This window comes from Mchenga conophoros, linkage group LG13 (genome assembly GCF_057382185.1).
Source record: "Mchenga conophoros isolate Kocher_MC1m ecotype Shallow Benthic linkage group LG13, M_conophoros_male_GT1.1, whole genome shotgun sequence".
NCBI classification, from domain to species: domain Eukaryota; kingdom Metazoa; phylum Chordata; class Actinopteri; order Cichliformes; family Cichlidae; genus Mchenga; species Mchenga conophoros.
This window is the reverse complement of record NC_140538.1, coordinates 16,407,643-16,518,881: the sequence shown is the minus strand read 5'-3', so window position 1 is coordinate 16,518,881 and position 111,239 is coordinate 16,407,643. Positions and strand designations below refer to the sequence as shown.

The following is a 111,239-nucleotide window of genomic DNA, read 5'->3' as shown; positions in this document are numbered from 1 at the left end:
CCGAGCTAAAATGGGCTGTTTTATTGATTATACTCAAACAGAAAAAATAATTCCAGGGGTCCAACACAAAATACTGATTATGAGAAACTATCCTCTCAGCCTCCTTCACTTCTAGCCAATGTCATTCACTCTAATCCTTGTTATGAATTAAAGCACACCCTGCCCTCCCTCACAAAAATATGCTATTGATCAGGCCTCTGCGTGTGTGTATGTCACAGATTAGACACACATGTGTGTATATAACACTGTGAGTAGCAGATAGACAGCTCCAAGCTGAAGTTTTTACATACCGGTGCTGCTCTTATTGGTTTCGGTGTGGGGATCTATGTCCCAGCTGTGTTGGAGATCTATCAACCCTGACAGGTCTATTGTACCAGCACCCTTCAAAAGCTGTGACCAACAATTCGCACCAAGATATCACTTTCAATTAGAAAAACATTCAAGGACAGGGATGCGGGCAATTTTGAAGTGACGGCAGCAACCACCAGGCCGCTAGTCTGGGTTTTTTGCAAGCAAAAACAGTCATTTTAATTCTAAGTAAAAAAATTTCTGTTAAGAAATTGCATTTAAACCCTTAAAAACTTGCTTAACGTGTAAACTTCTGATATTGCCCTTCGTATCTAAGAATCAAAAACACAAGGCTGCACAGAAACTAAACAAATAAGTAGCTCCTTGATGGTCTTTAGAAGCCTGAGGATTCGGAATTCCAGAAATGAATGGGTATTTGAATGATTGCTGCTGTGACAGGCTTGCTGTGATAGAATAACACATTCTGTTGAACAAATAGACCCTTGAGTGCCGGCTGGTCCCAGGGGTCTGTCTATAGCCCCGAGGCTAAGGCTTTCATAGGGATAGGCTGCTCACAGCATGGCTATTCCCTGACAAACACACTGTCTGAAACTGTAATGCTCCCCGTGTAAATGCATGTATATTGTTAGCACGCTGTACTTTTATGTACACGCAGGCACATAAAACCATGTTGGTTTTTGCTGTATATGGTGATTGAATAAATATTGTGGGGAGTGATTATGCAAAATAATAATTTTCCGCAGCCGCACATAAAAAGCAGCTGTTTTAGAGTCTGAGTCATAATCCGAACTCTGTGTTACCTTGTTGTAAGACTATGTAAGAAAAGCCTCCAGTGGGGCTAAAAGCACTGGGGCTCAACTTTGTTCACTGGTGCCTTAAGAGACATGTTGCTGCTGTTGTAATGCATGAATCCTACACTGCAGCCCGGCAGCCCCACGCAGCACGCTTTTTGATGATGTCACAGGGTTAGATAGGCGCCATTGTAGATATGGGCTTCCAGAGAACCACTACACACTGTTCTAGCATCTGCTGAAAAAGAAACACCCTCCCAAGTCCCTTTGACACAGCCTTTTTTAAAGGAGAGCTGGACAAAAGCCACAATTTCTTCTGTGATATCCTGTTAAGGCTGTTCTGGAGCCAGCCAAGCATGGCCTTCCTTCAGAGAGCTGGGGCAACATCATTCAGTTTCCTTCGTGTGATTCAAGGCACACAACAAACCCTGTGGTCCACAGCTCAGTGGCCAAGGAAAAAGACCCGTCACACATTGTCTTTTACCCATATGCACATTCAGAGGCAAGCATATTATGCATCACCCCCGTTCGGGCATGTACTACACAGCACAGATGCACACATACTAAAGAAAAGGTAGGTTTCTGTTTTATAACTTTGGTGTATTTCTGTTTTTTTTTTAATGATATGTGATAAATTAACTCACAGTGTTTATTTAATCTACTGTAACTTACCTGAGTCTGACTTATCTTCAGTGGCCCATTACCATTGACCATTTACCTTCAGAGATTGCCCTGTAACAACAGGAAAACACAACATCGCAAGTATGGGCTGAGGAGCGGTTCTAACAAAGGTCTATTTTGCAGTATGCTAAGAGGGAGCATATATGTTGCCACTCCAATAGACCCTCTGTTTCCTCTGAGCTCAATTAGACCACTGTTAACTCTGTATAATTAACAACCCCAACAGTGTAATCAAACAGAATCTGAATTAATGGTGATGAATTGAAAAAAGGGGTTTAAGTGGTGGGGTAGACAAAATACAGAAAGAATATCTCAGGGGCAAACATGATAGAATTACAAAATGAGCAGCTTGCAAATTGTCTCAGCTTTGATGAAGAAACGTTTGATTATCCTGTGATGGAAAAGGTCCCCTATTGTCTAAAGCTAATTTGTCCCTTTTGGCTACTTCCCTACCCCAGAGGCCTGTCTGTCTCAAGTTACCCCCTCCTCCTCCTTACCAGCCCACTGCCACCCTGGGTATCAGAATCTCCCAGCTCCAAAGACATCCACAACCAAGAGTTAGGTCCAGACAGTATTTTGTTTGTTAAGTGTAGCACAAAGATCTGGGCCCTTGGGAAAAGATGAAAGGAGGAGAGCCGCCTCCCTCTCAAGGAAAGGATCAAGCAGGTCAATTTCCTCTGACTTTGTCCTGTCTTAGAGTTTGTATTCCCTCGGTCCACAAAGGCCACCATTGGACTGAACCGGAGGCTCACTCTCTCTCAGCTGCCCTGTTGCTGCCCTCATTTGATTCACAGAATAATAGATGGCAATACATGCTTCCTAAGCACAACTCCTTTTTAAAATGTGAAACAAGAGATAACACTCCCTTGAAAGGAAAGGACATCCAAACAGAAACGGATACAGTATAATTCTCTCTAGTTTCAAACACAGACTTCTTGTGGGACATGTGAAAACAAGATTATTGCAGGAGAAAACATTATATGTTTCTGAGGCATAACAATTAAAATACTCAAATGTTCTGAAACATTTTTCTATTTCATTTCAAATACTGCTAAATCATCAGCAGTCTTCTTTTTTTCCATTATTATGCCTTGAACCATTTCTCATGCTTTCCAGATAATAAAATTAAATACATTCACATTAGGCCTGACAGTGGATCCAGTTCACATTTAAATGCAATTTAAAAGGGGCATATATTTGCATAGTGAATTAAAATTAAGACCTAATTATGCAAATAAATTATCAAATGCGACAGGGGATGGTTTTCAATTCAGTTAATATCTCATTTTGTGAGACAGTTAGTCCAAACAGCATTGCACCCATTTTGCTGCAGAGCCACAACTATTCAGGTGGTATTTAATTACAAAAAAAACATAACCTAATAAATTACAAGAATTGCTTTTTAAATACTCCTTGACAAATCCCTCTCCCTTAGGAACGAAGTGTCCTCCATACCCCTTATTTTGCATTCGGCCTTTGAAGATAACAGATAGCATTGAGACAGCAAAAAAAAGAAAAAGAAAAAGTATGAGCAGCCATTAGAGCTCATGTAAGCTATTTAATAACTGACATATGCAATAAAAAATCACTTGAAAATAATAAAGCTTGGTTGCCATTAATCCACCAGCTGACAAAAAAGGAGAAATATTTGAAATATACACCATAAATTGAGACATAATGTTATATGTAATTCTGACGTTTGCACATCTGAGAGAGTGCTACTTCATGTGATTTAAAAGCAGTATCTGAACAGCTAATTAGCATTTATAAGTAGGGGTTTCAAAGTCTTTTTAAATATTATTTATCTCAGAAAGAGCGAGAAGCAGGAGCACAGTTCCCAAGAGAGCACCGCACTGATGAACATCATCCGAAACAAAATGAGAAACACTGCAGCCAAAATCAACTGAATAAACAAATCCCCGCTGTCATACCCAGAATGAGACAGAGCAAGCACAGAGGGTCAGCGCAGATAAGGAAGATCATACTTTACATGAATATATAATAGGGGAAGCTTTGGCAGTCTCTAGCAGGGGTCCCTCCCCTGTGCAGGATGCCTTATGCCAAAAAAACTGAAAAACTTGACTTTCTATCTGACAGCTGCTAAAACCAAAAATCTACTTATGGTAAATTCATCTGTTGGTTGTTCAATTTATGCAAACCACAACAAATAAACATAACGAGAATTTTAAAAAAAAATGTAGCAACAAGACGATAAATAATCTTCGCTGTAGCTAATCCTGCTGATTTTCTCAAGGAAAGTACAGCAGATGAAAAGCAGTGTGTTAATAAACTGGTTAAACATGGATTTTTCGAGGTATATTGATTGACTAGTTTCACCAGTCTCTCTGTTTTCAAGCCTTACATTCTTACATTATGTACAAGTTGCTTAGCATTTGACATTTTCTGAAGCCATACCTCCCCCAATTAGTTTGTTTTCTTTCAGAAATCATTTCTTTATATTAAAGGGGTTCCTCAACTGTTACTTACGTGTGTGTTAAAATCAGATTCTAACTCAGAAGACAAACAAGTAAATAAATAAATCACAGCAAGAATCTCACAGTAAAATGAAAAACCACTCGGGGAAAATAAATAATCTGATTTGATTTGCAGCATAAACACATCAAAACAGTTCATCAAAAATAATAATGTTTCCTAGATGCTCGCATTTTTTTTAAATTTGCGTCACTTCATCATTTTTGCTTAACTGCTATCACATTACAAATAAAAATAGCTATTAATGAAAAAGAAGTCACTAATGTGTTCATCCATGGAGCTTTGAGGCCTTATTTAGGATTTAAGACAATTCTGATCTTAGACACATCCTATCAAAAGAAAGCCCCGGAGAAATGATTTTTAACAATAAAAAACGACTAGCTGGTGGCCAAGTATTAATCTATTCAACTACTCAAATACATTTAAAGTTTCAAAAATTCCTACCTAATTTCAAAGGCCATGTACAACATGTGTATCAGTGTAGACTCTAAACTCTTTTACAGATCCAAATTCCCAAACACAGTGTAAACTGTTTTAATATAAATTGTAATTTCCTGATGCTGCATGTTGTTTTAAACATTTCTTCATGGTGTGGCTAACATTGCATGGCCGGGCGAATCATTGAGAGGATGTGGTGGATGAAACAGGTGGAAGGTAATGAAGAGTATCATAGGGTAATTGATGACCTGTTTTCAGCACTGGGAATATCGTTCCAAGGCTTAATCTTTGTCATCAGAGAAAGACAGAGAGATTGTGCATGTGAGATGGAGGAAGGAGAGCTAAAGGCTTACCGTGTCAACTTTCTCTCGCTCTCTCTCTCTTTCCTCTCTCCTGTGGGTCAAGTAAACAGCCTTTGCGGGGACAGCTCAGGGGTTGGTGTCTGACCAGCCAGGCTGAAAATGGCCCTTGTCCATTCCTGCCATGTAGCATTTCTTTCCCCAGCTGTTTGTCCTTTGTCATGGACACAGCTTGTAATAAGAAGAGCCAACATATTTATGGAGTGGCCGACCTCGCTGATACACAGGTCTTTTATCTGCCGGGCACAAAACAGCTTTGTTACTCTTTAACAATTCACACGGCTGTACGGCTGTACGGCTGTGGAGCGAGCTGGTTATAAGTGTGCACATACTGCAAGTTGGTTTGCATTAGCATTTGGGGTTGTTTAGAATAAAGAAAGGAAAATGATACATTTCTTTCTCCAGAAACAGTAATGTGTTTTTCTCTTTAAACTCGCCTCTGACCTTGAGGCCAATTAGCGTGTTCCTGGCGGGTGATTTGTTTTGCCGTGTGCAGCGGCCGTCCGCTCAGCGACATTTATGAGTGATTAGTTAAGCTTCGCCTGAGTTCTATGAAGATCCTGTGAGGAGCGACAAAGCAACATTCAGATGGCTCTAGTCAGAGAAGTCCAGCGTAGGCTTAGAGGTGAACTTTGGCAGAAAAAGAAATGAATGATAAACAAAGGAGTCCTTTGACAGGTCTAGTGTGTGTGTGTGTCTTTCCCATGTGTGTGTACTGGTTGTTTTCATGAAGCAGGCAGGGGATTCCCATTTAAGTGAGAAGTAGGTTAACAAGATACATTAGGACTGCAAACAGTCTGGAAAGAAGTATTCAGATGCTTTACTCAAGTGAAAATACAACAAAAGCAAAATAAAATACTTTACTTTTTTTGTTACAAGTAAAAGTCCTGCATTAAAACAACCACTCAAGTAAAAGTACAAAATTATTGTAGGAAAAATAAACTTAAAATAAACTTAAAGCAACAACTTAAATTTTTAAATCTCTCCAATTGCTGATATTTCAATGTTGGATATTTTGTTATATGTTATATCCTTACTAGATTTACATTATAATTGCATCAGTATTTATATAAGCAGCATTTTAAAGCCGTATATGATCTAACTGTCAAACCTTCACTGTGGGTTCATCAGGTAAGTCTTGGTGGTCATAATTAAGTGGAAGAGAAAAAATTAAAGATGTTTTTATTATACTTGAGTGATTATTAACATTATTCTTTAAGAAATATTAGACTTTTGTTGGTCCAAGGCGACAAAGAGCTGCACTGCTTTTTTAGTTATCACGAACCCTAAAGAATGAGCACCACTGATAATATTAACATTGCCTAAAACGTATTGTTTTTATAGATCTTATTTTGCAAAGCAACTATTAACTATAGCTTTCAAGTACATTGCAGTGAGGTTGCGTAATGTAATATGCAGTAGATACATCAAGTACTAAAGTAATTTAAAATTGAACTACATAGGGTTTTTTTTAGTAAATCTATCTTAGCTGCCGTAAGGCATCAGTTTAGCAACAACTTTTAAAAGATTTTCTGAGCTTTCAGTGTTTTACTTGAAGTTGTATTCCAATGTTGACGCCTTCCAAGTTGATCTCTTTTTGATTCTGATGTCTCAATCCTGCACCTTTATCAAGGTTAAAGAGTGAGAATGTGACCTCTTTAATCAATTAATAGTTCACATCACATAATGGCAGTTGTATCTAATGAATATTGTTAAATAGCCTAAATGCATTTTAATCCTTTCCATCAAATCATGATTACAACGGACGGGTTTATCAAGTGGTCCTTTCATTTGGTTAACATGATCAAATTGACTCCTGTGTCATGAGAGATGACACCAGTGGTAATTAATTTCTCCATTAAGGGTGGCCGATGTGACAGCCATGCAAACAGAGCGCAGTGACAGGGAGGACACAATAACTTCAGCAAACTGAGACGATCCAACTGCCGAGGAGGAGCAACGGGTAATCACATTATCCGTCTGCAGGGAAAGCATTGTTCATTAAAAGAAAACAACACGGGCTACATTGTCTGTCGTGGCATCATCAGCATATTTGCAGATCTGGCAGATTTCATCGTGGCTATGCATTTACATATAGTAATGAACTTTTTAAAATTCATTCCAAATTAGTCAAGTGAGCTATTAGAGCCTGTGGGTATTTCCACCAGGGGCCTCACTCACTTGTAAGTTTTACACTTTCTGTTTTTCCCTTTAGTTTTTTCTTTTTCCCCCCTTTTTAATCAAGTACGCGCAAATGAAACAAAGTGATTTATTACATGAAGACAGAAGTGGTGTAATGATGTTTATTTAGATGTTCATCAGAGGAAGGGAAAGTCTCAGATCAAATTTGTAAGCCTATGAACTGATTGAATTGAACTCAAATATCTCCTTATTGGATTACTACAAATAGAAATAGATTAGATTTTTTGTAGGAAACACCATTCGTATGTATATTTGATTTCTTTTAATTCTTTTAATATGGAGTGAAAACATTTAACGCTCACTTTCGCGGCACTGTTCTGTCACCTTCATAACTTTTCTCTCCTTTAATGCAAATTATTTGTCTTTATGACGAATGCATATCTGCCAATGATTGTTTGCAATTGTGAGCATGACTGTGTGCGTTTGTGTGTGTGTGTGTATGCCTGCAGGCTGTCTCAGCACTATGGGGGTTTTGATAAAAAGTGAAACCAACAGTTTCATTTCCAGCAGCGAGACCCAGAGGCTTCTCCCAGGAAGGGGGCGATTGTTCAGCATTTTCACCACAATGCTGCCATATGGGGAACAGAAGGATCAGCCACTGGCTCCCTGCCAGAGCAAAGGCAAACACCAATCCACATATGCATAGAAGTGGTCATTTAGAGCCACCACTTTTTACCATAACAACAGATGAAACACAGGAGTCATTTTGCTTCCACTAAGAACTATTGTTCCCAGGGCTCACCGCCTCCTTTAAGCTGTCTCCATATGAGGCAGGATAAACTTAGAGGCCCTGGCCCTGGTATAAATAACAAAGAAAAACCTCACTTACATGGTTCCTAAATCCTATCGAAAGATTAAAAGGAAGAAAAAGAAAAATCCACTCCGTTTCCTCATCTTGTGGAAATAAGCTTAACATAGGACAAATGAATTCATTTTAGTTGCTTCCTTTACTTTTGGTGCTGTGTGCTGTGTATATATTTATGTCTGATTTTGTAAATATTGATAGCTCATCTCTCTGAGGTATTTTCTTTTTTAAATAAACCGTGGACAGCCACATAAGTGTTAATAATATCCCTTTTTTACATAATTTGCAAACTGTTACCACATGCGTTTTGTACACGAACCATGAGGGTGATGTTAATTGTTGGAGTTTGTTTGTGGCATTGCATCAGTTTCAGAATTATATCAACAAATGCTGCTTCAATTTATTAACAATTTTACTGTAGTTCCACAAAATAATGTAAGCTTGTAAATTTACAAAATAAGATCCTGCAGCAATTATGCTAACTAAAAGAAGCTTTTATTGTGCACAAATTGAATTTAACTGACCAATATTGTCCCAACAGTTTTGTTTGGAGAAAATTAGGATCCTCACCCAAGATGTGAACTGAGCTGATCTGTTAATACTATGGTGACTAATACTTTCTACATACAAATATGTGAATATGCATACCACCCTGCACTCTACTGTCCAAACAAAATAGAAGCTCTACTGTTATGCAATTTACTGAGTAGCACATTTTAAAGGGTTTATTTCAAAATGCCTCGGGTCTGAGCTGACAAACAACTTTGTGTTAGCAGGTGTCAGTGTTCTCCTTGTTGTGAGTTTCTTCATTTTATTCCTGAAAGCAATGAGCCGACTGGCCATTTTGTTCAGACTTGCAAGTGGTTTAGTGTGTATTTCAAAGCTGGTCAGCCAGTCAGTGAGCTACTTAAGAGCAGCAATATTGTAATAATGACTCACTGATGGGAGGGTAGCAATGGAGCTGAACTTCTTACATTCCTCTGATGCTGCCTGATTATGACTTTAAAGGAATAAATTACTGCTGCAAACAACCTCAGAATCTTAAATCCCTGCAGGGCTTCATTTTGCTCAAAAGAAAAAAAAATAGATCTCTTTTCAAGGTAAGGGAAAAAATAATGCAGTAACTGCAAACATAATATTTAGCTTATTTTGTAATCTTAATTTACTGATGATTGGGATGACTGATATAAAGTGCAGGATGTCATCATACATATATGCACCTATGCTTTTGCAAATGTGCATCTGCACCAAATGCTGTAAATGTTTACTATTCTTTTCAAAGAATACTTGCAGAGGACTAGATTTAGTGGGCTTGAGTATATCTTTATAATTATTTTTTATATTCTTTTTCCTAAGATTTTATTATTTAAAATAAGACTGCTTTGGTAAAAAGCAAAAATAAATAAATAAATAAAGCAAGAGGTCATGTCTTCTATAAGTTCATCCTTGATTCGTAATGTCTGGAGATAGCTGTAAATCACAGGCAGAGTCAGACAAGTTTATTGGACAGTTGAGATGTAAGGCAGCAAATTTGGAGGTATTTATCAGGGGCACGCTAAATACAGTGTTTAAGCCACATCAGATCTCTGTGAAATATTATACAGAGCTTTAATATCCAGAGGGTGTCGGGCTGAAGCGAGAAGCACTCAGCTGCTTCAGTTTAACCAAATGTTACAGTATAAAACAGCATGTCGCGCTACTATTTGACATGGTGGAATGAGATTAGATGGAATTCATTTCTAAGTGAGGGGAAATTACAAGCCTATTGGCAACCATGCCTCCCCCAAACCCTCATGACAGCAGCCTCTGCTCAACCCCACTAGTGGCCCAACAACAGAGGGGTAGTCGGGCATGAACAGTGACATGAACAGGGAATGACCCCGCAAACCACATCTGTAGCCACCTTCTGTATGGCAGGAGAAGGCTATGTTGTTTTAAAGGTCAGATCGGTGTGAGGTGCAGAAGCATATGTCTGTTGCTTGGATACACCGCCACACTGCAGCTGAATTAAAATAATAGACTTTTTTTTTTTTTTTAAAGAAAAGCATTTCTGATTTGCTTAATGCCAAAACATCAAACCGGAGGACAATACACATGTAAATGTTAAATCATTTGGAATGAAGACCTCTCCATAAAGCAGCCTTCCAGACAACGCTAATGCCTTTTATTGAAGGCCCTGGACTTTTCTGCTCATTGTTCCTATGGTGCCGTGACCAGACAGAGGCCCTTGACATTCTGATCCTTTAACGCATGTCTCCGAGTTTCCAGCACATCAGGATGACACCTCATAAAAAGGGAACTCCACCTTTGGCTTCACTTGGAGAACAACACGTGTCAGCGGCCTCCTGTGGGCCCTGTCAGGGGGTGAAGAGGTTAGGCGCTCTGTGCGGCCGCACAGATCCCAGCCTTCTTGAAGACCACCATAATGACTGCTAATTATGCTGCCATCTGTGAGGTGGGCTGTGTTATGTAGACACCTGTTCATTAAGTAGGAGAAAGAAACTTTTCTCACTGCAGTGTATTTTATACAAAATAGCAGATTCAATGGCTTTCCTGCACTCACAAGACAAACAGTATGAATTTATCCTACAGTAAAGAATTGCAGGCTTTCAAAAAACTTTCTAGTTCCATGTTAATCCAGATACAAATATCAATGAACTTCAGAGCATGCAGAATTGAACCCCTCTGCTTTACTAATGACTCAGTGAACTTTGTGTGAAACCTTTCCAGCTTCCGAGCCATCACCAAGGTTAACCAGGCCATCGGGCAGCATTAGTGGGAGCGAGTTAGGAGGGGAAGCCAATAAAAAGCTCTCAGATATCTACAGAGGGAGACCAGAGTCCTGTCAATCCCGTGACCCTAAAAGGTGATCTGCCATTACTGACTCACGGAAGACTAATGAGACTCATTCTTTTTCCAGCACCAAGAATAATATGTCAATACTCGTTCAGGCTATGTTGAACGCTACCTGCTTTACTGTCATTTGATGTGTTACAGATTCTTTCTTTGAGGCATATTTCCAGCAGTTGACAAACTGTCCAGGAAGCTAATATTGCAATAATAATTTAAAATTCCTGTAATGTAGAAGCTCAGCGGCAACATTTGATAAACTCTGAAGGGCTTTAAAGCTGCCTCCTCCTCCTACTCTTCCTTGAACATCAACAGACACACTCATCTAAACCCGATCTTTCAGTTTAAGATTTATATAAACAGATGATGGCTAAGCATCGCATATTTCAACATTTTATCTTTGAGCTTATGACTCCATTTAGTTTTAGATCCTCAGAGAGTGAGCCAACACAGCAATCATAAAGTGAGGGCCAATTAGGATGTTGACGGATTGATTTTGGAAGATAAATTTGGGATGTAAAAGGTTGACATAGCTGCTGTGTCTCTTTCACTGTGTGTGTGGCTTCCAATTAAGTGAGGAGAGGCAGCTTTTTTTCCTCCCCAGGATCAGAGTGTCTCCCTGACAGATGAGCTGCTAATGAGAGCAAATCTCACAAAATCCTCAAGAAACGTGATGAATTGAATCATGTTCACCCTGTTCATTTGTCGTGTTCACAGATGAGACAAAATGCAACATTTATCTAGTCAACAAATAGCAAATGAGTAGGTGGATCCCTCATTGTTCATGCATTGTCTGTTTTAAAAAAAAAAATCATATTAAATTGAGGATACTATAGCACTGATTTACTCTCTTTTATCCTCCTTGTCTTACTTGAAACATAGGATGGAGGTTGAAGGCAGACATATGTTATGTCCTGAGGCCCCAATCTGCCTCCATCCCTAATATTTATCAGACAAATTAAGGAGGCTATTTCTCTCATTATCACTCTCCAAACCCACACCATATGTATCCCTATTATTAGACAACCAGCAGAAGATGTTCTGTTTTCAAATTTAAATTACCAAGTCTAACCTTAATTGGTCTGAAACGTTGTTTAGTGGATGGTATCAAAGTCGGGCTTGGGAGAGAATCCAACAGATGGCTTAGTCTTATGACTTGTATTAACATCTTCGAAGTTTAATGAACTGTTAATTGCTTTTCTAATACATAATGGGGCCATTGGAATACAAGCGGTAATGCAAACAGATTAGTTTGAAGACAACAGATAAACACCCGTCCTGTTCAATGTCACCTTTAAGTGCCTTGGAAAACAAAAGCAAGCTCAAGGACAAAAAGAGAAAAACACAGCTTGTCTTCATGGCAATAGGCGTTTTAAAGGTATACTGTCACTCTAATATTTTTGACCTAAATAAAATTGAAATAATAATTTTGGTTCTTTGCAAATGCAAATTATCTTGTTCTACAAACCCTACGCATATAAATCAGATAAAGGAAAGTCATAAAAGAAGGCAGTGAAAACAGATATTAATACTCTGCACTGACTTTTGGTGATGGTTTGAATTTGTGATTTTAGTACTGCGGTCACACTTGGGAAAACAATGGTTGGAGACCACAGAACGGTCAAATTACAATGAATGTTGCCTTTAAAATGGTCGCTTTGAAGACGGAGAACAGCCCAGACCCACAATTATTTGCTATCTTCAACTACAACTTGCAGCACGTAGTGGCTGCAGGATGGCAACTGGTTAAGTTGTATCCCCTCTCACAAAGACGTGTTACAGATGAGCTTCACTCATCGGCGGAGACTGACTCAGATTGATTGCAAAATGTTGGCAAGCTGTCTGTGTTTATAAATAAGACAGCAGTTATTTGCAAACCTTTGCCAGTCTGTGCAATCTGAGAGTGATTGCACTCAGTCTGCGTTTTACTGCTACTGTTTGGAGACAAGTTGCCTCTCACTAGGCAACAGCAGAAGTAAAGAAGAGCCACAAGGTTAGAGAACAAACACAGTGACGCTATGTAGTACATTTATCTCAAGTTTAATAATGAGATCTGTCTTCTGGTCTTATCAGTGTAAAAAGAATGAGCTCTTTTTGCTTTATAATTTGACACAGTCACCCATTAAGCCATTTGTAGAACCGAAATTGTATACCATTGTTTGATATGTATTTTGGTGGTACATTACAGTTTGTTTACCCAATTTAAACAATTCAGCAGTACAACAGACATCAGCATTTAATGTTGTCACTTGGCCATAAAGTTAATGTACTGTATGCCACATTTAATTTTTTTTTATTCTGATAGCCCACACTCTTGTTCTCTAGGCTGTATTTAGACAGCAAACTATCTCCGATAAAAAAGCACCTCTCTAAATTCACTACAGTAGTTCATCTATCTGTTTTAGCTGCGCTTGTATGACAGTGTGTGCATTGTACTCGAGCAACCATAAATGCACTCCTACCTTTGGAGGTAGTACTTTATTAAATTAAGCCATCTTTAAGGTCAATATACTTCTGTAATGAGTTGTCTCTTTTGATCATCAAAGGTTAGATTGCACCTTGATCCTGACTCCCTTTAATGGTGCTGGCATAACAACCAAGCTCGCATCAACACTGATGTTTTTCATATTTCAGCTTAAAGTCAATGCAAGTAATGCTTTGCATGCTTAAAATCCATTTCCATAACTAAGTGCAATTTCCCCTCAGTTTGTTCCTGTTTAATGAGGTGAAGTCTTGTTTGTATGCCTCCCAATGTCACTGGAAAAGTCATTCATGCGGCTGTGTCAGAATTAAATCAAATTAACATTATTATACTTTATTATGCTGCCATTTTACATCAAACCGTTCAAGTAAAAACAGTTTGATTCAGTCAATTTTACTTAAAATTTGCTTTCCCCCCCTTTTTTTTCCTTGTTGTTTTGCAGTTTCATTAAAAATTTGTGGATGGACCTTAATGATAAATTGTGTAAATGACTCTGGGTGGGTGCACTGAGCCAGGGGGCGGAGGAGAGAAAATGACCAACATTGATTTATCCTGGCTGTTCTCTTGTCTGGTTGGTGCCTTCAGAACACCTCGCTGCATCCCATTCCCTCCCATTATCTCTCCGCGATCACCGCAGTCCAACGAGTTTCCTGCGGGGTCATAAATACTTCCCCCAGACCCCATGCTGCTTCCACATCATCCTCCAGACGCCGCCTAATGACAGCAAAAGACAGACAATGCATCCTTTCTCTTCCGTGCTTCTCTCTGTTCATACACATTTTACATTGGCTAAAAAACATGTACCTACACCATGATAGGACAGCAGCGGCATGCCCCTCAGACTTTGCATTTAAAATGGTACATTAAAGCAATATGTCTGAAAATATTATAGATGATTGATGTTGGTAATGACAGTGTTTCTTCACCATGTTAGTCATCTATATGGTTTTTCTCCACATTTAAAGCCCCCAAGAAAAGAAAATATCAGATCCCTGACATCAACAAAAGATGACAAAGAAACGAAACAGAGGGATAACAATGATGTCAGCTGTGAAGTATTTGAAACATGTAGTTAAATTCTCAGAACATCTTGATGGGAGACAAGCTATCAGAGACAATGAATCATATTAATTATTTTGACGTGCTGGTCTTCCGAATCAATTAGGAGTACCACACAATGAGGCAGTAGCATAAACAAAGTCTTTGCTTCAAAAGCATCCCCAGCCCTATTAGTGAGAAAACCACAATTATAAACCACTTACATATGAGTCTCAAAAAATAGGCCCACTTGATTTGCCACATCTATGACGCCAGGTCAAGTGGGTGGTCAATTATGGCATTGTCTCTCTGGTCGATTGTGTGTACAGTAAATAGCAAACAAGTTGCTTTTCATTTAGCAGCTTACAGGAGGAAGCTGCATTCCAGACAAAACCAATGAACTCTGACTAAAAATTTGGCAAGCTATGGATCTGAAAGTGGCTCACGTAGCCATATTTTCTCCTCCAGTTATGGTACTTTACTTTGGAAGGAGTCTTGCAAAGAGTGGCAGTTCAATTTTTATCCAAAAACTGGGTAACTGTAGTTATTTTAAGAAATCAGTATACTATATATCTGTATTGTTCGTTATAATTTGTGTGTTCACCATGGTTGCCATTGTAATATATTAAATTTCATCAAATTTCTCATCATGATCACATGCCAAGGAAAGTTCATTGCTTTAAATGTCCAGGTGGATGTTCAATAGAAGTACAAAAGTTATATTTTATATAACATTTTAATTGTTACAATTATACAAAATTATAACACAGGTATGTGCTAACTTTGTTTGGGTAGGTTGAGGTTAAATAAAATTAATTTAAAAAAGGCCAAACTTGGTTGGGTGTGTGGAATGGGTTTGGGTTAAAATAGAAGAATCTTGTCATTATGGTGACAATAATGAATGAGTAGACAAAGGCATGTTTCTATTTTAGTTTAAAATAGATAAAAAGAATAGTCATCTCAGTGTAAACCCTTCCTCTGACCTCCTTGTTCTATATGACACTCACTTTCCTTGGTTTCCACTATAATAAATAAAGCCATGAAAGGGTGCTGTCACAATGAAACATAGCTATTGGTTATAATAAACTACTCAAAGAATGACCTGTGGGGTGGGGGTATATATACATATGGGTGGCCTGGTTCTGCTGGAGGTTTTTTCCTGTTAAAAGGAAAACAGAGTATTTTGTTCCCACTATTGTCTTGCCTAACGCTCGCTCATAAGCAGAGAGGCAGCAACGCGTTACGCGTTACAAGTAACACGTTACTGTTACTATTGCAAAAAAGGTAATTAGATTACTGTTACGTTCCCGTGAGCACGCTGCGTTACTAAAACCGTGATTTTTTTTTGCGAGAGCGTCTCATGACAATGACGTAAGCGAGTGCGACGTTCGTGGCAACAGCTGTGTGCAGCTCAACAATGGATAATATATCGAGTGTGGGAGAGAGTATGACGTGCAGCGTTTAAAGCGTGGAAGTACTGACCTTACTTTGAGTTTGATTCTGTAAAAAGTGACAAAAACATAAGCATCCGCTGTTCGAAGAAAACTTCTTTTTACAGCGAAAAAAAACCTTAAACTTCCACGCAAGCAACGAGTAGGCTACGCTGCCATGGGAATGTGAAATTCACAGGGAAACTCCCAGATTCTTCCACTGACATGACGGCTGCAACACAACCTGCACCATGGCACACCTCCGCCTGCCTCACTCCTGCTAAACAGGTGAAAATAGAGCAACAGGACCGCTGATTCTTTGATTTTATTTATTTTCTGCTGTGTTTTACTTGCATCTATTTGAAAGAGTGAGTGTAAACACAAAAAACTATTTTATTTTATGTGCTGGAATGTGCAGAAAATAGGTTTAAATGTTAAAGAAATTTCTTCCAGTCAGAGAATGTTGCATATAATTTAATTTTTGCTTGATGCATAAAGTTAAAAGATTAAAACTAATAAAATAAGTTTTAAAAAGAGACTTTTTCATTTGATTACATTTTATATGATGGATTATGCAGAAAAAGTAGAATTGGGATTGAAGCGAGTGAAGATCTATCGCTCCATTACCTATTCAGGGTGTAAAATGTTTTTAAAAAGTAAAAAAAACAGAGCCCCTCTGACAGCCAAAGCCATCTGTTCTCTGATTGGATAGTTACATTTGTGATTGACATGACATTGGCCAATCAGATGAAGGAAGAAAAACAGGGTCAGAATTCGTACTTGTAACTTGAAACTTGAGTTTCACACGTATTTTGTTGGCTAAGTCCAAACACAAATCTTTTTTACACACACACAAATTCTTTTTACACATACAAATTCCGATTTACAAGTACAAAACTGATTTACAAGTACAAAATATTTATGACCACAATTTGAGCCCATATTATTTAAACAAAAATAAAATCTGTGTTGAAAACCAAAGTACAGTTGCTACATCCAAAATATAGCAAAGTACATAAAGTTACATTAAACTTCAGTAAAATACTCGAGTGAGTGTACTCCATGTACTCTAGCCATGCCGGGGGGGGGGGGGGGGGGGGGGGGGGGGGGGGTGATGCCACCCCACACACCTCTTCTGGACACACCTGTGATTATGTATTTATAATTTTTGAATGTCATAAATAAACAAAGAACAACCTAAACAACATGCTTATTGAAGGGCAGGGGCATCCACATGCTGTTAAATCCATCTGTCACTGCAACTACCATAAAGCCTGTTGTTGGATTTTAACATTTAAAAGGTCAGAGACTGTTTTCATGTTTCAAAACCTTGTTTTAAAAAAAACCTTTTTACAGTAGCAAAGTGCATATATGAATGAACTAAGTATAAGTTAAACTGTCACTTTATTCACACAAACCAGACTGTGTTTGGCAGACTATATTTAGAGATAGTCAGCTTGCAGAATGAATTGGCCACCCACAGATCCCTTGCATTGTAAAGCTGCTACATGCTCTATTAGTCCCCACTGTTCAAATGTATACATTAAAGTTAGCAGAACAAAATCAGACACCAAGGCCTACTCTGCGCCATGAAATCAGGACATCATCACCCTTTGGTCTAAACATGCACATTCACCCCATGCTTCGGTTTACATCGTTAGGAGCCGTCGCATGCGTGCCAATCTGCGCTTTGATGTCATGCTTTGAGTGAATCTCCACTGTTATGGAGACCAAGCATTTATTGTAAACTGTAGTATATGATCTCGCGTTGCACACATTCTTTGTGGAGTCTTGCAGACATACCATGCACTTGAGAGGGATGCGAATGACTGAACATTGCTCTGTTGAGCAAACCTCCTAATAGAATGCCATGTTTAGGCCTGTCATTCACAGCAAAGGACTGTTGTGTGATAAGAAGGCTTCGTAAATGAGTATTTTAACAGTCGTAGCCAGTGTCTACAAACCTCCAATGTTTATTTTGCTGTTAAGGATGGCATTAACAGAGGCACAGACCCAAGGATGCTGATCAACCCTGAGGTCCTAACACGTGTGATGGTGTTTCTGGCTCATTTCCTCCACCATAATCAAGGCTTATGCACCTTTATGTGAAGTTGGATAGACGTGTGAGTGTTTAGACATGAAAAATTCCTTTTGTGCAACATGAGCTCAGCACAGATGCCAGTACTATCTGTATATGTCAGTAGTGCTCTGTCTTGTTGTCTGTCTGTTTTTTTTGTCCATCCTCTACTGAAAGCGGGAGAGAATCAGCTAATTAAGGATGTAAATGGAACTGAAGAGTGACAAAGAGCCTGTTTGTAATTCGCATCTAAATTGTCTCTTACCTCAGCAGAAAATTTATCACAGGAGACAATGTCAACTTTTACATGGGGAGAGCCATTTGCATTTTTTGAATTCATTACATGGGTGGTGCTGCAATCATAAGCCGTAATACAGACCCCTACCCTCCCTCCATTCTGCTACACCCACCCTACCCATCGCTACCGGGTAGAGGATAATCTGATGGGTTCCTCTTCAGTGGTCGCTCAGCAGTAGTAAGGATACAGGGAGGAAACAAGGAGAGGAGAGGAGAGGATTTGCTGGATGGGAAGCATAAAGTGGTCCACCCACTTGTTTATGTGTGTGTGTTTATGAGCGTGCATGTGTGCAGCAAAGCCACACCACTCTCCCGAGCGACAGAAACCTTGTTGTGATTTATGCAGCCTGAGATATGAGTGCTGGTTACGCAGTAGCAAGACATCGATCTGACAAAGCAAACCAAACAATAAAGAGGCGAGGAAGATGATGTGCCCAGTGGAGTGGAGAAATGGAGAGTGTACCTATAAGAGCTAATTATCTGAGCACATAATTCTTCAGGTTAAGACAGGGGGAGCTGAAAGCCAGCCAAGCCACAGCTGTCTGAGAAAAGGCTCCGGTATACAATTGGCCTAAGGTCGCAGACCCTGGTCAAGAACAATTCCAAATAGAAACGCATATGAATGCAACTCGGCTTAGCTAAAATGGGTAGGAATTCATCTGTGTGCACCAAACTGTCTGATATATCATGTTCAGTGAAACACAAAAAACTACAAATAAGTTGTTGGTCTTGGTGTCGTAAATTGTGTCTTAGTTTCAGCTCCAAACATCCCCGACAATCAGTTGATATATTAAAGTGGTATAAAATAACTACCCTTTGTTTTCACCATTCGGAGAAGTTCTGTTGACCAATTTCTTAAGAACTGCCACAATACTAAAGCAACCAGCGCAAAAAGTCTTACCAAGGAAATGAACTGCCCTTTTTTTCTTTTTCACACATAAGGCTTTGGTCAGCTATTACAACCTAACCTTAGCAACCTACTATGATTGCTGCGCAAGTTCACAATTCAGTTTAAATACAGCCTTCTGATCTCGTGTCAGTTCTCTATAAGCCATGAAAATAATAATGATAATATTTGCAATTATTATTTCCTATCTTGCAAACCCATTCTCTGCTTCTGTAAGCAGGGGTCCTTTAATTAGACACAAGCATTCATATACAAAGACTGGGGCGGTGGGTGCTCATTGCCATTAATAACACTATATAAAAGATAAGCCAGACAGCATCTGACACTTTTAGTAGTTTGGGAAACAAGATGTAATCTGCTTTTGGTGCCAGGAGCGGACTGAGGCTGCGTGCATGTGGGAGAGAGAGGGAGTGTGGCCTGTAAGTCAATGCAAACATAGCACTGCAAGTACATCACTGATGAAGACATTACACGTGAGTTATATTCGCTCAGAAAATGGAAGTGAGGAGTGCATAGGAACCACAAGACAAAGTGACAGATGAAGTGGGCATTTGCTGTTACCAAGGCTAGCCACTGATGTGTGCATTATCAGTCTTTCAATAGCACTAATTCTTTGAGTTGGATTAATAAAAAAGCAGAATCGATACATTGTGCAGTTCTTTTTGTTTGGGTGCTTTGTGCTTCCACTGTGTCTGCTGCATAGTTTTAGTTTTTATATGGCATTGTGTTATATTGTAGCGTTTTGTGCTGGGATAGATGAGAGGAGAGAACAGAAGATGAGATTCCGTTTAGTGGCACCCTTGGCACTCATCTAACCTTGGCACACAGCTGGGTATGCTCCACTGGTTCTGAACATGCTGAGGTTTGAATCTAGAAATGCCTTTGTGCAGCACAGGCCAACAGTGGAGAGGTGGGAGGCCCCATTAATATCCTGAACTGTATCACATCCGTCATGACTCCCCAGCTAAACCCACAGATCAAATGTCTAGTATATCTACAAACATATATAAAAGCTTATATCTGACAATGTGATTTATCATCCGGAAGTAAGAGGACATAATGTTAAACATCCATATTTTGCTTAATGTTCAATTTATTTGTTATTTTAGCAATTTAGAGAATCACTTACTGTATTTCAGGTCATACAAGGTCAATTTGTGTCATTGTTTTCTTGTTTGTGCATTTGTTTGTTTAATATAATCCATGAATTCTAATTCTGGCAGCCCAGAGTGGCCACATTAACCAGGCATGGCAGCCTGGGACAGGGTCCAGCTGGAAGCATGCATGGGATGCTGCTTTCCCGCGACAAAACTGGCTTCACAGGCAATAGCTAAATAGTTCCTCATTTCCAAATCACTGGGAAAAAAAAAAAAAGGGGGGGGGGGGGGGGGGGTTGCAAAATCAAACTATAACCTCAGACTCAAATGTTCATATTTACGATGTGATTTGTAGACTGGCTTTTTAACATCTTATCTCACCTGTGCCAGAAGTCACTGATAAGATGGGAGGAGTATATCTCACTGGAATGTAAGAGACATGATCACTTCCAAATCTTACCTCACTATTCTTCACTATTCATCTTCTCCTCCCTCCTGAGTTTTTTTTTCAGCCTGGTTGGCTGGTTAGTTTGTTGGATGGGTGTCTGGCCTGTGTTGTCTGCAGGAGTAAATGTCTGGGTGAGGGCTGAGTTCAGGAAAAGTGCATCAGAGGGTGTGTATGAGTGTGTGGTCAAGGTATTACTCATGTTGCGGGGACCTAAATCTGTTTAGACAGGCGCATTATGGGAATGTGTCTTCCCCACTGAATTTTACGGGAATATGTGTTTTAAGTTTAGGATGAGGTCGGGGTTATGTTAAAGTTTAACTTGGCAGACAGCCAACTTTGCCACGACTGATTCGGGTCACATGTAATACAGAACTAGAATAAACATGAAAGATAAAGATGAAAAACTGCAGTAATTATAGACAAACACAGATGTTTGTGCAGAAAACACGACGCGTGACTCCCCTTCCTTTTGTTTGTTAATTCTTTTGGTATATTTATATTGGCACAAACATTTTTGAAAGTGTGAATGAGGTTTGGTTCATGAGCCATCATCAGTAAAAAGCTGTTCAGAACCTAAATGAACACAAAAACATGGACGGGGATACTTTCACATGTGTGCGGTGCTATTTATATCTCCCTCCTGCCTGCCTTTCCCGACATACTGCAGAAGAACGGCGCTAATCTTCGGTCCTCTTGCCCTCATTGGCCTTTACTGTGTACAGCCGCCTTTCTCTTACACTTTCATCAGAATCCCATTTCCCCCCACAGCCCAGAAGCCCCCCCCCACCCCCACCCCCCACCCCCACCCCCACCCCCTCTGAAACTCTACCCCTCACTCTTCCATTCTCGCCTGCATATGATGGATGGCCGCACCTCAGGTCCTCTCAGCCTGTCCATCAAGCCCCGCGATTAAAACACTTGGAATGACCAACATTCCCCTCTCCTCACCCTTACCCCACTCCACATCCCCTTGTCCCCCATGCCACCCCTTTACTCTCAGGCCACCACCACTGCAGCCCTCTGGCCCCTCACCTTTCTAACCCTCCCTTCCTCCAACGCTCCTCTCCCACTTCAACTGCCCCCAGAACCCCACAATCCATCTTGTGGAGAAAAAACATCATTTATTCTGTACTTCCCAGATAATTTACTTTTTCTCTCCCTCTTTCGTGCCTCTTTTCTTTTTACTTTCCTTTCTACAGGAATTCTCCATTTCCCTATAAAATGAAAATTCATCTGGAATTACATCTTATGTCATCATTATGTTTATTAAGCGTGGATGATGTATATGAGGAGCTGCGGCGTGCCGCTGAGTGCTTAATGATGCATAAGATTAAGCCGAGCCTCTCAGCTGTGCTGAGACTCCCCTCTGCTTCCCAGGCTGCAGACACACGCTGGGGGAACAGGCTCCAAACGGCCATCAGGTGAACAGGGGAAAAGGGAAAGCCTGCATCCTCTTTGTGTGTCAGCAGAGGAGGAAAAGTGTGCAGTTGGTGCAAAAGAGTTGCTGATAGAGGAGGATCAGAGAGTTGGAACTTCAGAGAAAAAGAATGAAGTGGTTTTTGTATCAGTTTGCTGGATGTAGTCAAAGTGAATATCTGCAATTCTGTCAACACGTAGTAACTACTGCAGTGATAATCATAAAATGTGCCCTCCTCCTTTCTCTAATGTCTCTAAGTTAAAAAAAAAAAAACTCCTGGCGCATCCGCCTTTCTTTTCTCTGATCTAGTCATACTTTTGATCTCAGTTCACACACAAGCACCCACACAAATAGAAGATTTGCTCCGGGCCTCCCTCTAGTCTGACAGCAGAAGCACCAGCAGTCTATGACAAAAACATTATCCTTCTGGTGCTAAACAATCCAATAAACCTCTCCACAGGGAAGAACTTAACCTCTCCACTCCTCCGATGCTGGCTTCCAGACCACGTGATTGCTGCCACAGTAAATTCAAATCATTAGTCTTCTCACTCTGCCATCACACAGGGAAAGAAAAAAATCCGCCTATTAGTAATGGAGACCTCGTCAGAGACCTTCCTCCGAGAGCCCTGCCTTCCCAATTCCCACAGGAAAAATCCCCAGCAAAAAACTAATTCTACTTTTAATAATCTGTCATCAGGACCAGAGGCAGTCATAAATTATGTGGGGAGCATGTGCAGGAGCGGGCCACAAGAGGGAACTCAGGGGGAGAAATCAAAGCCTGAGTTTGACAAACTTTGCCGAAGATAAATAATAACTTACAAACAGGATTAGTTGTAAAGTCAAGGTTGAGTGCCCTGCCAAGCAGTTTCCCTAGCAGTCTATGCAGGATGAAGAATTTACAGACACACCTATCATTAGCACCCCCCCTCCTTTCCCCCACACAGCCTCCATCCTGTCTTTTCATTCTCACTCCTCCAGTCTTTCTTTGCACTGTCTTCACAGTCCTGACAGACCGCCTTTGCTTTTTCCCCCCAAAGCAAACACTGTTTGTGTTTCATCATTAACCCTCTTGGATCCCAGGGACAGGTGCAGAAGCACTGTGATTCTGTGGAGATAAAAGAGAGACAGCAAGGTGGTTAAGAGACAGTATTAGCGCAGTGTGGCAGGGGAAATGGTCTCTTCCTCCTCCCTCTAAGTAAATAAACATAAATAAACAATAAGCCTCCCACACAAACACCAGGGTAATAAGGCTAACACCACTGACTGGAATGATGGGTTTGTGTGCACACAGTGTAAGCAACTGTATAATTGTGAAAATATCTGTAAGGTGTATGTGCTGGTGCCTCGTGTTTTGAGAGCGTACATCTGTGTGATACTTGGCCAGTGAAGAAGCCAATATTGGAAGAAAGGGCTATGAGCCGTGGGGTTGTTCTTTCACTGTTTCCATGTCAATATTTGCTGGAGCTATCGACATGCATCATAATCGACTTGCTCAGTCTAAACCCGTACGAAGGCCCTTCTCCATCAGGTGACAGAGACGCATCCAACAGCCAGCCGCAGAAAGAGGTGCTGCTGGAAATAAGACAGCCGTGTTCCCACAAGTCTGCTTTATACTTGTATTGATTTACTCATCAACAGAAAGGTTGAGTCACCTGATGCACTGCAATGGCTTACATTTTAACCTTAACACCTCTGTATTGTTGTTCTCTTGCTACAACCAAGTCACACGTGCATCTACGATCAGATCATTTGTACTGATAATCCACACGCCGAATGGCATGTATTCATTTCAGAATAGAGAATTTTTTATCTGATTTTATCTAATTTAAAGATAATCACTGCATAACTTTTTATGTTTTTATTAACAACTTTAATATCCATGCATAGCAAAGGTTAGAGTTAATCACAACTTTACGCTGGGTTCTTTTCAGTAAAATGTTTTCTTTAAATCCCACATCATATATTTTTTAGGCTGCTTAGCTTTCAGTATGAATCATAGCATAAAGATGAAAGAAAACATGAGAAACTCACACATTGTTTTCTTTCTTCTGTTTTCTGGACTAATGTGAGCTTTAAGTTTGAAGTAAAATTGGTTTTCTTACCTTTTCATATTTCTTAGTTAAATTTTTTTTTTCTTTTTTAAACTGCTTTATGCTGTGTTCAAAAACGAAAGCCTAAACTCGGCCTGCTTCTGTCTCATTGAGCACAACTTAAGGAATGCACCTCATGCGTGTCCCATGAAAAACCCTGAGAAAATGCATACATGCAGTACTGGGATTTCAACCCTGCAAAGTCAAGTGCTCAATTTTCCCTCCATTCTTTGGCAATACCAAAGAAGCTCAATCATATTGGGACAGTAATATGAATCAAGGACAGCTCACTCACTCTCAATTGCAGCACAGTCTAACTGGGACCGTGGGTATAACTGAAACTGGGTTCTCAATTCAAATGGGAGAGCGAGTAGGCCAGCCGGACTCTCCAGCATGTCTCGAGACTGATAGATTACCTACTGCGGTAAGGACAAAGGGAATGAAGATGACTACTCTGCCAAAGCTGGCTACAGATGAGACATGCACGGCTGAATGAACATGGTACACCTCACCCATTTGTCTATGTGTTCAAGCTTTGCACTACCTATGACAAAGGAGTCCGTACACTACACTATTGACATATAGTCTCACCTTTATATCTTGGAATATCCTGTAACAACTTTCATTTTGAGTTAGATTCTGAACATGTTAGAGCATCCATCAACTGGATTGGCCACTTAATGTTCCTTACAGGCCGCTATTTATTACGCAAAATGTGCTACGAGGACATAAATCTAACTTAATGTCAGTCAACTTTTTCTCAAAAGTCAAACAATAAATCTAGTGAGAAGTGCATGCAATATTTGCCATCAGTTGAGCTGTGCAAAAACTTACAAAACAATATGTGGACATTTTCATATGTAATACTTGAATACACATTATGCAATACACTCTTTTTGAGGTATTTTATTTGACATTGGAGGCCTTATGGATTGCGTAAAGGCACACAGTTCTCCGAGCCAGCTATTTTTTTTGTACTTAGTACATGATGTGCCATCCCCTGAGATTAACATAGGTGTTCTTGAGGCCAGGTTCACTTGTATCCGAGCCACAGTCGTATATTACAATGCAGCTGAGGTGGCAGTGGCAGTAACTCATTCTTTTCTATTCTATTCTGTCTCTGCATATTCCGCAAAGCCCCTGCTGCTCTGCACTTAGAAGGTCACCTCTTTCATCAGCTATTCTATTTGCATTCCAAATCGTACGTACATGAAAAATCTGCCACTGAGTTTTTGCGGCGGCCCTTCGAAGGCAGATTAGATAAAAATTTGCCATACGAACCTTATGCACGCTAACCTTTGCAGATGGCCCCACTATTGTGGAGAAATGGATTGCCTAATAAACCATATCATCCAACATATTTGCCGCTTGGCTGATCAAATAGAGGCTATGTTTTTTGAGCAAATTCCCTTTGTCAAATTTGTCAGTGTTCATGCTGCCGTTGTGGGTTTGGGTCACCGAGAGGAGGAGGCGGGATCCTTAGTGTATCGGGTTAAAGTGCCGACCTATTTGGACTCTTTCTGAAGATGAGACAATTTTTCCACAAGATTTACTTCATCAGAGGGGAATATTTCATATTCCCTCCACTTGTTTGTGTTTGCTATTGTTTTCCCTCTTATATACTGCACAAGGTTGGTGCAGTGTAGCTCAAAAGTAACGGACAGTTGTTAGTCATTTATTTCACCTCATTAATTGAGATGGATATATAAAGTAGATAGTAAATAAAAGTCATTAATAGTGCGCTGCTGCCTTCTTTGATGTCAGAACTACATGCTACACAGATATAGCTTATTTTTCCGCGCCATCTTCTTATCAGATTTTACATGAATCATTAAAATATCCATAAAGCTATTCTGACATTAATCTTTACCATTCATCACTGAATACCCACTTTCAATCTACCATTGGGCTATGTGGTGGTAAAGAAACAATGCTACTTGTAAACCTTGCAAGGTTTTCACCAGAAATCTAATTTCACAGTGGAGCCCTAATTCATCGCTCCCAGAAAAACCTCTTTCATCAAACTTTGCATATGAGCAGCCAAGTGATGCACAAGCTCTTAACGGCATGCTTTGCCTCCTTTGGTGAGTTGGCCAACCAATCCATCTTAGTGACTGTGCTCAGAGCAGAGGAGTGGGCAACCGATGCTCCCGTCACTGGGCTCCTGCGGGAGATGGATTGGGGCTCCATCGCCCACCTCCAGTCCGGTACCAGCCCAGTGGCACAATCTGGACCTCAGTGTTGAGAGCCACGTGGTGGGCCTTGTGGGGCTCTATGAGGGGGCTATGAGAGGCAGGATGGAGGATGCTGTGTCTCAGTCACTCATGTAGAATCCAGATCCTCTGCTCCACAGGAGGTGAAGCTGGACCTCCTGTTTGTGTTCCACAGAACAGAGTGAGGGTGTCCAAGTCATTGCCTGCCTGCACAGTTGCTAATGCAGGCATTTCATCTATGACAAAATGTCACGCAATAATGTGATCATCAGCAAAAGAAAAGAAAACTAACTGACATACATTGACTTGTTTAGCATATTAAAAGGGAGAAATCACAATCTGCTGAGAATATGTGACCTTCATCTTAAGTTATGTCCTTCAGTGGCTATTAGTCACTGAACTGTCTGACGGAACAACAAATACAATAAATGATAGCCCTGATTCCTCTTAATCTAATACATCTTTTAAATGTACATCCACGCTTAAAATAGCTTGTCCTTCAGCAGGAGGAGGAGTTTTGTTTCATCCTTTCATATCGTTCATCATGACTGACTTTAGAACTGAAGTGAAAGCTTCTTTTATTAATCACAAAGAGCTCAAGTCAAGGCTTTGCACTCCGTCGCTTGCATCCAATTTACAGCAGCGATAATTCATGCTATGCTAAACATTTCTTGTAAAATGTCACTTTGTGTTTGTAATTAATTTCTAAATTAATAAGCAAAATTCTGAGTTATGGCATCAAACCCTTTAAAAACCTTGGTCACTAAATAATGCATCAAGGCGCCACCTGGATTGATCGAGACGATAACAAGAATGTGACTTTGGGAAGATGTGAACCCTTCAAGGACTTGGCAGGTTGTTTTGAGTAATGCAACAAAGCTGTGGGCAAATTAAAGATGATCTTTTATTCTTTGAAGAAATCTTTGACAGTAACAAATAGAAAAAAGTGTCTTCACTCCCCTCTCTTGATTATTAGTACTGTCATTCACTCCTTCTGTTCCTAATCTCATCCCTGACCAGGGTGGCCTGTACCATAGGACTGCAATCCATGCTTCCATGGAGGGAGCAATGTTTTAGGTTACCTCCTATATGGAGTATCAAGTGTCCCTCATCTAAAGCAAGCTATGGGCTCTTGATCAAAAGGAGACTAAAGAGTGGGGAAGACACATGGAGTTTTCCTGCAGCACCGAGCTTCAGCCATGAGGGCACATACACCTGTCACATACCAAACAAGTGCATGAATCTCAGCTGATAAATCACATCCGCTCCGTTACCTTAAAACTTTACTAGAAAAGTTGTGCTAGTTCTGCTTTAGGTGGGAAGCATGAGGGATGATAATTAAAGTAACTATTACAATGTAAACTTTAAAAACGTTTCATTAGGAATTTTTCCTTCGGTGCAAGTGACCCATCTCCGTTTCTTTAGTGCCACTGATGGCAACATCCATAACCTGTCCTCTGATATTTCATTCCCATACGGGAGCCATGAACCTAAGATGTAATCGATACACAGACATACAGGCCTCCTGTGTTATTACAAGGGGGACAATGTCTGCTCAGCTTCCCGTGCCGTTACACAGTTCAGGCTTCCAATTAACCTGAGCGGATCCCCATGCCAATCATACAGGGCTTCTATCGACAAGCTGCATGAAAAGAATAATGTTGTTAGGATGATGTAGCTCACGGTAGGAGGGCTGCTTCTCCCCCCTCCCGCTACTGACAGGGATAAGTGTTGTAGTCATTTATCACCTCCTCTGTGGTCACTGAGGGGCCAAACAGGGCTGCATGTCCCTTACACTCTTTTTTCGGTGGACCGCGGTACAAATGTGCCTGATTACAATCGTAAAGCATGGAAATGGGACTGAATTTCAGTGTCAGTACCAAAGGCTTTGCACATTCACCATTCACATGAATCACTTCATACCGAATAACAGATGAAATAGTCTGATTTTGTAAGCTAGTGAATTTGGCAGATTAAGTAGGATTTTACTGAATCAGTAGCAAAAACTGAGCAAATAAGAAGTTGATTTAAGGGATAATTTTTCAGCTTTTTTAGCCTCCATTTTCTCTTCATGTTTGAACCCTTCGCCAGTCTTTTACCTGACATGTTGATGTAATATATACATTTGTATAAAATGTGCATGTATTGTTTTAAAAAAAAAAGTTCGGCTATTATCCAGAACATCTGGAGTTTGGCAGTTTGTTCCAAAGAGAGAACAGCATCCAAACTGTATTACACTATCAAAACCATATAGTCCATAAGTAGTGAACATACCTGCTTATTTGTCAGCAGGAACAATTTTTATAAATCTTGTCTGAAAACAGATGTGCCGTAACTGTTGAAGTGGGACGAGAGATCAATCCATTTATTTTTTCCCCCCGTCTACTGAGAGACAACATACAAATTGAGACTGTATCTAAGTTACAACAGCAGCCAAGTGTGGCCTACTAGGATTTCAGGAGTGATTGAGAGTGTGTTTCGATGCTCAGGGCCAAACTCTAAAAGCATTGTTACATTGACAAGGCCGACGCAAAGGAAGAATGTCTCTCTACATTTACTCCCCTTTTCTTGGACCACGCTGCCACTAGCGACTCTGATATTGATTATTGTGAAACTAAAATCAGCTCAAGGAGCACAATCATTAAGACAAATGCAGTTCCACTCAATGCCAAATGCACAAGGACCTGAAACTCTTACTACAGGACTTCAGAAGGTACACAAAAATCCTCTGTGCACACAAGTACACACAGTGTATTGTGGCATCTAAAAGGACCGGAAAACCCAATTTCCATGGATTTTTTTCTATTAGTTTAAGTTAAACACTAAAAATTAAAAACACACAAGCAAATGAACTGATGTGAATACAAGTATCACAGTGAAGTGAAAATATATAAGAATTAATTTTTATTGTCCTTGTTATAAAATGGATTAAATTTATTTTTCACCTCAAGATTCTACACACAATACCCCATAATGACAAAGTGAAATAAAGTGTGCTTGAAATCTTGAAAATGTATTATGAAGGGCATCTGGTATGAAAATCTACTAAAACACCTTCACCACAATCAATAAGGGAGCAGCTGAAAGTAACTTTATTGGTGCCATAATACTCTTATTTCATGCAAGTATGACTTGGATCAGAAATAAAGATAATGATATGATCTGCAGGAATTTATCAAGTGGTTCCAGTAATCAGCTACCTTTTCTTTCTTTCTTTTTTTCCTAAAGTTGACATAAAACACAAACTGGAATTTTTTTAAGCAGTCTAACACAGTTGACCTCAATCTGAAGATGACTAGAACACAGAAATCTGCATCATCCAGTGTGCTCCCATGTAGTTCCACATTATTGTGTGCCACGGTTTCATCACAGCTCCAGAAAATGTAAAAAGATGCACTATGTAGGATGTACAGTATATTATGCACATTAGTGTGAACAATGATATTCCAAAAGTTTCCTCATAACCACGATCAATTTTTCTTGCTTAGCGCAGACACAGCTCTGAGTTGAGGATGTCAGCGCAGACTTAATGTGGCCCCCGTACCTTTAAAACTTTCCATTTGTTATGTTTGGTCATCCCATTAGTTGCCATTTATTATCATTAGTGTGATAGAAGCCTCTTCCTTGCAGAAGCAGGAAAAAAACTACATTTTCACATTAGACAGAGCTCCACTGGTGCATCAGATTAATGTTCCTTTTCACAAAAACAGAAAAAGCAGGTGTAACATGAACTAGCCATATGACTATTTCATTATGCTGTCTGTTTATTTGCTTCTTCCCTTGATTGTCAGTTAGTTAGTTCCTCTTTGGTGGAAGTGCATTTTAACAATATGTAACTGATGCTTTGATGTTCAAAAGTAGCCTCTATGTTGACTAGTGGGCCAACAACAGGTTAAATTACTTAATGCCTCATATTTGATCTGAACTTATCACTGTGCATGCAACAAAATGATTATTTAAAAGACACCTGACTGATTTGATCAGTACAATAATATGCAATTTGCATAAGAAAACATTGTTCTAAAACTTAGAGAAGTTAAAAAAGCTGGAACATCTGCGAAAGAGAAATAAATGAATGATTGTCCCCATAGATTTTAACTACATTTTAAAACAGTGAAGACTATACTGAATCCATCTTGCTGGAGTGGGCAGGTCTGGATGTGTCGGCCTTAGGTTCATGTCCCTGTCCTGCCCAGTGTGAGTGATCAGCAGCGTGGCCCCTAGCAAGCAGGACAGGTGTGTCGCTGATTCACTCTGTATTACATGGAACGTGATTAATGGTTTTCTTAATGTATTCACGGCAGTAATAGAAGTCCCTCACGACTAACCTTGCATAAAAATGCAAATGAATAGAGACAAACTGCCGAAAAAACACAACGGGCAGGGCTAAGCCCGGAAGCCTTGGGAAGTGGGTGTGCATATTTCTTTATTTCATGGAGAACAACTTAAAATTGTAGATTAACCCTTGTCATGTTGGCATAATTAAAGATCCCAAGGAGCCATAAGAAAAATCCAGGAACAGGCTATTGAAAATACTTTTTATTTTGTTTAACTAACTTAAGGACTTAAGTTAACTTTAATTAACTTAAGGACTTAAGGACTTTGTTATTGTGAGACAGTACAGGATCCTTAATGTGCTTGTTATCTATATATTTGTAAAATGATATGATTACTAATCGTAAAAAGCATCTGTAACAAAAGAATTGTTGTAATCACTTCAGGTGTATAACATGAGTTATGTGCTCTGTTTGTATCCATAGTATGTTTAGTCTTTATGACAATAAGCCACCAAAAAAGGCCATAAAGCATGTCTAATAACTCAACTTAAGTTGATTTCTTGGTAAAGATGAACTTCACAGACTTCAAAAAGTTTATAACTAAGTTCCTTCCTGTCTTTAACTATATCAATATGTATTTAAATATAATCGGAGAAACTTGTATTAATATTCATGATTTTTTAACGCCAACTGCAGGTGCTAACGAGTTAGAAGTGAATGAAAACACGTATAAAATGTCCATACAGTTAACATAGACAAAAACAGGGATGTTGTTAAAGCATTACTCATTATGGAAGGCTTAAATGCTAAAAGTTTTGCACATTAGACATATTTTAGTCTCATAGGGAAAATAAATAAATAAATAAATTAGTCATGTGATCATGAATCCACAGGAGTCCAGTGACAATAACAGTCTTAGTCTGATGGCAACAGCTACACTGGAACGCTAACATTGAATAATAAATATTTCTGAAGTTTTCTTGACAGAGTACATCATGATTGCTGAGGCAGTCTGTTCATCAGTAAGTCCCCCCCCCCCCCTCTTTTATCATCATAAATAATGTTGATTAATTAGCAAGTCAAAATCACTGAGGATAATCCATGTAGAATACATCACTGTCAGGAGAACTGTTGAATATTGCATTTAGACCAGGAGCATTTTAATTACAGAAGTCTTAACATATTAATTAGGACTCGGAAGGAGCATAACATTTAGAAAACCTGAAAAATTACTTTTGTACTGAGAGTTTGAAGTATGCCTGTTTTAGTTTGTTTTTTTGTTTTTTTTCCAATTGTCAGTTCGCTTCTTTGCTATCTCAGTAACGTCTCGAGGGAATTTCCTTAAAATAGGCACCAAGATTCACTTCTGCTTAAAGATAAACTGATTAGATTGGTTGTAAGAGATCATGGTTACTGTAACTCCCAAAACTCTTTTCCCCGTAACTGAAGAATTTAAATGAACACAAATGATGTTAATAAAAAAATATAAGTATCTCAAGTATTTCCAAAAGCCACATTCACTGTGACATCTTAATGTTCTTGTGACAAAACAACACAGTTTACAACACCGTAAAGCCTATTTTATAGTCACTGCAGTGGTTGTGATTGTGATTGTGATGTTTGGGGAAATGCCTGACTTGTATTTCCTGAATGATAGATGTCGCCGGTCAGAAAAAAACATCAGTGTCAACACAGAAGTCGAAGAGTATAAATAGCAGGCAAAGAAGTTTTTTTCAGGTTTTCTCCAGAAAGTCTAATCTTTCCAGCTGTGTAGTCCGGGAATTTTTGAGCTCCTGTGCTGACAACATTATTGAAATGTGGCACCATTATAAAAAAGGATTAAAAAAATGAAGAGGTACACAACAAACTGAAGCAAACACAGCAGCATTTGTGACGTCGATTTTGGTGCACAATTTTGGATGACATTGGCAAACAAAAACTAGGCGGAGATTCTAATCATTTTTATCCTTTGTTTTTTTTTCCCGGCTGCCCACCTTAAAACTGATGTCATTGTCCTGATATGTGTTTGAATCATCTGTAGCTTTACAGTTTATAGCTTCTTTAAAGAAATCATCCATATGTGGAGAAGTTTCTACGTCCATGTATAAACTCTGCAGTATTTTTGTTGTTTTTTTCATGCCCAGCTCATGAGCCATGACCAGCAATGGGAGAGATGCAGATTTAACCAGAACTTTCAAAAAACAAGCTATTAATGAACAGCTGGATGAGTGTTTGTATATCCAAAGTCAAGCAAACTGATAAAATGGTGATCGGTGGACAGACAGAGAGGAATGGCTGAGGCAGCCATTTCTTAAATGCTCCAGGGAGACCAGGTGCTCTCAGTCATTAACTCCTCCTACTAGTAACCTGCAAGACAACACGGAGGGTCAAACACAGGAAACCCTTACAGCAGGTCCTGGGCAAGACAGAGAGCAGTCACAACACACTGATACAGGAGACATGTAACAGGACAAGAACAGCAAAGCTCAATAAAGCCACGTTCAATTAAAGAGAACATGAATGATGAGGTAATACAGTAAAGTATTGTCTTATGTTTCCATTTCTGCCAATTACTGCTTAAAAGAAAACAATGTGCGTAAAATTATATCTTATTTAAGCTAAAATATTGACAGTGTTATTGTTTCAATTACAAATTTGGTTTTGCAAAGTGCATTCATGCCCCATGCTTAGCAAAATATATTGTACTGTAGTTAAGCACTTTTAGCCCCTCGCTGCCTGAGTAATTTTCAATTATGCTCTGCATTTTCTGTCAGTATTTAAATATTTCATTTATCTGTATTCTGATGAAGCCCTGTTAACGGCACATTTTTTGGCCAGCTCCAACCTTCTGCTACTTCTACAAACAGTACATGTCTTACAGGCACTTATCTACAGCCAGTGAATTGAATAAATCATTTGAATTCGCCTTTATATGCAGCAGGCTTTCTGCTTGAATGAAAAAAAATAGTTGCGCCCTTCCCAGTCTGTTTCACTCACAATGTTTGAAGGCTGACACATGTCTACACAGAAGGCCAACATGAGAAGTACTTTAACAAATCAACAGCAAAAGGTCATTTGCATTTATTTAAATACTCCAAGCTAAATTAACAATCACTGTAGCATTGTGCAAAATGCTGGAAATTGTAGGCTGGAAAAGGCTTTTCTTTGTTTTACAGGCACACGAGCCTGAGTGAGACATAAGATGATGCACTGCCTGTGGAGGTAGCTGGATTGATTTAGGTAGGAGCATATCTCCTTTGTCAGATTCACGCGAGGCAGATGACTTTAAACCACAGCTGAAACACCCTCTCTGTAGGCACAGCCTTAAAAAGTAGGAATCGCTTTGTAATAGGTCTGAATTTATTAATCTTTCCAAGCATGTCTCACTGTTTTACGACGCCATGACACATTCATATCAGCATTCATGAATCCAGGAGCCAGCATTTTAACAGTGGAGCCCATCAGAACCAATCTCATCAGATGATGTGGGGCTGAGATGAATATGGCATCATATGGTACTCTGTGTTCCGTAACGTGTTAATGCAGAACAGTACCTCTCTCGTTGGCTGCTAATGTGGAATATACTGGAGGTCCAACAGAAGGGCTGTGACAGCAATAATTGTGATATACATTGAAGAGAAGAGAAGTTTCAGGTGTGATGCCATTGAGAAACATCCTAAAGTTGAAAATAAAGATTGATGTCTTCCACTGCTATTATTAATATATTGATGGTCCTGTCAAAACATTACAAATCAAATTTTTTCCTCCTTATTGATACATTAGCTCAGCTAATTGATGAAAATCCTGCAAAACCCCTTCATTTTCCCCCTACATGCTATTTGTCTACCATCTGCTCCACATCCCTTGGGGATGGTCATGATAGGTTAAAATCACTGCTGACGAGAATCTCGAATGCTCACAAGTTAAGTTTAGTACCACTAAACTTTTGTACCACCAATATCAGTATCTGGTGCAAAGCAATAACGCAACTTCAAAATAAAAGAAATAGAATAGAACTTTTTGCTGTAAGTACATTTCAAAATATGTAATAGACACTTTATTAGGTACACCTTGCTAGTACTGGATGGAGAACTATCTCAGTTCTTTCTGGCATAGAGTCAACTAGGTGCTCTAAACCCTGCTCAGAGAATTCCGTCCAAGCTGACACAATAGTATCACATTTGTCAGCTACACATTCACCACATTCCAAAGGCGCTCCATCAGATTGAGATCTGAGATCATTTGAGTATAGTGAACTAGATTTCATGTTGAAGGAACCAGTTTGAAGTGATCTGAAATGACATTAAGCATCATCCTGCTGGAAGCGTCCATTAGATGATGGGTACAATGTGGTCAAAATGGTCTAGAACAACACTCAGGTAGGCTGTGGTATTTGAAAGATGCTCAGGTGGTACTAAGGGGATGTAAAAGAAATACCAAAGATGGATCCATGCATTTATATTATGTACATCAAATTTTCACCCTACTGTCTGAATGTTGCAGCAGAAGTGACAGCAGAAAGGCAACATTTTTCCAACCTTCTTTTGTCCCATTTTGGTGAACCTGTGTGAATTTTAGCATCAGTTTCCTGTTCTTAGCCAGTAGAAGTGGGCCTCAGTGTGGTGTTCAGCTGCTGCAGCCCATCTGCTTCACAGTTTGATGTGTTCTGCATTTGACTTTGGATGTAACGAGTGGTGATTTGAGTTTCTGCTGCCTTCCTATCAGCTCAAAGCACTCTGACCTATTTTACTTTTTTTTTTTTTTTTTATCATTCTCTGTAAATCCTAGGGATGGTTGTGTGGGAAAATCTCAGCAGATCAACAGTTTCAGAAATATTCAGCCCAGTCTGTCTGGCACCAACAACCATGACACATTCAAAGACACGTAAATCACCTTACTTCCTCATTCTGATGCCGGTTTGAACTTCAGCAGGTCGTCTTGATCATGTCTACACGCTTCATTGCACTGAATTTCAACCATGCGACTGGCTGATTAAATATTTCTGTTAACGAGAAGTTGAACAGGTATACCTATTAAGTGTATTTGTTGCCACATGCTGACATTCAAATTCTGCAATGGCTTTTAATTTGAGTAAATTAACATTGTCAGAAAAAGTCTTTACATAATTGATTGAAGTATTTGTGTAACACTTGGTAAAAAGAGTTGACTTTCTGATAAAATTAATTTTAGGAAATTATGACTCGAAGGTCAACAAGAGACAATATCATATGACTGAAGATATATTATTAATGCCCACATTTAATCTCTCTGTAATCATGACAGGAGCCGATGTGAAATGAACTGTAGCCATTCTCCTTGACCACTTCGTAGTGGTCAGCGGTCCACATCCAGGAGACTAGATTGGATTTATTGCTAGTGGGCCAAAGGTAACAAATACATGCAATATAAAGGTGTAGATGGATGCCATTATCACTGAATGGATTTTGTGCCCATCATGAGGTTCAATCACATGGAATAGATTGATACTGCAAGCAATACTTTCATATTAGGCTTATGTACTCTATTTTAACTGGACAGCTCAGTGACTAGAAGGCAAAACAGGAAGTGTTTGAGCCAATCATCATGTTAGCTAAAGGGAGATTTTAGGCCAAAAAAACCCTCTTCAATTAATAATTTCTCTCAATGTTTACATTAAAACAAAGAATTAAACAGGCCAAACTCAAAGTGTTTTGATTACTCAAAAACCATTATAACCACCAGAGGTTTCACTTGGCTGGGGAGGAAATATCTTCATCTCATCAGCAGGGTCGGCTGGAGGTTCTGGGAGTCCTCGGAGAGATGGGATGAGGTTATGAGAGGTCATGTAGAACAGCTCAGTGTGACAACAAATCAGAGGCCACCCCTCTGGTCTTGGTCACATGAAACAAAAAATGAAACAAGAAGATGAAACTCACACACAAACCTCAATGGGAAAACTCCATTACCACGGATGTTTCTGCTGCATAAGTGACTTGTGGCCTCATTCTGACATCATAAAAAGAGAAAGAATCTGACACAATTGCTCATTTTGTTTCAGCTCTATAATGTCTTACTTGCTCGATTGTTTTTAAAAATTCTCCTGCAGAAGCTCATTTTACTCTAATCTTTTATTGGGAAAGTAAAGAAAACCTACATATATATTTTAAAGTGTTTGGTAATAGATTTTTAATGTTCATTTGTCTACGCCCTGAAGGCCTGGATCTTTGACATTTGAAATAATTGTTGTTCGAAGGATCATCACCAGGGGAGGGTTGTGAATAGTGTAGGGACGATTTGAGTAAATGACTGTGTCAGACTGTTTATTTGTAACATGATTGCCTCGGGTGCTGCCGGAGGACAGCTATTAGAGGGTCTGGCCATAAAGAGATAGAAAGAAAAGCCCAGCGATCACCCAAAAGTTAGCACTTAATGTGACAACTTATCAGACAAAAGCTCCCCACAGAGAACGGGGAAATGAGAGAGAGAGGGAAGGCGGGAGGAAGACATCATTGCCCACGGACAGAACAATATAATATGATGATGAAGAGGAAACTGTATCATAATCATAATTATCTGAAGCGGCTGCAGTGTCAAATATCACATGAGACCCAAGCGTTCCCCATATGTTTTAACATATTGCACAAAGCTGCCCAATGCATGTTGGCCTGAGGGGAGGCAGAGAGCAGGGGACGTCCAGCCCTGTATTTAATTAAATGACTTCAATACCCCGTGCCTGCGGCAGGGCCTCAAGTGTAAGTATAAGGGTCTGTAAGAGCTGCTAAATAAACACTGCCTTTCCCAGTGGGCCTGAGATCATGAGAGGATGCATGTCATTCTCAAGATGTAAACACATCAGGAGGATACTGAATGCAATAGGAGCCAAAATAAGAGGGGGCAGACAAAGAAAGGGTGGCTGTGTGGGTGTGTGTTCCTATTGTTTTCAATATCAAGTTGCTATAATAATTGAAATACAATGATCAAACGAAGCAATATAGACAAAGAAAGCGATAAAATTGATGCCTTTTTTTTTGTTGCAGGGAATAAACAGCTAACCTTGGGTGACAAATATTAAAAAATTCAAGACTTACTTCAATATTTTCTTCTTTTTTTCATTCTATGGCAATCTACCAGTTTTTCAGTCTCTTCTAGCCAAGTGCTTAGTGTTCATATATTATTGTAATGTGCTACAGCGAGATTTGACGGCATGACACATGATTTGCTACATGATCAAAACCAGAGGGAAATACTAAAAAGCACAAACATGTTGGAAAAGGCATCCTCGGGAATCTTCCGACATCTCAAGTCTCCTTGACAACTTTGGCATGGCGAAAGAATGCTTGTAATCTCCTCTGGCGGGGACGGATCCTGGGGCTCAGGCCGGCTGTGGAGTGGACAGTCCTATTGTTGCTTAAAACCTCAAAGGGGAGAAGGAAGATAGGACAGCAAGCAGGAGGCCAAAAGAAAAGACTTGAAAGGAGAGGACCGTGGAAGCAGTTAAATATAGAGCAGGGATCGATGGATTAATGGTGGGGCACTGACGGTAAGGAGCATGTAGCAAATTCCTTTAATCCTCATCATAAAACCTGGTATCTGTCAACTTGTACCTGCGGTAGCGTTTCTGTAATATTATAATAGTTTTAGTTTGATTAGGTTTCAATGGCTTTCTGACAATGAAATTAGCAGAGATTTTTATTTGTAAAAAAAATCTCCTTCTTGCTGGATGTTAATGGGGTTTTTAGGCATGAAGTTTACTTTCTACTATTTCATAGGAGATGAAATGAAAGTAGTGTGTGTAAGCACAGAGTTAACAAACAGAACTAAAAAGTAAAGAGCAAAAAAAGCATTTTAGTTATCTATAATTAAGAAATAAAAATGGAAAAGATATTGTATGCTTGCAAAACTAACAAAAATAAATAGACCAGATGTGTTTGGTGGATATCTTTAAGGCAACAGCAGTGTCTACATTACTATAAGTCTTTTTATTTTACTTATTCAGAAAGCCTTACATTTTACCACAAACAAACACATCCATGCAATAATATAAAACCAAAAATTAAACTGAAAGGACACAGCCTGAACTGGAAAATTAATTAATTAAGTAGATGTAATTTAAAAAAAAACAATTGTAATCAAAAATATGAAAAATACATGCAATATAAAACAGTAAAAAACTGGTTTGAACAGAGCTGAGTGGGAGGGACCGAGTATTTTGGAGATTATGTTAAATCAAGGCCAGTTAGGAGAGGGGGTGGAGCCCAAGGCCAGACAAAGACTGAAAAGGATGTGCCAGTGGCATTTAAATGGGCAAAAGAGTGAGGAATAAAACAAAACGTTTAAAAAAAAAAAGGCAGGCGAGAGGAAAAAACAGAGTTTCTCCTCCATGGCTGACACTTTTTTCTGGGTCCTCAAGCAGATGCTGAGGCAGATGGTGGTGAATTAACAGAAGATGGGAGAAGAAGAAATGGAAAAGCCTAAAATGGGCCCACGGAGGGCACACATTAAAATATTGTGTGAGTTTGTGCATTTGTGTGTACACGCATTAGTGTATGCATTTGTGTGTTTGTGTGCAGAGTACGCTGGTCCAGAGGAGAGGCTGTTAAACAGTATCTCAGCTGGGAGGACTAAAGAGGATGGGTGGAGGATTCCCAGTCAGAGATAGAGCTCGCGATAATAATCACAGGCGTGAAATTACAATGCTGATATTTGTTGCACCCCAGGGTGCGGTACGGTGAGGCTATCGGAGCTTGGAGAGCCCACATATCACCAGAGGCCTGGGCTGGCTGACGGTCATCAATGATCAGAAGAGCGGTCCCTCGCCCACACCTCTGCTCGCACAAAGAATAATTTCAGCAGAGTCACAATGCAAAACAGCCTCATCTGTGGTGTTTATGTTAAAATGCCTGTGCTTTCATTTTTTCTGAATTTGTGTTCACAGCAGTAGTCATGAAATCAGGCTTTCAGTGAAGAAATTAATAAAATAGGCTATACAAAATCAGATGCTGTGATTTTACTGGGCTGTAAAGCTGTGATTATCACGGCTAATCCGAGCACTTTCCAGCACTCTCTTTTAAAATTATTGCAGTAAAATTAAACTAATGCAGAAATAATACCGTGTTTAAAAGCCTAAATGGTTACTTTATCAGGTGCGCCGGATTACATCTGTTACTGCCTTGCAGATGTTTACTGTTCTTTTGACTTGAATCAGCCCCCTGCAGGAGATAGGACTGATTCTATGGCACACAGTCAAGTCTGATTTGTACATCTGTGGCTGAAAAAGGCAATTTGACAGTTTAACAGAATCACATTTTTAAATAAATCAGTGGGTTCTAAGTAGATCCAGACTCATTTAAAAAACATTCACTTTTAACTATGACTGCTCTTAGATTAGACTGACTTTTTAGGAACCTAAAACAGAGAGCCTGTATGCAGAAATCTCCAAGATTTTCTTTCACTGATCCTTTTAGAAAACTATGATACAGCCACCCATGTTTGCTTCTTGGCTTATCAGTCTTACTAGTCATAATAGGTCAGAAAATTACACCTAAGGTAAAGTAATCGCTGTGATTTTTTTCTTCTTGGCTTTGTACAGTAAATGCCACATTGCTATAGTTGCTTCTACTTTATTCTTCCCATCGTATCTCTGCCATATACCAACATTTCTGCTTTGCAACAACTCCTAAAGTAGATGCATGATGCACATGATGATTTCCCCTCTATGGTGTAAAGGAATAATATTTCAAAATATGTATGTTAAACTCTTTACCCTTATAGGAAAGTAGACACAGCGCTCTGCCTATTTGACAGATCTTTCAAAAATGCATACATTTATTTCAGGGTAAAAATGAATATAAATAAAATATAAAATATTTTTTCAGGGTTTGACGAATGAAAACTGAGTGTCATCGTTGCAGTTTTCAGCATATATTACCATGGAGACATCTGCATCTGTGTAAGTTTTTGCTGACTTCTGATAGTTGCTGCAACTTTCGGCATGTTGCCGTGTAGGGTAGCGCTCCCTGCCTGTTCAACTCGTTCAGCTCTCAAATCAGAAGCAGAAAAGTGGGTGGACGTATTTCAGCCAGAATATTCTCCTGGCCAAGAGCCAAGCTCTGACAAGATATGACACCACATTTTCTCCCATTCACTCAGTGAAGGGGGGAAAGAAGCTCATTTTCATGTCCATCATCTCCTGCTCTTGCCACTGCCTCTGTGAAAAGCCCAGCCTGCCTCCCCCATTTCTGGGGTGAAAGTGAAAAGTAGATGTGTTGTCAGGGCAAAACTGATAATGGTTGTGGGACACAGACTGATCCCAATTGCCCTGCTTTCAGCCCCTGCCACCCCCATGGTCCTTGCCACTAAAGGGTTCACTGACAGATGGGACGGGGCACTGTGGGACAGAGTGCTGATCTGGCATAAAAACACAGCAGAACAGGCTTTTTTCTTGGCACCACAGGCCTGCGCAAATAGTTTACCATTTAGACCATTACAGGCTGTGTTCGGCCTTGCCGTGTAGATACTTTGAACTTAATCAAAAGTTCACATTTTTAGAAAGACAAGATGTTTCATTTACAACATTATGTAATTGAACTTTAAAAGATCACTCCAAACTGATTACACAATTTGATAAAGGTGCTGGAAAACCACTCACTGTTGAATTAAGTTCAACGTTTGCCTATTCCCTAATTAATTTATGTTGAACTGGGGAGTCATGCCCTTTGAAGTGACTCCTTTAGTTTAAGGAGTCATTCAATGTGACATTCAATACTATATTCCAAACTTAAGGACCAAAGCCTGCTGAGCACAGTACGTTTACCCCACTGCGTTTAATTTCACCCATTTGTAAAGTAGCCGAGTGGCTACAATGCATGGTGGTTATTACTTCGCAGGCACTATTCATTCAGATAAGTATCACCTCTCAGCAGAGGGAGAGATAACTCGAGGGGTCTCTCACCAGAAGGAGCAAAAAGTGAAGGTCATTATAATGTCATCACAAGTTATCCTGCTGACCCCGAAGTCACAGAGACTGAATAATGTCCTCTGGAGCACAAGAATAGGACATGAGGGCAAGAGGAACAAAGAAAGGGACAGTTACAGAGAGGAAAAGAGACATGTTGACAGACAGGAATTGAGCAGAGGGAAAAAAATGGAAATAATAACATATTACAATAACATATTATTCTGTTTATAATGAACGATCCTGCTTTGGATCAGGTAATATATAAGCTGCCTGTTAGATTTATACCAGAGAGAATAGGTTGGTAAAGATGCACTTTATCTTCAGACATGAAAACAACCCTACCGCTCTGGCACAATCCCAGCAGGAGCTGGGGGGGAAATTGCCGTTTTTACATTTCTGTATCATTTTCCCATAAGGAATACGGATAACAAATGAAATATTCAACCCGATTGTCTGGTTTATTCCTTTTATTATCCACAAATATCAGGCTGGCAGTCAAAGAATGACTCGCCTCGTCTAGGGGTCCCTTCCCACTTGGGGCCTGACAGCCTATCAAGTCTCCACGCATAAATAGGTCAGGATTGTGTGAGCACTTCAGTACGTTATATTTTAAGGTTTTCACCTTGCAGAATCACTAAACAGAAATTGAAAATTACAGAGAAGATGAATTGCTGTGAACAAGAAACCAAATAAGCAAGATCAAATCCACACAAGAGCCTGTAGATCCATAAATAACAGGATGTTGCTCCTCATCGCTAACATGTCTCTCCAGCATGCGTTTTCTAAGCAGAAGTGTGCGATCCTGCTGTGGCAGAAGCCCGCGTGTCATCTGGTCGCAAACCAGGAGAGACAGATGCCCACTTACAGCACCGTCGTAACACAATGAGTCTCATCAGATATTAGTAATTGACCATTAATGAACTCCTCGTGATAGCCCACTGAGGAATACACACAAAGGCCCTGGGGACCATGTGGCAGCGGGAGAAAGGGCCTCATGGTATTAACATACTCCCAAGGCTACAAGAGGCTTTTAAATGGCCAATCAATACAGAGCATTCGTTCATCATGCCCTCTGAGGGACCCTAGAGGTGTTTGCCGTGTGTTGAGAGAAGAAAAGGGAGAAGTGTGCTGTCAAAAGCCCTATTCTTTGTGAGTGATGAATGTGAGAAACCAAACATGAGCTTAATTTGTCGTTTGCGGGGGTAATTTCTTATAATCTATCAAAGAACAAGCTCACACCGGTACTCAAGCTCTTCTCATGTCTAAGAAGCCTGTCTTTTCAAAGGGAACATCAACATTTTAACCGATACTGTAAAACCAGGACAAGGACATCACAAATATCATGTGACATTTACTGTACATATCCCATTAGATAGCTATGAATAAAGCCAGACTTCCTCTGCGCCACATAGTTTTACTCTTAATTTTCTCATTTGTGTTATATGGCACAATGAAATGGATATCATTATATAGAATAGCACTATCATACAAATACCATGCTGTGTCCTTGAAGGCAGCATAATAAATGGTTCATCACTGGCAACCAAATGGCAAGACAAATTTATGGCTACTGATCTCTTCTCATCATCAGAGCAAAGTACTCAGTAAAATTTCATTGTAACTTCCAGGGAAATAAATAAATTTGGCCCTTGACCTTGAAGAAAAATCACCTCCCACACATCCAGCTTGACTTGATGGACCCCTCTGCCTCTTTCACACCCCCCTTCTCTCTCTTTCAGTCGCCTCCATACATCTTACCTTCTTTGTCACTGTGTCCATAGGCTAAAGATGGGTATCGCACCTTCACTAGCTCTATACTTCGACCCCCTGAGATTTGTGCAAGCGAGTGTTTCTGTCTCCTCTGTCTCTGCTGAGACCCCAACCCACCCCCGCAAGGAGCAATGATAGAAAGATAGGGGGAGTGCGAATACAGAAGATCTTCAGGGAGGGACTGACAGAAGAGGGAGAATATGTGGAGTGGGGTTGGAGGAAGAAGATGGCGAGAAATGACAGGAGATTAATATGCAGAGGGTCTCAGTTTAAGTCAAGAAAAAAGGACAAAAGTAGAAAACAATAAAGGGAGCAAAGCCCTGGATGCTGGGCATCTCTGAATTAAACACATAGCTGTGGGCTAAGGTGCTGTCAGCCTGGGTGCAGTGACATTCCTGCCTGATAATCTGCCCTGCCATAAAATTAGAATAGCAAATACCCCACTGACAGAGATGCATGTCCTCCCTCTCTTGCGCCACCATAAAAAACTCCTGCCAGTGTCTTGGAATGCCACAAACTTCAATTTAAATTTACTGCGCCGCAAAAGGAGAAGTGATATGCATTCGAAAATTTTAATAACCTATTAAGTTATGACTTCAATTTCATTTTATGAATATTTTCCTTGGGGAGCGCTGCCGTCGCAAGAGAAAGACAGAAATTTAAAAAAGATAAATAGTGCCATTAATCTATAACATTGCGCTCCCATTATTCTTGAAAATGAGAAGTTATTTTTGCTCAGATCGTCACATAATTATCTCCTTATACTTGACTTACAAGCCAGAAAATGACCATGTTTGAAAAATTTGAGGACTGTCTTTTGTTTCAGAGGGAAAAAAAATCATAATTTGTCTTAATATATTGTCTATCTGACAAGGAATATTTGAAGTTGATTAGGCTTCAATGGCTTTATTATTAACAACTACTGGTTCAGTAGGAGATAAGTACTCCACGTCTGACATGCTGTGAGATACAATTGCTCCAAAGGTCAGTAAGCCTGCTCTATTTTGAAAGATCACTAAACTATAAATTCTCCAACATCATTTATAGTCCAACATCGTGCTTTACCATTTAAACTGCTTTTAAGCTGCAAAACTATTAAACAACTCATCTCAACTCCACTTTGTGGAGGGTGAATGTGGGAGTGCAGCAGGGTATAATAGCTTTAATCTGTCTGTTGTTTGTCTCATGGGCATTAAACACCATCTTGATATGAGTGAGACTACAGTGCACACAGGAGGGGGTCCTCATAATATTTAATAGGTCATCAAAGGGAATGGGGGGTAGACTGCTGACATTTGCCTGGATAGTTAGGAGAAACCCCAGGAGTTGTCATATGACTCATTACCAGAGCACAGTCGACTTGGTTGCATCATCGTTCAAAGAGGCTGTCTGGCAGAAAAATCATAATCCAACACATATAACTATTCAAGTCACAATGGCTCCATTAAGTAGCATGAGATTTTGATTCTTGTTTCCACCCTGAAAATAGAGACTAATCAGTTAATAAAATTCTATTACTGCCACCATGAATGAGATAGTTGCTGTCATTAGTGTGGAAAAACCCTGTGAGTAAAGCGGCCTGAGCTGGTGCCATGCTGCAGCTCAAACGAGGGCTTTCCACAGACAGATGCGGGCAGGCTGTCTCGCGGCTGTGTCTCTGTTGGCGTACCACTTCCCCTGCCAGCTACCTCTGGTCAAAGTTTAAAAACTGAAGCCTACCAAGATGATGAAAGGACATCATTTGGAGCTTCAAGATTTTCCACAAGAGGGAAAAAATGAAATGTGGTGAGCGGGACAGCTGCTGACCTCCTCGGGCCTCCTGGACAGCAGGTGTCAGAGAAGCATGGTGAGAGTCAAACTTAATGAGTACCCCGCAGTCTATTTTATACTTAAATAGCCTTTGGATGTATTTAGATTGACACAAGAGAGGCCCATTTGTGAAATAATGAATCTAAACATTGCTGTTGTGAGATGAAGCTCTTGATTTTAAAAATTGTGGGAAAAATCTGCCTTTTTTTCCTCTTTACATTCAAACACTGCATAAGCACAACAGGTCATACTTAAGAAAATTGTTGTTTTTCTTGGGCTGTCATTCAATTAAGCTTAAGCTTAACAACCTATATTTTAAAAATAAAACTTTTTTATGTTAGCTTCCAGCAAATTTGAAGTCGTATCAAGCTTATCCTACCTTTGGATTGAGCTAAAATATTTAGATTAGGGGATGGCAAAATGGGGGAATTTGCAAGTCCAGAAATACATATAGAGAGAAACACAAAACATGTCATTTTAATTCCCAGAGTTCTAAATACTTTCAACAGGATGGAGTTTACTATTGATGAAAACAAGAGCCCAGTGTTGGAGGATGGTTCAGCATCCACCAGCTTTTTAGACCCAAGTGTAGACTGAGCTCTGACCCCGGTTCACAAAATCCTCGCCATACAGAAGCAAACAGAACACGGACATTTCAAAAGAAAATTTAGCTGTCACTTCCAAGACCCCTCAAACTTTAGACAACCCCCACAGCCCTGCAAAAAAACAGCAGCAGGGCACTTAAATGCCCCTCACACATTGATTCCTTTTCCCAAGGGCCCAAACCAATTTCTCTTGTTTTCAGACACTCTCCCTCCCTGAACCTGCAGTGGCCATCAAAGACATTCATCCATCCACCCAGGATGACTATGACTGATCTTGCCACCAAACGATCAATTTGTATTTGCTCTGTCTTTCTCCATTTTTTTCTTTTCTACGTGTGCGTTGCGTTGTTCTTTCCCTCCTTCTCATCTCTTTCCTTCTGTTTCCCTCACTTCATCCTCTTGCTATTTTGTTGATGTGCAGAATATGATGAAAAAGTGAGAGTGCAGATGGCTCTGACACCGTGGCACGTGAAAGCAACAAACCAATCACTATTTGACCTTGGAGAACAACTAATTCATATGTTCATCCATCCATTTGACACACCTAACTTTCCTTTTCATTTCAGCAAAATTCACGTGAACATTAATGTAAAATATCCAGTAATAGGTCTTAGTGCAGTTTGAATTTGCGAATTGCACACTAAGTTATTTCAAACAAGCTTCAGCATGCCTGATTTGTTCAGTAGTATATGTCTCTCCTTCATTCATTAAGTTGTAATTGGACATGATTCTCATCCAGGAATGCGGCATCCTCGGATTCCTCCAAGGCACGCAAGGTGATGATGACAGTGCTAGAAAGAGCTGTTAATCCATCTTGTAATTGCGCCGAGCAGATTGCAGGGTTGGACGTGTCTGTGAAAAGGCTGCAGAGAAGCATTTGTCACCAGACGTGAACAATAGGAGGCATTGTGTATTTGAGTGTATCTGCATGTGCAGTGAAAGCTTTTGTATGTATTTGGGAGGGTGTGGTGTGTGTGTGTGTGTGTGTGTGTGTGTGTGTGTGTGTCTGGAGGTGGTAAATGAAGGTAAATGTGTTGTTTATACGTGTGATTCTGGTATATGTTATAGTAAATGGCCTCATGTGTGTGTGTGTCCTGCATCTTGATGTGGATAGTGGTGTGTGTGTGTGTGTGTGTGTGTGTGTGTGTGTGTGTGTGTGTGTGTGTGTGTGTGTGTGTGTGTGTGTGTGTGTGTGTGTGTGCGTGTGTGTGTGTGTGTCGGGGGTCCCTTTTCCTTACTATTCACAGACAATTTGTAAGGCCGGCTGTTGAAGTCAGGCTGAAGCTCGTGGAACAGCTGGAGCCTCTCAATGATTGATAAACGTGGCGGCAAGAACTTCATCTCCCCCTGAATGAAGACAAAGGCCCCACAATGCTCAGCCAGTGTGTTACGCCTGCCTATCGTTAAGTGCGGGCTGCGGACCTGCCCCGGTCCTCAGCTGGGGGAGTCGAGGTGCCAAGAGAGAGGTCAGGACCCAAACTAATTACCATTTTATGACAAAATGGTTCTTTCTTTGTGGTTATATAATTGATTTACCTTTCAGGGGGAGATCATTATTAAGTGGCCTTGGGAGGGTGGGATTAAAAGGAGGCAAAAGGAGATTAGCTTCACTTTTACATGTCCTCAGTGTCATAAAAGTGCAAACCAAATATGTCTACAAATATGAATAAAGTAATTACACAGCCTGAAATAAAGCTATATCATATACCATTTGCATGTGATTGAATATCCTTTACAAAGAACTACCATGAAAGCAACAAATGGACTATTTAATATTGAATTGTAGAAATCACTGACCCCATGAGTGGGTATGTGTCATGAATTACGTACTTCCACCATGAAAACAGTAAGCAAATAATCAGTTATGAATGATTAAAAGTGTTTTTCAGAGTTGTATCGATTCTGGCAAATACCGCCACATTTTCCAGGGAGAGATTTTAACAGAGACGTGTTCAGAGGTCCGCTGCCTCGGTGTCGTAAACTTTTGCCTGTTTGTGACCCATGCAGGAGCAGGTCAGTGACTCAGAGCAGGGCCAGCTCTGTCAAAGTCACCATGGGGGCTGATAATTGTTACATTTGGCTGTGATGATTCCCACCCAAGAATCTGCTTCATGTGACTACACAGTGAACAGCCAATATGTGTGCCGGCATCTGGATTTTGCATTTTTGTCATCTTATGTCATCTTTCCAGTCAAAGATTTGAAAATTTGAAAAATCTGCTGCTATTGCACAATGTTTGTTTTTGAAAGGTCTGACTTATGTCTTCAATACATCGTTTGCTTATGCGCATTACCTCTTATAGTTGCAAGCATTTCCTTCTGTGAAACAAATGATGTTTTGTACTCCCAACTTTCTCTCTTGGACTCAGAGAGCATTGTAGCCTGCGTACATCCATCCTTGACCTATTTAATGGCTGGGTTCTGTCGAAGACCCGCTGCACAAATTGAAAAGTTTTCAGTCACTAAGTGAAATGCATGGCTCTGCCTCCGCTCCAGAAAAATTGGGGATTGTTCTATTTTAATTCCAGACTCAATTTCAGACGTCCTCCACGCTGCAACAAAAGTGGATTTCAGACCCACGGTTGTTGACATTTCAGCTGCCAGGACACACGATGAATGAGTGAATATTGATGAACACAAAAGATGTACCCAGGCCATTTTTCCCCCGCTCTCTGTTATTGTTGGTGTGGAGGTGGGGAGAAGAGGAGAGATGAAGCGCCCTTTGGCTCCCCTGGGAGCGAGGAACCCCTCTCCATATTCAGAATATTCCCTGTGAAGTTCAGAAAGAGATATCAATCTCACTTTGAGGCTCTGGGCCTTCATTTGTTTGTGAGAGATGCGGAGCGCTGCTCAGATGACTGTGCCAATTCTTCAAATCCCACTTACAGTAGGAGTTCGCACAAACACGCACACCGTACACTGCAGAGCATCTGCCACTTCCCTCAGCCTCTTAGTCTCAGGCATCAGGGTCTGTGGCAGTGGAGAGTGCACGGTGGCACTCTTAGGTCTTGATTGAGGAAGCAGTTGCAGCTTTGTCAGCATACTCTGGTTGTTTGGGCAGAAGCAACACAAGTTGTTGTTTTTTGTTGTTGAAGAAAAATGAGAGAGAACAAAAAAGACCTGACATATTGCAGGTGAATTTAAAGTTATTTTGTTGGTTTGCTGATTGATCAGCGAAGCCACTAAACTTTTAGCACTTTGATTTTTATTGCAGGCATCAGGAAAGTGGAGGATGGGGTAAATATGGAGAAGACACTCGTCTATGTCACGTACTTCCTAATTAATGGACACCTGAGCTCCCAGCTTCACTATATTTGAATGCTGCAATTTATTTATTGATTATAAAATGCAACTTCTCCCATCACTAACTGGTTCAAGATCATTTTGCACATCGCCTCTCGTTCTGCCTTAATTTTTTGTCAGCTCCTTAATGCTTGCTCTCCAACTAAATAAATCTAAGAGAAACTGATTAAGAAGAAATATCCCAAGCTGAATATGATGGATAAATACAGAATGAAGCATGGTATAAAATCATTAGGTGTAAATAAACACACCTAATATTTCACATGGAGAATTATTTTCTGTTGCTATATAATTTATCTCACAGCTTTTTGTTTGTATGTTTGTTTTTGAGCACATGCTGTCTCGTGACAGGCAAATCTCTTTAAAATATTATAGAAGACATTTACTCTTATTCCCTCTCTCCCTCTAGCTCTGTCTCTCTTCACACCACCTTTGCACATCTCTCCTAAAGACACCATTGTGTCAGGTGCACAGCCTGGCTATGGTTTGGTTTTAGGAAGGCAATGGGCCATGCAGGCCTTTTTTCCACAGTGGGATTCTGAGTGGAGTCTTTGCCCTCACATGCATTCAGTTGGGCCTGCTTTACCAACACTATTGATTGCAGGTGATGTTCTGGACTCAGTCCAGCTGACCTCGAGGGGGCATTAGATACATCATTGTCCGTAGAGGAGCCTCTAGAGACCAGAGAGAAGCAGCACGTGTGTTAAGGATTCTGACTGACCAGAAACTGCATCTGTCGGTTTTTAGGACATAAAGCATCTGGGCTGAGTGGTGTATGTTTGAAGAGTGAAGTTCGATGATCTCAGTAGTGAAGCAGGAAATAGATACTCCACAGACAAAAACGTTTTCAGCTGACCATTCATGCACCACATAGAGTATTCCTCAACTTCTTCACCTTTTCCTTTTGCCCGCTAATTAGAAATCTTAATATGCAATCATGTTAACATTGGGTCTAATTTGTGCACCGTGCCTCTTTGTTTCTTACACACCTCACAGCAATTGATGGATATCCAATGAGACGCAGAGTCCCTGCCAAAGGGAGTAGCTCTGCAGCATGTGACACATCGCTGAGGCTGTGGGGAAGTACGCCTTAAATTAATTAACATCGGACCTCTTGTAGCTGTTCACTTCTGTAAACAAACATTTTAATATGCAGTGATTAATTAAATCTGCCAAGCTCCTCTGCCCCTCCCATAGATCTTCCTTCACTCTTACTTTCCCCATCTTGTTAAAGAGTTTATTATGTGCTGTGCAAGATTCACAACTTTCACAACAACTCCAGGAACGCTCCTTCAAGGCATAGATTCTCTAAACGTTCAACCTGATAGGTGATATTTTATTTCTGCTGTCCTGTTTGCTTCTAGAATTTCCATTTCAGATGAAAACTGGGACCGATTCTTACATGAAACTTTTAAGGAAAGGATTAACAACATTCAGTGCAAATCTGCAAGAGCCCTCATCTCTTTAGAAGCTTCTGGGTTCTCCCTGCTTTGGCTGACTTCAATGAATAATCTTTTTTCTGGCATCTATTATACTGTAGCAGTTTACTATGTGCAAGTGTCTTATTATATCCAATAAGAAAAAAAATGAATATTAATGTGCAGGCTTTATTTAGTCAACCATGTTCAAAGTGTCTTACTTTCAAATCATTTAAATCACGCAAGCCTGCACTATATGTATGTATACTTGCTTCCAAATAGATAAATAAAACCCTGTTAATTCTATAATGAGCAAACAAACATTAGGGGAAATCTGCATGGCAGCTACATTAGAATAGAGCCGTGCCAAATATCTATGGATTAAGGTTCATTTGGCAAGATTTAGCCATGATAAACAAATTCAAACACTTCAATAAATCCCTCAAATTATCTACAGTGGATAGTTTTGCATTTATCAAATATGAAATAATAAATCAAAATAAAAAAGATTGCACTAGTTTATGGAAATCCACATCAGCGGGGAATGGATGCCTACTCAAGGGGCATCACTGCACAGGTAAGCTGCTTTTGGAGGGTTCATGTAAATTCTAAAGTCCAAAAGTCAATTACTGGGGCATCTCAAGCGTGTGTTACTGAAAGACTCTGATGTTTTATTGAAGAGAGGCTTTAATTCATCGGGCTTCTCAGCTCCCTTTCATGCAGCTTGGAGAGGGAGAGCATGGTACCTCCTTCAGATGGCCAGTGTCATATATCACACACACACACAGGAAGAAAGAAAGAAAGAAAGAGAGAGAGCGAGAGACAGAGAACACACACTAATGCCCAAAAACAACTCTCAGGTGGTCTGCTTCACTCCACTGACCAGACCATTACCCCCCTACACACACACACACACACATGCACAGCCCTCTTAGTGCAGACCACACAGACTAAACAAGAAACTCTAACTCACCCATTCAGTATTTTCAGCTTTTTCTGTACAATTATAAACATTTCTAACTACTTAATGTAAAATTTCAGTTAAAATTTCAAGAAAAGTCTAATTATACCCACATAGACACTTCACTGGCCATTTTGCTGGGCTTTTGAGATTTGACTTAAGTGCTGTATCTTAATAAAATCTACAGCACCTTGATAGATCATTGCATCACAGCTGGTTTGATAGCATTGGAAGGTGGGATGTACTGTGTTATTCTGCCGTTCCTACCTGCTGATCGCAGTGCGCCTCTGTGCTTTGTTCCCGCTGGAATATTAATAAACAAATACTGCTCATCGGCTGACACAGTGCCATCATAACAGAACGAGCACTCTGTCTGTCTCTAATGTCTCCACAGCTGGAATTAAGGCTCATGGTGGCATTGCCCACAGAAAGGCACGCAGACAGCTTATTTTTCTACTGTGATTAGCCAAACTGTGCAGCTCATATACAAATGGAAATGGGATGTGCATGAGTGTCCCCCTCTTCTTACCCTCTCTCTCCCATCTGTCAAGACAATAGATTTTAATCTTTAATCCATGAGCAGCCATTGAATACTGGGGAATTACAAATTACAGATGTTTCACTGTGCTTCTTTTTTTCTCCCACTCTCTCGCACAGACACACACAAGATCTCCTGCCCACTGTGTTTTTATCCGTTCAGGCCCTTCAGCTACCTGCTACCACACAAAGGTGTTCACACTCCCGCACTCGCCACAAACAAATGAGTGCAGCGGGGAGAGGGAGAGACACACAAGTACGCACGTTTCACACACTCGTTCTGTGCCATCATGGTACCATATGACACTGTCATCATTTGGTAATTAAACCCTTGCTGGCTTTAAATATGAAAAGCTGGCAAGAGTTGATGATGATGATACTGGCTGTCGCTCAGCCCAGATTTCCGACAAACCATCCAGACACCAGGCAGGAAACATATTGTCACGATGTTGTCTTAGTTTGGCCGTCCATTCCCCCTGCCCCGGTGAAAAGAAACAAGATACACGTGGTGTATTTGATCCTTTTTTACTGTTTAGGTATGTAACAATAGTTAGATGAAATTGTAAGATTACAGTTTTTTTTAGTTTCCAAAAAACTAAAAAAAAACAAAAAAACAAACAAAAAAACAAGAAAGAAATATATGTGACTGTAACGACAGAGTGTGGTGTGATAAATGATGGGCGCAGCCTGGTGCATGGAGTTACAATGGCCTCCGAGTGAGGAGAGGGAGTTGGTGCCAAGGAGAGATGGGGGATGGGGGGCATGAAGGGTGAAGGGGGCGAGGTTTATTTAATGTTCAGCCCATGAGCAAGTGGGACGCTATTTTTTAAAAACGGGAAAGGAGAGGTGGCGGGGGCAGTGGCAGTGTGGTGGTGGGGGCTTTAGGATGAAGGGTGGAAGTGGAAGTGAAAACTTTGGCTGTCCGTGGAGAGGAGACAGGAGGAGAACCTTTACATATACATGTATGCACCTACACGCATGCGCTCCTCACCACCAAACACACACACTTCTTCGCTTTCAGCATCTTGGCAGTCTTGGACAGAGTAGATACTGTTGACTAGTCTAATGGACTCTGCCATAAGATCTCTCTCCCCCTCACACCTCCGTCTAACCAAAATTCACTCCTCTCCCTCAATTTTCAATCTGCCTCTCCTGCAGACGCCGGTCATAACCCGTAAATGCGGTGTGTGGCTCTGAGAAGAGCTTAGGTTCCATTACTGACAGCCCACACAGCTTTACGGCCATTTAAGATCCTCGATTTGGGTTCCTCCCATTTGGATGTTCCTGCAGACCCTTAGTGTGTCGCCTGAACAGACAGAGAGGGAAAAAAACACTTAGTGAGATCGTTAATGTCAAGCTTACCAAGGCAGACTCAGCTCTTGCTGCTTGAAATGTATTTTTAATACTCAGCAATAAACAATAGCACTGTGAAAACAAGACAATAGCGTGTGTGTGTGTGTGTGTGTGTGTGTGTGTGTGTGTGTGTGTGTGTGTGTGTGTGTGTGTGTGTGTGTGTGTGTGTGTGTGTGCGTCAGTCTGCAGACTGTTAGGGATGATGAAATCATTATAATAACAGAAAGCTTAATACATAAACACATTTTCTAGATATTTAATTAAAAATGAGCTTCCTAAATTTGGATAGTTTTATTATTTCCTATTGAAAAACCATTAAAAAAATCTGATTATTTGATTAATTTGCCAATAGTTTCTGCTTCTAAATCAATGCTTTCACTTAATTATTACACCTTATCTGGTGCAATTGTTTTTTGGAAACAATATATTTTCTTTATGTGAGACATTTAAATGATGTGTCAGGAAGATCTAATGTTTTCAAAAGGAGACAGCACCCAGCTGCAAAGTGTGTTCCTGTTTAAATGACATTTTAAGCGAGGAAGAGCTGCGTATAAAGGCTTCCATAATATCCATTACTGGTCCTTGGTCCAGTGGCAGTCTTATTGCCATTTCTGAACTTCAAGCACTGTAAAGACTCTTATAATACAAAATGTTTGTTAAATAGCCGATAGAGACGCCATAATCTTTTAATGTTGGATTTTATAGCTTTACCACGCTCTGTCGTTCTTGTGGATATTGTAATATTGCATTTTTACTGGTTATTCATCTGTTAATGTTCCAGTTACTAAGTTTTATACTCTCCCTTATACATTTTTTTTTGTATTTCTTTCCACTGTTAAACACACAGAGAAAGTTTCCTGGGCAAAGTTTATCTGCGTGACACCTGACTGCATTAAGTATCTCACTTTAGGTTAGGTCTGACAGGCAGGTGGAAACAACTACTGAAAATGTAGAGTTTACAATTAGAGCTGCACTATCATATTTCCTGTTTGTCCCCCACTCTGAGACACAGAGAGAGAGGGAGAGGGAGAGAGGCCTGTACCATAAACAGCCTACATTCTGACATTTAACCATTATTTTTAGATAATGGCCTTTTCCCTCTAATAATTTTAAGTATTTTTCTTCTATAGGATTAATACATAAATTCAACATTTTATTAATTCAACTTAGTGTTTAAGAGGTAGGACTGACAAGTCACTTCTTACATTTTTGAATAAACTGTAAAGTCTCCAGAGAAAATCATATGTAGTCCACAGTGTGTCGAGTTATAACAAAGTCTGCAACATGATGTTAATAAATCTACATCAGTGCTGCCGAATAAAACAGTGAAAGGCACAGCTGTTTGCAATTTGAAATCGATTTTTATTTATTTATTTTTATTTTTGGTGATACACATTAATGGGCAATTTTTACAGTTTCTTTTAATTCAGCACCTGCAACGCTGTTTTGTTCTTTGATTTCTTTGCTTTTTTCTTCCTCGTTCCTTTATCAATTCGTAGCTCATTGGAGCAGGGTTGCTTCCTCTTTTTGTTGTCGCCTAAACCGTTTAGTTTTGGATGATCGGTCAAAGATTCTGACAACCAGCGGGGAGAAGCAGGACGCCCAGCCGGGGAGACAGCGCAGGAGGCCGGACAGATCTACTGGGCTGCATCGGAGAGTCGCACCATTAGACAAGGGAGAGCCATGCCTCACAGCGCGGGTCGATCAGGTAAGGATTTCTCCCTCTGCCTCATACTAATGTCAGCGTTTGTTTGCAGGTGTGTTGGTTGCGCTGTGCGGGACAATCTCTGGCGGATGCAGCTTTCTTCCTAATACTCATCTGGATTTGTATTCTTTATTATTTAACCAATCTGCGCTTTTCTTTCGTTATTGTGAACTGCTTTTACGCATTTATATTTCGTTTTTGTTTTCGTAAAATATCAGAAATTAAGGTAAGAACTTTGTATTTTAATGAAATTCATTATTATTATGATTATTATTATTATTATTTTTATTATTATTATTGCACCATTTTGCTAAATAGCCTATCAACATCACCTACATGCTCGAGGCTCTAATTGAAAACATAGATCACAATCTAATTCACCTCTCAATTTTGAGTTTAGATGGGAAGATCAATGGAAAACAGTTGTAATGATCTAATTAATTATGGAAAAATTAAAAGCAAGTACAAAATCAATCTGTGGTGGTGTCGAGAATGGAGTCAAATTGATATCCATCTGCTCCTGTTATAAAGCACATGAATAAGCAATCTAAGGACGCAGCTGATATCCTGCAGTTTGGCATAGCCTACCCATATGGCTTTGGGTGTCAGGAGACTCCAGATCATGGTGGGATGCTGCACGTGGCTCTCGATATGATGCTGATGTGTTAACAAATAAAGAGGAAATGAATTCATGGGGAAAGATTAAATTACAATTGTGAAAAAAAAGAAAGATAAAAGATGGAAGTAAAAGTTTTAAGTGCACCGTGCGTACTGCACTTGAGCACTTGAGGTTGTTGTTGTTGTTTTTTTCAGCGTTTACTTCACTGACTCCTGGGTTTTTTCATTGAGTTGAGGAAAAAAAAGTGAAGTTGGACATTTACGCTGTGCAAACAGGGATTTGTAAGATTTTTATTGATTTATTTTCGATAAAATCTAATAAATCTCAATAAACTAGAGTTAGAGCTTGCGCAGAAGTGGAAGTGAACAAGCTTTACGCTTAAAGAGAAGCTTGCAGGGAGTTGCTGTGCAGTGGTGTCATGGGGCACATTAGGACTCCTCGAGTATATTTCAAATGCCTAATTAATGAAGATGAAAATTGTCACATTTCTATCAATCTCTGTGTTATTTCATTCTCAACTGGTAATAGATGCAAATTTACAATCAGATATTTTTGCATTGAAATTAGACTATATAGAAACATACAACGTGGGCGATCGACGCTTACTTATTTTATTTTATTTTATTTTTTTATTTGTGTGTGTGTGTGTGTGTGTGTGTGTGTGTGTGTGTGTGTGTGTGTGTGTGTGTGTGTGTGTGTGTGTGTGTTTACATTGTCCCATACAGCAGCAATCTGAAAATAGTGGTGCTCATGTGCTATTAAAAGAAAGAAAGAAAGAAAGAAAGAAAGAAAGAAAGAAAGAAGAAGAAGAAGAAGAGGGGTTTGTCTTGTCCTTTTTGAAACCATCAGACCCTCCCTCTGTCTCTCTCTTCTGTGTCTTTACATTTCCACACAGTGAACGTATTAAATATAGTTATCAAGAGTAGCCTGTAATTTCCGTTGTATAACACAAGCTTGATATTTACATTCCCAATAGCGTGTATTTGTTGATAACGAACCTAAAGGATGTGTAAACAGTTTAACCTCTACCAGCATCATTCAAAAACACTGACAAAAATTATCTGAAATATATTCAAATCAAATGTTCTTATGTTGTTTTCCACGAGCTCAGAGATTCTTTACTGTGTAAATCAGGCAAGGGGAAAAAGGAAAATCGAAAACAATAATCGTATTAGGTCCTTGGTGGCTGTGGCTTTAAAGGGGGTGAAGTCAGGACTAACAGTTTCTTAATTATCACGCCGTTTGTTTTGCTGTAGTGCTGTGACACGGGGACGTCATCGTGGCACTACAGAGAAGTATGGGGGCAAATAGGGGTGTTGTGGGCGAAATAGCAGCAGCTTTAGGGCAAAAGTGCATCGATGTGTGAAATTACAGCCCATGGTGCTACATATTGTACCAGAAGCTCTCTTCCCAAAAAATGCAGAAACAAAAAAAAAACGTGGAGGGAAAAAGGTGGAAAAAAGAGGAATAGTTCTCAAACGTGTCCAGAGGGCAGCTGGACTCGCAACTCAAACTGCCGCCATGAAGTCCACAAAACTTCTAAATAACAGCCAAAGATTGCGGTTGTTGTGCTTGCTGTGCCAGTCAAAAACAAACGTACAAAAATTCAGCTGAATGCAAGGTGACTGCTCAGGCACACCATTCACTGGAAAACACAGCTTACAGTTCACTATCATCCAGCCTATTTATAGAAAACAAAGTGACACCATTCTGATGGATAACCTGAAAAATGCATTAACACGTAGAAGTTAATGTTAACCTCACGCTTTCATGTTTTTTCTTCTCCTTTTCTGACGGATTGAGTTCCTCCAAAGAAAAGATTACGAGTGCGTAATTGGCAGTACTCTTACCACACCAACCTTTGACCCGACCAGCCTCAGCAGCGTCAGCCCTCCTTCCTATACCTGTCTGCCTCCATGAGCGTGGTGGGCTGTGTAACCTACTGTATGAGCGCCATCTACAGAGCGGTGCTGCACACAGGCCCAGGAGTAGATGATGATGATGGTGATGATGATGGTGGCCTGCTGACTGACGCTCCCCTGCACACCTCACACACCACTTCTCTGACCACACACACGCACACACACATATATGGGTAAATAAGGTTTGGCAGTTTCTGAATGTGAAAACTTTATTTGTATTTAACCAGCGCCAACATATTTTCAACGTGTATTTAGGAGCAGAAAAAATTAAAGCAAGGAAATGCTTTCATATAGATTTTGGTGCAAAAGTTCACGAAATTCCTTTTTAGCCATTCTCCCAAGCTTACAAAGTTGGTTAAATAAAACGCGGAGGGTTTCGTCTTATCTTTGTTTAATTTACAAGAAAATTGTACCATCTGTAATTATGTAATAATGATTCTTTGAGGTGTCTGCGTGTTTTTTAGGCTCTGCTATAACAAAAATCTTCACTGTGTTTGTGTTGGTAGTCCTCTCACTGAAAGCGTCCGAGCAGCATGGCTTTAAAGTAGCCTGACAGTGCTTTACCTCTTTTCTACCTCCTGCCTTTAATTTCCTTGATTCTTTACCCCAAAGTCTCATCATTTCCCATTTCGTCTCCCTCCCCTTCCTGGCTGTCGGATGCAGGGACCTCCTCATTTGAGCTGCAGGTTTTTACGTGGGCGAATCACAAAGTGTTGGAATCTATTGCCTTTGTCTGACAAGTCATCCATCTCTATGCAAGGGGATCTGTGGGATGGAGGTAGGGGGGGGGGGGGGGGGGGGGTGAACTGTGGGACTGCAGCTTTTAGAAACAGACACACAAGGAGAGGGGTTTCATTTTCTGCCCAAAGCTTCGTTCAGGCACAGCCCATTCTGGAGGAGAGGGGGACTCGCTGCTCTGTACTTCGCCGTGTCCATGTTGTTGTCATCTCCGCCCCTATCTGATTAAACCACAGAGCCTGCCGGTCCACCACGCCGTCAGAGGAGAGGGATTTTTTTTTCCGGTCGCAGATTCCTGAGCGGAGCAGTGGAGACTCGGTTTTACGCTTCTGTTTTCCTCATGATGTCCCTTAAAAACAAACAGTGACCCGCTTCGAGCCAATGTTTCCGCGACTGGTGCGCTCTGCACACGCGTGGGTCATGCACTGCACCTGACAGCCCCTTCTGCAGACTTTTGAGTTTAGACTTTTTTTTTTTATTCCAGGAGGAAAACTTAGCATCGCGCCCAAGAAGTTGTTCACTGCTTGTTCACCGCGGACTCTTCCCACACGGACTGTGTTACACCAACATCTAAATCCTTGATTGTTTTTTTCTTTTTGTCATTTAAGCTGCATCACCGAGGCGAAACGGCGACCTCAGTCGATTACCTTTCTTTCCTTTGCTATCCCATGGATATTCACTGCAAAGCAGACCCCTTCTCAGCGATGCACCGTGAGTATGCTGAATTAGTTTAGAAACCAAAAACATGTCTGTCATCCTACTTTACTTTTTAGCGCACAAAAAAAAAAAAAACCGATCCTGTGCACTTGCAATGATTGCGCTCTAATTTAAATAGAAATGAAACAGTTACGATAGCGAAATGTAAGGTGATTGATATTTTTTATTGGGCCTCGCTGTTTTCCCCCCTATTGTCCAATGAAATGTACACGATTCTCACATCTAAAATCTTGCTACCTTTACTTTTTTTTTTTTCCAAATTGATTTTTTTCCCCCACTGGTTGACTTAAAAGGCTAATTGTAAAAATATAGTTTTAGCAGTTTTTGACGTTAATTTTATGATAATATAATGCAGAGTAAATAATAACAGATGGCTGATGAATTAAAATAAAATAATAAAAAACGGAAGATTTCTGACTTATTTTTAAACCCACGTGGGTGAAATCCGCTTTTATTTGTGTGTTTTTAGTTTATTATCTTTAAACTTTATTAACCCTGAGGTTGGTTGTGGGAAATATGTAGGTCTGTATTTAAGACACAAGTGGAGAGGGGGGGAGGATTTAAAAAGAAAAGAGTTAATTTAAATACAAAGCTTTTATTACCTGGGAAATCACCTGCCACATTCAGGCTACTTTTAGGGAGGCAGGGAGCACGCTGTGTGCAAATGGATGTAGCCTTAACGTTTCACTTTATTAACAATCTCTCACTTTGATTCGGATGGTAAAGAATTAAAGTGACGACAGAATTTAGAAAGCGTCTGCTTTTTTCTGCTTGTTTTTTCCTCGCGTATTCCCTCCATATGATATGCGTAAAAGAAGACCCGGACTCTGTGTGAATTATTTATCCCCACCTCCTTCGCACAATCCGCGTTTGTAATATGAGTTATCAAAGCTTGTTTTAATTATTTACAATAATTGTGCAAGGAAAATTAAACAGGTTGAAACGTAATATCTGCGACATGTGTTAGGCTGCAGGAGGGGGGGAGATCCTTTTGGAAAATATTGCCTAACCAAGCCAGTGAGCAGGGACAGATGAGATCCTGGAAATGAAAAAGAAAAAGCAGATAGATTTTATTTTTAAATTGTGATATTTTTTTTCTTTTATATTTCACTGTTACATTTGCTGGGCAAAAATCCTCTAAAAATTGAATGTTTTAAAATTAGTTTAAAATTGTGGCAGCTTTAATTCATTTATTATTATTATTATTATTATTATTATTATTATTATTATTATTATTATTATTATTATTATTATTGAACAGCATCAGAGTTCGCTAATATTCAGATTTGCGTCACATTGTGTGTGTTTGTGCTACTTTGATTTCATTTACTCTGAAAATTCAACACACACACACAGTAGAGGGCTGATGAGCACACACAGCAGTGTGTTCTGCAGGTATGTAATGTTATGTCCCCTCCTCGTGTTGCTGTTGTATCCCACGCAGGGCACGGCGGTGTGAACCAGCTCGGCGGGGTGTTTGTGAACGGCAGACCCCTTCCCGACGTGGTGAGGCAGCGGATCGTGGAGCTGGCCCACCAGGGCGTCCGGCCCTGCGACATCTCCAGACAGCTACGGGTCAGTCACGGCTGTGTCAGCAAAATCCTCGGCAGGTAAAAGGGGGGATACACTACCAAACAGAGCCCTGTGTGTGTCAAACATCAATCTTCTATAGCTGCTATATGCGCACCCAGCTCTATTTCAGCCTCAGTCATCGGTTATATAGGCAGGTCATTTTTTTCTCTCCCTTTCTTTCTTTCTTTCTTTCTCTCCCTCTCTCTTTTTTCTTGAACGCAGCAGTTCTGTGTCCCAGATTTTCAATCCATCACCTGCAGCCCCACAAGAGAAAAGCATCATAATCATGAAATAAATGTTAAGAGGGGAGTTTACAGCTAAATATTAATGAGAAAAAATATCCCAGAGAAATATGAGGCTGGCTGTCGGTGACGAAGAAATGGTGCTATCACTTCTCTACAAAAAAAAGGAAAGAAAGAAAGAAAGAAAGAAAGAAAGAAAGAAAGAAAGAAAGAAAGAAAGAAAGAAACTCGAGTTGGAATAAAAGCGGCAAAATCCAGAAAACTACCACAATCTACCCAAACTTGCCTTTGAGCATCAGATGTTACTGTGAGAAATAAACGCCAAATATATACTTTCCGTTCCTATATTTGTCCATCGGTGTAAAAAAATAAATAAATATGAGCAATTAGGTAATTTTACTTGAGAGCAGAAATGCTGTGAGATAATATTCTGACATATATTTTTTTCAGCTATCAGAAGGCATTTCAGAGGTATTTCATTTCACACACACTGTATGTTTGTCACCAACATTTACCAGTAGGTCATGGTGGCATGTAGTGCATGCTACTGTAAGCTTATGCAGACTGGAAATGAGGTCCAGACTGCGCTCTTACATCTAAACTATCCTTTGTTCTGTCCTTCTCACTGCTCATATTGTTTAATTTTAATTATACTGCTTTTTTTCGTTGAAAATCCGCTTTGTGCGCCTTCCAGCTGACACTTAATTAGGCCCATATAACAGCACACTTGCAGGCCAATTAATAGATTAATGCCGCCATAATGTTCGTAGGTATTTTTTTTTCTTTAGCCTATATGTAACTGCAGAAGATCGATGGAGATTGTTTCCACACAAACGATTTTGTTAAAGCCACCTTTCTCACTGATCACACGACTGATTTAAATAAAGGAGGGATCCATTCAGGAACACTCGCTCTGTCCCCATGCAGGTACTATGAAACCGGCAGTATTAAACCCGGGGTTATTGGTGGCTCCAAACCAAAGGTTGCAACTCCAAAAGTGGTGGACAAAATTGCAGAATATAAACGGCAGAATCCAACCATGTTCGCTTGGGAAATAAGGGACCGACTACTGGCTGAGGGCGTCTGCGACAATGACACGGTTCCCAGCGTTTCATCCATCAACAGGTAGGTGGCACGGCTTTATTTTATTTCTTAGAAGGCGCGCTAAACTGCGCCAAAGCGCGCAAACTCTTCCAGGAATAAAGCTGTGAACTTATTTCTTTTTAAACGTCTGCGTGCAAGTGATGGAAAAAAACAGGGGGGAACAGATAAAAAAAACAAAAAAAAAACAAGAAAGGAACTTTTTGTCGTTTACCAAACTTAAAAAAAATAAAAGTGTAGCTTTTTTATCCCCACATACAAGGCTAAAACGAGCCTGTTAGGGGTGGTCTCATAAGTGCAATTCAATCCCCTGTGCGGCCCTGCGCAACACAGCCAGCACTGCCGCTGAGGCTGGAGCCGCGAAGAATCACATCTGTCTCGATAAAAACCGATCAATACAGCGTAACCAGATCCAGAGGCAGAAGGAAATACCCAACAAAGTCGTTCAATACGCGGACCACAGAGGCGGCAGCACCATCTTTATTGCCAGCCAAATGGAGGAAGAGAGTGACAACAGACCACATAGGCTTTTACAGGACAGTTTGTAAAATTATTATTATTATTATTATTATTATTATTATTATTATTATTATTATTATTATTAGTAGTAGTAGTAGTAGTAGTAGTAGTAGTAGTAGTATTCGTATTATTCGTATTATTCGTATTATTCGTATTATTATGTTGTGGCTGTAGGAGCTGATTTAACTACAGAATTAAATCAACTAATGTAGAAACTGCAAGAAAAAAAAACATTCGTCCAGAAACAGAGGTGATCTGCGGGTATTTGTGGGATAAGGGAGTTTCTGTTCCACGAAAACAGCGAAAGCAGTAGACACCCTACACCTTCACCTTTCCACATGAAGCAGGACAGCAGCAGACAAAGTGTCTTTAGACAGAGGACTCTGGTGAAAAAAACCCCTCTGCATGTGTGCAAAGTGAAAAAGCCCGCAGTGCCTGCCAGTGATGAACTTTGGTTAGGAGGCACTGTTCCAGAGAGCTGGTCATCAGCATTACATTTTAATGAGCTGAAGAGAGTCTCATAACACAAGCAGCTAAATGCAGGAGATGGATGAATCTTTGCTAAATTTAAATTTAAAAAAACAACAACAACAACAGAAAGATAGGGAGAGGGAAATAGCAGAAAATCACATGGCTTTGGAAATTATATCTTCAATAGGTTCTTAGCACTATTGTGTGTTTGCACCTGTTGTTTCTAAAACCACAGCAGTTTGTAATCCATTTTATGTCTATTTTTTTTTTTTTACAAAAATAAAAAAACAATTTTTGATAATCTGCTCAGTTTGAACTTTGTGGAACAGCAGGACAGGGAGGAACATGTCCTTTGAAACCGCATTAATAATTAACTCTTAGACTTTGTTGCACTGCACAAATCTGCTTTTTTTTTTTTCATTCCTTAAACATGGCATCACAAATCAAAACATAGCAATCAGTGAGCCTTACTCCACTTTCATTCCCTAAAGTCTTTCTTGGCATTGAAAAGAAGTTAACTGGCACTTTTAGCAAAATCTTCTCTTTGCTCTGTATAATTGTGAAAGTACTGGCTTTTTAAAATATTAGCTTAATTTCTTGCTTGCTGATGTTAAAGGGAGGAATGGGAATGGTGTGGAGGAGGAAGAAAAGAACGAATAGAAGTATTAGAGCCAGTCAAGAGGACTGAAAGGGAGAGCGGACCCCTGGTGGTCTTTGTGGTTAAGGATCTGACCTCTGCTCTGTTGACTAAAGAGGATGTCCTGGCTTTAAACACATTTTTCCTGCATTAATTATTAAAGATTACACAGAGACTGGGTTGCACTTTGTTTTGTTGTCGCAGAGAGAGGAGTTTCCATCCGCTGCACCATGCCCAGTGAACAAAGGCATAGCCGTGAGCGAATTTCAATCATATTGATCCACATTTTAATACTTCTTTGGGGATTACATTTTTTTTTACAACTGTGAAACACCAAAGTCGTTAATTCATCCATCCAAATTGCTTATTCAATATCAACAACATAGACTTGAAACAAAGTCCTTGAATTTATGAGACTCCCTCGAGTCATGAGGTCAGATAACTGTTGTGGTGAGATGTTAGAAATTCAAATATGATATTGATGTGTGTTTTCTGGAGGAGACTACCTGCCTTTGTTGCCCCGCCTGAAGGAGAGAGCACGGAGGACACATGAGATAGTGAGGGGAATGAAAAGAGTCTGATGTACATTTTTGCCCCTGAGGACGTTAACCCCATAGATGCCTGATTCAGAACTGATAGCTTATTGCCGGATGCCACATGTGAGCGCCATTCGCCTCATTTGCAGTCTGTAGAAGTCCGTTTCTGTCACATACCTCTAAAGTGAGAGGGCACACAATACTGCCTGTTATTCAATGATCTCAAGTTGAGCTGTCAATCAGAACATTACCATAGTCACAGTTTAATGTAATGCGATCATGCCCCATAAGAGCTGAGCTTGTGCAAATCCCATTGTGCTCGTCTTCCTAAAAGAAATACAGCAATCATCAGATTTACTGTAAAATAAAATTTGCCTTCATTTGTTTTAATTACAGCCTGCTTTAGTTTTTTATTTATTTATTTACTTATTAAGTGTACAACAGATTAATCGGCACCGGAGGTGACAGCAGTCTCAGCTTCAGCAAATAAGATGCTATTGGTTTCCTTTCACAAATAATGTATGGTTCACAATTTGCATTTGCTGTTCCTCTCTGCCATTCGTTGTCAGTTTTTCTATCTGGGAGTTCCAATCAATAGGGTCTGATCCTCGGTCAGCCCGGGGGATTCCTGCGTGCTACACTCGTCGAGTGAAAAAGGGCAAAAAAAAGTGAGAAATACAGAAATAAATCGGCTACCAGTAAAGAAAGAAAGAAAGAAAAGTAAGAGATGGAGGTTTGAAAGGCAGCTATTGCAAAGTACAGTAAAGCTGATAGGACACTGGACAGTAAAGAGAGTTGAAATGAGAAAAGAGGATGAGAGTGGGAGTGAAAGATCAGCTTTGAGAGATGGAGAGAGAGAGAGAGGAGAGCAAGGAGAAAAGAGGGAGTGGGGAGCAGGAGAGGCAGATTATTAGAGTTGGCCAGGTAGAGCCAGTGAAGCTGATCATTGAGGTGAATTGATGTGATTTCATGCTTTGTTTGCAAGATCATTCAGACCAAAGTGCAATGAAGACTTTCCCGCCACATCACATCTTACTGCTATAGGGACTTTATCATATTTCTAACCTCAGAATCCAGCTAGATTGAATCCAGAGTCTCAGGGGGCAGCCCCCATTCAGTCTTGCACAGGAGACGAGAGATTGCTCCTAAAGCCCCGAGATTGGCTATTGGTGACAGGGGCCTGAATATGAGGATACAAGTGCCCCAAACGATGGAGCACTTGTACATGCACAGATGTAAGTGGACGTGATGTGTCATGTTTAAGTGTCCTGTGGCGGACCAGTACGGTGTAAAATCTCAATTCTCTGAAAGCACTATTGATTGATCCGTGTGTGTTGTTCCCCTTACCAGGATTATCCGCACCAAAGTCCAGCAGCAATTCCACCCATCCCCTGACGGATCTGTTACACCACTCTCCACGCCCGGCCATACCATAGGTGAGCATCAATACGGCTACACAGGCCAATCAAACGAACAAATCGGGGCTGCAGAAAGAATAAGAAACGGAAAAAAAAACTACACATGAACACATATTAACCCACGTTAACCTGAAGAGACACACAAACACACACAGTACTGCATGCGCACTCTAACTCTGCTTTCTCCGTCAGTGCCCAGCACAGCCTCCCCTCCTGTGACCAGTGCCTCCAACAATCCCGTAGGATCCTACTCCATCAACGGCATTCTGGGTATCCCCCGCTCCAATGGTGAGAAGAGGAAACGAGACGATGGTAAGGGAGACATAAGATCCCTTTGTTTGCCATCCTTTTAATTCTTTTCATCACTCATCTCCTACTTTTTTCCTGTGTGTGAAGAAGATGGCATTTATGACAGCGCTGCAGCCAAGTGTGTTTTTGTGTGCTGTCTCCAGTGACTTGTTATGCTGTATATAAGGCGGGATGAGAGTTGCGAGAGTGCTGTGATTCAATCAGCTTTTCGATGCCCTACGTTCTACCATACGCCTACAGAGCTGTATCTCAATTTTATACCACGCTCAGATGTATTGTAGATATCCCATACAGCTGTCATACAACTCTAAAGCCCTTCGGAAAAGGCATCAACGCTGCTGCTCCGTGCTTTTATTCCAGTAAAGTAACAAACAGCAGAAAAAGTAGCTCTTTTGAAATTTCCTGCTTTGATCCTGTCAGATAAGTCATGATTTATCATTATGGACTATATATTTTTTTTAAAGATAAGGATTGATTGATTTGATTATGATTTTAATTATATTTTTCCACGATGATTCAAATAATTTTAAGTATATTAAAACATCCCAAAATATTTTTTTACTAGCAGGGGGCAGGCAGCGAATAGATCTATATACACCCAAAGATTAAGTGAAAGCCTATCCAGTCCAAGCCAGAATTTCTCATTCCGAGGTAAAGCTAGAGAGTGGACACACACACACACTGCCTGAGGGCTAATAGATTATCGGTTGTGCAAACAATTGGCTTTTTTAATGCCTATGAATTAACATGTCCCTGGTGGAGGCTTGAACAGGTGTAGGAACAGACCGGTGGAGGCAGGGAAGGGGCTGTGTGTGTTTGTGAGTGTGTGTGTGTTTGTGCATGTGTGTATGTGTACAAGTGTGATTCTGTGCTTTGAGGTGGCTGATGGGATGTTGAAAATGATCTCAAAGAGCACTTATCAAAACAGGCCACTTCCTTCTTTTATGTTTCTGTCTCTTTAGTTCTCTGGAGTGGCAACCACTTGGATGGGAGGAAAATAGGACATTGTAAGTTTAAGTTAGACAACCTTCTCTTTTGCTTTGGTCAAACAGATCACAATACTGTCACGCACTCTATTTGCTCTTCCAGGGTAATGAGCTTATGAGGTGTGGTGTGGCGGGGAAGACTTTTTCACACAGATTATCTCCCTAGTAATGAAAACGAATAAAGCTAAATAGACTAGAAAATCACGTTTTCCATAGATTGTCATAAACACAATGCAGTTTATTGCAAAAAACAAATGCATATTTACTAACGACTCTATTTTTCTCATTTCTATTCAAACTGACTTGTGATATAAAAGTTCCAGTGCAGGTTTTTTTTTTGTATTTGGATATTTAATTAAGTAACTTCATTTAATTATTAACCCCTCATATTTTAGAATTATAGCGTCTTTTTTTATTACCAAAAATAAATAGGCACACCTATACAGCAGAAAATATCCATTTTTTAAAGCTAAAATGTTAACATGCTTCTTTGTCTGTTGTAAAAATATAATTAATTCGGGGGGGAAAGTTAAGCAAGATTAGAAACAAAAGGAGATCAGTGCAGGAAAGTGTTTGATTTTTAAATCTACAAATAACTGACTGGACTTTGCACGTCTGTATACTAGTAATTCCTTTAATGCTTGTGCCTGCGTTGTGATATTCTGACCGTGCTAAATGAAAAACCATTTCACACTTTTTGTGCTGATGGTAGTTGCTGGTGATCCTGCTGTGGTTGAAGTCAGTGGTTGCCCTTTTAGGAAGAAAAAGGTCCCCATTACTGCAGGGCTGTAGAGATAATGTAGTGTGACACGCGTTATGTACACCAGGTCCCCGTAAGACGAGCTTCAGGGACATAGGTGCCATAAGAGCTATTAATCTGTCCTTGTCATGTGTTATTGCAAATTAAAAGTAGCATGTTACACTGGACGGCTTTGAGTGAAGATGGGAGGAGGAGCGACAAGAGGAGCAGGGGAATTTGTCGAAAAAAAGTGGGTTTATGAGGGAAGGAGGGAACAAGGAGGTCCAGGCAGCCTCAATGAGAATTGAGCAAGGATTAATTTTAGGATCTGTGCATGCCTGCGAACACACCTATGCACGGAAATGTGTCTTTTATGTGTTTGTGCGTAACTTCGTGGCTTCCGATGCTCTTCACATAGTGAACATAGTGACATTTAAAAAGAATTTGCAATTCTGCAGAGAAAAGCTATTAATTCACAAATTAACATCTCTCCCTCCCTCCCTTCCTCCCTCCCTCTATCTTGGATGTGCATGCTATCGAAAAGACAAAAGAAATAGCCTTAAGGGGGGAAAAGAGAGAGTCTCAGTCCTATCTGTGGAGAGATTGGTTTGCATGTCTGCAAGCAGCGATACCAATTATGCCAGTGCTGGGAGAATGCGTCTCAATGCGCCCCTCTCCTTTGCCCCACCGCTCCCCCCACTCCCTCCTCCCACCACCACTACTACCACCACCCCACCCCGAATCTATCCATAGCCAGATTTATTTGTGTATCTCATTACAGGAAATGGAATGTTGTTCCTGCCAAATGCATTAATAGTGAAGTGGGGAAATTAGCTTGTTGTACAGCCTGCTCTCACCAAGTCATTTAAACCTATGGTGGAGTTGGAAGCCAAGAAAAGACAGAGAGGATTGGGTGACAACTTCTGTGTGATTGTATGTATAATGTGTATTACAGCGCTATAAGTCCATGCAGTCGTTTGCAAGGTTTGAGGCCTGCGGTAATTTCTCGCAGACTATTTTGAGCTAATTAATATGTCACATACTTGCATGCTATAACTTGTTCTCTTTGTACATCGAAACATGTTTTTATTAGAGCTGCAGCTTAGTGTTTTCTTAGTCTTAGTATATACTGACAGGTTACTGCTGACCTTGTTGCTTGTTTGCAGTCAGGTTGATGTGACCTAACTATATGTTTTTCTCATCGCTGGCTCTCCAAGTCCTGTGCAGAGCCCGGTGGAGCTCTGGGGAGGACAGGCAGTAGGGAGCCACGGTGATAAATTAGATAGAGAAAGCAAAGGTCATAACTTGTGATTGTAGCGTGGGTGTGGGATAAGTGTAGAAGGAGCTGATGAGTGTGTGAGTGGGGAGGGAAAAAAATACGGCCTAGCAGGTTGCTCATTCATGACATAAAACCATGATCATCGGCAGCAGCCGGAATCATATCAACCTTGCTCAATAGCTTGAGCGAAAAAAAATGAATACAGTCACTGTTTTGATTTGTTCACATTTGATATTTGGCCCTTTTGGAGATTGTCCACAATGTATCTTTTAACACACGTGACCCATTTGTGGAGTTTATATCAGTTACTGTATGGATTTAAACCTGGGCCTACACTGGTTGACTAGTCAAGCCACTCCATGACAATGAGTCAATAGAGGATCACTTTAGAAAATAAATGCATCCAGAGCAAGACAGAAAAATGGAATCATGAGCACCATGATGGCCCTGATGGGGTGTGTGTGCGAGAGAGAAAAGCCCAGGTTTGAGAGGGGCCACAGAGCGTAACATAGAGACAAGAGGCTGTTAGGGCCCTGACAGTAGAAGAGGCACAAAAGGGTCCACACTGCATTCCTCCCCCTCCTCCTTCTGTGATCTATCGCTGTCTTTCTCTTCAAGATTTCTTTCCTTCTCTCGTCGTCCCCTTGTTCTTCTTCTTCCTGAGTCTTGTGGTTTAGTAACGTGGCTGTGCGAGCTCCAGCTTACAGTTGTAAACAACATACAATGAGAGCCGTCACAAAAAAAAATTTAAAGAGAGGAAATTTACTCAGTGGAGAGGAATCATGTCAGAGAAAAGTCAATTATGGGCAGCAATGCAGAGAATTAATGGAGCGATGCATTACTCAGCTTGAGGAGGGAGAAACGGCACGAGAAAAGTAGGGATACGTTAATTGCATTTCTACAAATACTCACCACACAGGGCGGCTGTGTTAAACGGCAGACTGAAAGCAGAGGAGGACAAAGAAAAATACAAGATGGGCATAAAACAGTGAGAGAGACTCTGTGGCAAATAGCAAAAAGAATTTCACATATTTAGACGTATGAATATTCCTTTGAATTTCTTTTGCAGTTTTTGACAGATTTGTCCAAGTCAAATATTTTCCCCTCAAATCTGACCGATACAGTGTCTTGCTCAAAGAACCACTAACCCTGCATTCAAAGGCTAAATAACTGCCACCAGATCTTATTAATATTCCAGAATATACATTTAAGTGGTTTTATTTATTTATTATAAACTTTCTGTCAAATCTAGTAAATAAAACAAATAAAATAAAGTGGAGATCTGCGAAATCCTGTCAATGCAGCCGCGGTGGAAGCAGTGAGAGCAAATATCAAACAAGCATCACTGTGCCTGCTGACAGTCAGTACACTGGTTGGGGTGCTAAATCGAATTAATAAAGCTCTTAAACATGCCACAACATAACAGGATCTTAACAGCCATGGCAGTGTTGCTGCTTCTCTCCCTCTTTCTCCCCCACCCCACCCACCTCTCTCCTTTCCGCTTCAGAGCTTTCATAAATATAGCTAGCTTACAGGGAAGGAGTGTTCACCCTCTGGGTATACCAGTTTGTTTGCGCTCTCTCGCTCTCTCACTCTCTCTCTCTCTCTCTCTCTCTCTCTCTCTCTCTTCCCAAGCTCAACAGCATTTTTTTTCTCAAAAAAAACCCCCATCAATAAATGATCCACAATTTGCGATAGCATCATTCCACCTATCAACAGAGGCCGAGTAAGTAAAGCAGCCTCTGATCTGAGGGACTGCATGTCATTGATTTACGGAGAGAGCCAGCCAGTGTGTAGGGATTCATTTGCCTTTCAAACAAGCCTCCACCTCTACTTTTCTCTGAGTTATCTTATCATATAAACAGGAGAGATGAAAGAGGGACATTAGTGCCACCACACCATCACAGGACCTTAACATCCCCCAAAACACGACAGATACAGCTGAGGTCTTTTTCACAATAGCTACTGTTACTGGGAAAGTGTGTGTGTGTGTGTGTGTGTGTGTGTGTGTGTGTGTGTGTGTGTGTGTGTGTGTGTGTGTGCGTGTGTGTGCGTGTGTGTGCGTGTGTGTGTGGTACAAAAGGCTGAAAGTGCAAACATATGAGTGGTCTGATGAAAGCCTACAATAACTTTTAGGTTTAAAATCTCTGAATACATAATGATAAAAAAAAAGCACATTTTTCAACACAACAAGGTCGAACAGCACCTGTTTAAGCTGATCAAAACAAAACAAAAATTTAATGTGGGAATGTCACCTTAGCAGATTCTTGTTTTTATCTCTGTTTGTCTCCTCACACTTTTGTGTTAAAACAAAGAGACGCAGTCAGACGCTGCTGTGGGAGTGATAAGAGAATACCTGCTGAGACACCCAAAGGGGTTGCAGAAACACTAAGAAAAAGAAACAAACCAGTCAATGAGACAAACACACACACACACACACACACACACACACACACACACACACACACACACACACACACACACACACACACACATGCGTGCAGTCTGACAGTCGTGCTTCACACTCCACTTGACACACTGACTGTCAAAAGGATGAATCTGATTTAATGCAGCTATCTTATGATATATAGCAGACGTGAATCTCTAATGCCGAATACTGAAAATAAATGATTTGCTGCTTTTAAAAGGCCAAATCAGTCAATTTTTTAACACATAAATTTGAAAGATACTCGCATATTTTCACAATTACAAAACTGACAAAGTCTCTATCATTAGAAATTTTACAAGGTTACTTGTATAAGAAAAGCTTTAACTCTTTCCCCCATAAAGATGACCTCACCTGTACCCTTAATGATGAGTTTCGACAGCTCAGTATTAGAATAGGTACATGCAGATATCACCCTCACTGACCTTAAAAATGACAGAAACTGCTCAGTTCAGAAAAGAGGAATAATCGTTACTCATAGCAAGCATCCATGGAGGAAAGTGTTGACATCCTGCATTTTAGTTGCAAATTATCAGTCTTGTGTTAAGTAAGTTTCCAGAGAACACAAAAAAGTATCTTATGAGGGGAATTTATGTCCTTTCGCTGCCCGTTCAGAGGGCCTGATTAAGTGTATAAGGTGATGCTGAGTATAAACAGGCTCCACATAGTGAATGACAAGCACTTGCTATTGATCAAGCCTCTTTTCTCAGACCAGCTGATGTGAGGTAATTAATGACTCCATTTTCTTCTGTACCACACACAGCAATTGGGTTTCATACAGCAAAACTACTGTTCCTCCAACGCAACACCCAAGGGAGCTGTTTGAAAAAAAAGAAAAGAAAGAAAAAGCCAGGGCTAAAATATTCTGTTAACTCATGGTAAGAAAACACATGTGGCAGGAGAAAAATCAGATTCCTTCATAAATGTTACACAAAGCAAAAGTCAATATATTTTAGCAGTGAAACACACACACACACGCTCTCTCCCATCTACACATAACACACACTCATACCCAATTGCAGTCCTCTATTCCATTCTCTCCATGGATCTATTTCTTGGTGCGAATCGGGTTCATCCTCTGGCCTCAGCCATTGAGAAAAGGTCAAGCAGCCGAGCAGAATGGCAATAACGCCCCTGAAATGGTACCATCAGTGGAACATGATTGATCAATTGAATTCCATAGCACAGAAAAATGTGGGATTAAGTAGAGTATTATACGCACAATGAGTTGAGGCATGATGTTCATTCCAAGTTCATTTCGCCTCCCTCCTCTGCTAGCGGATCAGGCAATCAATAGCGGCCTTGCATATCATATATCACCGCTGGCTCGCCCAGGAGAGAACATAATCTGCTGCAAATTTAGAATGACAGATTTGTACGGGAGCTAAAGCCCTCATCCGCTGTTGGTGGCGCAGTATAGGGAGGAAGGGGAGGGTGGTGGGAGGCAGCCAGGAGAGTGGAGGGGAATGCTGGCTGGAGGTTTTAGCTTTAGATCTTTTTTTTTTTTTCATTCAGTGCTCAGGACATGATGAGTGAGCAGAGGGAGAGCTGCAGCCGCGGCAGTGGACTCCCTGGCCGAGTTGATAGGGTCAGAGATCAGAAGAACGAGGGAAGCACAGGCTCATTTGTTTATATAGAGTGTGACCAAGTGAGGAAATGCATATGATTGCCCCCAGACACCCCGTCCTCATTCGGCCCTGAGTCCCATCCCCACTCCATTCTGTTTTCCACAGGACAGGTAATATGTGGGGGATGGAAAGAGAAGGAAGAGAGACAGAGAGAGGGAAGGGTAATATGTTCAGGAAGAAATAGTACAGTTAAATAATGGCTCTCCATTTCCCGCCGGCAGAATGAGAGGCTCTGGATGTAATCGCCAGCCCTACTTTCTCTTCCTGAAGCACACGGTCTGCCTTACAAGTATATATTTGCACTGACGGTAATCCATCAATTACCATGGACCTATCACATGATGACCATGCTGATGGTGGCTGCAAGGAGTGGCAGGGGGGAGGTAGAGGATTGTTTGAGTGAGTGTATGTGTGAGAGAAGGAAAGAGCGAGAGAGTAAGAGAGAGACAGGAAAAAACAGGGGGAGATAAAAGCCAAGCATGATGGTGGGTTTCCCTGAATTGCCTCATGCCATCACTATCACACCCGCTGAGCTCTAATATTTTTTTGTTTGTTTTATTCCTCGTAATGCTAGCCTGCTAGAAGTAAAGTATGAAGTAAAAAGACTGGATCCACATCCTCATACCAGTGTTGCCCCCCTCGTCCCTTCCCTTTTTTTTCACCTCTTCCTTTCTTTAGATGGCTCTGATGGTTCGGGCCCCGGCAGCGACTCTCAGGGCAGTGTGGAAAGTTTAAGAAAGCACCTGCGGGCGGATGCCTTCACCCAGCAGCAGCTGGAGGCCCTCGACCGTGTGTTTGAAAGGCCTTCTTATCCTGATGTCTTCCCCACCTCAGAACACATTAAACCCGAGCAGGTTCGACACACACACACATTTCTCCCTACACAATAAGATTTACAGCATTTACACTGATTTCTAACAAGCTGTAGTGAACCCGCGAACGCTCTGACACAGGTGACAAAAAGCTCAGTGCAAATTCTTGCTTGAAGCAACCTGCAAACCCACAGCGTATAACAGTGGATAACCTTTATTTACATTCATTAGACTGTTAAACAACAAGAGACTATTAATTTTTCCATTGGAGCTCTATGTGGGTGCCCATGCAGCCTTAGCAGTGCCCTAATTGAGTTCATTTTCATCTCTCCGCGATCGTGGGGAATTACAGCAGCGATAAATCAGAGGGACAGCCCCTCAGCTGGCTATACAGCCCCTAATGCAGCTAATTACCAAAGTGATTTCTACGGCAAGATCAATACCAAAACGAATTGGAAATGACTTGCAATCACAAAGAGTGGAGGAGAAGGTATTAAAAAGGCGAGAGGGGGGTAGCGGAGGGGGGAGAAAAACGGCGTCAGAATGGTCCAGAAAAATCAGTTTTAATTTAATGTAATATTAATCAGATGGCTTTCCACTCTTTCTTTTTTCTCCCTGTTTCCAGAACCCCCTCCTTTTCTTAAACTGGTGAAAAGGTGGGATATTAGGCTATTAGGGGCTTGTCTGGTGTCTGCGTCAGGGCATTAAAAAGCCATTTTGAAGAGGCCAGGCTGAATAGGCCTCATCCCTCCCACACTTCTGGCAGCCATGTGGTCAGGTCATTCAGGCCCCTCTGCGCTTGCCACTCGCCCTCCGCCCAGCCCTACCCGGCCCTACCCGCATCCCATCTGCATGACAAAATGACTCTTGTGCTGCTGAGGCCCAGTGGAATAGAGAGGAACATCCAGCCTAGTGCCAGGGAACAGTTGTAAGCACACAATTAGAGTTTATCTGGGATAGAGGCAGACAAGACTGGGGTCACCAGCTTGCCCCTGTGGGACCCCAACCCATTGAGAGAAACAGATGCACGCACACACACACACTCTTTCAAATAAACACTCACAGACACTCTCACACACACACTTATCCTTTCAAAGAAAAGTTGTGTCAGGAAGTGTCATCTCATTAACAAACAGGATTCATCACAACTGCTAGCAGAGTCTTAACACGAGATTAAGGTGAATAAATATTTAAGACACTGGATGGTGGTTGAAGTTTTCTTCTGCAGTAAACTGTGAATGTGAATCTGTTAAAATAAAATAAATAAATAAAAAAGAAAGACGGCCAGAGTGGCACAGAGTATTTTATAAGAGTGGAACAGGAATGCAACGAAAGCCTCCAATGTGACGTTTTAAAAAATACAAGTAAAAGTAGAAAAACTCATAAAGTGAAAATTCACAATTTTAACATTTTATTAACCCAGTTTTATGTGTTCATCCTGGAGGCAAAGCACAAAGGGCTGTTTTTGAGGTTGTACTCGCCTTTAAAAAAACACACCACATGTCTCTCCTGTAACAAAGCCCTGAATGTCTCCTCCCTTGACTGGTCACAGGGATGACTGCAGTGGAGCACAAAGAGCCAGCTGACACCCCGTCCTTTCACTCCTCTCCCAATCCCTCTCTCATCCCTCTCTCCCTTTCTGCCTTGCCCTCAGACAAGCTCTAATGCATGCATACATCATCATAGGTCTTGGTAAAGCACAAGGAGCAGGGGCAGGGGTGATGTTCGCAGAATTCACAGGAAATGTACAGCAGCAAACACGAGAGGGGCGTTCATCGTGACATTGTTTTTTATATGTCGTCACCTAAACTAGGAAATCTGATCTAAATCCAAGAGCGATTTTAACCAGATCATGACCTGATCTGGTGGAATGTAAAATTTAATTAAAGCAGTGTGAATTGCTGTCTTCGATTCCCACCTGCTCACACATGGGGTTTTTTTTTTTCGTCTACAGGCGAATGAGTACACTCTCCCGTCCCTGAACACTGGCCTGGAAGATGTGAAGCCGAGCCTCTCCACCAGTGCCAGCTCTGACCTCGCCTCTAGCGTCTCCCAGAGCTACTCTGTTGTGACAGGTACAATCTGACTCATGCTACACTGACGCCTAACAGAATACACACAGTGCTGCAACAAAATACACCGGCACCAAGATGGTCGAACTGTGCGTTCTTTATGATGCCAAACTCTTGAAAAAGTTTCCCAGGTTAACCAGTTCTAATTGTTTTTTTTAAATACCACCAAACTGTCATTTTACCATCAGTTTACTGATCACTTTTTTAGGGTTCCTACTTTAAAAAGACATCTCGCTCTTATCTAAACTTCTACATTATCACTGAATCATTAAGATTTTGATTGCCGTTCCCTGATGGCGTGCACATTTTTCCAGCCATATAAAGTTATCACCAATGTCTTTTGTTTTTTTACATAAAGCTCTTTCAAGGCACTTTTTGGGGTGCTCTGTGTATTTCTAAGGGACGGGCTGAGGTAACATATCATCTGAGTCCATTAAATCCCACAGGTCTTTCACGCAACGCTCCTAACTGGCCATTGTGTTAGCCTGGATTGGCCCGCTAACAGATTGACTGGGAGCACTTCTCATAAGAGACAGCTGCTGTTCTCGCCACGACATGACGTTGTCATCAAACGCTATCATAGCCTGTTGATTGACAGCGGCTGGAATAGCACTGTGACTGGCTGGCTGCCTTATGCTGTGGAGAGAGAGAAAGAGAGAGAGAAATATAGAGAGAGAAAGGGGCATTTTTTTGCCAAATCGTTTGCACTGAGAGTCAACAGGTAATTGGAGGTGCAATGTGTTAACTATCTTGCAGTGTCTGTATCAAACATCCCCTGTGTTGGACCGAGTCTGTGGTTGCTTTGCTGTCCAGGTTGATGGACATCTGGTTAATTGAAATATTGTGTCATTGTTGCTGTTGAGGGTGTTTCCCAAGGGAGGTTAGGTTTACTGATGGCCACACTGGCTCGAGAATAATTATGAGCCTTTTAATAAAAGGCTCATAATTATGCAGTGGGAATCAGAGTCAAGGAGTGTACTTTGTGTGTCTGTGCATGTGTGCGTGTGTGTGTGTGTGTGTGTGTGAGAGAGAGAGAGAGAGAGAGAGAGAGAGAGAGAGTCTAAGTAAAGAAGAGGAAGTTTGAAAACTACAGCGGCCTTTTCATATGATCCCAATAGTTCAGCCACACACTCAGGCACAGAGCTATGGGAAAAGAAAGAACCCCTTTTTATTCCTGAACATGTGGGAGGTAGCTTTGCCCCAGAAAGTCGGGCCTCAGGAGAAGAAAGGTGTGTTTTTCCCTTTTATGGCGGGCTCCTCCTATGAAAGTGGTCTCGCTCTGGTGAGCACACTCATAGCAGGTGGCCTCCAAGCCACCTGGGGGCCTGGGGGGCCTCCTAAAGCGATACATGCAAGGGTTTCGCCCAGAGTAAAGAGGGAATGAACTAGCAAAACTTTTCTGAAAGTAATATATGACAACATGTTTTGGTACAGCCATTTTAAAGATGTGTTTTGAATATATTGAGCACCAAATTAAACTCAGAAGTAATATCCTGTAAACTTTTATTACCCAATTTTCACAACTATGCAAAGTAATGCATGAGGCATTTGATTGTGTGTAGGTTGTTAGTGCATAATATTATTTTTCCTTCCATTAGCAAACCCTGTAAATAGGAATGTATGCCAAGGCTGAAAAAATGCTAAATTACCTTCCTCACTTAGGCTGGGATCCAATTATCAATAAATTATGCTCTCATACTGGATGGAGCTATGAGATTATATTCATTCTTTAAATGTTTTCTGCTCCCAATTAAAATTCATACAGTTATTGATCTTGTTGATTTTTATGTCCTGAAATTTGCATAATCTATTAAAGATGAATGATTAATGAAGTGCTCAGCTTTGCATTACAGGAGCGCTATAACGAAAGCACGGTCGGCCATCTTTTGTGTCCCGAATGTGTGAAAGAGAAGGTTACCTTGGAGGCAACAAAAATAGGGAGAGATTGATCGCACTTTTTTGCACCACTTACTAAGATGCAACAAATATTACTTAAAAAAAAAAATATTATTTTACATATATCTATATATCATTTTATATATGTAGATAAAAAATCATAAGAAATTATTCTTAAAAGTCTTTTGGATTGCTTTAAAAATGCATTGAATGTAGCTACTGCTAAAATTACAAAAGATATCACATTTAAATGAATGATTTTATACACACTATATAGAAAAAAGTACTGAGCCACCTAGACGTTGCATCTGTAGGAGCTGCTTGGCCATGAAACTCCTGGAGCACAGTTTTTGTACTGATGTTAATGCCACAGGAGGCTCGGAGATCTGCAGTCACTGAGTCAGCAGATCTTTGGCAAACTTTCACACACTAGTCAGCTCATAACTCATGGACCCCGACCTGTAAGTTCACGTGGTCTATTCTAGCAGTTTGTAGCTAAGTTTCTGTGTTTCTCAATGCTTCCAATTTGCAATAATACCACTTACAGCTAATAATCGGATCCCATTACAGTACCATGCTCAAATTGAGCGAGCTATTTAGGACCCAGTCAACTCTGCATAGCTAGGTGCTTAGTTTTATACAGCTGTAGCTACACTGCATATTCACTATTTTTGAACATGTACTGTATTTCCTTATCACCTTATCCTTATCATGATTCAGCTCTAGTGTTTGGCTCCAATTGTGTACCTGCAGTTTTCTATTGATGCTCAAAGAAAGTCAGAAACTTACATTCAGACACGTGCAGCGGTCTCTGTGCAGGCTGGGCCAACAGAGCCTGTGGGATTGGCAGGTGTAAAGTGGCTCCACTCTGGCTACAACAAATCTAGCAGGTGTGAAACGCTGTTGCTTTTTCAATTTCGTTTTTACTTATTTATCTATATATTTCTCACTTTATGCACAAAAACATATAAAGTGCCGAGTGCCTTCTTTCAGGTTAATTTCTGCTGAAATACAAATCAGAATCTGAAGCTGTTTTTATGAGTTGGCAGTACGAGCTTTTCTCTGCTGGGTGGCAAACAACAAGCAGCCACCTAACTTGCAATGCCTGCTGTGTGGCCTGGTGACAAATGACTCTTCTCAGCTCAGTTAACGCCTGCAGCCCCAAGACTGGAAATTAATGTTTATATCACCCCGTCGCTAGCACGCTAACCTTTGAGCACACATTTGATAATGAATCACTTTAAACCTCTAAATGGGGAATTGAAGCTATTTTTGCCTGCATTTGTTTTTCCACAGTTTCCACCTTTTACAAATGTTCTTCTGTTTTGGTTTTTTTTTTTTTTTGGGGGGGGGGGGGGGGGGGGGGGGGGTTGGTGTAAGTAGTTGTAAATTACCAAAGCTTGAATGGAAGAAAGCAAATCCAGAGGCTGAAATGCTGCGATACAAACATGAATGTGTCCCTGTCTGGGTAAAATTTGAATTTTATTGTCTGTCAGCACAGAAAGGAAGTTTTGCGTGCATGAAAAGTTCTCTGTAGATTGAATGTCAGCCTTTCTAAACAAGAGTTCTCCCAGTAAATGGTTTGTGCAGCAAAGTTCCTCGGTGCACGTTTAAAAATGAAATGCTCACTTGAGAGAACCCTTTTGTAGCTATATCTGGAAGCATCACTCGGAGGATTGCTGTAGGTTCTTAACAGTCCATTTCTATGGTTGATGGGGTCTCGATGTAGTATCAGTGGTGGAGCAGAGACAGCTATTGGAGAACTCTATACCATCTCCGCTCATTCAAAGATGTGTTTGCTGAGGAGAAAAGTCCCCAAGGACCCTGAGTTTATCTTCCATCTCCATCATCAGGGCCTTCGATTTGACAGGCTCCCTTTACCAGGCGCTGCCTTGTCTCCAGGACAATAAGCAACACCATGTCTGATTAGTTTCAGAGTTCAGTGGTCTTGAACGCAGCATTTGTATTGGTTGTTGTTGCGTTGTAACCCCTGTCTGTTTGACAACGGTTGCTCGGGCGCTGAGAACACGGAAGCCTACAGTAGTGTGGAGGAAGTCTCAGATTCAGTGTAAACAGGCTTGACCTTGACTTCATGTTAGACATCCTCATTCGCAAAATTAAAGTCCCAGCATGCATAGAGTAAGAGCGCAAACCATACTTAACTAATGTTAGTCCCTTGATGATTTCACGCTTGAATTAATACAGGATATATCATGAATTCACAGTTAGACTTTTCAGAAATATTGTTTGGCACAACATCACATTCAGATTCCAAAAGCTGGCAGACAGGACAGGGTTTAGTCTCGGTTTTTGATGCCTTGTGGCACTTAAGTCCTAAATGAAGGTAAATAAAGCCAAATGTACCTGAAATCGATACAGTTTGGTGGATAATTTTGAGTAACCACCCCTTGATTGGTGATCTATTAAAAATTAACTGAAGCCGTAGTCGGTGAGTAGCAGAAATTTACGGTACATCCAGATGTATTAACTCGTCATTAGTGTTTCTTTAGCGTAACGTACTTTGTACCCCAATTATAAACTGTTACCAGTGAAGAAAATAACCTGGCAACGGGGTGTTTCTAATAATAGCGCGCATGAGCAAGGTGCACATAAAAAAGCCCTCTGAATCCACTGCTGCACAGTTGGTTCATTTTTTTAAACCGCAACACACAATAAAGACAAAGAGAATCAAATTATTTTCTTTTTTAAAAATCTGACTGTCATAAAGCTGTTTTACACTACGGGCTCTCTCTAGTAGAGATTTGCGTTTGGTTCATGGGTTTACACTTGATGTCATCGTGATTTCATGGCTCAGGTGCAGGTGGAATATGATGCTTTGCTGTGTTTCTGAAACAAGCTAGCTGCTAGCATTGTCCTCTGCAGTATTTTTTTCTTGTAACTGGACTTTTGAGAGCTGTTTGAACTTCAAAGGCTTTAACAGACTACATGTTGGCTATAATTAACTGAAGAGCAGAACTAAGCACAAGGGATTTGCCGTCATTCCTAAATGTAGACCCAGTTTTCCAATATAACTTATGACATACTTGGGCAGTACATGTGACAACATTTTGGTCCATCCAATTAAATGGAAAGCCTACTCATTAGAATACTTCTGTTCATGCCAAAGATTCGGGGCAAACGTTCCTTTTAATGATCTGATCATATGTTAGAAAAGATTGTACATTGTTCACACTGTGTCTTTTCCCCATTGTGTTGTCATTTTTCTAAGAAAAGATTCACTCTAATTGCAGTACTTCTGTCTAAATCCACATTTTTAGCTATCACCAAGACAAAGAAGGAGAATAACGTTAGGAGAGCCTACAATTTTATTTTTCTGCTCCTAGGGAAAAGTAGTGAGCAACATTGCCTGTTTCTCTGGAATTAGGTTCTTATGGTTGACATTGTTGCACTCCCCTTCCATTGAGCAGCCCTTATCTTAATGAGGAATCGCAACACACAGTCCTGTTGTAAAACAACAATGATGGGAGAAGCAGCTAATGAGGCTATCATGGTGTCGGGAAAGAGCCATCTCTCCCTGCAGGCCCCCGAAAAAACACAACAGGCTTGCAGTGGGTACGGAGAGGCCAGAAACAGAGCTCACATTGATTGCACAGGTTCGAGAGGCAGAGACGCTAAAATGAAAGATGTCAAGACTCATCAGCCAAATTAGATCAAAGTGCAGAGTTTTGAACTGTCTACAAGCCGGCTGCTTGGTTATTTGTGGGAGTGATTTTGTTGTGAGAAAGCAGCCGTGAGATTATGTTGTTTGTTTTCCCAAAACCTTGGGGAAATTTTTTACGCATTTGAGCTTGATTGATCAGGCGCGATGTGTTGTTGCAACATTTCACTGGTGTACGTTTCCACTTAGTTGAATGAATTACCGCTAGGTGCATATGAGATTATTATTATAAGCCATGTAAATGAACAAATCAAGTGGTAAAGACTGCTTATCTATTCAGTATTCATATAAAATGTCTGCTTGTGAGTTCTTAAAAGATAGCAAGTTAATGTATTGCTCCTAATTCTTTGGGCTCCCTTTAATTAATACGTTAAATCGGAGAGGGATTTGTAGTCCGCTCTTTCTTTAATTACGAGCGTCTATGTCAGCGACAGATCTAATTTTTTGGCTTTTTGCTGTTACCCGTCTACACTTGAGTTTGGACATCTACACAGCTATAAATCCATCTCACCATACTTGTGAGTGACTGACATAAACGTATGTACAGATTGTGTGGAGTTGTATGTCTGCATTGTATCAATTTTTTTTCTTTTTCTTTTTCTTTTTTTCCCCCCACCTGCCAGACTCTCACCCGTCATATCCACCTTCCATGTGTGTAAAGCGAGAGCCCCATGAGGCATCCTTTGCCCCCTTCACCCCCTCCTCTGTTGGGGATTCTGCTCTAGCTGACATCTTGCCCCACCAGTCCAGCCTCTCAGTAGATGCATCTACTCCCAGCTACCTTGCCCATGCTCACAGCTCCTGCTACAGCCAGTATGCCAGCCAGCCCTTTATAGCAGGTACAACTTTTCCCACAAGGCCCCGTAGCCGGATAATAATTAAAATGATTTCTTTATTCACTCTGTGCTCACTTTTAGTCTCAGTTCTCAGTTATGTACAAATTAAAGTGGATGCCTCCCCTGTTGCTCTTTTTGGGCCTTGCAGTTGTGTACACAGGAGCAAAGTTGAACGTTTGGCTCTCATTAAAAGCAGACGATCTCTACCCTTTCCCTCCGTGCTTTGCTCTGCATTTGACCCCCTGCTCGTCTCTCACTGTCACAGTAGACTTTCTGGTCCTTACAGACTCATGACAGGGCCAAAGTGTAGGGGGCCACAGGAGGCCAAAACAGGGGGTTTCAAAGGCGCAGATATAGGCTGATACTGGGGCCCGCCTTAAACCCATAGCTGCCAGTCATGTGTGCCCCTTCATCTAGCTGGGTTGCTGTCAGGGTTAATTAAAGGGCTGAATATAAAGCAGAGGCCAGCGTGATGCTGTCATTGGCCTGATGCTCCTAACACTGCTTTTGACACTAGTATGCTATGTTTTGTTGTAGTGTCATGATATTGATATGTGACCCCAGGAGAGATATACATACCGGTATATATAATTGGACAGCAGACATTTTACATATTATTTCTGAACATTTTTGGAAAATCTCTAGTTTTGCTTTTACAAAGTGAGCGTGCCTAAGAAACAGGATGAGTCGATGCATTGTGACAGACAGGGGCATTGCTTGTTATTCTCAGTGGCTATATGCATCACTTCACTTTGGTGATTTTTGTGTTTATGTACAAGACGTTTCCAAAAGCAATATGCTTCGAAGGAAGGTTTTCGTTTCCATCTTTTATCATCAATTTAATGACAAAACTCTTTCATGTTGCTCAATGCAGAAACTTATCTGTAATGTTTACTGGTAGCACTTTTTTTTTTCTTCTTCCAGAACAATTTTAGTTTGCATCAGCTCGGTTATGACATAGCACATGCCTTTTTTTTTTGTGGCTTTTTATTCTTGTGATTAGGCACTCACTACAGGAAAAAACCTCAAATCCAGGAAAGAGCAAGCTGAGTGCTACACACCCTGGACTGGTTTCAGCTTAAACCCACTCTCTCAAGTAGAATATACTTTTAACTCTTCTCCTCGTGACCATCCTTGTGATACAGATCCTCCTTCTGTGTGTCTGCAGGTCGAGATATGGCTAGTACCACCTTACCTGGCTACCCACCTCATGTCCCCCCCACAGGACAAGGCAGCTACCCCACATCCACACTTGCTGGAATGGTTCCCGGTAGGTGATATAGTTAATTCTAACATATTTGCAACACATAGTACCTGTCAGGTTGATACTGTAAAATTTACGGTCACTTAACCCTACAAAAAAAAACCCCAAAAACATCAAACATAAATTCACTGTTGAGACAGCAAGGACACTTTAAATCATTGCTTTTGACTCAAAGGATTGAAGCAAGCTTGTTATAGCTTTGTTAGACTGCGGTTAGCGTGTGGTTAGCGTCTGTGGATGAGGACATTAGATGAACTCGATAGGCGATCACCACAATCAGTGGCCGTGAGATAGGACAGTTCCTCTCAGTTACACTCCAGCTCCCAGCGCTCATTACCCTCGCCGTGTCCACACAGCGCACTCTCACCAGCCCCATCGATAAACACTGCTTTTGCTCCTCTCCTCGCCTCCCCGGACACCCAGGGCTGCAGAGCGTATCTCTTTCCCCTCTACTTAACCTGCAGTTCAGGTTCACAGCAAACAGTTAAGGGTCAAAACACAGAGGCGTGGAGGGCCTGTAAATATTTAAATCACTATCTCTCTCAGGGATGAGCTTAAGTTACACAACCAGCGGTGAAGATGCTGCCAGCATGTGTAGATCTGTGCTCCAAACAACTCAAAACACAATTCCCTTTATTGCGGCGTGACATGTGCCTAACACTGACAAACAATCAAAGCAGCCGTGTAGGATTAGCACGTGATTTTAGCCTATAGATAGAGGTCAAAACACATATCTCAAATCAAATAAAAAAATATGTGTGTTTTATACAACTGGAAAGTGTGTATGGACACAAAAAGTAGAAAAACACAGCAAAACCTTCTTAATCCAGGGGTTGTGGGTTTTTTGTGTTTTTTTTCACCCAGTGGTGAATAACTAAGATTTAGTGACCGGCCCCAAACACCGTTAAAGCAAAGGCCATTCTTCAGCAGCTTCATATAAAACCCAGCCTTTATAGTGCCATAAAAGAAAGAAACCTGTGGGCCTGCAGCATCGCTCTGTGATATCCCCTCACCCTCCCATGCTTCTCACTACAACCTGCAGGGAGAGGACAATGAGAGAGGGTCTGAAGCAAAGTGTGACTGCCTACAAGCAGGACAAAAGTCCAAACTTACATACAGAACAGAGCAGGCAATAAAACAATTAACTCACCTGAAGGGACTCTGGAGAAGCTGTACAGACGTCCAGAGAACTGATGTGTCAGTAATATTGTTGTGGGAAAAAATCTAATGTAACTGTAGTGTAGGCTTTTGAATTTTTCTATTTATTAGCTTCTTATAAATATGTATTTTTACCATTTTGTTCCCTAGGAGGGGATTTTTCTGGAAACCCCTACTCTCATCCACAATACACAACTTACAATGAAGCCTGGCGGTTCAGCAATCCAGCGTTATTAAGTAAGTGTCTGACATCATTAAAAAAACTGTCATGCTGAACATGCTCTAAAATTTAAATCCTATTTAAAACCTAAAAAGTCAGTCTCTGAATATTCAGCGCATCCTCAGAACTTTTACACACGTGTCTTACATCATGTTTGACCTCGTGGTTTCCAACGGTTCGTTCTTCTGTTAACTTTCAGGTTCCCCTTATTATTATAGTGCCGCATCCCGTGGCTCCGCACCTCCCACTGCTGCCACTGCCTACGACCGCCACTAGTTACACCAGAGACCAGCTCAAACTGCAGGGCCAGAGCTTCGGCCTCCATATTGTCCCTGTCTGAGAAACACTGAGGTCAAAGGGAAGCGAGGTGGAATCCTAAATGAAACCCCCGTCAGCAAGTGCGTTGTGAAGGAAGGATGGCCGAGGTCGACGCAGATGCACCCAGCTTCAGCGTCTCACACACACTTTGGGTCAAAAGGGCCCGGGGGCATTCAGAACTCACCTGTCATGCCCTTATTCTCTCACAGGCCTGAGCGTTTCCAGAATGACTTTAAGAGATTATATAAATATATATATTATAACATATAAATTGAAGAAAAACAGTGTGAAGAAAACCATGTGGAAAAAATGTCGTGGGTTTTTAATTTTTGTTTCTTTGCTGTTGTTGTTGTTGTTGTTGTTATTTTATTCATGGATCGTCACATTCCTTTATGTAATGAACTGCAGTATTTTTCTGCTCTGAAGACAGACGTCCAGGGGGAGATGACAGTGGTCCTATAGCGTAACAATGTAGCGAATTAAACCAGTGTTGTGGGCCCCTCTGACCATTAACAAGATCCTGGCTCCATAATGTAGAGCGGGCTTTACTCTGGTGCTTTGATGAACTTTTCTGCTCCCATTTCTCTGATAACACTTAAATTATAAGACGAACACAGCATGCCCTGCAGCGTTTACTGACCCTGGCGACATCGCGCTCCCCGTGGCAAACAATCAGATGTAAAAATGTAAATCATTTTGCAAAGTATTAAAAATGTGGTGACCGTGAACTTAAAATGGTCTTGCCAGAATTTGAAATACTTTAAATTATATTTTCTGTTACATTTTTTTTAATATAAACAACGATTTTTCAGAACGGCTGTCACATTTCCCTCATGTCCATGTACGTGCGCAGTGTCATCCTTTGCTCTCTTTTTTTTGCACTATAACCTCAGCTTTTTTCTCTTTTTTTTGTGGTACATTCACCTACAATTAACCATTTTATAAGCATAAGTTGAAAATATATATGTTGCATTCTTAGAAAACCACAAAGCTAACAAGCTAACAGACCCGTTTGCGTATGAACATCTTTTTTCCAAGTAAAAATGAAGCCATAACTCTTTGGCTACATGAGCAAATCCTTTCAGTTCAACTGTATCTCATTCAGCTACTTAGTCATGCCAATAGATGCCTACACAGTTTAGAAAGCTGCGTGCAGTTGTGCAAACCGACTGCAAATTAGCTTCAACAATTGCCTTACAGACCAGTTTTTTTAAAACATAAATTCATGCCTGTTAATTGAAATTAATTGCCTTTAAAAACACAGACTCACCACCCTCCACGAAGTTAGGTTCCACTCTCCGTAGGGGCTGAAAGGAAATACTGACTCATTTTAAGTTTTGGAAAATATTTTGTGAATGTACTCTTAACTACATTTGCCAAAGACTTAGTTTGATATTTAATATTTTATTTACAGTATATGTATGCATAAATAAAGCAGTATTATCTTTTAAATAAGTCAACACTGAACATGTATGTCATGGCATTTCAGCTGGTGAACATCATGCTGCATTTGTAGTGCGAAAGGAGAACTTCAGTGATCTAATATTCCACTAACTGCAATGAAATGCTGCTTTATAGAAGGATTTGTGAATAATGTGAAGACAATTCTCTGTAAATATATTGTCACTCACACACACACGCGCACACACACACACACACACACACACAAACACACCATCGCAGTATCATACTAATGTACTGGTTCCCTTTGTAGATATACAGACTGAAAAAAAACATGCATTACATTTGTGTCTAAATGTAATGTTGTGCTCTGAGGAATGGCACAACAGCTGTTTAACCTATGGCTACATCAATAGCAGGTTCCAGATGCTAACATCACATAGGTTGTCTTTGTCATTTTATTTTATTTTCATGATATTGTCATGATGATGTTTTATGTCACTATGCAATGAGTTCAATGGCTTTCTGTATCATCTTTTGTTGTATAGAATAAGTTATCCCCATTGAGAACAGCATAAAAGCTGCAAAAGTACAACAGACCTCCAGTGTGACATAATTATTCTCTAGTTTTTACGTTTGCACCGCAAATTCCCTGAAATTAAGATACGATCAAACTGATGTCCTTGGCAACAATCAAAGATATTGTCCTGTTTGCTATTTGTAGATGTCGTGCTCATTATGTTACTCCAAATTACAGTGATCTGTGCCTCGATGTAAAGAAACACGCCCATACTTCTTCCCCTCCACTCTCTCAACTCTGCTGCTGACAGTTTAGCAGAAGGCATCAAAAAAATAACTTTTATTTTATTTAATTCCATACAAGCTAATGCATCTTCTGGTACCAGGGTTAAGTGTCATTGCTGAGGGCACCAGATAACAGAGAAATAGACTGCAGTTCTGCTCTTCAAGAGAAGCTATCCTCTACAAATTGCACTTGGGATTTTAACTATTTCTGTCTACTTGCATCTGAGAGTGAAACACTGGTGCAGAGTGCATGCCACCATCATTCAAGCAAAATCTTTGCTTTATGAAGTGGAGCACCATTGCAGGAATGGGCCCTGTGCCGTTGTAAAGATGATACAGGAGATGTGGCATGGACATAAAAAGGATTTCTGATGAAAATCTATATGGAAAGCCTTGTGGCCTCAATCATTGTTTCAGTTCTGTTCCAATTCTTTTTGTGCACATGAGAAATAAATTCTTTTATATGTCTGTCGTTGACTCGGTGTCCCCTCATTATTAACCCCATAAGAAAATGATTCAGAGTTCAAGGTTCCCGGCGAGCGTTCCTGCTGCTGGTGTATTGACATTTGACTTTATGAACAGTCAGTAATCCACGAGGCGCTCTCTAAGAGGAAATAGACAAAGGTTGCACAACGTAGCACAGTTTGTGCGTGTTGGTGTTTAGATCTCTGAAGAAATCCTTTAAATCGTGACTGCTGTTTAAAATTTGCTATTCCCGTGTTTAAGGGAAGAATTGCCTTTGCTGGAGGAAAGAGAAGTGTTAAACAAAGAAGCAGGACAGTTGGGAAGGCAGGCGAGCAATGACTCCAGTATATTTAATGATGCATTGGTTTCATTCTGCTATACCACACTGGTGCTGCCTCACTTCCACTTTCTACTCTGAAACACACAAGCCCAGCCAGTTGTAATTCAATTTCTTTGCCTCCTCTGCCTATTGTTTATTTCATGGATCCCCTGTGAAGCATCAAAAGCTTCTGTTTCTGTCAGCCCATAACTGTCCTATGTGTTTGTCATTCAGGCCTTGTTAAAAGATAAAATACACACCCACATACACACACGCGCGCGCTAACACTCCCTCTTCTCCCAGCTGAGTATTCCCAGTGGTAAAATTATTCCATTTAGATGGGAACTTTTTTGTCACTACCCTGTCTAAATTGGCATATCTGGCTCTCTCGTAGAAACCAATAAACTGTGAACCCGGATGCATCTGTCAGTCAAGCTCATCTTTACTTTAGAGGGCCAGATGACAACAACAGGAGAAGAGACACACACCAGCAGAATGGAGCCCACTGATTGGCTCTCATCAGTTAGGCATTACGAAAAGCACCTGTCATCCTCAGGGCTTCTCAAACCCACACAGAGAGGCCCTGCCACGGGGGCCAGCGGGCCTCGTGCAAGATTTACTCAAACACTTCACCCTTATTGTCAGCTTGGCTTGGTGATGCCCTATAGCTAGGCCTATTTGGCATGATTCATGCCTGTCACTGATAATATGAACAGCAAAATAAGACACTGGTAGGTGGACACAGTCTGAAGCAACTGCATTACATTTCACATATGTGAAAGTTTATATATTGTCAGATGCAAAATGTGAAAAAGTACCATTCGGACCCACAATATAACAGTGAGATTTTAACATTACAGATTATTCATCGCATCAGATCTAAAAATGGAAATCATACATAAGCTTATAACATGCAAAGTGTGCCCTTATTTGAAAAAATAAGGTCCCATACTCAAAAGTTTCAAACATTCTCATTTAAATAACTGCTCAAATTTCATGTGCTGCAAAAAATTAAAATTTTTGAATGTAAAACTGTACATGATCATTTAAAAGCATTTTTACAAAGTATATTTATCTGAAGTATTTTGAAATGTTTGTATTAGCACTAAGATTTTTCCACCAGAGCTAACAAGGTGTTTCCTTTGAAAGCAACAAGCAAACAACTAAGTACAGCACAAAGCCAGGGAAAACTATGTTTAATGTTTTTATCCCTTGGATAAACATCTACAATCTGAGACTCGATGAATTTCGCGGTGTCAAACGAGTGCAGCATTGTTCGGGGAAGAGGAGCGGTGGTGGTCTAGCAGTGACGTCCTGTCATCTGCCTGCATGGGAGCCTGTCATCAGCCTCATCATGTGGCTGTCATAGTTGATGCTAGTGAGGGGAGAGGCCAACCCTGCTGTGTCAATCAACGGGCCCTCATTAGAAGCAACTTTAATTAGTGGCTGCACGGGTGCAGTATTGTTCACAATGCTGCCTTCGTTAACTCTGTTAATCCCAAATGGATTTGTGTTGGGAAGAGGAAGCGCCACAGTGGTCCAGTGTTTTATCGCTGAGTTGCTATGCGGTGGGGGTTAAAAAGATTTCTATGCTGTATTGAATATGCGTACAATAAGTAGATGTAAAAGTGTTTAAGTGTCCCCGAGCAAGTAGATGTGTGATGTGTAGTAATTTGCTCAAGGATGAAAAGTATTAAGAGTTTCATCTCAAGTTACTGTTATATCCACATTTAAACAATTTCTGTACAGTTTCTTAAATAACCTTTGTCTATACTAATAACTGTATACCAATATATCATACACATTCATTGAGTGTGAACGTGTAAATGAGAAACAAATGCTGCTTGAAGAAAATAGTTTGGAGAATGGGCAGAAATGGCAAAAAATAAGACCTGAAATTTCTGCCACTGACAGTTTTTGAGGCTAGCTGTTGTGGCTTAATTTTTGTAGTTGAACAGACCCACTCAGGAAGCTTACTTGGTGTCTGTTTTGCTGTTTCAAAACCCTTCTCTTCTGTTCATCCAAACTAAAAGACAATCCCAAAACAGAATCATCAGTGTTTCCAATTTTCTCTTTTTTATGTGCCTTAAAATGCTCTGGGAGCTTGGACACTGGGCTTAAATTTAGCAAAAGTTACACAAAAACATGTAATTGTTCATGTACTTTAGTGTGTCACGGGAGCCAAAGAGTTCAAGCCTGTTCGCTGATGATCGCGATCCTGACAGAACAGTGATTATGAGGTTATTTTCACTGTCAGCGGGTGAGACCATCCAGGCGACAAGAACATGACTTTGTGATGTTTGTAATGAGTGAGCATTGATTGACTCAACGCAGCCTAAAGAGGTCTCCTCCATGTTCAAGCTCAAAGGATGCTGAGGCTCTTTGTGCATCCTCGCACTGTCGCATAGTTCTCAATTAGAATAATGAGGAGCCAAAGAGCTGTCTGGAGAAATGCAATTGCTGCCTTTCTCAACCCAGGCCTCATCTGCCAACTATATGCTATTATACCATTCCCATCCCTGTTAGATCAGTCAGCAGTGCACAGCAATTTCCCTTCAGGAGCTAAATTATCGCTTTGAATGGCCATTGTGCGACACATTGTGTAATTAAGCACTAAATATGCCTTGCTACCTGATTATGTCACTCTCCAAAAGAGCCGAGGAGCTGTGGGGCGAGAGATGGTGGTCTTGTGTTTGTGCGTGCATATCAAGCAATGGGGAGGGATTTGTAGTTGGAGAGGAAGTGTGTAGGGGCGTAACAAAAGGCCGAAATGTATAAAATAGGGTAGCACTGACCTGCGTGCCCCCTTCAAGCTGAGAGAGCGTCTTCTGTCTGACAGAAGCCCAGCCGGATGGGGAGGGGCTGCTGATTTGTTTGAGTCCCAACTGTTTTGGTAAAACAGTTCAACAAGAGCACCAAAGCTTCTGCAGCGCAAGAAGAAGAAGAAGAAGAGACGAGGGGGAGAAAGAGGAGTAGGAGGCCACAAACACCAACCCCCACCACCTCTGACTGGCTCCCCACACCACTTCACAACGCCCCACATGAACTCACTCACACACACACACAGACACACACTCCCCAGCACCTCCACCCACCCCCCAGCCCCCCTCCCCTACCCAACACCCAGTCACTGTCAGGCCAAACACATGATGAATTGCCCTGTCAACAGAATTCATTCAGGGACCAATTAATTCAGCAGAAATGAACTAGAGCCATCAGTCGCTGAAAAACTCAGCGCAAAGAGAGCAAAGTAGCCCCACTTCAGAAAACGAGGAAGCGAGGGAGGGAACGGCGGAGAGAGGGGTGAGGGTGTAGTGGAGACGAGAGGGCACGCAAAAAGAGAGAGGGAGAGAGAAAGGGAGAGAGAGAGCATGGTGGAAGTTAGTCTGACAGAAATTGGTCATTTAATGCTTTAGCGCACTGGAGACAGCCCCTGTCATAGACGAAGGCATGGCAGGGGCTCCCCTGGTATTTTATTTATTAATTATCCTATGCAGCAAGGGGCCTTTAACTGTCTCAGTCCAGCCCCGTCAGCCCGACTCCCTGTCATTTTCTCTCCACAAACAGATCCTTTAACACCGTGCTCCAGGTTAATGGAGACAAAGCCAATATCCAACCAACCTTGCCTTCTCTCCCAAATACAGTATTCATCTGTACCTTATCCAGGTAATTATGTCTCAGGCGAACTCCTGAATATGTCGTTGGGATGCTAATAAACCACTTTAGAGCTGGCGTGCTGAACACGTCTGACCTTTTCAACTCACTGCTTCATGGTGGCTACACCTCCTGAGGAGGGCAGCAATTATTTACACCTTATTGGGAACTGCATGTCATTAGAAGTAAACACAGTCCCAAATAGTTTAATGATGGCGGCATATATTAGTCAGGATATAACTGAGACAAACTTGTGCTTATGTCCTCATAATTGACTGCTGATATGTTTTATCCTTTTAACTATGCTCTCGTCTTCTTTTCTCTTCTCGAGGAGGGGGTGTGGATGGCTCCCCCTCCCCGAGCCTGGTTCTACCAGAGCTTTCTTCCATGCATGCAATGTGTGGCTGCATATGTGAATATAGCACTTCAAGAGGTCATAAAGCATTATCAGCACTATATATAAAAGCTGGTTCATCATTTAAATGCTCCCTCTGTTTTTTCCTTAACACTTTTGACAAATTTCAAAAGAAAGGTACTTGCCAGAAGCTATTTTGCTGCTGGTGACAAATTAGTGCTGTGAAGGGCGATATCAGCACCAGCTAATTAAGGTGTCGTGTGATTTTGGGCTTCAGATCAAGAATCTGCTGATTCATCCCATGGGTGATTATCATGTCCATATGGTCAACGTACAACGAGCTACACTCGGAAACACTATCAGCCCGCTGAAGCAGTAGCTCTGCCAAAAGTTTGATCTTGTCTTTTGTGGCTGTGTTACGTGGTGTTCATCACGGCTCTGAATTATTAAAGGCATCTTTTCTTTAAGCCCAGGATCCTCTAGTGGAAAACGTGGGATGAGGGGCAGCTGGGAGGCTGCCTGCGACTGGCTGCCGCTCTTCTCTGACATCAGGAAGTGAAATTCAACGCTGTTTCCACTGTCGTTCATTGATGGGCTTGTGCACCTTGGATGCCCCCGCGTTAAAGTCACTCTGTTTATCATATAGAAGCATTTGTACACAAACAACAGCAACGTACAACAAACTCATGACCAAAGCAAACCATAAATATTGATAACCGTAATTTAAATTAATATGACAAAAGGATTCAGTTTCTCATAAGACACTGTGGAACAGTAAACTCTTTCTTTCCCTCTCTTTTCCAGTCCTCTCCATTAAGTATTGTACTGTAGTGCTAAGCACAGTGAAAATTCACCTAATAGACAACAGTGGCATACAAGCCAAGTGAACCTGACAAATGGAACAGAAAAGCTAACAGAGAAGAAAGAGGTGCTTAGACCAACTGTCACAGGTAAAGTGCTTTCCTGATTTCTGTTTACTCACCATGCGAGTGAGACTTGACCTGTTTTTCCTGCAGCTTGCTGAAGAGATTCTGCTTGTGAGTCAGCTGGTTGTCAGCTCGACTCACAAGAAAAAGAAGAAAACAGTAATTTAAAGTCAAAGTTGAGTGAGGAAAAAGTTGTGAAGTGCAGCTTTTTTGAGAGTATGATAACATGAATCATTAATGTGCGTATTTCTCTGTATTTCAAAACATATTTACGCCCAGAAAACACGTCTGACTTCCATATGTTACCAATACACAACATGTAAAGACTCCCTGTTCTCTGCATATGACGTGTAAGGAAGTAGAAGAGCGGGATGGGAGTAAAACCTACGGAAAGAAATCGCCTATGAACAGAGAGGAGATGTGCTGTAGAATATAATTAATTAAATGAGACTAATTAGGAACATGAGAGCAGGTGCCAAGCTATGAGCTGACAGGGAAGACAGCAAGACAACATGCCAGCACGAAAAAAGCACAGTCACAAACACACAAGTGCAAGTGCACAACCACACACACACACACCCGCACACACACAGACATACGCACAAACACACAGCTGCGGTTATGAGGGTGGATCGTGACAGGCACGGGGACAAAACAACTTTCTGCATTTTGTCATGTGAAACCCCACAGGAATACTCATGACAGGAAGCAGAGACCCAGGCACCATGGGGGTCTCTTGCCTTTGTCTCACACACATTCTCTTTATTATTTTGTTCTGCAGTGGTGGAAGGAAGTTTGCACAAGCCAAAGATTTCTCTCTCCTAATTATTTCAGCACTTACTCAAGACTGCAAGCTGTGTAATTCATGGACTGCTTTTCCTCTCAGACCTCTTCAAATGCTCCTGATTGTGGAGCTGCTTCAGCAGAGGAGATCTGAAGAGAAATTTGATCTGCAAAAAAAGAAATTGAATTTGTTGATGTTTGTTTTCTCTTCTGTATTTAAACCCAGCACTAAGCCAGAGGCAAATACATGCATATCATTTCATTCATCTATTTTCTTAACTGATAATCCACTTAAGGCCCGTGGATGTGCGGCAGGATCACAAACAGGTCACACAAAAACATGTGATTTTTATTATTGTGAATTCAGTTGCAAAAAGAATTGTGATCAAATCAATCAGCTGATTGATGTAATACTTCTGCAGCTATTTAGAAGATGTAAAACTATATATATATATATATATATATATATATATATATATATATATATATATATATATATATATATATATATATATATATATATATATATAGATAGATAGATAGATAGATAGATAGATAGATAGATAGATAGATAGATAGATAGATAGAGAGAGAGAGAGAGAGAGAGAGAGAGGGAGAGATTTTACACAAAACACCAAAATTGGGTTTTTTTTCTTTAAAACGCAAAAAGAAGACACTGAAGACTTTCACTGTTATTTGAGATTTCAAAGACTAAACAGTGAAATATAAAACAAAATATCTCCAATATATTGTAACATCACAAAAGAAATAGTATTTGTAGGATTAAAGACCCTCACATTAGTACAAACAAAATAGTACTAATGGCATTATTTTTTAAAGGATATCAACAAGCACCACAAATGTAACCGTTACTTCTTCACACTGCCAAAATCCACCTCAGTGTCTTTCTAATGTCAGGTTCAGGTTCAGGTTTCTTTATTTGTTCCTCTAGGGGGACTTGGTCTGCAGTAGGTGGATAATAAAGAAATAAATAAAATAATCATCATCATTATTTATACTAATATTATATTTTTGTATGAGTGACAGCTATTAGAACAAAGCTGGGTATTTATACCTTGTCGCTCTGTTCTTTGGGGCTAGAAGGAAGAAAATGAAACGGTTCCAAAGGGTGTGAGTCATCGAGTAAAAATGAATCAGCCAACCACTGTAACTGTCTGGAATACAAGGTGGCTGGGTTCAGCTGTGGCTCACCAATCAGCCTCTTAGAGCACTTAATGATTTGATTGAGCGAATTTTTCTTCTTTGCACATAAATATCTAAACCAGGACAAAACAGGCTCAATAAAAACATGTTAAATAAACATCAACGGCATTGGTGCCCTTTATGTACACTGCAAAACACTCCACAGTTACATATTTGACCCAGTAATGCAGGCATATCTGATTTCTTCAAATTGTACTCGGGTACAGCCTGTCTGAGATGCACTGGCTGTACAGAACATTCTCACTACATTAAGAAGATTTCATAAGAAACATAAAGAGTGAGTCCTGAAAGTTAACAAGGATATGGTTGTTTTCTTTTCCTTTTGACGTTAGTGTTAATAATAGCACAAAGTCAGTTGCTTTTGCTTGAGTGAGACAAAGTGGGCAACCATTTTAAGGCAAAGAACTTGATGAAACCACTCTGCTGTCAATCACAGTCAGATACCAAAGATCTATACCTAGCTTTCTTTCTAGAAAACACACAATATAACAGCATTTAGAGGGCTACGTGGTCCTGCAGCGAAGACTCTGCGAAGCAGACAGCTCAATATCTGGCCTTAGTGCAGCTTGTCAATGCAACACCAAACTCAAGACAGAGAGAGATGGGGGTGGGTGCAGGGAAGGCTTTTTTAATTATCTGTGGTTGGGTCCGACTGTGCATCATCATTAGAGAAACTAAATAGCAGTGGTCACTGACTCAGGTAGTGGTAAACGGCACAATTAACAAGCTGAGGAGGGAGAACTGTATTCAATTTGAAAGCCTTCTCTCCTAATCCATCTCCAGTGATCAGCAGTGCTGCTGAGCTACGCCCTTTTACATTCAATTACATTAATCAGGTTATTACCCAGCAAAAAGTCAACATTTTAATCAAGATCTGGCAAAGTAGGGCAGGGCATTATTCCTAAACAGGAAAGTGGCAAAACATAGAAACCGTTTTAAGCACTGGGTGCATGTTTTTGCTATTCGGATTTCAAAAAGGCTCAAATTCTGCTGCAGTTAAAACATTAGACTGAATGAACCTCATCTTTAGGTGGGAATGTTAGCAACAATTAAGATGCTTGTTTTTCTACTCCTCTGGGCAGAAAATACCCTTGGAAATAGCCCCCTGATGGGGTGTGAAATACAGGTGCTGGCTTCACAGGCCAATAAATATCCTGATAATCCCAAATTCCTTTTATCCTTTTTATGGAAGCGCTAGAAAAACATACTGTAACACACTGTGTGGTTGCAAGCATGTTGTCTAATGTATGTAGAATACCAAGGTCAGTAAAAGTGTTATTTCATTCATAGCAGAGGGGAAAAAAACAATTATTATGAATATGTGCTTAGTTCACAACCAGTTTCAAGTTGACTTTGCTGACTGATTGCTGACTGAACACACAAAGTGAATCTAATTTACTAGAACCTCTGGCTAAGCAGTAGTTTCTCACCCATTTTCTCCCACTAACAGGGAAGAAATCAATTCTCTGGCATCTATGACATTCAGGAGATGCTTGTTTTGTTTTTGTGCTTTTTTTCCCCCACACTTCTTTATGCATTTTGGCTTGTTAGGGGTTCTGTGATGGCTGACCCATGGATTGGGTTCTGATTAATGGAGGGAAATTCTTGTTGTCCATCCCATAATGAGAGAAGACAGAGGTGAGAACAGCTCAATAGGAGAGATAACCACTCTTTGATCCAAACGGTCATGCAGAACCTATACTCGCTGCATCGTCAGAAAGTGTGCTGTCAGGCTTCTCGCCTTTAAATCCCTCCTCAAAAACTTTGTAAGTGAAGAAACTGATTGCAGTTAGATTTGTTTCTGTTAAAAATAATCATGTAAATCTAGACCAATTTGCATTTGTCTGTTGTCGCTGATACAGCTTGCAAAGTGATAGCAAACTGTCTGGCCTTTGATCGCATTGTTTCCAGATCACAGCCTGCAGACTATTGCAATATAATAATTGACTTCTTACACTCAGTTACACACAAACAGCAGCCCGGCGATACGGCATCTTCACACATTTTCAAAATATTAAACTGTCTAAGTGCCATTTCTGAATACACACTAACAAGACCCATCTCAACTTAAGATGTCTTGTTAAATTGAGACCTCGTTCCCCAGTGGACTTAAATGTAAAACATATCTCTACCCTTGACAAGCAATGTTAATCCATTTAGTGTAACGAACTAACATGTCCCTAATTAAAATATGCCTTTTAATGATACATACTGACATCCTAGAAAACACTGTCACGCTTCCCTCCTTTAATACAGGAATATGCTAATTGATTCAGTAACACTGGTGTTCAAATCCCAAGGCTACTGCAGCCATCCTGAGGGAGTTCATGTGCTGGGGTTTTGGAACCTCTGTTCACAAAAGAGGCCCTTCAATATGACCATTTTGGCCAGAGTAAAAATATTAGATAGCTTCAGAGGGTGTATTCATTTACACATATTCAGTTTATCATTTGTAAGGCTTCCACCGTCACTCTTCACCTTTTTAGCCCACTGTTTCACCTGTAGTCACCGGAGGGCAGAGAGAAAGAGAGCACCGAGCCTCTACCCCATCCCGCGGCAGCTCATTTAAAACAAATCAGGTTGATTGCAGCACTCACAAGCCCAGGTGATAAAGCAATTAAAACTCTCTAATTCTGCAGTTCCAAAGAGGCCAGTAGGTAATTAACTATATAATGTAATCCTTCAGTTATCTCTTTGTTTTCTCCGCGTTTGATTTTTTTTTTTTCTCTTGTGATGTGTGAGGAGGTTTGATGGGCAGTGACAGACAGGTCCGCGTGGGTGGGGTTTGCAAACCTCTGTGGCAAGGACCTTGGATGCGAGCAGGGTGTTAGATAATAGGCTCTCTCTGGACAGATGAGGTCCATTTAGAGGTTAATTTAAAAATGAGTAGAAGATATACAGAGAAAAAGTGATGGGAAAAATAGAGCAGGCAGTTCTTTAAAACAGCGAAACATAGCACCAAGTCATCTATTTGCTATGTGTTTAATTAAACATGTGATTGTTAGGTAGTCACAGAGCCAGAGGAACCATTTAGCCACATTCTCACAAATGAAAACAAGGAAGCCTGCTCCAGACCAACCACAAGTGAACCCTATCACTTCCCATCCGTGAGGCCACTTCTTAAACATTGAGGCATTGTTCAGATGCATGAACTGCAGCTCCTGCCTCTGAATTTCCATTTCTTTCCCCCCTGTAGAAAGGCTGAATCTGATCTGGACCCATTGGTGTGTGGATAATGAAGGGGTTACCAGGAGCTGGGAGAGGCCCAGTAATTCCCTGCACCAGGGGACTGGGTTTTTGGGTGGGGTTTGGATGAGTACCCCTGCTCTGTGATGCATGCACTCATGTGAGCTTGTGACAGCCTTTACCCAAATCCAAGGCCAGACGTAGGCGCTGCATGTATTATATAGAGATACAGTAGAGAACCCAGTTTCAAAGATTTTACTGCTGCAGACATGCTCTCGTTCCATACAAACAGAGGTCATGCTGTGTGAGAAAACATCACAGTTTTTATTATATTTATAGTCTCTACATATAAATGACATCGTGGCAAAATTATTGCATGCATTTAGTCGTAGTGGAGCATTTGGAAATATGAGACAACCACAATAGCTGTAAATAACTGAGTGTCAACATAAACATGAAATTCCAAGTGTGCAAATGCGTTTTTATGTGGCGCTGAGTTCATTATCCTTTTTCAGTCGGTGTGGGAGTAACCCAGCTCAGTCTAAGGTCACAAAAATTAGCATATCATCTGGCAAAATGGTTAGCCAATATGTGGGCGTCTCCCTGAGGGGGGTCACCTTAAACATCAGTGTTAAGGCACCAAGAGACCCCAGCGTACTCCAGGGTTAAGTGTCTCCACTTCATTATGATAAAGATGTGAACAACTAGCCAACCTGCCAATGCTTTCAATAGACGTTGAAAGCCTGACTCATCCTCTCCCAGGACCCGGCATGAGCCTCCATCCATCATCTGAATACTCCAGGGCCGAATCATTGCCGATCATTATAGTAACAGAGATAGTCCTGATGATTGGCCGTGATTATAAGATCACAGGGATCTAAGGGGTGATCCATCATGCCTGGTGGCACACTAACACCTCTGTGTGATGGGGTTCACCTCAGGGGTCACGGCCAGGTCAGTCAGAAGAGAGCCCATCCACAGAGAGCCATTCAGATAACGCTCTCAGTTATCTCACAAAGACGGCCAGAGTCCAAGGAAAAAATCATTAGAATTTCCAATCTGATTAATTAATGCTGTTGATTTAGGAATCATTAACACAGAGAGAGAGAGAGAGAGAGAGAGAGAGAAAGAGAGTGACAGGCAGAGAGAGGACACTCTCAAAGGAGGAGAGCAACCGAGGAGTCATTGACCCCTTCCGACTTGTTTCTCAAAACTGGTGCAACACAACACGGTAACCTGAGGCTATGTGTTGTCATCCAAATGAGATAAGTTTATTTTCCCTAGACCAGCATTTGTTCCATCAGCCTGTAGGGTCGGACACCACACCAGGAATCAGTGGGGAGTCTTTCTCAGCACCTGCAGCTCTAGCGAGGTGGCCCGCTAGCAAGGAAAGGCTTTGGCCGCAACCCAAATATCTGCCTACACCTTCTGTGCAAACGCACCAGCCTTAGGAAACCAGGAGGCAGCAATATTGTGGAACAAATGTCCTCTAATCTCAGCCTGCTGGTCTGGGATCCTCAGTGGGGCCTTCTTGTTGTCCCATCATTTGACTTTTTTACTTTAAAAGGTTATATTGGATGGTGGTTATACAGTAAATTACAGTGTAAAAGAGGGCACACCTACACGAGTGTGACAACACTATCTAGTCCAGCGGCTTCAACTGATCAAGCAGTAAGGGTGTGCCAGTGATCCAGCAAACCAGGAGTCTTAATATCCTATAAGGCATGTAGATAAAATTGTATCCATGCAGGATATTTATTTTATTTTATGTAAATAATTCTTTGTGTGAATCTGGAGTTTATGTATTTTCCGATTATCACAATAGTTCAGGAAAGTCACAAACTGTGAGCTTGATTTCCATTCCGTTTTTCTCTGCTTACGGTACGCTCACTGTTCTTGCTAATGTAAAGCAAAACAGGTCAAACCATACACAACAATTTCTGTTCTCCAGAGTTAGTTACTGTACATTTAATACATTCATAAAAACAGACATACAGTCTTCTGGTGGGTTTTGAACGGAGAAGCAGCCTGGCGACGTGTTATAATGACATCTCTGGAGATTGATGTTCTGCTAATTATTGATATCTTTAACATGCTGAGTTCATTCTCTTCTATTGAATAGGCTATGTGATCACTTTAAGCTGTTTTTGTAAATTAGAAAATGAAAATTCTGCCTAAGCTCTGCAGCAAATTCTCAGTAAGTCTTTCTTATTAAGCCTCTGTGTCTGGTGGGGTAGTGCAGCCTGACATATGATGCAATAATAACCCATAGTTTGCACATCCCAAACCCTGCCACTCATCAGTACAAAGGCTAATATATACAGAGGTCTACTGGGCTACATCTATTTATTAATACCTTGGCAAATGTTGTTATTACTCTGTTTATAACACATGGTCAGTTTTTATCACATAAAAGCAACTTTTTTTTAAGATATTGTGTGATCACATCAAAATGAAGTTGGATTTCTCAATAAATTTAACAGATATTCAGTGCATGCCTGTTTATGAGAAGTGGTCATTTATGGCAGTGATGCCCACTCTAAAAGCAGAGGGTTGTAACAGTGTGCATGTGTTCAGTCAAAAAGTTTTTATATGTAACTTCAGCTGAAATAAGCCACGGTGAGCAATGCTAATTACTTTATCAGCATTGTTTCTGGCAAAGAACTTATTGAGCCATTTGTTGTTTTTTAAGAGCAAACGGAATGAAGGTGAAAGTGCATCTACAAGAGGCATGTAGGCATTTACTAAATGAGTACAATGCAAGGTATTTGTCCGTGTTAATGTACTATCAACACTGATAACACCTTCTCTCCACACCCACAAATTCAGGCTGGTGAATGAAAATGTAAGGCAAGGCAAAACAATAAAGTAACGTTGTAAAAGAAAAACGACACTATTTGCTACAATATATTAAACAATGCTTGAAGTGTCTCCATGGCTGCAGTCTGCTACATTAAAAAACATTAATAAACATATTGCATGCTTTAAAATGCTAACAAAAAGACTAAGATTGCAGACCCTACAGGATCATTTCTCTCTTTACTATTTATTTTGTATTAAAGCAAGAAAAAAAGCTATTTGATTATGCTGGCTTTGGAAATAAATTATCCCGTCGTATTTGTACATTTTCAAACTTAGATTTTGTCAGTCAAAGCTCGTGCGCACAAAGCAAATTCCAGCTCATCCAATCGGGGAACAAGACCTGTATCTTCTTTAGCCTGGCACACGAGAAGTTGCCCTGTGGAGTGTGTTATTGGAAAATAATATTTGAAATTATTTTTCCTGATCACTGGCTTATCTCTTGGAATTTTTCCACCTCCAAAAGTTCTGCAATTTGAGCAAAACAAACAGAAATGCACTCATCTTCAGTGACTGAAATTTATTTTTACTGTTCCAAAAAATGACTTTCCATTTTTTTGTAATCAGCTCTAATAGATAGCAATTAAACCTTAGAGTGCATGAAAGAAAATAGCATTTTCTTTTCTCTCAGTGTTCACATTGTTCAGTGTTCACTTTCTGTTGCTTTGGGTGAAGAATAAAATGACAAGAGCACATAAAAATACTCAAAGGGCCAAGCAGATCAATCGTTTTTAGCTGATACATAGTACATATACAATGTGTGCGTGTGAGTGCGCGTTTACTTCAAATGAGCAGTTGACTGGGGGTAGAGAGTGTATCTATGGCAACAGTCTGGTCCCCAGCTGTCACGGCGAAGAAGAAGATGGGTGCCATGAACGAGGAGACCACTTAACCTCAGCTGCTCCTCAGCTTAGGGGAGTCAAGATGCTGCTGAAACCCTTACAGAACCTCACTTAATATGTAGACAATAACCCCACCACCATTGGCAGCAGACAAAGGATGACTTCAAACCAGCTAGCGGAAACAAAAAAGAAGCTCTTTTTCATAGTGGAGTTCACTAACACAAGCTCATATACAGCAGATGGAATGTTTAGGGGTACGAGAGAAGGGGGGCAATTGGCAAAAGCTAATTCGATCTGGTTTAACTGGAGAAGTGCTTTAATTGTTAACTGCTAACTTCTGATAGAGGGGTGCCAATTTGCAGCAGATTTTTAACTCTGCTGTAACCATCTGCCAGAGTTACATCAAACTACGCAGACTGAATACAAAACTAAATGAGGAAATAAGCAAGCAGTGTAATGTGCACCGCTGAGGGGGGTCCTTTAATAATGGGAAACACTTTATCAGGTTGCACCCCAGAAATTGTGTTTACATGTTGCTAACTTATTACAGCAAATATATTATGATTGATACATAATTGAGTCCAAACTGGATTCTTGGTCAAGATAACGAGAAACGAATTTGAAACGAACCACAAAACGTTCACACAGAAAACATCTGAGAAGTGTTCGCTGACATCACTGAATGCGCAGATGATTTAGGAAGCCGAGCCTTTTCTAGCATCCACCTCAAACTGCTGCGAATTGTTTGCAGTGCAAAACAAAAGTGCTTCATTCACTCAAAAAAGTGCACATGAGTTAGGTGGCAGGAGATTTCTAGATGGCAAGTAAGTTCCTCTCCACATTCCCATAAACAGTTTACCTCTGTATTGATTTCAACACTGCAGTATCACTAAGGACATACACGCTAAAAGTCATGCATTGTTAAAAAAACAAAACAAAAAAACACTATAACAGTACACACAGTCACAGCATTGGCTTGGTTTGGATATAATACCAATGCAAATACAACCATTTCAGTCTGGCTTATAAATCACTTTATCAAAAAGAAGGGGAAATGTACAATATAGCAAATATGCTGATGATGTTCTTAACAATTATTATTAACAGTTTTTTTTTTTTGTTTTTTTTTTCCCTGAATAGTGTTTTTTTTTAATTATTTTTCAGCCAGTAACATAACATAAATTAGTGACCCATATTTTTTGTGCTCTATAAACAACACTTCATAAGTGAGAAATGTTAAATTTACCGGGATTTTACTCAGATAAAAGCATTTACCAACAATAAGATATTTGCTCATGTTTTACCCTTAATCAGTAATGGATCAACTCATTTCCTGTAATTTGATACTCTTACCAAAAAAAGCAGTATTAATCATGACAGTAATTAAGGCATGAAACTTTAAAGGGTGTTTTAAGGGCTGTTTTACAAACACTGAATTATACTTCAGGTAAATTTATAAAAACTCAGTAAACAGGAGGAAGCTGTTGCATAAATTATCTCAGACTCCCTTTGTGATACCTGCTGGTGAAAAAGCAAATGATTTCAGGGTCGTCAGCTGACAACGTTGGAGTGACTGAGCTGAGGTTGGAGGGAGGGAGGTGGCAGGGAAGGGTGAGTTTGACAGGGTGTCGACGCGGCTGTGACACGTATTGCCAGTGACAGAGGTGAGGAGTCAGACAGGAAGGTCTGTTGTTATGAAGGGGAAGCGGGGTACATTGTTCAGCCTTCGTTCCCTCCCTGACTGAGCAGCGATGCCCTAAGCAGGCTCTGCTGTCTGACATAAACAACACAAGCTTTTCCCCTTTATCTACCATTGTCTCTTTGTCTGTTCTTTGTCTCTTTGATTAATACCTGTCTTCTTTCTCGTCCTATTCCTGCAGAAATTCTTTCTTCCTCTTCTTTCTCTTTCTCCTTTATGCATTTTCCTCCCTCCGCACCCTTCTAAGCCTATCCCTCTGGCACAGGCATCACTTACTTTGGCTTTCTGTATGTGCATGCATTTGTGTATGTGTGCGTCTTTGCCTCTGGCCTTCCCATGGGAGGTTTCACAGGCTTTAGAGGCCAAATGAGGTGTAAGTCTATTAAAAAGGCAGAGCCGATGTGAAGATACCCAGCACGGCACGTCACTGGAGTGCAGTTAATTTCCACTTGATCAACAGTAGATGTCTTGCTGAGGTGAGTCCACAAGGACTGACAGGTCAGCATCAGTGCGTCTGCGATTTCCCTGTTTCTCGGCGTATCCTCGGGTGACCCTTTAGGCTTACAGCTGTTGCTGAGTTTTATGTTCCAAAAACATCCTGGTCATGTAGCGAGATCTGAGCTCATTCCAAACTCTGTCAAAGTTTCCACATAAATTCAGAGGATGACAGATTGGTACCGCGTCCCACTGCAGTTCATTTGCAATGGAGATTCTGTTGATAACTATTCAAAAGAAACAGGACAAAACAAGCATGTTTATAGGCATCACAGACTGTGTTGTTAGCAAGCATGCCTATGTGTGTACATATATATATATATTTATATGTATATAATGCCAGAGAGATTAAATAGGCCTATTTATTCATATGAAGATGACAAATGTACCAAGGCGGAGGAAAACAAAATGCTTGGAGGACACACTATTCATTATAGGAGCGCCTGTGGGTCATTGAGTTTTTATCTGAATCAGGTCCCAGCCCGTATTCCAACTCACACCACCAGGCCAGTTTCATGAAGGTCCACTTAACCCATTTCAAGCATTTAGATGTTGTTTTAAATCTGTTTGCATGTAACAGTAACATATAGGGAGCGCCGACAGCCAGTGAATTTTCTGGAAAACAGCAATAGCGAATACAGTTTTTCAATAAGTATGAATTATAATCAGGAACTGCTGTGAGGTCTAAACAGTGTGTGCACTGGGAGCAGAGTGACACGAGCAGTGCAACTAGAATCTGTCAGGGCTAATTACAGGTGATTCTGAGTGTAGCTTGCACTGCTAAAAAATTTAATTTGCTATTGATTTGATACTTAAATGGTCTACGTCTATTCCTATCATTATAACATAGAAGCAGCACTGCCAATACAAAAAGAAAAGACCACTGACTCTTCTCAGGGTGACTCCAAATGGCTGCGAGTAAGTTTTTGTGCACTCAGCACCAAATTAATTTGTAGCATCTCAGTTTACCAAGTCACACATGCTGAACCTGTGTGAACTGACGGTACAGTTTGAAATTTATTCTCCACATTATGGAAACTGACCTTATTTTTCGGCAAAACAAACACACAACATAGAAATTATTGAAATATGTAGAAAGAGTAGAACTACATGTGTGAAATGCAAGCCCACCATATATACCTGGACTGCAATGCAGATTCCAGTGTAACTGATTAATTAACCATGGAGTGCAAACACACTCGATGTCTGTCATCTCAAATATAAGCTCACAGTGAACTAAAAGCCAAATCTATACTATCATAAAGTGGGAAAATTTCACTTGATTTTAACTGATTGACAAAACAACAAAGGTTCTTGGCCAAGTTGCATCATGGAGCAATGAAAGTATAAGTGTCAAGGAGGAAAATGACATGAAAGCCTTCACGCTGGTATTGATAAAAGTCAGCAGACGCCAATGATCGAGCTGAGCATTACGCTGTAGTCAGCCTGCATCAGGGTGTAGTGGCTGAGGGGGAGTTGAGGTCAGTAGCCCAGCTCTGACCTCTCTGGGCCCATTTCTCTGACAGACATTTGTCACTCTGCAGAGAGCTGTGTGTGGTAATAGATTATTGACCACCTCAGCGGTCCCATCACTCTCAGATCCTTAATACAGCCACCGATTTTGCCAAGCAGAAGTCAGAAGTGAAGACACAAAGCAACAGCATGAGGAGCACGTGTAACCACAAATGAAATGCTTGGTCACATTAAATAGTTTGTTTGAAATTTGCACGGTAAGTACACAGATATCATTCTTTGGATTGCTGGACACAAGCAACGAAGCCGGTGAGATATTTAAAAGTGAATGGCAACACTTTTTGTGCAGAAGTGCATTAACAGATGCATGAGTGTCATGTGCACGAGTCTAAATGGTCTAGAAAGTCGAAACTTGCTCCTTTAAAAGAGGATGCGACATTGGCCTGGCTCTGATGAATGAGGGTAAAAGTAGGTCTTTCCTCCATATTGTGTGTTTTGTGTTTTTGGCACATTCTGCAGTCCTTAATTGTATGATAATTCATCTCGGAGCACTAATTTACCCCCTGCCAGTCGTTTTAAATGTTGGACCATTTTGTGAACCAGCACTCAGAATTAGAAATGAGCCCATGGCTCAAAGAAGTGTGTCTTCCAGCTAAGGAGCATATTTCATCCCATATTTTTCAGAGTTTTTTCAACCTTAGAGCTTTGGGCAGATTCGTGGCCATATGTGGCATTTCTGATTTAGAGACATTGTTTTAATGTTTGATGTTTCATTATTTGCCTCTCTCACACTTCTCTGAAAAGTTTCATGTTAACCACTTTTGTAAAAACGCAGACACAATCTTGTGACTTTTCAGAGTAAGGCTAGCAAGCGTGGGCATAAGTTGTGGCATTTGTAAACGATGGTATATGAAAAGCTGATTTAGCAGGAAGCATTGTGCAGCAAATTAGCACGCACACATAATGATTCAAAGCCAGTGCAGTGTGATGGTTTTGATGTGGCATGTTAGGTCTGCAATATGTCCCTCTCCAGCAATTCATATAATAACTACCTGCTGTTCGGATTCTTGGGCCCTGTCTGTCATGCGATTGGGGGACATTTAGGCTTATTTTGCCATTGCTTATTTAGCCACGGGAGGCCTATTAATTTCAGCAGGCCCTGTCCTCTCCAGGGGCGATCGCTACCCGCAGCACGCACATCTCATTGTTTAGTTCCATTTACATCTGTGGTCAATGAATAATGACAGCTCCAACACAACAAAACACATACTTGCACACAATGTGCAGGGACACAAGTAGACACACAAGCTGAACACAGAGTTCCCAAATGTAGGGTTAATAAAAAGGGAAAATGGAATTTATGGGATTTCTGTGCTTTATCTGCAGAAAATTATGATTAAGGCTGCAGAATGCCAAGCGGTGCTGTAACTTTCCTTTGTGATTCTCCGCCCTGTTAGAAATGCTGCTGGTACGGCTGTTAGTTTGGCAGCCTCCCAACCGTATTTGACCCATTAAATTAGCCACATTGGTTGATATGGTGCCATGCTAATGTTGAGGTTTTCTCTCCATCGGGTGCACAGACTCCTGGCACCCGGTATTTCACACTGGCTGTGCAAAAGAGGCTGTGCCACTGCTACCACACATCATAGAATATTAACCCTTTTCTGTTCCATGGCAAATGCACCAGATGGCACACCACAATAACAGCTGTCAATTTCAAGGCAGTGCCTCTTTGGTGGATTTTTTCCCCCCCCCCCTTGCTCTTTGGGATTCTGGGAGAATTTTTTAAGACATAATAAGCGAACTGATGTGCTGTTTCAGATCGTAATGAATCAAATGTTAGAGAGGAGCAAGAAGCGTGTTGCCTCCCTGGGAAACCAAAGAGGTGTTACCAAGTGAGTGCGGCAGCCAGCTGCAGCACACCAAACACTACATATAAACGCACACACACACACAACTTGGGATGGAGCTGAGGAAGAGATTTTGCACATTGAAATGTAAGGCACCAGGTTGAGGTTTCCCCTCTTTGCACCCGAGTGATTGTAACAGTCATGAGATGAGGTCCCTGGTGCCCCCTCAGCTGCCACTCTAGTTAAATTAAAACTGAGGCCACCAAATACATTCCTCATTGTGGGCCTAAAATGCAGGAAAGTTGTATTTGGCCCAAGTGGCGGCTGGGGAATTGTCCCGCTCACCCAGTCCCATTCCCCTTATTTACATGATAAAAGCTGGAGTCAAGAAGAGATGCAAGCCCTGGGCGAAGGCGTTTTTTCCCCATTCGCTTCTTTACCAACATGGCTTCTCCATCAGAGTCCAGTGATGAAATCATAGTGTGGCAATTTGGATTTACCTTAACATACTCCCTGGAAAACAGGGCAGGGAATTGCCTCTGAGCTGGTCACGTATCTCCACCAACATCTTGCCAGCTGAATTTGAAGGAGGGAAAGTGTTTTACATATCTCTTATTGTCCCATCATTTTGTGATTTCCCAAGCAGGGCTTTCCCTGATTCCTCCGATACTCTTACTCTCAAGAGGAGTTAACCTGCTTCAAGATTACAAGAGTATGAAAAAAGGTAATATGGATTTTTAGCTCAGTCTCCTTTTCAGGTCAATCAACTGACTTTCGTCGGCTGGAGTTATGAAAGGCAGACACACACTGTATAACTGTCACAGAGGTCATCTATCTCTCTCACACTGTGCTTTGTAACTCAATTTCCCACCTGGCTTGAGCTGAGGGTGACACACAGAAGTCAATTCCAATAGCAGCTCCCCCGAAGTGTACGTCCAAATCGAGAGCTCTGCAGTTTAACCTAAACGGACTTCATCAATCGCAGAGTTGAGATAAATCAATTTTGAATTGACCGAAGTCCCAGCTCTCATTCAGGGGACACTGCGTTGTCTATACGTGATGGTTGTCTGCACCTGACTCTGCTAAATGAATCTGACTTAATGACATCACGCTGGAGCATATAACCACCGCCGATGCCAGCAGTCCAAGCTTGCATTTCTTCCGCGAGTCTTTTTACGTCACAGGTTTGCAGCCTAAGGGTAAGCAGAGAAAAGTGCAGTCAGCAGGAGGTTAAATCCATACACGTCTCCTGAGATCTCATCACACTGATCAGTATAAGAAGTCATATAATCCTGGTAATGTGTGAGTGCTTGTCGATAGCAACTCTCACCAAGACAAAACTGTTCTAATTAGAAATGAGAGTGTGAGCACACTTTATCTCTGTGTCTGTGACAGGGGGAGAATCAGTGAAAAAAAAGATGATGAAAAGCTTGTTAGGTGAATACAGCAGTGGAACAAACACAGTACTGTGCAAAGGTTTTGAGCCTCCACTTACTTCTTTACATTTTGCTTCAAAGGAGCCAGACGTGTTTGTCATTTTTAAAGTGGTCTTTGGGAATGGTTCTCCAGGCTTTCTGGAGGTCTGTCAGTGTTTTTCTTTAGAAAACTTTGGCTGCTTTTTCACTCATTTTCAGAGGAAGGTTTTTGTGTTTGTTTGTTAAGCCATTTAACACTGACCTATGAATCATTCGAGCTTAAAAGAGGCACATAACTCAAGGAATGAACCAGTGTTGCGTCGACACATAACAGACAACTTAGCAACGAACCAATTTTCAATTATAGCTTTAGGCACTTAGGGAGACACCATCCTTGAGAAAAATGAGGAAAGCTGGACAAGTGGGGGATAGAAGAAGAAGTCAAATGCAGATCAGCAGTATCCGAAAGTCATGTCTTTAAGAAACAGGAAAAAAATCCAGAAAGACCTGACACAGGACCTGAAAGATGATCCATCTACTGTTCACTCAAGTCTCATCAGAATTGGTGTTAGTGGAAGGATGGCTGTCAAGAAACAATTCTTAAGGAAGGAAAACTGGAAGAAAATGCTGAGGTATGCCAAATTACACAGGAACTGGACTGAAAATCAGTGGCAGCAGGGATTAATCCAAATTTGAAATTATTGGTTCAAATCATCTTCAATATGTACAGAAAAGGTCAGGAGAGAGACACAACAGTGAGCATCTACAGCCATCTGTAAAATACGTTGGAGGGGCTGTCGTAGTTTGTGTCCACATCTCAACCAATGGTGTTGGTGATCTTATCAAAACTGATACCTGGATAGTAAAACACACAGCAGAACACTCCCAGAGGGTGGACCTCAACATCACTGAAGCAGTGTGGGATCAACTTAACAGAGAACAGAACAAAAGGGGGCCAACATTTAAAGAAGAAGAGCTTTGAATGTCCTTCAAGAAGCCTGGAGAAGTATTTGACAAGAAAGCTTCCCTAAGAGAGTTCAGGCTATGTTGAAGAATAAAGGTGGTCACACCAAATTTTTAATCTTATTAGAATTGCACAAACTCTGTTTTTGCCTTAAAAATGTATTTACATGCATTTTTCCACATATTTCAATAAATCACTGCACCCAAGTATAAAGAAATGAGGAGTGGCTAAAGACTTTTGCACAGCACTGTACATCAGTGAATTTGCATGAGCGGTTCACCTCTTTGTAATTTTCATAATTAGCTGTATACCTTTCGCATCTACAAACGACTTCTTCATACCCCCCTGCCATTTCTCCCAAATGGTATCCTCCCCCTTAAAGATTCATTGAAGCTGGGATAAAACAAAATGGTTCCCAGGGGGTGGCCCACTGTTTGTTATTCATGTGGGTCTGAAAACAGCAACAGTAAATCCTCTAAGTTGTTGTTAAGCTGGGGATATTACCATATGTGTGCCATTTCCATAGACTGACAGCTCCCTCTGGATCAACTGGGGACTATTGATCTTGCAGCACTCCATTTCAAGTTAATTGTGCTTGAAATGAGGTCCACACTCCCAGGCATACCTTTGTTTGAAAGGTGGATATTCATTTTTATTCAGCAGGATGTTGATATCAAAGACACAGGATATATTCCATATTTTGTTTATGGTTATCCTGCACACGCAGTTTCTCTTGCAGTGATTGGTCAAACAGTCCAATAATAGACTAAGAACACTACGGAAGCTCAGTTTTAGTCCTGTTTTCTCTCCATTGTGATTGGACAGAAATAATGCTCTTCCTGCTCCACTGGGGGGAAAGGGAGGCGATAGAAAAAACAGAACATGATTTTCATTGTGCCGTGGAAGATATGAGGTATAAATGCTCTGTATGTGAAACAGGGGGCACTGTAGGTAAAATTATGCTTTCATATTGACCACTGTTGAGGAAAAAATTGGTTCTTTTGAGCCTTGAGACAGATCCCTGGGTTATTAAGGAGTATTCTCATTGTTTATTTATTTTTGGCTCTATTATATACAATAAGGAAATATTTATCTACCTATATGTGTTGTTTTTTGTGAAAGATTGCAGTTTATATATTTAACTTCCTCTAATAGAGAGCTTTATTGCTCTTATTTATTCCACGTCAGTGGTAAGGTGAACTTGATCACCTCATCTTAAAAATCGCAAATGCACATGAAAAGAAAACAGACCTCCCCATCGACAAGCCAGCACACAAATAAATGCTTCAGTCGG

At 40.7% G+C, this 111,239-nt stretch overlaps 1 protein-coding gene across 12 annotated transcripts; it reads left to right on the top strand.

Annotated features, from left to right (window-relative positions):
* Nucleotides 1-47,253: 47,253 nt before the first annotated feature.
* Nucleotides 47,254-87,901, top strand: pax2a (paired box 2a). Of its 12 annotated transcripts, XM_085296741.1 has the most exons (15): nt 47,254-47,287; nt 54,943-55,100; nt 58,985-59,087; nt 60,538-60,703; nt 61,358-61,378; nt 61,835-62,032; nt 65,522-65,607; nt 65,782-65,901; nt 66,861-66,905; nt 73,655-73,830; nt 75,743-75,863; nt 82,059-82,274; nt 83,440-83,541; nt 84,844-84,930; nt 85,132-87,901. In XM_085296741.1, the coding sequence occupies exons 3-15, from the start codon at nt 59,045-59,047 to the stop codon at nt 85,251-85,253; spliced, it is 1,503 nt and encodes a 500-aa protein (XP_085152867.1). In that variant the 5' UTR covers nt 47,254-47,287; nt 54,943-55,100; nt 58,985-59,044; the 3' UTR covers nt 85,254-87,901. The 12 variants fall into 12 exon arrangements, with proteins under 12 accessions (XP_085152867.1, XP_085152869.1, XP_085152868.1 ...); XM_085296743.1 differs by lacking the exons at nt 47,254-47,287; nt 54,943-55,100 and having other exon boundaries at nt 58,512-59,087; nt 85,113-87,901; XM_085296742.1 differs by lacking the exons at nt 47,254-47,287; nt 54,943-55,100; nt 61,358-61,378 and having other exon boundaries at nt 58,512-59,087.
* Nucleotides 87,902-111,239: the final 23,338 nt, after the last annotated feature.

Coding starts and splice junctions, on each gene's coding strand:
- pax2a (XM_085296741.1), top strand. CDS start 59,045: ATGGATATTCACTGCAAAGCAGACCCCTTCTCAGCGATGCACC. Junction 60,704..61,357: donor GTCAGCAAAATCCTCGGCAG/GTAAAAGGGGGG, acceptor TATTTTTTTCAG/CTATCAGAAGGCATTTCAGA. Junction 65,902..66,860: donor GAAGAGGAAACGAGACGATG/GTAAGGGAGACA, acceptor CTGTCTCTTTAG/TTCTCTGGAGTGGCAACCAC.